A 144,179-nucleotide genomic window follows, 5' to 3' on the forward strand; every position below is an offset into this window, starting at 1 on the left:
AAAGTTTTTTTCCATTTTTTTCTCTGTCTCCTGGGAAACTATATATCCTCCCATGTAAAAACATTGAATACACACAGGTATTTCTTTTTTCTTTTTTTTGGTATTTTTCTTAAGTTGGAAACGGGGAGGCAGTCAGACAGACTCCCGCATGCACCCAACTGGGATCCACCCGGCACGCCCACCAGGGGGTGATGCTCTGCCCATCTGGGGCTTCTCTCTGTTGCAACCAGAGCCATTCTAGCGCCTGAGGCAGAGGCCACAGAGCCATCCTCAGCGCCCGGGCCAACTTTGCTCCAATGGAGCCCCGGCTGTGGGAGGGGAAGAGAGAGACAGAGAGGAAGGAGAGGGGGAGAGATGGAGAAGCAGATGGGCACCTCTCCTGTGTGCCCTGGCCGGGAATCGAACCTGGGACTCCTGCACGCCAGGCCGACGCTCTACCACTGAGCCAACCGGCCAGGGCCCACACAGGTATTTCTGAAACAGATGATAAAAATCAAACCAAGTTTCAAACGCCATTGGAATTGTGTCTAAGAGTGAGACCTTTTTTTTCTTTCATGCATTGTCCTCAGCACATAGAATTGGCTTCTTAGGAGCAATGGGTTGGAATAGCCAGGCTTCCTCTTCTTGTGTGAGTGCACCATCAGATGGGGTCCAGGAAGAAGTTAAAGCAGACATCTGGAGTCTATAATATTTAATAATTTTAAACTAGCTACAAAATGTCAATCACTTCACAAACTGACAGAGGAGACAGGAGGAATTTAATTTTACATGCTGTAATGATATTTATCTCACAGTTTATCTATATTTCATTCATTTATATTATTTTTTTAAAGGTTTATTAGCTACTAAACATCTCAGCAATTTGGTGTGCATAGCTCTAGATTAAGCAACAGAGAATTGTACTGATAATAAATCACAGGGAAAATGGTGATTAGTAAGAGTCAACCTTATAAAATTTACATTTCCACACTGTTTCACAGCAAGTTTGCTTTCTCCAAAACACAGCCTGAAAAAGCAGCAAACAAACCCTATATTACATCCATCTGACGTTGTTTCAGCCAAACATTTATTTTGCTGGAAATGATTGAATGGTGCGTGTCAAATTCATCTTTTTTTAAAAATTCTGTTTTTTATAAAAAAAAAAGGATGATTATGATGAATAAGTGTATATAATGACAAAAAGGAAGTGATACTACTGCAGTTTTGCTGGTATAACTTAATCTTGACAGTGTCTCAATACTGAGCATGCGCTGTTGTTTCGTTGTTGGTTTTGTTGTTGCATGTGTGCGTGTTTTCTCATCAGTATGCTACTGTCATGGAAAGATTTTTGTTTAAGTAGGAATCTAAAAATCTATTTAGTCCTCATGCATAAATGCATAAATCACATCACTTTTAGTGCAATGCCTGTTAGGTAATTTCACATTGTCTAATCATGAAATCATAAAGACAGATGACAGCCATGAGGAACCAAAGACAGCAAATTTTGAGAGTTTCAGAGCCTGACACCCAAAGAAAGACCGTGGCAATAGCTCTGTGGAATGTCACAGTTTTACAAGAACAATACAGTGTACTGAAAGAATCAACAGCACATTGAGCATTCCTAAATTGTTGTCATTCAGCAAACGCCACTGAGGAGAGAAAAAGAAAAATGAAACCCAAGACATCTTACGTAGGGAGTTAGAGCCACCAAATGACCACTATATATAACCTTTGAAAAGAAAGAGAGACCCAGAAAGAACAGAAGACATCCTATTTAGGGGGAAGCTGATGGATGACACAAGACAACATTCACAATGGGGGTGGACTGATGTGTGTAAGTGTGCAGACCTACTAGGTAACACCATGGGAAAAGCATGAAGGTGCTGTCTTGCCCGAAAGCATTTGGAAGAGAATACAGGTGAGCACATTTAACCACTCCCCAGCATCTTCGTTGCACGTTGGTTGGCCTCATCAATTCTGGTTTTGTTGGAATCAGCCTAGGAAAAGGATAAAGAAAACAGAACCCAGGTTACCATCACAGTCCATTCATCCCTGTAAGTCCAGTTCAAATACCCCCTTTTGAAGGAAGACATCTTGAAATGTCACCAATCAGAATTGACCATCCCTAATTTTGTATTCCCAGAACCACTGCTTATGACTGTACGTGGACATGATCTTAGTTCATGACCATTTTCCCCACCAGACAACACCCTTTTGAGAACACAGTTGTATCATTTATCTTTTTCTCCTGAAATGACACCCATGGCTTCTACAGGAAGCAATCACATCTGTTGGATTGAGTTGAATTACTTCCACTTGTAGAATTGGGTTCAAATCATGGAAAATTTATTAATAGTGTCCCTTTGAGTAAATAACTTAACATTACAGAAGCGCAGCTTTCTCATCTATAAGCTAAAGGGCAACCAAGAGTACTGCTAATGAGCATAAATGTCCACTATGTTTTACTCACCCAGCTTGGATAACATCCAGATTGGTATCAACTATAAAGGTATACTGTTATTAGCTCCCTTTTCCAACTGAAGCAACCAAGAAGAAAGGGTTTGGCTATTTGTCTAAAGTCACAGTACTAGTAAATGGGACACCAGAGTCAGAAGGCAAGCAGCCTGGAATCAGAGTCCACACTGCTAATCACTATGTTAATCATTTTACTTCTTAGGTTTGCTGTGAGGATGAAATACCGTTATACACATAATATTTTGCAAAGCTTCAGTGTTCAATAAATCTTATCTTGCAATTATTGTTATTAGGTGAAAATCTGGCTTGCTTTTGGGAGGTTTAATAATTGGGCAGCCCCATTTCTCAAGACTTATTCCTATGAGTTTGAAAGTTGACTTCTTTTGACATGGGTACATTTACCATAATTTTGTGCCGTAATTTTGCTGCTTGAGTTACCTTTTGCTGTTCATATAGCATGAAACCCAGGGTTGCTACCAAGAAAGGCCTTTAAACCCCAGAAAATAAACTATTCCTAACATCACTGAGAAACACATCAATCGGGGAACAGAGCAAAGGCAAAGGTTCTGGGAAAACTGAACTGTTTTTCTATCAATCAGTATCTATTCAATGATTACTGATTTTGCATCTACTGCTGTGCTTGGTGTGTGTTCCAATCTCTATCAAATTGGGCCTTCCTTATTCAGTTTAATTGTGATTTTCCAGGACAATAGACTTATTCATATTTAAATAGAAGTTTGCCAAGTGGAAATAAATATTTCTAGATTTTTTTCATAACTCTGAATTATCTGGCAATGTTTCCTTAATAATCTGTTTGGGTTATCAAGAGTTGACGTTCGAAACAAGAGAGAGCATTAATTTTCCTTGATTATTTTGATCTACGGGTTCATATTTTTTGACCTTGGGTTCCTAATTTGGAAAATGATATTCTCTCCAATTTTACTTGGCTCTTAAATCTTCCTTCTTCAGCTACAAATCCTATCAGAAATAATAACACTTTGGTGCAAAGGAAAATTACAGGCTCAGACCAATGTGAAATGTGACTGCAGATTGAATCATGCTATTTTCTTGGACTAAATTCTGAGAAAAGCTCAAATGAAAAAAAATTATCTATTTCAAAATGAATGGCATTTCTGGGGAGGCAAACATTTTAGGACTTCCTGCATTGAGAATGCACTGGTGACCTTCACAGGTTGTGCAAGAGGATATTTTGAAGCAGAGTACAAAGTTACTCTGGGTATCTTCAAAAGATCTGGGAGGAACTAGGACAGACCTGTGTTCAGCTGTGATTTCTATCTAAAGTCTTTCTGAAGCATGTCAAAATTCCAGTCCATAAAATACCCAACACAAAAGGTATCCCATAATTTTTTGTGTGTGTGTGATAGAGACACAGAGAGAGACAGAGAAAGGGATAGATAGGGAGAGATAGATAGGAAGGGAGAGGGATGAGAAGCAGCAATTCTTCGTTGCAGCACCTTAGTTGTTCATTGAATGCTTTCTCATATGTGTCTTGACCGGGGTGGGGGTGAGGTTTCAGAGAGTGAGTGACCCCTTGCTCAAGCCAGCAACCTTGGGCTCAAGCCAGCGACCTTGGACTTCAAACCAGTGACCTTTGGGCTCAAGCCAGTGACCCCACGCTCAAGCTGGTGAGCCCACACTCAAGCCAGATAAACCATGGTCAAGCCGGCGACCTCAAGGTTTCGAATCTGGGTCCTCTGCATCCTAGTCCCTTTAAAAAAATATCCTGGCCTGACCTGTGGTAGCGCAGTGGATAAAGCATCGACCTGGAAATGCTGAGGTCGCTGGTTTGAAACCCTGGGCTTGCCTGGTCAAGGAACATATGGGAGTTGATGCTTCCAGCTCATCCCCCCTGTCTCTGTCTCTCTCTGTCTCTCTCTGTCCCTCTCTGTCTCCTCTCTAAAATGAATAAATAAAATAAAAAAATTAAAAAAAAATATCCTCAGATAACCTCATTTTTAGAGTCTTCCTGTTATTTTATTTGTAGGCTTTAGAACTGTATTTATAGAATACACATCCTATCCTACTTTTCATATTTCTAGTTAGAGGATCCTGAATTTGCTGGCATACCCAAAACATGCTACATGCTTTGCCCTGTGGGAAAGCCAAGATGTCCACTGAAAAACCAGTAAAAGAGTTAGAAGGAGCTATTTAGCCCACCCTTTGAACACTCTGGACATCTCAACTTCTGACCATGGCAGCCAATTCTGATTCCAGGTTTGAATCATTCTTTCTTTATCTTTCAGATGAGAAAACCAAGTGAAGCTGGTGAGCAGGAAAACCCTGTTGGACCTGAGCTCTAAGTTTTCAAACTCGATATTTCCTTGTGGACAGAAGAATCTGAGGAATGCCAAAGCTTCAGCCTCGCTGTCTCTCACCATGTGTGGCAACTCGCTCTGACAACTTTAAATTGAAGGTTGAACATCACTAAATTATTTCCTTAGCAATAGTTTCCATAAAACAGCTGATATAAACTTGCCCCATTCTGATTTTCTGAAAGAACGGTACCTTTTCAACCTTAGAAAAATATATAGAGGGGTGGACAAAAGTAGTTCTTTTGTCAGTGTGAGTACACGAAACACTGTTTATTCTTGTATTATTATTTATTAATTATTGCTTTTTTTTTTTTGCATTTTTCTGAAATTAGAAGCTGGGAGGCAGTCAGACAAACTCCGACATGTGCCCAACTGGGATCCACCAGGCATGCCCACCAGGGGTCAATGCTCTGACCATCTGGGGCATTGCTCCGTTGTAGCAGGGGCCATTCTAGCACCTGAGGCAGAGGCCATGGAGCCATCCTCAGCCTCTGGGCTAACTTTGCTCCAATGGAGCCTTGGCTGCAGGAGGTGAAGAGAGAGATAAAGAGAAAGGAGGGATGGGGTGGAGAAGCAGATGGATGCTTCTCCTGTGTGCCCTAATTGGGAATCAAACCCAGGACTTCCATACTCTGGGCTGATGCTCTACCACTGAGCCAATCAGCCAGAGCACATATTGCATTATTTTTTATACAAACAACTATAAACCCACTTTTGTCCACCTCTGTATATATAAATATCTTAAATTAGAAAGCAATGTTTTTAAAAAGGCAAAGTAATTTCTTGACAGTCCATAAAGATATATTGAATTTTTTTAATTTTAATTTTTTAAAATTTATTGTGTTGACATGGTTTCAAGTGTCCCACTCATATAATACTCTCTAAAATTGCATTGTTTTGAACTCCTAAAACTTCATTATTAATCCAAGTGATGAGAAGAAAGGATCATTATTAATGGAATTGGAGGAAGGTTGTTATAGGGGTCATGAAAAATATGGGAAAAACATCAGGAAATTCTCTTTACTCCTACTGTGTGATTTTAATTTAATATTAGGTACATGGGAGAACTTTGCATATCATGTCCTATTATCAGAAGTAAGAACATACATGAGAAGCTGAAAGCCTGTTAATAATTGTGAAGCTCACAGAACATGTATCATTTGAGGACGATGCTGGGTTGAGGCGGGTTCTAATTAAATCATATCTGGATTGTATTTATGGGGGAAAAAAACCTAGTTATTCAAAGTCAACTTGAACCCTGTCCACTTCTTCAGCAACTTAGCATTCAAGGAATAATACCAACCATAATGGTTATTTCCCATACTGACATTTATTTTTAATTATATAAATTTCAAGTGTGCAATTCTTTTTTTAGTAATTAATTAATTTCTAAAGAGAGAGAGGAAGGGGGAAAGAAAAACATCAACTTGTTGTTCCACTGATTTATGCATTCATTGGTTGATTCTTGTATGTGCCCTGACTGGGGAGTACACATGAAACCTTGGCGTATCAGGATGATACACTAACCAACTGAACTATCTCGCCAGAGCACGCCATCCTGACTTTTGATTAAAGCATATGGCTGCGTATATCTTTATTTTTTGTACATAGAAATTGGGCCCAGAATGACAGGTTTTCCCTAAAGAAGAAAGCTAGAACTGCAGAATGGCAGAATTAAAGTACCACTTGCCTTTCCAGGAACACTGTTTCCTGCTTAACATCCAGCTCTATCAGTAAAGGTTGACCCTTCTCCCTTGTAAAATTTTTCCTCGGAAACTCTGATTGAGTTAGAGCTACATTATCTCCCTACATCTTTGAATAAATTGAGTCCATTAACAGAAAATGAATACTTGTTTTTTTTTCCAAATCATTTTTCTGTTGGAAGGTAGTTCAGCAATTATTTCTTAGTTCATTCTTCTGGGCCATAATGGCTTAGGTCAGTTTGTGCTGGCTCTAGGGCTTTTTGAAACTCTCAGTATCGTTCTAAAATCTATTGATTTGCTCAGCCTTAAAAGCTTTAGCATATCAAAGGCTCTGAACAATGGTAAGTATGTTCTGCCTTGTAAAAGAAAGGAAAGCACAAGCATTTTGCCAACCAACACTGACATTTGTGTAGCTCAATGTTGATCAGGCAGAATATTATCTGATCAGATATTTTTAATATGGAACCCATAGAATACAACAGGGAAAAGTGTTCCCTTTAGGTCTAGTCATTCCTTTTTCAAGTCAGTGGAGATGGCTTGGGTAGGAACTGAGTATTTAGCCATATAATTCAAGAGATTTCAAATACATCATTCTCTGTTCACCGAAGTAGAATGAATTGTTAAAAGGAGATTCAAGGATTCAGGTTCAAAACTTCAGTATCTCCCAGGGAAAAAACTTACACATTTTTATAAGATTAGACAACTAGACTTGATTATAGATGCACAATTATCATTAAACCTATAATGTGTCTATTTTTTTTCCTTTTGGCATTTGTACATTTTAAGAAATTATTAGCGATAGTCAAGACTCTGCTGATTGAGGAAGGAGTGGAACGAGGACATAGGAACTATGTCAGATTTGTATACTGTGGAATATTAGGTTTTGGTGTCCCAAATCTTTTTAGAAAAGATTGCCAGTGTTTCTCTTCCCTTCTAGTCTCAAGCTCCCAAACCCACCCCTTCCCATTCTACTCTGTGACTCTTCCTTACGCCTTGCCTTGTGCTGACACTATGGGTTCAGTTTCAGAGCCACATCTGGTGTCCTTATCTGAACTCGACCTGTCACATTATGTTCCTTACTTGGAGATCTGGACATGTGTATTATTGGACTTAAAATGGAATCTGAGCCTTTTTGAACTATCATTAAAACTTTGGCATTTATAAAAATCAAAGCTTACATTCATCTTCTGGCAAAACTAAAATAACTAGTCTTTCCCCCATTTCCTGATTTTATTCCCAAATCATATCCACTTGACAAGCTACTAACCATACTTCAAGACTCATTTCAAATTCAACTCTATTATTATTATTATTTTTTTTGTTTGAGATTTTCCTACCTCTGACCCTTGAAATCTTTCCTCTTCTAAACTACTTAGCATTTTATGCGTGGCTCTCTCAGTGAATTACATTTTCTGTGGCAGTAAATTCATTCTATTTTCTTATCTATTGCTGATCTTTTGTCTTGAGGTAGAGGGACCATTATCATCTACGGGTGTGTCTGAAGCCAATGCCATGGTTCACGGGTCTCATTCTGCCTGTATTGCTCTCAGTGGTAATTTCAGAAGAAATGAACAATGGGAGCTCGCTGGCTGACACGCACTCACCTTCTCCATGATCCTGTCAATCTGGCGATTCTGTGTATCGATCTCATTGCCCATGTCCAGGGCCATGTGACGGAGGTTCCCAATGATGCCGCTCACCTGCTCCAGGTTCTCATCCATTTCATTTTCTCGGGCATCGTTTGTTACCCTGTGAGTCAAACAGCAATTTTTAGTGGAGGGAAGTTGAGATAAAATTTGAATGCCAAGGATCCAAAACTTAGGAAAAACCCATAGACATTTAGGTATCATTGTTTTTTCTTTTGTTTGTGTTTGTTTGTATTTTTTTTTTTGCTTGTGCAAGAGAGAAAGAGAGGGGGGAGGGGGAAGGGAGAAAGATGAGAAGCATCAACATGTTGTATCACTTTTGTTGTTCATTGATTGATTCTCATATGTGCCTGGGGGTGCTAAGGCCAAGCCAGTAATCCCTTGCTCAAACCTGTGACCTTTGGGCTCAAGCCAGCGACCATGGGGTCATGTTGATAATCCTGTGCTCCAGCTAGTGACCCTGTGCTGAAGCTGGTGAGCCCATAATCAAGCCAGATGAGCCCACACTTGAGACAGCAACCTCGGGGTTTGGAACAGGTCGATGCTCTATCCACTATGTCACCATTGGTCAGGCTAGTTATCATCTTATCCATTTGAAATCTTCATTTGATATAAGAACACATATATAATGTATAAAAGCTAAATGCTTTGTGTTTATTTTCTTTTATTGTGTTTGTGTTTATTTTCTTTTATTTTACTTGAAAATAATTTTAAAAATGCATTTTGAACCCCCCCTTAAATTTCTATTTTTAAAGATTTAATATTATTAAATAGATTAATTTATCAACCTCTTTTACTTCCATCAGCACATCATTTTCTCCCTTCCAAAATCCCAGTTTTAATTTTTTAGAATAAAGTTATTTTAGTTGGGAGGATTCCAGGTCAGAGGATGAAGAGGGAACTGGTTAGATACTATCTTTTTCTTTCTGTAATGTCAACTAAAATCACGAGAGTGAAATTCATCATGAAAGAAAAAGCTTGTTGTACTAAAGCCAGAGTTTCTCTGCTCTTCTTTTCTACTTGGGACCAATGTCAATGGGAAGAGTAATGATTATTTCAATCTGCCCCTTAATCCCACTTCAAGAACTCCAAAGGGAGCTACGTGTGGATGATGATTTTTATTTGCTCAGATTTCAATGCCATCGGGTTTTTGGTGGCGCTGTGAATGGTCGTGATTTCAGGGGAACAAAACTAAAATAAAAAGTTTTGTTTCAGTTTGAGTGGGGAGAAAGGAATTGGCTCTCAGAATGCTGTACCATCTTGCCATTTTTTAAAAACATAGTTTAGCTTGAAAGTTAAAAAGGCAGTAACTCTTTATCGGCAATGGTAGGTACTTACTACAGAATGCCCTGGCTGAATAGCATTTTCCCACTAAAGATGATGATGGGCTAATAATGTTCAGAGGGATTCAAATCCTTCCCCCATGGTAACGCCCAGTGCAGACTAGCCCCTAAGGTTTTTAAAGCCACCCAATCCAGAGAAAATTAAAGGGGAACTTCCTAGCTTTTTTATGTAGAAGAGAAGTTTATATAAATGTCCAATCAGGGGTCGTCAAACTTTTTTATAAAAACCGCCCACTTTTGCAGTGCTGGTCAACCTGGTCACTACCGTGCAACCAAACAGTGCCGCGATTGGCCCATCATGAAAGCTGGAACGCCCACTAGTGGGCGGTAGGGACCAGGTCTACCAGCACTGCAAAAGTGGGCGGTTTTTATAAAAAGTTTGACGACCCCTGAATGGTTCTCAGCTCTGATTATATAACATCTGCAGGTGCCTGGGTCTTACTTCTAGAATTTGTGATGTAATTGGTGTAAATTAGGTCCAGGCACTTGTATGTAAAAAAACAGTCTCCTCTGGTCTAATATGCAGCCAGTATTGAGATCCCCTGGTGTGGTTTTCCTGGGAGTAGAGCTGCCACCTGTGAAGCTCACAGTAGCTAGACCTTATACCTAAGTGACAATGACCTGTCACTTCAACCTGCATTATTGGTTGGCAGCATTAGTGGCCTGGGTACAGAAAGTTGTACAAACAGCTACCCTAGTCACTGCTGAGTCCTGGTATAGCAGCCTAGAAAAAATGGATCATTTTTTTTTCTTTTGAAAAAAATATTTGTTACTGTTGTTTTCTCGTCTCCTTAAAGCTGAGTTCTGAATTGGTAGATCTGTGTAATTTGAGATTTTTGAAATAGATGTTTAAGTTGGTTTTAGCTTCCAGATCTCAAAGGAACTGATTAATAAAAAGCCAGGTATGTTCATTATCTTTTATTTGTACCCTCAGATATGTTCTCTGACCTTTATTTTCTGCCCCAAGAAGCTGACCTCTCTACAACTGTATCAAACAGGCTTTCTCACTTACTAACTTCCAGAGGGCTTTGCCCAAAGAGAGATTGGAGGGCAAGAGGAGTGAGGGATTGGGGTATCTATAGTCTTCTTCCTTTCCTGCTAGTGTTAGCAGTGCCTGCATTTCTCTACCTATAGCCCCTGCCCTCAGCCATAACTATTGTTGGGTTCTGATAACAGCTCTCTCCTGTGTCTTCAGGATTCTTCTACTATTGCTAATTCACAAGTGCTTTACCATTGCTTGTTATTAGCCCTGTCTCCACCTCTGTAAACCATATCTTTAATAAGCTCTGTTCAATTAAGCTCATAGAATGAGATGCTTGTTTGCTGCTACATTGACCCTGGGTGTGATTGTATGACTAGCTCTGTCTAATGTGACTTCGGCAAACATGACACAAGCAAAGGCTTGCTAAGTGCTTGTGAATTGGAGCCTGCCCCTTGGAATGAATGCTTTGACCACTATGTAAGAAGTCTGAGCTGGTCTGCTGGAGAGGCAATGTGAGAACTGACGCGCCCTGCTGCCAGACCCTGCCAAGCCTAGCAGATGCTGCCAGCCCCAACCAAGCGAGGCAGACCATTTTGGATCATGTCACACCCTGTAATGAGTGCCTGTAATGAGTGAGCCCAGGATAGGTTTCAGAAGAACTGTCCAGGCAACATATGGATTCATAAGTAATAAAATGGGTGTTATTTTTTAAGAATCACTCAGTTTGCGATTGTTGGTTACTCAAAAATAGACAACTGCAACAATATTGGCTGCACAAGGCTCACCTGCGGATGAAGCCACCACTGATGGCCATCTGCTCCCGTTCGTCCACCACACGAGCAGGTTGGCTGGCCACTACTCCATCCTGATTGTTGCCCCAGGCTTTTTTGTAAGCATCACTTGATTTAAGCCTATGCAAAAAAGAGGGTGAGTAACAAGGCAAGGGGGTGGAGCATGAAGCCCAAAGCAATGGTTATCTCTCCAAGCCAAGAACTGAACCAAGCGAATGAGTTTTAATTTGAGGCATTAGAGAATACCGATATATCATAATAGGGACCCAAACAGTTGGCCACCACCATGCCTCAGCTACACAACATATTGTTTCCAATTGAGTCAATTGCAATTGCGAAGACTGTCACCTTTGCCCATAGTTTGTTCTTGTTTTGGTATGTATGTTTTTGTGGTTGAGTTATATTTAAGGCCAGAATTAAGGTAGCTGAAGGACATCCAATTCTATTTCAGGGACACGGTTATATTTTGAGACACAAAACACACATGAAAACATACTGGCAGACAGACACAAAACAAGACTGCCAAGTAGAGTGTGTACATCACACCACAGCAACACACTGTCATCAAGAAAAACAGGCTAGCCTAAGTTTTTACACACTATCATGCAGAATCTCGTTTAATTCCCCCTCCCCCAATGCATGTGCAGAACTAACCATTCCAGCTCTGCATGAAAGACATAAAGGATTGGTGGTTGGCCAAGGGTGACAGTCTCTGAGTTGCCTCTAGTGTGATCTGAATTAGATAATATATCGGTACTTCCAAACAGTCACCATACATCCAGAGTTGATGTACAAACCTTTGTCCACAGAGACAAAAAGTAAAAGAGGCATAGTGAAATGAATGCAGGAAAAGAGAAGAGAGAACAAGCCATCTAGCACCAAAAAAAGGGAAATCCCTCTACGTCTTCTTCATGCACCAGCTACAGGCATGAGTAGAAAGTGAAGCATTCTCATTTAAGCCAAACTACTCCAGAAGTTGACCATTCTCAAAAAAGGCACTAGCAGGACAGTAATAGCCTTCACGAGGGTTTGAAACGCAGTTTCAATGGCTTCTTTGTTGGGCTCAAGGGCAGGGTGGGAGTGAGTAGAAACTCATACTTCAAACTATGCTGGGATGTGGCAGGAGTGTGTGGTCTGGAACTGGTGTGGTCTCCATGGGCCATAGTTCACTGAGCGGCCTTGGAGAGGAACTTAAAATCCAGGCATACCTGTTGTGCCCAATAGAAACATGTGCAGCATATTTTGGTGGTGTGTTGTAATTTAAGGCAATCAAAGATGTTTTTAGGTTTTTTGCATAGTAGAAACCACACGCTTTTTTAGTCCAAAAGCAAAAGAACTTCCTTTGGTTCCATTTTCACAATTTCTATTAAAGACATTTAACCCCCCCCCCCCCATTATTTTTACACTAACTAGAGAACCACAGCCATCAATTAAAATTAGCTCTAATATTAATACTTGCAGATTGGGGATCAAACAACCGGAGACGAATTAGAAAACTGTACAAATGGAATCTCCGTAACTCCCACAATCTAGCGTCTAATGCCACAGCTCTTGGGCGGTCGTATTTACTGTGCCAAAGAACCATGAGCCCACTCAGTGGGACAGGATCCCAAACTAATTTAATAGAGTTTAGTGTCTAAGCACTTTTTTTTTCCAGCTCCCCATTGCCTCCTTCCTCATATTCAGAGAAGTTTACATGGACCTGGTGATGTTTTCTGCTATGTAAACATCTGGTATACCATCTTTGGCAAAGTCAGGGAAGGGGTAGGAAAGTTTGCGTTTCTGAAAGAAGGCAAATCACTGCACTCACAAGGCTGCACAGACTCACATAACTGCCGTACATCTATCATAATCCTTCGAAACATGCCGAGACAGGGCGAAGCCCTCGGAGAGTCCAGGGCACCACCAGACACTGCGTTGTGACACATGGTTTTTACAGCATTATTTACACACAATAGGGAACACTTCGGTCAAGCTTTGAAGCTCAGTTAGGGTCTCTTGAGCAATAAGAAATCAGTGCCAACTAATATGTGGAATTCGTAGGGGCCATCATTCATCCAAACATTAGAATCCATCCCGGGGAAGGGGCTGCCTCCACCCTTTCTCCACATACAGTTGATGAATGGGGGAAAATGTGTCTTTTGGAATTCATGACAAAACAGGTAGAAATCAATCTCGCCTGGTGGCAAGCAGCCACTGATATACAGTTAAATCTTGACTAACTGGAATGCTTTGAATGGAGTCGTTTTGGTGAATTCTGTGACTTTCTTACTTAGAGGTGGGCCATGGAGGAAAACTTTATTTCAGAGGTGATGGTTGGTTATCATATTCTTGAGCCACATCCCTGCCTTGGTCTTAGAGAAGTGAATGTTACCAAATCTTTTCTTGGCTATGGTTTCTCTTGATGTGTCTCGTCTCCTTCCCTCTGAAGATCAACTCTATTGTCTAGTTCTCTTAAATGAGAACTTTCATTAAATTCTTTAAGTAAAAGAATCCAAACTACCTAGAGTGTCCATTTTCAACCTATGATGTGATTTTTCTGGCTTTATTTATTTGTCTCTTTTTTTGCCAAATATGGAAGGGGGCAAAAATATAAATCCATTTGAGGGTTCCAGTTAGCTGGATTCCAGTTAATCAGGTTTTATTGTAGATCATTCTTTAGGAAAAAAAAAAAGTTTTAAATTTATTTGTAAATTGAGCCCCTCCCTCTCCCAAACAGGAAGTGGGATATTTTAAAATCAGCCTCAAAGTTTAAAGGATGTGAATGGTCATATAATCAGCTCAAAACGACACGTCAATTTCTAGTCTAAAAGCTAGGATCAGGAGAGCTTTTAGGAAAAAGGTTTCTGTTCAAAGGGAAGTGGGAGGGATGAGGGAGATCAGGGAATGAGTTTAGTTTTCCGAATGCATGTGGGCAACCCGCTCATGCATTTCCTTCCCCACTGCTAGTCGGATGAGACTATCTTCCAGAACCCCCACTTGCAGGGTCCTTCTGTTGCAAAACCTTTATAACCACATGTCACATTTCTGCTACATTCCAAGAAAAGCGTGGCAGGACCTTGAGAACAGTTGAATGTTTTGTGATGTCGTGCATGCAAAATCTACACATTTCAACATTTTGGCCAGTGTACAGTTCGATCTTCCAAGGAGAAGAATTTGAGAGGGACGGGTCCAATTTGGGGAAGGCTTGAGCACTTCCTGCTGAAGGACTGCTCGCCTCTGTTGTGGGGAATAGCTGTGGCATCTCTTTTCTATTTTTGATCAGATTTAGCAACTGGTGGGCAGTTGAAAGGGTGAATCACTGTCATAGATTCTTGCTTACAGAATGCTTAGTTGGGCCAGATTACCTGTCTCTTTTGCTTCTGAAAAATCAAACCTTGATCTCCATGCTTCTCATCCTCTAGACTTACCCTCGTCTTTTCTAAATCTGCCATTTTGGCTTTTGAGGTCAGGAGAAAATAAAATTGATTTTTGGATGCCTCTTTTTCTTGAGGCTAGTCTCTGTCTCAAGGTACACTTTCTGGAAAATGTTGAAACGTTCATCAATAAAAGTTGCTGACAGTGAAGCTTTCACTGTAGTATGCCTGATTTTTAATGCATCAACAGTAACTCCCACTAGGATCATCTATGCTATGAGATGAATGCATTGGAGACGGTATTGATCTCTTCTGCATGCCACATGCTCATCCTGCCTTGGTGCCTGGCAGAAATGAGCTTGTCAAGGCTTGGAGATGGGCCTTGGGAAACCACAGCTTCAGGCAGGCAGGCAGCACCTACTTGTTACAGGGACACACACAAAGCCCGCAGAATTTTCCTAGGTCCGTCAAATTCTTTTCTGCTTCTTTCATGTCCTTATTGATTTGGTCCATCCCTTCCTCAATGCGTTCCAGTTGTTCTGATTAAACACAAGTATTTTATCCCCACAGAATGAAGCAGATGGAAAAGGACAAAGAAAAAAAAGACAAAACTTCAGACATTCACTTTGACATTAAAAAAGAAAAAAAAAAAAAAGAAAGAAAGAAAGAAAACTGGACGCCACAGATTAGAGCTGGTACCCAGTACCTACTTGTTACAAGGACATATGAAAAGGCCACAGCATTTCCCTAAATCTTTTAAATTTTTCTCAGCCTCCTTCATGTCTTGGTTGATATGGTTCATGCCTTCTTCGACACGATCGAGTTGTTCTGGTTAGGACAAAGGGATGACAGTGTGGAATGAATTTTTGGGGGGTTTCCAACAGAACATGAGAAATGACTATGTGAAACGGAATTTGAGAGAGAGATAGATATTACAATGCATTGTCTGGAAGGATGCATTGCTATGGACGCTCCTGCTGCCCCGTGCAGGCCCGGGCGGGAGGAAATGAACAAAAACAATGCTCAAAATAGTTTGTAATTCAGATATGATGGGATGAGGTCCATAGGCCTGCTTGATTCTGAGTGTCCAGGGAAAAAAGCATGGCTGATGCAGGCCGGTGAAACCCAAGGGAATGAAAAACAGGATGTTAGTTTGTTAGACATCCAGATTTAATGTTACTTAACCAACTATCCGCTTCGACCTTAAAATGTCTCTAGCTTAGCTTTTAGGCATCCTTAGCCAAGTAGGGGTAGGAAATAGAACCCATCTTTTTCTTTGGGAAAAATAACAACTAAAGCAATAATTAGCAATGGGTTCCAGATCTTTGTGACCTTAGCAGTGGCCATCTAGCCAAAGGTAGCCCATGGGCACTTCTCGGTTTTGAATACTTAAATCATAGAAGCCATAAAAACAGCACCATCAGCACACAACGTTACAAGGACTGGAACATTTCCAGTCATCTTCTCATCCTATGACTTACTTGCTGTGAAGGCTTTGGAAGGCATTTCACTTCTCTGCCCCCTCATCTCCCACTCTCTACCATGGGGCATGCGAGATCCCAACCACAGGCAGAAAGCAGGGAGCAGAAGTGCATAAGTCTCTGGAGGAGGAGCGATGAACTGGAACGTGGAACAGCACCGAGTCATCACCGCCAGCAAAGCTGACCTCAGTGTATTGGAGATGTAGATCAATAGCCATAAAAGCAAAGTGTACTTGTAGGTTGCCAGAGTTACATACACGAACTTGATTAATTTTTCAAAAGTTGTGTCACCGAATTGGATCAACTACAAATTCAATAAAAGGATTTTTGAAACAGCTTTTAAGCCCATTAAGGGAAGGCAGCGATGGGATGTCTTGCCTGTCTAATTACAAAACCTAATTACACTTCCGTTCCTCTTATCGTTTATACTTTCATGCCTGCGTGCCTGTGCTTCCGGGAATAAGGGCATGATTAGAATAGAACTGATAACTATATTTCCAGTTTATCGGCATACATAATCACTTAAAAACAATTTCACATTAAGTGGGATGGTGAAATTATCATTCTGAAAAATAAAGGCTCACTAGTGACCCAAACTGGGAAGCCTGTCTATTGGGAAAATAAGACCTATTTTGTGAGCCTGAGGAACAGAATTCAGGCTTATTAGGAATCTGCTGTAGCTGTTACGCTTTTCAAATGAGCAGTGAAAACAAAATTTCAGTGTTCATCCAGCCCTGGATAGCTGGAAGAAATAACAGTGCAATGCTGCTGACCTTTTGCTGAATACATGCAGGTATAGTAAGTAAGGATTTTAAGACAATCCTGAAAAAGGCTTTAAAAAAAGGCAATTTTAAATATTGCAGAAGATTTTGTACTTTTTGAAAGACTTCATTCCAGTTTCCTTTAAAAGATGCAATAAATTAGTTGGTAGATCAGTTAATTATCAAATGAAGAAAGTGGTGAGGGGTAACCAATTAACATCACCTAGAGAAGAACCTTGTTAAGTACAGACAAAAATAGGGCCACCAAATCCCAGTTGAATAATTGCTAATGGCTTCCTGGAGTGCTGTGTTGAGATGAGAGTGAAGGTGTGTCAGGGCTCAGAGGGAAGAAAGCCTGTTCAGGGCTCAACTAATGGCAGCTGAAATACACACAGATTCTGGCTGGGTGAGATATAATGTTTACATATATATATATATATATATATATATATATATATATATATATATATATATGTTTACTCTTCCTGAAAAGTTTCTCTTTTTAAAAACAATTTTTTATTATTAAATTTAATGCAGTGACATTGATAAATCAGGGTACATATGTTGAGAGAAAACATCTCCAGATTATTTTACATTTGATTGTGCTGTATACCCCTCACCCAAAGTCAAATTGTCTTCCGTCACCTTCTATCTGGTTTTCTAAAAGTTTCTCTTGAGTGTATATCTTCAATCAAAATATTAACTCTGATTATATTTCAGGAACCTCACTCACTACCTCCAGGGATTAGGAGGTAACAGAAAATTGGTCTATGAGCACTGGACTTCTGAATTAAATAATTCAAATTAAAAGATAAAAACAAGCAAATCCAAACCCACATTCTGAGAGGTGGGTTCTGCCATGGCCGCCGGCTTGCTCGGCAAGGTCATGGCTAGGAGAGAGTTCTGAAGTTCTTTCAGAAAAGTGAATGCAGAAAACTATTTTATAGACATCATTATTGGTTGATTGTGTCTTTTCACACAATTTTAAGTCAAATGCTTGATTTAAAAAAATATCGTGGAGCCATTTTTCTCACAGCTAGTCTAACAATAATATTAATTTTTAGGGTGTGCTGAGTTATGGTTGTGGACATGTTAGGCACACTGGGACTTCATAGTACACCAGTAATTTCTATGAAGACATTTCTCAGGAAATGCTTGAAAGTATCCGATACTCTCATTCCATTTGGAGCTGGGCAGCAGCGTCCTGGAGGCTGGCTCTATGCATTGTCCAGGGCCGACTGCTCCTTCCATCCTTAAGTCTGCTTTCTGGCTCATTTCTCTTCTATCACGTTTTTTTTTTGTTTTTGTTTTTTTTTTTTTTTTTTTTTTTTTTAAGATTCTATTTATTCATTATAGAGAAGGGAGGGGGGGGGGAGGGAGGAGCAAGAAGTATCAACTCCCATATGTGTCTTGACCAGGCAAGCCCAGGGTTTTGAACCAGCAACCTCAGCATTTCCAGGTTGATGCTTTATCCACTGTGCCACCACTGGTCAGGCTCTTTTATCATGTTTGAATGACTGGTTATTTGTGATAGATCCACCAATGGCAAGATGCTCAGGGATCTAAGGGTAGACATCTATTCTACTCCTCCTATTTAAGTAAGGTATCATGGGGCCCTTAGAATCCTCAACCTGATAAAAAAAATATAGCAAAAGAATAGCAAAATATCAATACTATTGATCAGTGTACAGGCCTTCACGAGCACATCCAGTTATAAGATAGATGCTGCCTATACGATTTTCTTTTTTTTTTTTTGCATCAATGAACGTATGGAAACTCATTTAAATAAATTTAAATAACCACATGTGGCTACCATATTGGACAGCTGCAGCTTTAGTCATTCATAACATATTGGTGAGTGGCCTTAAGCAAGAGGCATGTTTTCACAAATGCTGCACACTTGTAGTGTTGTGTACCTTTTGAGAAAGTCAGCCAAGTTCTCTGGGTGAGGTTGGACTTGACCTTTACTCTTCCAGGCAGGGGTCAATGATTTTACTGTTTAGTTTGGAGTCGATTCCATGGGATTTTCCCCAAAACTGCAGCATTAGCATTGGAAACAAACATGCAACCAGCAAAGACCAACAGAAGGACCAAGAGATAAGGAAGTAAAAGGTTAAGTCATTCCACATGAGTGCTAAGGTTATTTCATGGGATTTCTCTTGGAGACAAGAAAAGTTCCAGGACTCAGGACATTTTTCCAGGGCTGTCTGTCATGCTCAGTGCTCCTTGGTGTCCCCTGATACCTGGGTATAAAACAAGAATTCAGTAAAGACTTTCTGAGTGCAATCATTTAGCTGACAACCTGGAATGGTTCTTTAGAAGGACAGCTGTTTCTTGAGTCTTCTGTGTAGCTGCAGAATTGAAATGGTCAACAACTTTGGTATTCAGGCGCAGAAAGAAGCACTAGAGCATAACTGGAGAGAAATTTTTAGGCAGTTACTGATCTAAACAACTAAACACGGCATATACAGAATTAAAACACATTTACGATGGCAGTGAAGAGTTGTTGACTTATGCTCATCTGTCACTTGAAAAGGTCCTCATCTCCTATTATAGTATAAATGGAACGTGTGAAGTACATTTAATTGAAGAACTTAGCAGTTACTGTGGTGTGGCCACAACTGAAATGTTTTAGTTCATATTAATTACCTTGTGGGGAAAATCTGCTATCCTGTTTTGCTTCTCAGAGAATAATATATAAACATTTCTGGGAATTATTTGTGTTAAGAAATAATTTTTTTCATCTATAGGACAGTTTTGGCAAATTTTTTTCCTAGATTTTTTTTAAAAATCAAACTACAATAAACTTTGCCTCTCAGGTAAGCATGTTATTTGTTTCCCCTCTTTTTGATCCCATATTTGTATATATTATTTTCCATGGTTTTGTGTGTCAGTGCTTTATAGTCAGGTAGATAAAAGTTATTTTCCTAAACTTTTGCCCAACCTATCCTCCTATTGCAATGTTCCTTTTCTACCCTCGTCACATCTAAATTATTTACTAAAAGAGTTAATAAAGCAAAACTGTTAATTATTTGAGTGTATATCTATCCACCTAGCTCTGGAAGTGAGGTAATGCTCTTCTATATGGGCACCTGCTGCTTAATTTAAAAATAAACAATCCTTTGAAGCATCTTGAGTTTCAAAGTCCGGGACACTATTACCGAGATCAAGTCAGTAAATCTTATAATTATGGCAAATTAATTTGGGAAGTTCCGAAGACTGTCATAGCCATTGTCATTTCCTTAAAATACAAATCCACTAGACTCCATTATTTGCATATAAATTTTGACAATTTGTATTTTAAAAACTGGGGGAAGGCACTGGGGTTGATGCTCAGTTGCTTTCAAAGGATTTTTTTATTTTATTGATTGACAATGTTTGTTTATTGAGAAATTTGAATGCAAATAAATAATATGGAAACATAAGTCCTTCCTTGACAGCCAGGAAGGAGGGTTTGCCCCTCAGATATCCCTCTGAGAGGACTGTAGTTGACTGACCCTTCCAGCTGCTGCAGCTGTGGGGTCTGCTACAGCACTTACATGGAGGACAAGCTCTCCCCACAGTGCTTCTAGCCAATGGCTGAGCACAATAGGATACCAGAGTTGAGGTATGCCTGCCTGATATGGGGCTGTTTTGTGAGTAGTCTTTGCTCCTGGGTTTCCCATCCCCGTGGCTGAGATGTCCTCAGAGCAGCACTGCAGACCCTTCCTACCCAACCCTCCTTTCTCCGTCCTCCTCTCGTGTCAGATCCATAGCGGTCAGAAGGCTCTCCCTGCCTACTGCTCCTGGGTTTCCCATCCCCGAGGCTGAGATGTCCTCAGAGCAGTACTGCAGACCCTTCCTACCCAACCCTCCTTTCTCCGTCCTCCTCTCGTGTCAGATCCATAGCGGTCAGAAGGCTCTCCCTGCCTACTGCTCCTGGGTTTCCCATCCCCGTGGCTGAGATGTCCTCAGAGCAGCACTGCAGACCCTTCCTACCCAACCCTCCTTTCTCCCTCCTCCTCTCGTGTCAGATCCGCAGGAGTCAGAAGGCTCTCCCTGCCTACTGCTCCTGGGTTTCCCATCCCTGTGGCTGAGATGGTCTCAGAGCAGCACTGCAGACCCTTCCTACCCAACCCTCCTTTCTCCCTCCTCCTCTCGTGTCAGATCCATAGCGGTCAGAAGGCTCTCCCTGCCTACTGCTCCTGGGTTTCCCATCCCCGAGGCTGAGATGTCCTCAGAGCAGCACTGCAGACCCTTCCTACCCAACCCTCCTTTCTCCCTCCTCCTCTCATGTCAGATCCATAGCAGTCAGAAGGCTCTCCCTGCCTACTGCTCCTGCCTCTCCTGTTGACCCACCCAAACATTTTCAAAATATATCTCATGCCCTTTTCACTGTTTCTGAGCAGTTGCTTCCCGGAGGACTTCAATGATACACCTTTCTTCAGTCCATGCCTATCCTGTCCTAAAATAAATGGTTGCAGAATATTTTTTACACCAGAATTCATTTGGTTGGTTTTCCCACTGACAGCCGTTTAGGCTGTTTCCAATTTTCACAATTACAGGTAAGGCATGTGTGTTTTTCTTTATATAATTGTCAATGCATATCTGCAGTGTACAATTCTAAGAGTGGAATGTCTCGGTCAAAGATGGGTGCACTTCAAAGTTTGAAGATATTATCAAATTACTCTTCAAACATTTGTTATCCGTCTACAGTGTCCATCTGCAGAATGAGAGTTTGTGTTTTCTGAACATATTCTCAGCATTGGTGCTTATAAATTTTAAAAACTGTGCCAGTCTGCTAATGAGTAGTATCTCATTATTGTTGTTGGTTGAAACATAGTTTCATATGTCTGTGTAAACTGATGCTTTATTACTTACATCCATTTTTTGCTTTTGTTTGTTGCCCTTTTCTTTGATGATATGTGAAGGCTTTCTGAGTTTAGAAAAATGCTTTACGTTTCCTATCTGCATGGCAAAATTTTTCCAGCTTGAGGTTTATGTTTAGAGTTTGTTTATGGTATCCCATAACCAAAGATAAAAATGTAAGACTCACAACAACTTATACACATAAACAAACTTGTGAATAACTTTTTGTGAATGTTGCGCTACAGAACTTTCTCATAATTCTGAAGAATTTTCTAATGCTTTCATAAGATAGGAATAAAAAGAAAGAATTTTCTCAAAAACCTGTTTATCTTGTTAAGAATTCAGAATGAAATCAGGTAACTAACTTGTGGCTAAAATGAAACAAATCATCACCATAGGACTGTGTGTTATTGAGACAAAGTTTCATATCTTTCTTCTTGATTCCACCTTAGAGAGACCATACTAAAATGTTGGCTCTCTGATTTTCATTGTTTCTAGGGTCTCCATCATTTTGAAACAGCTCTAATATTTCAATTGGTTCAATTTCCCTTTTCCCAACGATCTCCTTCTACAGATAGCGTTTTAAATATCCAGCTACTTAAGGCAGGGGTCCCCAAACTTTTTACACAGGGGGCCAGTTCACTGTCCCTTAGACCATTGGAGGGCCACCACATACAGTGCTCTTCTCACTGACCACCACTGAAAGAGGTGTCCCTTCTGGAAGGCGGCGGAAGCGGATAAATGGCCTCAGGGGACTGCATGCGGTCAGTGGGCCGTAGTTTGGGGACGCCTGACTTAAGGCATCCTTATAATGACTTGAAAATCAAGACTGCCAGCTACTGTGGTAGGATGGTCAAAAGAAATGGACTACATGATATGTATGCATTTCCCCCCCTCATTCTAGTTAATAATTAGAAGAAAATCAAATTTATGAGAAGGATTAGGAATAAGAGAATTCTCACACTGTCCAAAATACTATCATTTAAAAAAATCAACAAATAAAATAACTTTTGCCTTCAAAATTTTGTCCCGTTCATTTAATCACGAAGGCTTCAACATGTCCACATGTTTACCTTTACCCAGCTTTTCAACAGAAACAAGAGAAAAGGCAAGAAGATGAAAACTCTAGAACCCTCACACTCATGCAAGTGTTTCACGTGTATCACAGTGACCACCTGTGTGTGCACAAATCATTTCTATGTACTTTATTCAGGCGAGAAATTGTTCTTACTGAAGAAATCTCAACTTACCTCCTTGTTCATCCAACATAACCAAAGTCCTGATACCAGCATCTTTACTCTATATTCCAATAATGGTAGCAAAGTTGAAAAAGAGTTAGAGAGAAAAAGAGAGAAAGATAAATCAGTAAGGGAACAATCAGCTCTATTAGAAATGGAAAATGAAGGAGGACCAAAGGAAAAGAAGGAGAAAATAGGACAAGAGCAGTAGGGGCTCAGCAGGGACTTGGAGGAATGGGTCACCTATGGACTTGCTCTATCAGGGATGCTCAGGGTAGACGCGGGGGGCGTGACTCAATCTCCCAAGACAGGGTTGCAGATAGCGCATGGCATGGAGTTAGAACTGTGATTTTAATTTGAAAAAGGAAAACACCTACAGTTTTCATAACACCAACCACAGCAAGCTAATCTTGCAAAATCTAGACTAATTCTTCTTCTCTGGCATGATCTATCAGGAAGTCTCCATCAGTGAATTGGGGAGGAATGGCACATGGAGAAGGTGTGTAAGAATCTTGGGGGTAGGATATTTAGGTTTATCAAAGGAAAAGATTGCTTCACAGTGGCTGAGAAACACAGCTTACAAGGAAACCCACTCTCCTGTGAGATTTAGAAAAGGAATTAGCAGATGAGAAGTAAAAATTATTCTCATCAAATAAGGATTTCCAAATAATCTACAAGAAACCCATTTTATTATTTCAGGCAAAATCTAAATATTTTTCATTCTGAAATATAAAATTCTGCACAGTAGCAGAGTATGAGAAAATAACTCATTCACAAACTTTATTACAGTTCTTTAGTATAGTTCTCAATAGAAGTAAAGACCTGTTTCACAGGGCAACTGTTCATAAGTATAAAATAGTATTGCTTTCAGTTTGAATTAATTGTTTTTCAAAGAAACCTCCTGTGTCCCTTAGAATAAATCCCAAAATAAGATACCTCTTATAGCCCCACTTATTTCTCACAGACTTATTTTATTTTATTTTGTTTTGTTTGTTTAATCTTTTTTATTTCTTTTTCCTGAAGCTGGAAACGGGGAGAGATAGACAGACTCCCGCATGCGCCCGACCGGGATCCACCCGGCACGCCCACCAGGGGCAACGCTCTGTCCACCAGGGGGTGATGCTCTGCCCATCCTGGGCGTGGCCATATTGCGACCAGAGCCACTCCAGCGCCTGAGGCAGAGGCCACAGAGCCATCCCCAGCGCCCGGGCCATCTCTGCTCCAATGGAGCCCCGGCTGCGGGAGGGGAAGAGAGAGACAGAGAGGAAAGCGCGGCAGAGGGGTGGAGAAGCAAACGGGCGCTTCTCCTGTGTGCCCTGGCCGGGAATCGAACCTGGGTCCTCCGCACGCTAGGCCGATGCTCTACCGCTGAGCCAACCGGCCAGGGCCTCACAGACTTATTTTAAACTAAGAAAGAGTAAGATGTTGGTAGAGGTCAACAGAGATTTTTTAACAGTATTTTAACAATTCAATTTCAATAGATGCTTCCAAAAATGAAATAAAACACTAAAAACGATTTCTGTGCACTTTTTATAATTCCCCATTTCAGAGAATGTATCCAGTGAACTCTCCTGTATACAAAAGCCTACCTTGGTTCTGAACACAGTTGGATAGGCTGTAGTTGCAAAATCAGGATGCAGTTTGCAGAGTGATGACTCAGGATGACTTCAGGAACCACGGACAGCACAGATTCCAGAGCCAGACTTGGCCCTGGCAGCCCCGTGAGTTCATTTCCTAGCTGCGAGACCTCAGGCAGATGTCTTAATTGCTTTGTGCCTCAGTTCTCTCATTTGTCATATATAATAATGTATCACTGAGTTGTTAGGCGACTTAAACGACTTGATATGTGGCACGTGATCGCATGGTGCCTGGACTATATTTAGCATTACAGAAGTGTTTATAAAATCTATACCTTCAGAAAAATGCATCTATAGCCAATAGCTAGGCAAACTAAAAACAATATACAGTATTACACACTATCGTCAGAAGCTTCTAAACCGCTCCTCAAACTTGAATGGGCACCTGAGCTGCCCGCATCCCTTGTTAAGATGAGGATCCCAACTCAGGAGGACTGAGACAGAGCCTGAGAGTTTCCATTCCTCACACGCTCTCTCATCCTGCTGCCGCTCCCGCTGCGAGGACCCACTGAGCAGCAAGATTCTCGACCTCAGAAGATGGTTCAGAATCTTTTCCTTAAATGTGTTGTGCATGGACATTAGTCTACACTAGCCTATACTGTAATGATTTCTGGGCCCCTTTCTGCCAGTTTTAGCCATTGCTTATCATAAGACATTATAAAAAGAAGGGGGCTTATTCAAGCATTTGGATGTGATGATGCAAGTTCTGGTCAGTCCAGAGGTATCTCTGAGCATGTTCTCCCAACTCAAGGCTGTGCATAAGATTGCTGTTCCCTTCTACTGGGAGCAGTGAGTGGGAAACAGGTTAGTGACTTCAGTTTGGTCAGCAGCTATCATCTGTTTATACTTTTTTTGATATGCTGTTATATCCTTTATTTTATATGGAGCTCTGCCAATATAATTTCACATTTGTTCCATGCGGTGCTAAATGTTTCAACGCTGGAATGAGTCAGAGAACTAATCTGAAGGAGCAAGAGTTTCCTCCAGTTTGGGAGAACAGAAGCAGTGAACACGGATCAAGGAGTCAGGAACGCTGGGCTGTGCTCGTAGCTCAACCAGCAACAAGCTGTGAGACCAAAAGAGTCTCCTGACCTTTTGGGATGTTTCCCCAACTTTCAGATAAAGGTAGAGGTGCCAAATAAGACTGGGTGGTTGTTAGGTGGTTCAATCACTCACTTGTTCCCTCATTCATTCATTCACTAAGGGCATCCATTCTGCCTCAGGCACTGAGATTAAGAGGTAGGTAGAGGATGACTGGCTTCTCGATTGTGCCTCACAGTGTGAGAGACAATGTGGTCAGGTGGGAGGAGTTGGGATCTGGGAGTCAGTAACTCTGAATTCCAGGCTTATCTTGGCAAGTCTGTTGATCTAGAGTCACCTGTTCTGCTTCACAGCTTCCCCAGCTTTCCAATGGGAATAGAAACAGCCCCTTCACTTCCCAGAGTGCTTAGGAGGATAAAATGAGCTATTCAGAATGTAAAGGTTCCCCAAACTCAACTCCGTGGGAAGCTGTGGTTCAAAAAGGAGCACATTAAGATAAAGGACTTCTTTGTATGGAATCTGAGTTGCTTTTATTTTTGTTTGTTCTCTTAGATCCTTCTGGTTTTTGTGGAACTGTCAATGAAAAAAAAGTGAATATTGTAGGAGTTGCTGGTGGACAGGAAGTCAGGTGCTGTGCATGAGGATTCACTCTGGAGTCTCGGAGACCTAAACTTTAATTTCATCTCTGCCATTTGCACCTGTGTGTCTCACACAAGTTACTTAAATGGTCTGTACTTCCGGTTCTACCTTGGTGAAATGTAGATCAAAATGTTGTATTTATATTCAGGATTTTGACAGTGCAGGAGGCGAACGTCCCTAACCCCTGAGTGGTTCAAGGGTCCATTGTAGGCTACAAGGATTGAGTGAAATAATATATGCTTGATAATCAGCACGGTACCTGGCACATAGTAGGTTCTCAGGAACCATTAGAATGGACATTTGGCTTCACTCTTTTGCTGACAGCTTTTGTTCAGAATAACTGAATTGCTCTTGGGGGGAACTAGCAGAGCAAGAGAGAAGGATAGGGCTGGGGACAATATCTCAGAGGAGGCAGAATATTATATTCTCCTCTGCCTTAAAAATGATTATATTTTAATAGCTAAGAGTGAGAAGAGGTGGTTCTATTTTTGTCTCAGTTCACTTCTTGGTTTCTATTTGCAGTTGCTGAGAAAACTGCCTACCTAAAACCAGGGCACTTTGAGATGTGAGAATTTTTTTCATTTCTTTGTTTTTTCTCCCTCTATTTTTATTTTCTTTCTTTCTTGCAGATGAACTAAAATCTTGCCTGTGAAAGACTTTAAAGTCCTTCTTTTGTCATTCGAGATGCTTTCCCCAAGTCCAACACACGGGAGCTGACTCACGCAGAGGCCAGGAACTTTCTAAGGGCCAGAGTTCCAGAAGACCCACATCTGCCTGTCCGAGAACAGCTGCCCAGCCTGAATTTTACGTTTTGCAGAAAGTCTGGCATAACAAAGCCATAGCTTTGTTTTAATGGGTCTCAAAATTCTGGGGCCTATTTCTGGTCAGTACTTTACTGATTTTAAAAACTAATAAAAACAGCCCTGCACACAAGGCTTATTTGCTTCTCACAGCCAAAGTGTCTTGAAAGATAAGTGGGCATAAAAAGACACTAAAACAGACGTGAAATGTTGGGCAGCCCCCAGGCCCCGCTCCGGGCTTTTGAATCAACCTGCCCTAAAGCAGTGTGGCTTTTCTCAGGATGACTTTTCACAGCCCAAGGCATTCATGTGTAGACTGCGTTTAGTGTTGGCAGAGGTAACTTTTTCTGGAATCAAATGCTCTCTCCTTTAGGATATATTCATGACTCTCCTACCAGAAATGGCTATTGCCTCCTCTGTGCTCTTAAAGCAGGTATGGACTTGAATTTGGAGAGCTATTTTCATAGCTGTTTTCTTGTATGCTACCAGTTTTCATCTCCTGTCCTGCCCCCAGAGTTAGACATTTCATATACATTTGTTGAAATGCATGCATCAAAAGAGACAGTACCGACCTCCAGGCTGAGAACCCAGTGCTTTATAAGTTCTCACCTTTCTACCTGTCTGTGGCATTCAGCTCTTCTGACCTTTCTCCGCTGACCTCTGTGTAACTTTACATCACCCTTGAAATGCTGATCGGTTTCTACTAAAAAACAAGCCTTTACCCCACAGCTGGGTTACACCCTACAGCCTAGGAGAGATGGCAGGAACCTGGACATCCTGCTGAAAGTGAGATGGTTTGCCTTAGGGAGACGTTATGAGCTCAGTAACCTTTCCTGTCTTTGAGACTGAATTTCAATAGGAATTCTCATCAATTCAAATTACACAACACCGATGCACTTTGGCATCATGGGCAAGATCCTGGTATTTCAGTGCTCTGATTTTCCAAATCATTTCTGCCCTCGATGAATATTTAATGCTGATTCTCTTTAAAGATAATTTCTTTTTTGATTGAAAAGCAGAATATCATCTGATTAGCCAATTCCCTAGGACATATAAGAGGTTTTTGACCATAAATACAAAATAACCCAGGAGGAAGGAAGAACAGTCCACTCTAACAATGGCTTGCTCATAATTTCCTAAGGATGGAAAGTATACTAGCCCCCTTTCACTTATTAGAGGTAGGAGAGAGCTTCCTTCCCTTTCACTCCTTGTCTCAACATGCAACTTCATGCTTGATCGAGACACACTTTAGATAAAACAAATATATATGACCCGAGAATTCTAAATTCAATCAATAAAGCTTTTGAGATTCTTTCCCCCCAGAATTAATTAGAGCAGCCACTCATTTTCAAAACTGGCAGACATTACCTGCGATTTAAGAGGACATAAATGAGAAATGTCTGTGGCCCAGAGGCTCTGATGGGTGAGGGGCCAGCTCAAGGTGGTGCATCTCGATGCACTGCTCCACCACGTTCTATGTCTGGCCGTGTTCTCACATTGCATGGGTGAGCAAATTGGTGATACCTCTGCTACTTTGGAAATTTACTCCACACATGCATCCACATAAATAAAAATTCAAAAAGCGAGTTTGGAGGCTATGGTTGAAGGCAATAAAGAAACATCAAGACAATTATGTCAGCGGACTTCTGAGCTCCCTTCAGGTCAACATCAGAGCCCACATAGAAATGTTACTAAGGTCTGTCCCCTTCACTGGCTCTCGGGTTGAGGGACAGTAGTCTGCCTGTAAACCTCTCCAGCACTCCTAGATGTAGATCATCTGTCTCCTTCTTGGTTCTCAAGTATTTCAGCATGAATGGCACTCCCAGGAGAGCAAAGAAAAAAGTCTCTTCCTTTAGAGAGCAAAGGATACTTCCCTGTGCTGCTGATGGCCCTCAGTGGCCTGCCTTCCTGTGGGTGACTATTTGTGTGACATTGCAGGCTCACATTGTTGTTTTCTGTGATAACAGACTTCACTAAGCCACGTCCCTGCCCCTCCCCAGTGTCCTGGGAGCTACTGGTTATCACTACTCCTGCCTGACCTGTGGTGGTGCAGTGGATAAAGCGTCAACCTGGAATGCTGAGGTCGTCGGTTCAAAGCCCTGGACTTGCCTAGTCAAGGCACATATGGGAGTTGATGCTTCCAGCTCCTCCCCCCCCCTTCTCTCTCTCTGTCTCTCCCTCTCCTCTCTAAAAATAAATAAATAAATAAAACACTCCCTACTCCTGCTGTGGCGATTCACATTTAGCCATCATATTCCATTCCTTGATGAGAGGCTAAAGCTGCAGAAATAGGGAGAGATGTTGGCTCCTATCATGTGAAAGGTGGCTGCCCTCACTTTCGGCTTTGCAAATTTATTTTCTTCTTTCATGTCCTTGCACAATTTATAGTGGCATGAGGTGAGTCGGCACATTTAATTACGTTGCTACAGAAGCTCCAAGATGTCTAAAAATGATAACCACACATGAATTCACACATTGATTATCAGTTTCAAACCGCAGATAAAACAGCATCTCACTGAATAAAAACTATTAGGCTTGTTTTATTCATTTGAGATAAATATAACGCATCCCATTCTTTTTCTACTTCTTCTCTCCCAAGGGACAGGTTCAATTAATCCACTTATTCTTCCTGTTTGACTGCTGCTCTCTCAAATTGGAATCAGTGAGTTTCATCGCAAATGGCCTTTTGATTCCATAATTGCTATCTGACCTATTTTACCCATTTAAAAATAGTTTGAGATTCATTAACCAAGCTTCGCAAATGGATGTTCAATCCAGAGTCAGGAACACAAAAGAGCTTCTATATTTACATTATTGGTCTCGCTATTTCCCCTTTTTAAAGGATTTTCCTCTTATTTCATAAATTTTAGTGCCTGATTCCAAACATAACAATTTCTGAAAAAGTTATACTTATAGGGATACCTGTTTTTTCAAAGTCATATGTGTGGCTAATGACAGAACAGAATGTCAAGACTAGATGCATCTTAAAGGCATCAATAGCATTACAAATAAGTTTTAGTGTAGATATCCTTTTGTGTACTAAAAATCACTTTGATTTGTTGAAAGTGATCTGTGGCTTTTTTTTTTTTTTTTTTCCTTCCCGAAGCCAGAAACGGGAGGCAGTCAGACAGACTCCTGCATGCGCCCTACCGGGATCCACCCGGCACGCCCACCAGGGGCGACGCTCTGCCCATACAGGGCGTCGCTCTGTTGAGATCAGAGTCACTCTAGCGCCTGAGGCAGAGGCCATAGAGCCATCCTCAGCGCTCGGGCCAACTTTGCCCCAATGGAGCCTTGGCTGCGGGAGGGGAAGAGAGAGACAGAGAGGAAGGAGAGGGGGATGGGTGGAGAAGCAGATGGGCACTTCTCCTGTGTGCCCTGGCCGGGAATCAAACCTGGGACTCCCACACGCCAGGCCGACGCTCTACCACTGAGCCAACCAGCCAGGGCTTGGGAGCATTTACTTGGAAATATTATCCATATCTGCTTCTCAGATTGTATAGGCGGCCTGGTCAGGGAGAGTGGATATTTTGATGATTCCTGGCAACTTCAAAACAGCATTTCCTTCACTATCTGGCTTCCTGGTAAGTTCATTAACACCAGAATCAATGGGCTCATGGCCCAGGGAAAGGAAGTAGGGTCTAGAGGGAAAGAATATGTCAATTAAAGGGATTAGTATATCATAAAATATGGTCAGTCCTTACCTCTTCAACCAGTTGCAGCATACGACGGGTGCTTTCCAGTGACTAAGATAAAAAAAAAAAGACATATAAATATTATAAATTCAGGATTTGGAGGTATTTGCAAATCAGAACTACATCCTTCCTATGAGAAACACAAAGGGCTACTATCACATATTCTTTTATGTTTGTAACTGAAACCCATGTTCAGTCTCTTTCCTATCAGGCTTTCTACATAATGATTCCCTAAAGCAGGCGTCCCCCTGAGGCCATTTATCCGGCCCCGCCGCACTTCCGGAAGGGGCACCTCTTTCATTGGTGGTCAGTGAGAGGAGCATAGTTCCCATTGAAATACTGGCCAGTTTGTTGATTTAAATTTACTTGTTCTTTATTTTAAATATTGTATTTGTTCCTTTTTTTTTTTTTTTTTTTTTACTTTAAAATAAGATATGTGCAGTGTGCATAGGGATTTGTTCATAGTTTTTTTTATAGTCCGGCCCTCTAACGGTCTGAGGGACAGTGAACAGGCCCCCTGTGTAAAAAGTTTGGGAACCCCTGCCCTAAAGCAATTACATTAAAGTTGATCTTCATAAAATCAAAACTATATGAAGCTGATTTGATATCAGCTAAAGTAATCTGGGAAAGATAATTCTGTATGTGCAGGATGTATGAAAAATGATCTCAAATATTCAGAGGGCTAACTTGACCACCCTGGAGCAGGAATGTTGAATTTTAAGCCCAAACATAACTTTTCATGGATTGAGATCAAGCTCACATTGAGTTCCTTATAAAGCCCCTAGAAACACAATTGGAAAGTCTTATCAATACAAATTAAGCTGTTGCCTTAGGGTGGAAACAATCAAGCATGTTTGAAATAACCAGCCTGTAAGAAACCGCTATAATAATTATCCTCATCCTCAGATAAGAAAAAATGAGATGGAAATTCTGGTCCCTCATGCACAGCGGTGTCACTTTTTTCTCAGTACCTTTCAAACTACATACTAGAAGCTAACAACTGGTGTAATTACTTAAAGCTGTGCTTTTAAGTGATGAACTTATTTTGGATGAGATTCTGCAGAAACATGAAAAATGTTAACTTCCCTGGAAGAGCTGTGAGCAGCCTGCTTTTTGAAATAGAAACTGCTGTAAGCAGTGGTATGCTAGCAAATGTTTAAGAGCTGATTCTCCAAAAAAAAAAAACCCCAAAACATGAATATGTATATGACTTAAGTTTATAAAGGATAAATAGCACACAATTTACAAATAATAGTAAAATATACAATATTCTTTATTATAAATTTCATTACCAGTTTGTGCTGACCTCTGTGCTCATAGCTAATTATGGGTGAAACAAGTTAGTTGGTTGATATTTTAATTTACATTAACAAGGAAGAGGAAAGTGAAACAAGAAAGATATATGTACGTTGGAACTTGACTCATTTATCAAGGATGCAAGAGACTTCTTTGCTGAAGAGGATCATAGTTTTCAAATACTAGATTTTTTGTGCTATTTTATAGTGTAATAGCTGCAGATATGCAGAGTTTTAAGTTTAATCTGTATGAATCTGTTTTTTCCCCTTTCTTAAGTCTGGACAATCTACATAACAGTAAGTCCAGTCCAGTGTCTGCAGATTCCCACGGTATAAATACTCTCTCTCACCCTCTCTGATTTCTAAGTATCGGTGCATCCTGGTGTCACAGATGGTGAACTTGGGAATATTCACAGTATGCACCATTTTATGGTATCTCCACACTACAGACCCAAAACATGTCAAAATGTTGAGAGCATGGAGTATAGTAAAATATACTGAAATGATTAGGAAGTGATGAGTTTTGGCTTTTCTTAGAGGATCCTGACTCCTCTAGATTTCTAGAAATTGAAAGTTTGGGCTAAGCCATTAATTTGTATGTAGGTTTTATAATTAACCCAGAGGCCTTAGGTATACAAAAAATCACAGTCAGACTCCCCCCACCCCCTTGGTGTGTGTGTGTGTGTGTGTGTGTGTGTGTGTTTTAATTAAAACACTAGAAGAAGCCTTTTTCCCACCTGAACTTGAATAAGACAAACTACCACGCTCCTATCTTTTTGCTCCCTCCCCATTCTTCATCCCTCACCTCATCAGCCAGCTGGTCGGCCCTTCGCTGCATCTCCTCCAGCTCATTGCGCATGTCCGCGTCTTCGGCCATGGTAGTGGTGGGGGGTGGCTGGGCGCCTGGGTTGGGGAGTTAGTGGTGGGTTTGGCCACAGAACCTGGGGAAGAAGCAGATTTTAACATGTGAGAGCTGGCCTTCAGCTCAGTGATGGAGTGTCCACTGGTCATGTGGATGTCTCAGGTTTGATTCCAGGTCAGGGCACAAAGGAGAAGTGCCCATTTACTTCTACACCTATCCCCCCTCTCACCTTTCTCTCTCGCTCTCTTCTCCTCCTGCAGCCATGGCTCAATTGGAGTGAGCTGGCCAGGGCACTGAGGATGGCTCCATGGCCTCTGCCTCAGGCACTAAGAAGAGCTCAGTTGCTGAGCAACAGAGCAATACCCCAGGTGGGCAGAGCATTGCCTCCTAGTGGGCTTGCCAGTTGGGGCACATGCGGGAGTCTATCTCTGCCTCTCCTCCTCTTACTGAATGAAAACAACAACAAACAAGTAAACAAAAACACAGGAGAGCTTATATGTGTATGTGTAGGTGTGTACAAACAGACAATGTATGTGGTCCAGCCTCCTTCCATGCCTCAGTCATCTTCTGAGTTGGAAGCCATACTCTAATGAGGCAAGAGATTTATGCTGTCTCTCCAAAAGATGCGGTGAATGCATACTTGCCAACTTGACCTTGGGGATAGATACTGTCTACTTACGAAGTATTTTTCAAGACACAGACCACCCAAAAGTTAGGAATGATGGGATGGAGGGAAGTGGTTCTGGGTTAGTATAATTATAACCTCACATTTATTTACTTTTATTTAATTTTTAACAGCTTTAATAAGGCATAATTGGTATATAATAAATTCCACATATTTGAAGTGTATAATGTGGGAAGTTTTGACATATATGTATACCCAGAGAACCATGACCGCAGTAAGATAACAAATCTATCCACCATCCCCAACCACCTTACCCCAGGTTGAGACAACTACTTATATGCTTTCTATCATATTAGTTAGCCATAAAAAGTTAATTTGCATTTTATAAAATTTTATATAAATATACTATTTTTGTCTCATTCCTTTCACTTAGCGTAATTTTGAGATTCATTCATGTTGTAGCATGTATTGATAGTTCATTCTTTTTTTTTTATTTGCTGAGTAGTATCGATTGTATTTAGAGGCATCTAGTAGCAAAAGACAGAACCCTTTTAGTATTTTTCAATTTCTATCAGAGATTGCCAAGAGGAACATAGGTGTGTACAACTATTTTTCCAAAGAAGCTTGGGTTCTTGGCCCTGAAATGTGACCAGCCCAATTTTTGGCTACTCTTTTGAAATCCCCTATGGTACAAATTACAGGTAGCCTGACTGAGCTACCTCCAGAGCCAACCAGTCCCCTCTTTTATCCCTTACTTCCTTCCTTTAAAAAAGAAATTTTTTAAAAAATGTATTGATTAATTTGAGGGAGAGAAAGAGAAATACTGATTTGTTGTTTCATTTGTTTATGCACTCACTGGTTGATTCTTGTATGCTCCCTGACCCGGGATCAAACCTGCAACCTTGGTGTATCGGGATGATGCTCTACCCAACTGAGCTACCAGGCCACAGCCCTTTCTTCTTCTTTCCATTCTTTCTCCTGTGCTTCCTCTTGGAGCTGAGGGCTCTAGAACTGAGCTGCAGGGTGACTCTGCGCAAGTTTATCACTGTCTCTGAGTTTCCGTTTTCTCAACAGGGCAAACAATACCAGTCACATAGGCTTGTTGACAGGGTTATGTTATAAAGTTCTGGTCCACCTTGTTTGTAAGGCTGTGGGGGCTTAATATTCATAAAGCCTTTCTCATGCTGGATAAGCCTGTATACCCTTTTCTAAGAGTGAAACAAATCCAGTATTTGTTCATTAGCTTTTCTTCAGTAACAGCTGGTCGGGAGGCATGCTGAGCACCATGGAAACCCGAAACCTGGGAAACCAGCAGCATGCCCCAGACTCCAGTCCCTAAGCAGCGTCTCTCATGGGATTACCACATGGGGACAAATAAGAGTGCCTTCTTGTCCTACTCTCCATCTTTGTATTTTGCTGCTAGGTTCCTTGGGGGGAAATTCTTCCTTCAATCTAAGTAAGCAACTGACATTTCCATTTCATAGGTCAGGTTATCAGAAGGCAGAAGTCTGTGTGCTTTCAGACGTGTAATACTGTTGCAATTTCCCACTCCTCCAGGTCTGTTTGCAGATGGATGCTCGCTCACTCGCATGCTCTCTCTCCTCTCTCGTGCGTGCTCTTTCTCTAGTCTTGTGTTTCCTTGGCAATCTCCTCTCAAGGTTGCTATTCTCAGCACCTGAAGAATGGTTATTGGGCCCCTTGGCTTCAAGCTGACGGCACCCTATGAGGAGCTGGCTTATAGGCAGTTGGGGAGATGGCAGGGAAGCTATGTGATGAATACCCCTGTGTTCACCACTTTCACGGTTCCCCGAGGGGCTTCCACACCTTTGCCCTGCTCTAAAGTGTGGGGATATGCCTGAGATTTGGGGGGGAATGCTGATGAGTCTATCATTTTGCAAATACACAACATTACAAAGCTGTAAACGCAATACCCCCTTTCCTAGTAAGGATAGAGGGACAGCAGGCATGGAGCACACACCCAGATGCTCCGTTGCAATATTTAATACTAGCATTTGAGAACTTGTCCCACAAAACCCAAACCCAAGTATATTAACATTCGGAGAGACAGCACTTAACGGCAATTTCTGTCGCTGAAAGGACATTAATAGTGAAATGGCATTTATTATCCAGGCGATGTGGAACACTGCACTCATATTAGTGCATTAAACCTCCATCCTGTGTGTTGCCTGAGCTGAAACTGTGGCCCCAGACAGCAAAGCCTGCTGAGTAAATGAGGAAATAAGAAGCACAGCCACTCAAAACTAGTCCCTGGGGCTCTGATGTAAGACAATCTCTCATCCATTAAGGGCCCAACAGTATTCTATTAATTATTTTAAATCACCAGTGTTTAGGGGTCTGGCCCCTAGTAGGTGTTCAATTTATGTTAATTGATTTACTGAATAAATGACTGAATGAACTGATCTGACACCGGCAGGTGGCATTTAATGTTCCCAAGTCAGCAGTTTTCCTTGTGTGGTCAAGGGCAGAGCTTCTAAAACTTCAACAGGCGTCAGAATGACTGTGAACCTTGTTAAAACAGATTGCTGGGTCCATTCCCACAGATTCTGAGTCAGCTGCTCTGCTATGGGGTAGAGTCTGCATTTCTAACAAGCTCCCAGGTGAAGATGATGCTGTTGGTCCACAGGATGCACTTTGAGTGGCTCCTCTCTACAGGAGCTCCCATCTCCTGGAAGGTTAGTGAGTGCTACCACGTGAGGTGGGGGGAAGGGTCTGTGGTCACACAGGGTGGGGAACTGGTGGGCTCAACTAGGGGCGCTTCAGGGAATTATGGCCAATCCAGCTCACTGCTTGTTTCTGTACTGGCCATGAGAAGAAGGTGGTTTTTACATTTTTAATTAAAAAAGACTCAAAGAAGACTTCGTACATGTGAAAATCATATCAAATCCAGCTTCAGGGTCTGTTAATAAAGTTATACTGGACATAGCCATGCCCATTGGCTACCTGACTGTCAGCGGCTCCTTCCTTTTCGTCAATTGATTTATTTTTATTTTTTCAGCTACAGTTGACATACAGTATTATATTAGTTTTAGGTGTACAACATAGTAATCAGACATTTATATAACTTACGAGTTAATCACCCTGATGAGTCTAGTTCTGACAAGTTAGTGGCCCCTTTCAGGCTACAATGGCAGAGTTGAGTGGCTGCAGGAGACCCACATGATCCTAAAAGCTGAGCATGTGTACTCTCTGGTTCCATATAGAAAACACATGCTTATCCCTGTGCTAAATAAATTTAAACAGAAATCCTGAAAGCATTTCTTATCAGCCTTTCATATCCACTAAACATTGCATATTTTCTGTAGACAGACAATGTATAGTGGGGTTTTTTTTTTGTCTGTATTTAACTATAGAATTCTCTTTTTGTGAGGCTTCCTGTGATGGGGTTTGTGTTTCCTGGACCATATTGTAAAACAAGAAATGATACATGGAGTAAAATATAAAGATGGATTTGTCTTTGATTGACTATGTGCACAGGGTTTTAAGATTGCAAATAGATTTAACCCATGTGATTAATCGCAAGGTTCTGGAGTGCCCTCACAGTCCTCCCTAATGTTACTAATTTCTGTGACTAGCTGCAGACCAAGATGAGTAGTGGGCTGTTTGCATCAGACACACAAACATCTGAGGGTCTGTCACTGTCAAGGTATTGTAACTGGAAATAAATATGCCTTATTACTGATTTACTGATACTAGTCTGACTAGCCATAAAACAGAGCTAAGTAAGAATGTACTAACAAAGTAAGCTTATACAAGGATTCCTGTAAAATGTTAAATCCAGTTAGTTGCTCTTATAACCATAATTCAATATTATCAGTTTAATGATCAAAGTTATGTATTCTATAACAAATCAATATTATATTATCAATCCTGTGCTTTCACCTCTGGCCATCAAGGGTTAACAACATCTGAGCAAGAAGAATAACCACTTCTCACTCCCACCAGGAAGCTTGCAATTCCTATTCTTGCTCAAGGCCAGAGGACAGCTTGACTATGTGAATCTGTGGACCCTTGTTACATGAAACAAAACCCCTAGTTTATAAACTACCTGCTAGCTTCAGTGCCTGTAACAACCAAGGGAGGGAACGAACTCCAAGTTTCAGTTGGTGCTAGCTCCAGAAGATCTGTAGCCTTTCATCTGTTATTTGAACACTCTGGGCGAGCTTGCTCTAGTCGCCCACCACTTTCAGCAAGGAACTCTCAAACCCCTCCTCTGATTCCTTTGTTCTGTTTCGTCCATCCCCCCCCTTTCCCCCCTTATAACCCCCCACCGCCGCCTACACCAAGAAAGGTGAGTTTTTGAGGATAGGAGCCCCTCTTCTTCACAGGTGGCTGGCACTTGAATAAACCTCTCTCCTTCTCACCAGCACCTGTGTCATGTAATTGGCTTTCACAGCGATAGGCAGCCAGACCTGCAGGTCCTTACTTTCCTGTTTCAGTATGTGGTACAAAGTGAGCAGGCTTCAGTTACTCCTTGATGTCAAGCGTAATTTGTAGAGCCCTTCATTCTCTAATGCTGCATCCAAATCTGTTTGAGACCCACAATGAACACAGGGCAGATGGATTCCAGAGACGACCCTTTCTCCCTTGTCAAGGGGCTTACTTATTTACGTGCACTGAGACTGTTTTCTCAATGCAGAGTCTAAACTCAAATATGCGGTTAAGACCGAGGAAGAAGAAGCCAGGGTGGCTTTAAGGAGTATGTGTTTTGATGTACCAGGTGGACAGGGACACAGATGGCTATTTTGCTGGGAACATTGGCCTTAAGTTCAAGCACCATAGGACAGGAGCAGGAACGTCTCAGGGAAGGTATAATTCTCGCCATGTTTTACCTTTGAGTTAATCAGACAAACCAAAACATCTATATAATTTAACAACTATTGGCTGAATTATTGCAGAGAGCTGAAACCTTGATGTCTTGAGGTCTCTCCACACTGTTAATCATTCAAAGAAAGCTTTTGCAGGGTAGATGCTACTTCTCTCCACCCTGTCTCTGCTTTCTGGTGGAATTCAGCAAAAGTTTATTAGAGATGCAGCATTTAGCAAAAGTTTATTAGAAAGACTCACTATATTCAACAATGTCCAAAGAAGAACAAAGGAACTTTATATGTAGAAAATTCTCCTTAATTACTAATAAAAATCATACCAAAACCTATTGAGGGCTTACTCTTTGTAAGGCATTGTTTTAAGTATTTTTCATATAATAACGTACATAAACCCTAAATGACACATGTGTGGGTACTATTGCCTTCCTACTTTGTAAATTTCAGATCAGGAATTTGGGTCATTTTCAAAAACAGTTTCAGAGCATATTTATCCTCAAAGCACATTTTGTGGGTAGTTTGTCTTTTAATTAAAAACTGGAAATATTTTAGTTTCATTTACATACTAGAAAATAATACAGGGTGTTTTGACAGATATATCTCAGTATATCCAAGGTTTTGATATTATTTATCATCTCCAACTATGCTTTTAATCTTTATTTTATCTTTTCCTTTGTCTTTATTCTTATTTTTACTTCTCTTTTTTCCCTAAGATATATTATTGTGTTGTTCTTTTTATATCTTCTTGAATTAACAAAAGATTCATTTATATTGCATTTGTCTTGTTTTGGTTCCAGTATACTGACTGCTATAAATTGTCCTCTATATGTTACTGTGGCCTTATCCTATAGATTTTGGAATATATATAGTATTGCTTTTGGTATTTACTTCTAAATAGTTTTGGTTCTAATATTTAATTTCCTCTGTGTAATTCAAGAGTTATTTGAATGTATAATTTTAAAATTTAAATAATACTTAGTTTTTAATGTAATTTCTAATTTTATTTTTGTTACAGTCATGAAGGTGGCCCACATGATTTTTGCAATTTGAAATTGGTGACATTTTTTTTGTACCCTAACACATGACCAATTTCTGAGAATATTTAATAGGTATTTGAAAAGAAAGTCTAGTCTGTCTTTGACTCTATCTAGCAACCTATCTGTACCAAATCAAGCTTAAAAGGAAGATTTGTTATTCAAACTCCAGGAAATCCTTACTCAATTTGATCTATTCATTTCCATGTATTCAAGTCTCCCATAGTAACTGTGGCTTTATCACTTTCTTCTTATATTTCAACCTATTTTTTGCTTTTTATATTTTGCAGCTGTGATATCATATATATATATAGGCCCACGATTGCTACTTTTTCATAGTGGGTTGCAGTTTTTATCAATATTAAAGATTAGTATTGCACCCGTATACCCCATTTTACTGTTACTATACGACACAACTTTGGTCAAACTTGAGGAAAAGGAACACACATCTTAGACCTACTCTTTCATCTTCATAGAACAAACCCCCAAAACAACAACAAATCAGTATCATAAATCTAAGCTATAGGAATTTTCATTTGCTTTGTGACTCAGGATTTAACAGTGGGCAGTCACCTGCTTTCTCTAGGTTATTGTCCTCACCTTCTAGAAGGAGCCAGCACTTGGATGTTTGGAGACAGGAGTTAATCATCTCTTTCCCCGACTGTAATGGTATGAGATTGTGATCAAGTATGAGCCTAGTGATTTACTTTCACTGAACGAAATCTCTCCTTAAAGTTAATGGAACGTAAGACCCAAAGTGTCCATTCTAAGGGAATAGTGACGCACAGTGACAGCTGCTGAGACAAATCCTGAGGATTCCTCAAGTGCATTGGGGGCATTTTCTATTCTGAATAATAAGAATTTGCCCCACATTTGTAGCAGCTCTTCTAGACCAAGAAAAAAATCAGTTGCATTGGTTCCAGCAGTCTATATTACATAACTCTTGTTGTCAAAATATTATACACAGGTCCCTGGCTGGTTGGCTCAATGGTAGAGCATTGGCCTGGTGTGTGAAAGTCCATGTTCAATTCCTGGCCAGGGTGCACAGGAGAAGCGCCCATCTACTTCTCTATCCTTCCCCCTCTCCTTTCTCTCTGTCTCTTTCCCTCCTGCAGCCAAGGTTCCATTGGAGCAAAGTTGGCCTGGGTGCTGAGGCTGGCTCCATGGCCTCCACCTCAAGGGCTAGAATGGCTCTGGTTGCAACAGAGCAATGTCCCAGATGGCCTGAGCACTGCCCGCTAGTGGGCATGCCAGGTGGATCTCAGTCAGGTGCACACCGGAGTCTGTCTGTCTGTCTCCCCACTTCTCACTTTGGAAAAATACAAAAAAAATTACGCATAATAACAATCACTTATTGAGAACTTGCTATATGATAGGAATCGAACCAGGAACTTTATATAAAACTAGGAAGTTTCTATAGAGCCCCAAACCTTGCTCCTCCGAATGCAGTCCCCAGACTGTCTGCATCAGCCTCACTTGGGAGTGTAGGCTCCACCACACACCTACTGGATCAGATCACCTACTGCACAAGATCACCAAGCATCAGAAGTTTGAGGAATGCTGTTCTAATCCGCATTAGCTCCATAATAAGCATGAAAAGAATGAAGGGCAACCTGACCAGATAACCAATCAAGATCACCGAGCTGGTCAGTGGAGGAGGCCAATTGTCCCACCTTGGGGAGCCTGACTCTGTGCCCACACGTCCTCTGCTGTGCCACATGCCACTAGTTCACTCCACCCATTCAACATGGCCTGCAGACTTCCAGCAGTTTTGCTTCCCAAGCAGAATGAAAATTTGCTGGGCCATGGGCTCTTAATGTCTTGTAACAATGTCCTGCATTCAGAGGGTGGACACACTGGCTGATTTCTGTGAGACAAAGTCTTTCATTCAGAAAGCAAAGGAAAGATGCTTAGCATGTGGGCCGCAGAGCAAGATCACAGCCGTTCGGTGGGCCGCACTAGGTCTACAAAAGGCAACTGTTATGCAACACTTTTGAGTGTCATAAAACGACCAGAAACTGTAGTTCGCATCACAACTGCTGTTAACTAAGCTAATATCTACCTAGGATGCTAGAGAAATGAAAAATACAAGTAGGCCCCTAGGCTTACTTAATTTTATCCAAAATATTTTGAACTTCGTGGATTAGTCTGCGGGCCACACAAAATTGTTCGGCGGGCCGCATGCAGCCCGCGGGCTGCGAGTTTGAGACTCCTGGATTAGAGCATCATTCCAAAGTACAGAGGTTGCCAGTTTGATCCCTGGTCAGGGCACATATAAGAACAGAAGTTCCTGCCTCTTTCCTACTCTCTCCCTTCCCCTCTCTATAATCAATAACCATTAAAAACAAAGAAGAAGAAGAAAGAAAGAGAAAGCACCCTGGAGATTTTCTATGATCCCTAAATAATTTGTGAAGTCTAAGAATCGTTGTTTAAGATCATAAGAGCTCGGCCCTGGCCGGTTGGCTCAGTGGTAGAGTGTCGGCCTGGCGTGCAGAAGTCCCAGGTTCGATTCCCGGCCAGGGCACACAGGGGAGGCGCCCGTCTGCTTCTCCACCACTCCCCCTCTCCTTCCTCTCTGTCTCTCTCTTCCCCTCCCGCAGCCAAGGCTCCATTGGAGCAAAGATGGCCCGGGTGCTGGGGATGGCTCCTCGGCCTCTGCCCCAGGCACTAGAGTGGCTCTGGTCACAACAGAGCGATGCCCCGGAGGGGCAGAGCATCGCCCTCTGGTGGGCAGAGCATCGTCCCTGGTGGGCGTGCCGGGTGGATCCCGGTCGGGCGCATGCGGGAGTCTGTCTGACGGTCTCTCCCTGTTTCCAGCTTCAGAAAAATACAAAAAAAAAAAAAAAAAAAAAAGATCATAAGAGCTCAAAAGGGAGAAGACACTGAGACTCTTGAGTATTGGGACTCTACAGATTGTCCTGATAAATTCTCCTTCCTGAGAATAAGAAAAATTTATGTGCATATCTTAATGCTAAACTGAGGTCCAGAGCAAAAATAATTTTAGCAGACAATAGGTAGCAAGGTTCTGTTTATGCTTCTGTTGTTAAAAATAGCCATTTCTTAAATTTGCTGTGTCATGGTTGTGTATGATCTTTAAAATGTGGGCTGGACTTGGCTCTCTGCTCTTCTATTTTGGACATTCTATGCATGAAATTCAACCTCCTCCTCTTTTCATAGCAGGCACTACTGGTTTTAATAACTGTCATGGTTGAATCAAAAGATTATCTTTCAAATACAAAGAATAGGTGGCTCATGAATGACTGTTATACCATATTACATCCATTTTATGCCTGTTATTTGGTTCACGTATAAATCACAAGTGCTCATAACAGGGCTTCTCAGTAGCATGGTCTGAGGTCTCCTTGCATCTAAAACTTTTTAATTGCTTGTTCAAATGCAGATACTCAGTCATACCACCTCTGGGAAGAGATTTATTGAAGGTGAGACCAAAATCTGCAGTTTTAACAACAACCACAAGTCCTACTTTGGCCCCAGAATAGAAGGATTCATGCACAGCATCATGTAGGGCAGGGGTCCCCAAACTATGGCCTGCGGGCCACATGCGGCCCCCTGAGGCCATTTATCCGGCCCCCCGCTGCACTTCCGGAAGGGGCACCTCTTTCATTGGTGGTCAATGAAAGGAGCACATTGACCATCTCATTAGCCAAAAGCAGGCCCATAGTTCCCATTGAAATACTGGTCAGTTTCTTTATTTAAATTTACTTGTTTTTTATTTTAAATATTGTATTTGTTCCCGTTTTGTTTTTTTACTTTAAAATAAGATATGTGCAGTGTGCATAGGGATTTGTTCATAGTTTTTTTTTATAGTCCGGCCCTCCAATGGTCTGAGGGACAGTGAACTGGCTCCCTGTGTAAAAAGTTTGGGGACCCCTGATGTATGGGGCTGAAGGGCTTTCCAAGTAACCAATGAGAAACTGTTAATCCTGTGATAAAACCATCTAGAAATGCAAGCACTTGGTACTGTAGCATTTAGGAGGCCATCTTGATCTGAGGTGGCGGCCTCCTTTTCTCCCCTCCATGTTCTTCCCAGTATTTGATGTCATAGCACATACTATGTTAGAAACATGACAGGTACATTCTTATAGGAAAATCTGGCTTAAGAACCATTTCAAATGACAAGTATTTCAACCAGCTCACAGAAAGATTATGGTCACCCTCAGGGTTTCTGAGGGGAGGCACGGACCACTATCAGAGCACAATTCCATTCCAACTTGGTTTATTTCTTTTCCCAACCTCTGCACCCCATCCCATCCCTAAATGGGGCTCCATGTCTGTACATTTGGATGGATAAACAGACGCAGTCCTGATCTTGTTGCTCTTGAGAAGGAAAGTCTGACTTCCCCAAAGAGCCCCTTCCCTGGGCTATTCTGGAATTAATAAGAACAGAGCTGACAGGAGGCTTTGGCTTGGCTTTTGTTTTTTAGGGACCTGGGTCTAGGGTGGCCTGGCATTTCAATGCAGCTAGCTTTGGCATCTTAATTGCAACAGGGCAGCCAGCCACTACCAACACTGATTATGCCTAAATTCCCCCTTTTCAACAACGCCAATGTTTCCTGTCTGTTTTGCAAATGTGGCCAAATGGGTATTTAGCACTGAGGTTTGTATTATGCAACAGTTCCTGATTATTTACTTGGAGCTGAAGCAAGGAGGGCTTGCTGACCAGGAGAAAGGGAAGGGCAGAACCGAACCTCATCTCACTTACCCTGCTCATAGTCAAAGCAAACCACAGTAATCAGTTCATCCATTCTGCCAATATTTACTCAATGCAACGGTTAGTGTAGCCGCCTCCGGCCCGCAGCTGGAGGGAACGGCTGCCCCTAAAGACGGCTGTCGGGTTCTGGCTAGAAGCCTTTTGTTTGCAAGTCTCTTCCTCCATCTTGCCTGGGAGAGAACTGAGGAGAATGTTCATATCCAGGAATCTGGCTTGGTTCCCAGAAGATGAGTGATATCCATGTTGGATTAACACCTGGCCACATGATAATCAAGTCTCATTATGCCCTAAATAAAATGATTCCACTCAGGAGTGCATGAACAGACTGAATCAAAGACCAAACAGAAACACATGCTTTCTGTGCCCACAAGACCAGGTCAACGGTGAGAAGGAGGCTGGATGTCCTGGCTCTCGGACAGCCTTGCCTCCCTTCAGCTGTGGGAGCTGTTGTGCTCTGCTCAGGCCCTGGGATCCCCCTCACAGTTCTAGGGGCCATCCCCACTTCTGCATATTCCACTTCTGGCTTACGCCTGTGACTCTCTTTGTAAGACCACTCTAAGGCTGCCTCACCTGATCCGCTGAGAACTGCGAGGCCCCGGGTTTCCCCAGGGCAGACCCGTAGCTGGCAGACGACTAGCACAGGATATGGGAGCCAGATTCTTTTCCCTTAAGGTGAGGCGCACCTTTGAATGTAGTGGACACTCCAAAGGTTCTCTCGGGATCAAGCCAAAGCTAGGACCTCACCGGCCATTTCTTGGCTGTGTGGCTTCCTCTCCGTATTGTGGCCCTGCTGCGTCCCTCCCTTTCTGGTTCTTCCTGGGAGCACATCTTGAATAAATAAATCACCTGCAGGTAAACCTTGCCTCAGGTCTACTTTGAAGAAACCCCACCTAAGACAACTTCTACTGGCTTGTGAGCCATATTTTTATCAAGCATGGAAGACTGTAAACCTGCTACTGAGAAGACTCCACAAACATTGCATTAGAAAGAGGGATTGGGGGCAATGCTCCATGTTCCCAGATGTGTCAAAGAACATGGGAAGTCCGGGCTGGACTTGATTGCATTTGAAGACTCCATGTCCAAAATATCACAGAGTGGTGAGAACTTGAGGGTCATCGGAGCATCCTCCTATAGGAGGATGGGAAGCCCAGAGAGGTGGAATAGTTTGTTGGAGGGCATGCCATCAGGCCAAATCATTTAACTTCCAATCTAGGGCTCATCTTAAGGTTTCCTTGAAACAGAAAACATCAGACAACTTGGGAGAAAGGAACTTGTCTTGTTTGTGTCCATTGAATGTTTTCAGAATGTATAAAAATAACATGACTAAGGCCAACGTGGCCAGTGCACATTTCCTAAGGTTAACTTGAGGCAATTACTCTTTTTAACTGCTAGGATATCATCCCTCCACTAACAAAACCAAAAGTCTGGTTTCTTCTGTCTTAGATTTTTTTCTGGTGTGTATAGATCTTGGTTTAAAATGTTTTCTTTTCTGAATTAAAAGGAAGCATATGAGCTCTATGAGGTTTATCAAATGAGTAGTGTGTGTGTGTTGCTAAACTAATTGAGTTTTGATATTTTCTGTAACTTTTGACTTTCTTCTGGAAACACGATGAACAGCTCGACAGGTAAATGATGCTGATAATGACGATCTCTGTTCTCCTTGGAAAGGTACTCACGACGAAAACACCGAAGACCAGGTGTCCCCCTTATCCTGGACCTGTTATCTTTGTGAATAGTTTATCCAAAACCCTCGGCTTCTTGTGTCTTTTTCCCAATTTAAGAATAAGTGCACACCAGAGTATTAACTTGTCAATCACTTACAAAATTGATTTCAATGATCTCATGTTTCAAACTTAACCTCATTCTAAGTAATATCTATAAAATCAGAATTTTGGTGTTATGTTTTCTTTAATATACATGAAAATAGACACACAGCTATTAAAATTTGAAGAAACAGACTTTATCACCCTCTTAAATTTATTTGGTGAACTATTAAGGGTGTGTTTGTGGGTTGCTGGTCCAGCATTATGCCATTGGCCTAAGGCTTAAATTTGGCCTTTCATTCTGCTATGATGAAGAAACTCTCTTGCCCACTGATTCTCACCTGGAGGGCTCGTTAAAGCTCAGATTGCTGACGCAGCGCGTGATTCTGGAGTGGGGTCTGACAGCTTGCATTTCTAAGAGACTCTCAGTGATACCCTGGCTGCTGACTAAGGGAACGTGCTGAAGAACCCCTACTCTTACCTGCTCTGACTCTGAGATCACCTTCATTCTTCCATTGTAACTGCCACTATAATGTTGTGTCTTTTCTAGATAAGCCCTGTGTGCATGTTGCTTCCTAGAGTTGCCCAAAGGAACAGAAAGCCGGGACTTCATTGTGTTGGTAGAACAGGTTGTCCAACTAGGGATTGTGTGTCCTTTTTACAAATATCTGCGTGGATGAAAGAATTCATCCTGAAGCTAGTTTTCCTTATAACAAAATACCTAATTTAAAAGTTATTGGAGACGAGGCCCAGAAATATCACCTACTCTAACTACCAGAGGCTGCATATTCTGACTAAATAATTACTGAGCATTACCAAATTGGCATAGGACAATTTGCTATAGACTCCAAGAAATTAAACCATTAGCATGGAGAGGAAGTTGTAAGAAAATAGAGTTTGGTTCCATAAAGAGCCTTGAAGAGATCTGTTCAAAGGCTGTGTTGGAACCCTTAGATAAAGTGAGTTCCTGTTCTTGGAAATATCTAAGGAACAGCTAGTGGCCTCTGGTGGTTCAGATTCAGCAAAGAGAAGAGAAATGGATCATGTGATGCATAAATTCCCTTCCAAACCTGAGGTCTCTAGCTCTAAGAGAAGTCAAGGTGCATTCATGGGGTTGACAATGCAAGCCTAGCCCCTCACATAGGAGTGGGTTCCTTGTAGCCATGGGAATTGAGATTTCTTGAGTAGCCAGGCAAAATTCCTTAACATGACTCCTCAATATCGACTTCTTCCACAAGCAGAGGGGTGAGAGTTTTGATGGAGCTAACTATCTTTTGTCCCTTTTGGGAAAGGTTTGCCATGTGGGAAACAACACCATCTGCTTCTTGGTATTAAAGGATCCATTTTGGTTGGAGACAAGCATATTCCCTAAGTAGACAAACTCCCAAGAACTAGCTGACTCACAAAGTTTGCTTCATAGAAGTGAGAAAACCAAAAAATGCCAAATGAACATCATTTCTCAGATTAATCTAACAATCTCATATCAAATAACATGAGCATTCACCCTGGACTTCATTTTCGCTTTTGATGGAGATAATTATAATTATTTTTTTTGAGGGGGTTGTTAGTTAACAGTTCTTAGATAACAGTGCTGCTATGTTTCTCATTGAAGCAACCGGGACCTACAAACACAATTTCACTCCAAATAAACTCATCACACACCAACTTACTAAGTAGTTAAGAAACTCATGGAAAATTATTTGCTCTAAAAATGAATTCCCTGCAGGGTCTCTTAAATAGCAAAGCTTCTCACTTATATTCTAGCATTTTATAGATCATTAACTACTTGACAAAGAGAGTGAGAACAAGAGAATTAAAAAGTCTGGCCATGGTGTCAGGAGTCCCAGCTGATGGCAGAAGAGCTTCCACTGATGTTAAAGTGTCTCTGAAGTGATTGTGGAAGTCTGCGGGAACAGAAGAGTGATTTGTAAAATTAGATTTACCCAAATCTCCAGTCGCTGAAGATGAGTAACCAGTGTGACTGTTACTACCCCAGTGAATAAAACTGGCTTCTTCGGTCACTCAATTTGGCATTTGCTATCATTAGTATGGAGTGGATTTAAATAGCACTTTGGATTAGACTTTGTGCACAGAAGGCCTGGGGAATTTTACAACCCACACAAACAGCATGTACTGAGAATATCAGAAGGAAGAAAGCTTTCTGTGGCCAAATGGTAAGATGTTCATGCTGGACACATCCCCACTCACTGTGTGTGTCCTGTGTTCACTCTTGTCATTGAATGTGTGTTTGATCACAGAAAGTTTCAAGGTCCAATTTCAAAAAGCTAAAACATGACTTGTAAAAAATGTACAGTGAATAGTGAATACATGTCAAAAATTTATTAAGCTCATTACTGAGGGATCCAACAAATGATAAAGCTGGTTCAAAGACAATTCGCCTACAATAAAGTGGAATGAGATTGCTAAATTAGAGACAAAGTTTGTTCATTTATTCCCGGGGATAAAAAACAAACAAAGGAACAAACCCAACCCTGTAACCTTTTTGGTTTTCTTTTCTACTAGAAGGAAAGCATTTAAATTCTTAGCACACACAAAAATTTCCAAGTTAACAAACATGTAACTTCACAGTCTGAAGCTGGATCAAAAGTGAATAGTTGGAAAACAAAGATATTTATATACATATTTCTTGGATTGAGCCCTTAGACATGTATTCAGCCTTTTTACTGTATTTCCAAGTTGGGGATAATTTTTCTTTTTTTTTTTTATCAGTGTGTAAGAATTATTTATTTATTTATTTTTATTAATTTTAATGGGGTGACATTGATAAATTGGGGTACATATGTTCAGAGAAAACATCTCCAGATTATTTTGACATTTGATTATGTTGCATACCCCTCACCCAAAGTCAAATTGTTTTTCGTCACCTTCTATCTGGTTTTCTTTGTGCCCCTCCCCTCCCCCATTCCTCCTTCTCATTCCTCCCACCCCTCCCCCCAGGATAATTTTTCTTAATAACAGAAACAGGTGAGATGTTTCTTGGTTACTACGCCATGAACTTTGTTAACAGCCACCAGGTGAACTTTTGCTGTGGAAGGCTGAGTGATAGCCATGCTTCTCCTAGTGAGCTTAGTAAAGAAGAGTTGAACATCTTATTCCTATGGTTATCAAATCTGGGGACAGCGGCACATTAAAATCTCTTGGGAGCTTTAGGAAAACATCCAGACCCCCAGAACAAATCGATGAGAATCTCTAAGGATGAGTCCCAGGCAGCAGATTTTAAAGTTCTTCAGGTGATTCTGATAAGCATCAAGACTGAGAACCGCTACTTAGAATCAATACATGTGTGTATGTGTGTACATATTTTATTTTTAAATTGGGATCACATTGATATATAGATAGATAGATAGATAGATAGATAGATAGATAGATAGATAGATAGATATATCTAGATATCTATATCTATATATATATGTCTATATATATACTGTTTACCTTTTAATATTAGTTATAGTTTTTAAGTTTTCATTAAGCATTGCTCAAATGCCACTATTAAAGACTATTGTGTTTGATTTATTTGGCTAATCTATTCCTGGGTGTTTAATTTTTTGTTTGTTTGTTTGTTTTACTCTCAGTCTCTCTTTTATCAATTCTTTTTCCATTATAAGTTAGACTGCCATGAACATATTTATACAAAAACTTTCTCTACATCTTGGATTATTTCTTTACAATGAATTTCTGGGAGTGGATTTACAGGTCAAAGAAAAAAAATGTTTTAAAGACATCTCAGAGATATTACCTAAATGGTCTCTACAAAAGTTTATAAATATATACTTTTTAATTGATGATTTTCTCAATTTTCTATTGATAAAATATTTATATATTCCAAGAACAGTTAAAAATTCCTTTTTATTTTTTCCTCAGTAGTAATTTTCAATTTAACCTTTAATCTAGCTAAAACTTATTTTAGTATATATTAGAAAAGAGCTAAAACTCTAATTTGATATTTTCCCAAACAGCCCCTTTCTCAACATCATTTGTGGAATAATTCATGTCTTCTCCATTAGTTTATGTTTCAAAGAATTTTACAATATAATATGTAGGTTAGATAAGTGTACTTTGCAATAGTGAACAGACTCATAGAAGCACATGAAAAACATTGAAACTATCAACAAACTATGTTGAGTGTATTCTTGTCTCAGTTTTGACCATTACCATTCTTAGAGCTATCTGGTTCTGGTTTTTAACTGTCACTCATTTTTAAAACTCTTGGGTGTTGGAAAACAACTCAAAGCTCATCCTCTCTAAGATGGCTTTAATCTATCCTCAAGCAGCTTGTAGCTTTGCCAATAACAGGCCTGCCTAAATCCATCTGTTCTACTTTAAATATGTGCCCTCTGTAATATCAGTTATACCCTTACATTACCTACAGGAAAGAGTATTCTACATAATATCTCAGCTTGACTTATAACCAATTTGGAATTGAGTGGAATCCATTTTTATATATTGTTTATGTGTATATGAATATATACTATATACATATATATACATACAACATATATATATTTAATACTATTTCTATTATCATTAAAGTCTTATTTTTCTGTGCTTACTAGCCCTATTTAAAATCATTAAACGAAGCCTGAGGTTATCAAAGCATTTACACAAAGAAAAAGGAGGCTAGAAATTTTAATTATGTTCAAGGAAACAGAAACATTTTCAATGAACCCAGGCTACAATTCTTCTCCCTCCTACTAAGTGTTTTAACGAGTTGTACTCATTAGCACTGCTATTCTTTACTAGCCTGACTGAGTCTGAGAAACTATTATTGTGCGTATCTTATTGAGAGGCATCATAAAGACCACTGTGTAAGTGTGTTACTATTCCAGACTCTGTGGGGAGCCTACCATGACTTCACCCTCTCCCACTCAACCTCTGTCTTGATGAAGGAGTAACTGCTCATTGGAAGGGTACATACGAGACAGTGGAAAAGCATTTAGCGTGTTATCTGGGACCAGGGGAGCAGGCATTGCTTGATGGCCCTATCAGTGATCAAACTTTTAAGTGCTTTCCAGCACCCATGTGAGACCACTCTGACTTCAGAAACCTGGCCAGTTAGTGGTGACGGCCATTATACTCACTGGGACTTTGTAATGTGGCAAACTCAAGTAGGCAGACTTTCAGGCCCTTCTCTTACCTTTCTCAAAGACTAGGCGGCCCTGACCCCTACTAGGAACGCAATGGCACCATGTCACTTCAAGTACCTTTAGCTAGCAGATGACTGTGCTGAGGAGTCTTATCGTGTCTCAGTAATCGTTTTACTTCAAATGAAGAAAGGGCAGAAGCTTCAGTCTCCCTGCTATGGCCAAGCTGGAGGGGGAACTTTCCTGAGGTCAATGAGGAGCACAGCAGGCTGCCTCTGTTTGAGTAAAAGTTCCCTGGACTTTGGAAGTACCCTGTGCTTGACAGAAAGGTTCCAGCCTCCCGGCAGGCCTGAGTAGATCACACCTCACCTTGTGGACATGGTTTATTTCCTTGGAGTATTCAGAATGCTTCTTTCTCCACCCACTGCAAATGCCCAGGCTTCCCATCCTGCTTCTCTTGCCCCCAAGGTACTAGCTAAGTGCTTATAAAAGCTAGTTGCTCAAGATGGGCCAAGTGCTCAAAGCAGAACCCACCTCCTCTGGGTTCCACAAGGTCTCAGTAGAGACGTACTTCTTCCATGGCAGTGGGAATGAAGGGAAAGGGAGTGGTTCTAGGCTGGCCCCTCCCAGGAGCCAACCCTGAGCCAAGAATCTCTGTGCAAGGGTTTTTTGGGAGGAAGTGCTCCCAGAGGAGACCCGGGAGGGAGTGGAGGTCTTAGGCCAAGAGCAGGGAAGAAGCCAAGCTCATCCTGCAGGGAGCTCTGGAGGGTCACACGCACCTTAGGGTATGTCCCACCTCAAGGTCAAGGCCAGGGTTTGGGGTTTTGGACTCCCTCCCACACCAGTCAGTTATAGGTGAAAGCCACTGACTGGGGCAAGGGCACAAAGCCTCTCAGGCCTGTCTGGCTCTCTGCATGGGTGAGGCAGCCCTCTGTGGAGTTCCACACAGGCCCATAGTCTCTGTATGGGTAGAGTCACTGGCTGCCTTTACAAAACCTGCAGGAGCCATGTAATGGGCTGGTGGAAGGGACCCAAGGGGACCTCATGGGGGACCCACAGTGCCTGCTGTAGAAACCGTCTGGGGATAGGTTTTCTTGTAGCTCTGGGCTAAGCACACCCCAGAACTAGAGAGGAGCTGATTGCCAAAAGCAGGTGGTAAGCCATCTGCAGGCTCTGTGTGAACACGGGGGCGCATCCTGCTTAGGGAACACTGCCAGCCAGCAGAGGGGGAGGCTGGCCAGGTCACCCTGGAACCGGCCTGGCCAGGCCCTTTGTGGGCCTGGTAAACTGTAAATGCGGCTGTCTGACAACTCGTGTTAGGACCCCAAATACGCCTTTAGAGTTACTATTGAATGACACCCAGAGAGGATTTATTCTGTGTGTACAAATTACATTTTCAACCCTCATCACTCTCAGAAACTTAACAACACTCCTCAGTCTTGCCAAAAGTCCAGGACCCTTGGCTGCTCAGCCACTCATTCAAAGGCCCTAATGATAATAAAATGATCACTGGACGTTTTGTGTCTGCCAAACCCTGTTTGGATCCTTGTGTATGTTAACTCACTGCAACAGTCCCAGCAACTCTATGAAATGGGTGCCTCTACTCCCTGTTTTACAGAGAGAAAGCCAGGGCACAGAGGGTTAAGGGAATGGCTGGGGGTTCCACAGACAGCATGGCAGAGTTGGGATTTGAAGCCAGAGAGCCTAAATCCAGGGTCTTTACCACTGACCACAAAGTTCCTGTACGTAGGGTGGACACACAGCCCTAAGAACTCATGAATGGGTTCTGGATGTGGAGAAGCCAGAATTACACCAGAATTCGGTTCAGGCCTGGTGAGTGAACTCTACTTTAAAAGTTAGATCTCATGTTAGCCCTCATTAACTCTTCTCACAGTTTATAGGGGAGAAATGAAAGTTAAGGTTAAGAAAAGTGACATGGTCAAGAACACACAGTTCTTAGTACCTTTAGCAACCCATTCTTGGTCTATGGCCTTTCTATCCACCATATTCTCCAATTCAGTCTCCTTAGAAACAATAATGAAAAACAGTTAACATTTGCTAGGTCCTTAATATAATATGCATCAGGTGCTCTGCTAAGCACTCCACATGCATGATTTTATTTAATCCTAGTTATATGCCTATGACATAAGACCCTATTGCTAACTTCATTTTTTTTTTTTCCAGATGAAGAATCTGAGCTTTAGGGAGATTTAAATATTTTGCTCAAGGTTACACAATTAGCAAGTGGCCAAAACCTAAATCTCTTTTATTTTAGATTTGATTGCTTTAATTAATGTCAAGAAAAATTATCCAAAATTGGGAACAAAAGCAAAAGAATGACAGCATCCTTTTCTACCATACTGGAGCATTGTCTAATTGGCTCACCCAATGATTATCTAATTTTTGAGGAGAATGTGCCTTTGTTTAGCTTACTATTTTTTCTCTTTCTCTCTTACCAGTTTTATTGAGGCATAATTGATGAACATAATTAAATGAACATATTTAAAGTGGATAATCTGTTATATTCTTTCATATGTACATCCCATGAAACTATCATACATGATCAAGGTAATACATATATCCATCACTCCCAAAGCTTTTACTATTTACTCTTAATTAGAGACCAGATTGTCAAGTTAGATAGTACTTTATAAAAGATTGAGCAAATGGTTTTGGTCCAGTCGAGATGCACATCATTTCTCTCTGTTTAGAAAAGAGAAGGCTATAGTTTTATTGCCTTATAGAACCTTAATTTGCTTCATACTTAACTGAACAAACTTATTTTAACATTCCTTTCCTGTCTATATAAATTATTCTGTGAAGGAGCTTTCCTGGCCTACTGGTTTTCTTATTAATGATGTAAATGAATCTTTGACATATACTCCCTATATGTTGATAGGAGAATCGTGTTCTAACTCTGTGGAAATTAAACTTGGCCACCACTGGGTCTGTGTGTGTGCCTCAGAATATGCTGCTGTGCCCCTGTGTCCCCAGACTCTTCCAGAGAGCAAATCAGGGCACGTATTGTCTTACCCACTTAGAGATGGTAGAGCTCTGGATGGTTCTAGAAGGTCATGGCAGCCATGTTAGAAAGCAAGTTGGTGGTACTTACGCTTTCTTATTTGGCACGTACTGGTGGAGTGCCCTGGCAAACAGGAGCATGCAGAGAATTTGCACCTTGAGTCCCTGCAGGTTCCTGTTATTTCCACTCTCCCAGGTTTGAGATTGTTTTTCTAGCTGCACAAATATCTAACATTTCCATAAATTCACTTTCTAGGGGTCAGGTATTCTGGGCAAACAGGCTTTTCTGGACCTTGAAGTTCGCTTCAGCTAGAACCTCAAGGGCATGTGATGAAAATGAAAGATTTCATGAATAACAAAATGGAAAGACAAAGGCGCCCGGGAAAGGTTAGCCTGCTTTAATCACAAGCACAAACATGGCTCCTTCCAATAGCTTTATGCATTCCTCTTTGGGGGTAGCAGCAGGTTTACTTAACATTTTCCAAGGAATCAGACCTCATGCCCATTAATCATTGCTCCCTCAGGAGCAAACCTGATGAAAATGCTTATCTACTGACTTTTACTGTAATCCTTTAAATCCCTGTTATTTCATTTGCCATAATATCCCCTCTCAACTCTGCCCTGCCTTCTTTTCCTGGCCAGCTTCCAACAGCCTTCTGAATTCAGCACACATAGCGTCTCCTGGAGGAGGCTGGTGGCCTGGGCCAAGGCCTCCTCTGGACTCCCATGGGCTCTCACATGTCTTGTCCTGGTGTTTCTCGCCTCATGCTACATTGGCTTATTTATCTATCTGTGAGCCCCCCACTCCCCATTCTGCGTCAGGCTCCTCATGGTACCCTTTTGGTCCCAGTGGCTAGCACACAAGATCATGGAGTAGAGATTTCTGAGGACAAGAATCACAGTTCCCGCTTCCCTATAATATTTTTTGTTGACATTATTTTTTACTTGGCATTAGGTTCTTAAACTTGAGTAAGCACTCACATCTATGGTGCTTATTTCCTGCAGTTTTTTGGGTTCAATCTTCCTTTGGCCATTTAAAGCAACACATTCTCAATGAACTTCAATGTGTTAATATATATTAGAGAGTCTAACAAGCAATTTAGGAAATCACACACACACTCATGCACTTAATCACTGGCCTCAATGTCACAGAAGGTAAGGTACTGAGGCTTAAGAGTGGAGGCAAGTGTTGGAGAAACATCCTAAGGTTTCCTTTACGGACAATCTGGAGACCACTCTTGGCCATGTTGGTGTCACTTTTGTGGGCTGGATTAATGGAGCCAGAACGTAGTCCCTGCGGTGGTTATGGCAGAGCCCTGGTTCTGAGCCGACGGAAGGCGATCCGTCTCCCGAACATGAAATCGTGCAGTTGTACCTCACACCCTCCCACTAGTCTCAGCTAGCTCTTTCATGAGCTAACCACACAACCAGTTCTCTTCGTAGCTTTGGCTGGAAAATAAGTGGTTTATGAAAGAAAAGGAGTTCTCTAATTAAGAAACTATTGTTTTTCGCCTGACCAGGCAGTGGCACAGTGGATAGAGAGTTGGACTGGGATGCGGAGGACCCAGTTTTGAGACCCCAAGGTCACCAGCTTGAGCGCGGGCTCATCTGGTTTGAGCAAAAAGCTCACCAGCTTGGACCCAAGGTCGCTGGCTCAGGCAAGGGATTACTCAGTCTGCTGAAGGCCCGTGGTCAAGGCACATATGAGAAAGCAATCAATGAACAACTAAGATGTCACAACAAAAACTAACAATTGATGCTTCTCATCTCTCTCCATTCCTGTCTGTCTGTCCCTATCTATCCTACTCTCTCTCTCTGTCTCTGTCTAAGAAAAAAAACAACTGTTGTTTTTAAATGTAACTATAGAATCAGAGATCTTGAAAAACTCTGATAAGTAAAAGTAAGTGTTTTGTTTTGCTTTCTTTAAGAAGAATGTTGGTTGCCTGACCAGGCGGTGGCGCAGTGGATAGAGCGTCAGACTGGGATGTGGAGGACCCAGGTTTGAGACCCAGAGGTCGCCAGCTTGAGTGTGGGCTCATCTAGCTTGAGCAGAAAGCTCACCAGCTTGGACCCAAGGTCCCTGGCTCAAGCAAGGGGTTACTCGGTCTGCTGAAGGCCCGCGGTCAAGGCACATATGAGAAAGCAATCAATGAACAACCAAGGTGTAGCGACGAAAAACTGATGATTGATGCTTCTCATCTCTCTCCGTTCTTGTCTGTCTGTCCTGTCTATCCCTCTCTCTGACTATCTCTCTGTCCCTGTTAGAAAAAAAAAAGAAAGAAAAGAATGTTGGTTAAAAGAGTGCTAGTTGGGGTGTGGCTCAGGACTGGCAGCCTCCATGGGCTTCCCCCATAGGCTTCCCCCTGGAGCTCATTAGAAATGCAAATTCATGAGCCCCACCCAATCCAGGTCTATTGAACTCAAGTCTGTGAGTGTGGCCCAGGAATTTATGTCAGCATGTCACATGATCCTGATGGTCACTAGTTTGAGACATGCAGACTTAAAGCTTTCCAGGGGGTCAGCTCTCCTCCTTGGAAGAAGAAATAATTACTTCTGCAGAGTTCTTAGTATACCAGGCTTCTAAAAATTTAGCCACATGAAAATCACTAGGAGAGCTTGTTAGAACACAGATTCTTGGGCTCCAACCTTAGAAATTCTAATCCAGTCGGTTTGGAGAGGGGTTTATGAATTTGCATTTCTATCAAGTGTGTAGTGATTCTGTTGGTCCCTGGACCACAATTTGAGTAACAAGGACAGACACCCAGGAAGCGATGAGCTAATCCTACACGCCTACAAGAGCTACAGTTTGTCTAATCAGAGCATCATGAAGGCTTAGTGATCACAAGGAGGTTTACTTTTCCCTTGTATGAAACCAAATGAAATATGTATTACCAGGCTCTTTGCTGTTTAAAAATAGCATAGAGGCCTTTAGAGCAGGTTTCTCTCTGTAGTTTCAAGAGGCAAATTCTTTGTGTAGTTGTTTTTTCTTTCAGGTTTTTTTTGATGACGACAGTCACTTATATATCAGCAGATAGAGGCTGTTTGGTGCAAGACTCATAACACTGCCTTTCCCAGGGCTTCCCAGTGAGAGCCCCTCTCTGAGGAAATGAATGAATGAATGAGGAACGAATGACTAAAATCTCTGCATCTCACAGGAACGCCTGACTCTAAGAGAGGCTGCATCTACGTTCTGAACTATCTTCTTAAGCACAGTAGCTTCACCAAAAGAGCTATAAAATGAGGTGAAAATTGTCCACGTTTATTGTCTTCCATGAGGATAAACAAAAGGGTTATAACACAAAACTGGCCAGCTGTGTGTCCATGGCCTACTAACTGAACCTCTCTGAACTTCTGTTCTTTCACCTGTGAAAGAGAACTAACAGTACAGACCGAAATGCTGCTGTGAACAATGCTATTTTGTGTGGTTCATGGACCCAACAGCATCAGGCATCACCTGGGAGTCTGTTAGAAATGCAAAGTCTCAGGCCCCACCCCAGACCTAGTGAATCATAAAACTTAGAGGAGGGCCCAGCAATCTGTGTTTGAATAAGCTGTCCGGGGATTCTGATAGACACTAAAGTATGAGTAACATTGGATATGAGGACCACCAACAGTAGATTCTCATGTTCAAGAATGGTTTAAGGCAGTGGTCGGCAAACTCATTAGTCAACAGACCCAAATATCAACAGTACAACGATTGAAATTTCTTTTGAGAGCCAAATTTTTAAGACTTAAACTATATAGGTAGGTACATTCCTTATCGAGGTAGCTCCCGCATGTGGTATTTTGTGGAAGAGCCACACTCAAGGGGCCAAAGAGCCGCATGTGGCTCACGAGCCAAGGTTTGCCGACCACAGGTTTAAGGAATGAGATTGCACTGCTTCAGATGCTGGCTCCACTACCTACGTGCTGTGTGATCTCACGTATGGTATTTAGCCTTTCTGTGTCTCATTTTCCTCATCTCAAAAATGATTGCTGTTGTAAGGATTAAATGAATACGCGTAATGTAGTTAGCAAAAGGTCTGACACTTAGGGCTCAACTTTTGTTATTTAAATAACAAATATAGATAGAAACAAGGCAAATGTTATACTGTATATATAATAATTATTTATAATTATTGCCTCTGGATCATAAGATAATGATTGATTTTTTTATACTTTACATACTTTTTTGCAATTAACATAAATTGTTTTAATGACTGGAAGAAACACCAGAAAAAGATTTTTGTTGAAAAAGGGAAAATATTAACTGGGTGAGATGAGGTGTTGGGGTTGGCTACGGAACATTTTATGGGTCCTCACGGGTCTCGCTGCACCCATGCCCTTATACTCAGAGCCAAGCATACCTTTTATTGGCTTCTGTATACACATGTGTGTTTGATCATTGCCATGCAATCAATCAGGAAGAACAACTTCTTAGGCCTCACCATCCATGGGCATGGGCTCAAAGTGATTGATTGAATTAAGGTGTTCTTCATCTCTCTTTGAATCCATGAACCGCTAGGTGAACTAACTCAGGCTAGCCCAGTTGATCCTGAGACAGACCATGTGGGACAGAACTAAGTCATCTTAGTTAAGGCCACTCTGGACCAACTAGCTCCCAGCTGACCCACCAACTAACCAACCAACTGACCACAGAGTGAACTCAACCAAGACTAAAAAACTGCCCCCCTGAGCTCAGCCCAGATTGCTGACATGTAGGATCAAGAGCTAGATAAATGAGTGCTATCTGAAGTTACTAAGGGGGGGGCTATTTGTTACCCAGCAAAAGCTAACTGATAAATGATAAACTGGGTACACCTCAAGAGTGCTATAGTGCCATTATCCTGTTCCTTCCTCCACATCCCACAGTCTAGTTTCTTTTTAATCTTCCATGTTAAGTGCTTTATGGACCACTGGACTATCAGTCTGAGTAAGCAGCAGGCAGCAAGTAGAGCAGAAACAAAGCGAGCTTGGAAGGCACATTGGTGATAAAAGGTGCTGCCTTCACATCCTTTAATAAAAGAAAATAGGCCAAAAGGGAAAAAAGCCTGACTTAATATAAATTTTTCATATGGCCTCTCAGGAACCACCAGCAGCTCTATTCTTAGTCTGTTCCTCTACTGACGCTAAAATTCATTTCCAGTTTAATGTCTATGTTGGTCTGAAAGGGAGTGTGGAAGACACGGGCCGGGACAGGAAAAACGTAGCTGGTGGTGACACAGTGCTATCATCCCATTTCACTTAAGAAGCCTGGGAAAAAATCCTGCAGGACTGGACCCGCTGATGTGACCACATGATTATTGATGGTACTTATTTCCACTCTAATGGCCATCAGTTAATGAGAACCCACATGTAAAACTAAGGTGTTCTCTCCAGCTTTAGGGAGTAAGAAAGACTCTTGCCTTAGCCATTGAGAAAGTGCCTATTCTTTTCTAACTTTCAGGACATAGTGAGTTTAAGTTAGATAAATTAGTCCATCGTGAGCACCAAGAAGCACCACGGTCAATACATAGCTAACTCACTCCACACAGGTGCAAACTGCTCTCTTGCTCAGTAAACAGGCCAGCCCTTTCTATCTCTTTCCTTCCTTTTCTTAGCCCCACCCACATGATGTACAGATGTACCAAGAACACACATGCCCACTAGCCCTTCATCTGCTCTAAAACAGGAACATTCAATGTGACACTGAAATACAACGGGTCAGAATCAGCTCAGAATCTTATGTCCCCAGTGAAGCCAGACTTGTCCCAGCAGGCTTCACGCAGAAGTGGAATCAACATATTCAAGTGCAAGATGAATTCCAGCGACCTTCACTAAACACGCCAGTGCTCAAGGACACCCGTTACCTGGGCTGAAGTTTTGAAGTCTCAGATGTCCGTAAGGGTATGTTTAAAATTTCAGTCATCATGTGAATTAACATACTTTTATTCTTTTCCAGTGTGGAAGCAGAAAGATGATTTTTATATGAGGACAAGGGGGAGAAAAAGAAGAGGACATAGCTGATGATTCATACATACTCTTGAACTCTCAAATTTGAATACAGTTTCAAATGCGTAATAAATAAGTCACAGTGCCTTATTGTGAGTATACTTCATTGTAAATTTATTTAAAAACACATACGGCGGCCCTGGCCAGATGACTCAGGGGATAGAGCCTTGTCCCGGTGTGCTGAGTTTGCAGGTTTGATCCGTAGTCAGAGCACATGCCAGAAGCAACCAGCGAGTACGCAACTAAATGGAACAACTCAGTGGAACAAGTTGTTGCTTCTCTCTCTCCTTTCCCCTCTTTTTCCCTTTCTTGCTTTTGCTCTCAAATCAGTGGAAAAATAAATAAACAAAAACATATATCAAGCACCTGGTGTGGGAGTTTTCAGTGTGTGTATATGTAAAAGATGGATAAGACAGCACTCCGTCACCAAGAAGTTTGCAGTTGAGTCCAGGGGCGAGAATATGGATCTGGGGATACATGCAGGGTGAGAACCTAAATGCAATACTTTGAAACCCACAGTGTCAGAAACAGTATTTATTTATTTATTTATTTTGTATTTTTCTGAAGTTGGAAACGGGGAGGCAGTCAGACAGACTCCCTCATGCGCCCGACCGAGATCCACCCAGCATGCCCACCAGGGGGCGATGCTCTGCCCATCTGGGGCATCGCTCTGTTGCAACCAGAGCCATTCTAGTGCCTGAGGCAGAGGCCACAGAGCCATCCTCAGCGCCTGGGCCAACTTTGCTCCAATGGAGCCTCGGCTGCTGGAGGGGAAGAGAGAGACAGAGAGGAAGGAGAGGGGGAGGGGTGGAGAAGCAGATGGGTGCTTCTCCTGTGTGCCCTGGCCAGGAATCGAACCTGGGACTCCTGCATGCCAGGCCGACGCTCTACCACTGAGCCAACCGGCCAGGGCCATAAACAGTATTTATTTTAAAATCCTGGATCCTAATGAACATTCATTCTCCTGAAACGTAATAAGATATAATCTGAATTCTCACAATCAGAAACCTTGTATTACCACCCCCTGACACAGAAAGGAAGGAAGGAGTGCAAATTGCTCATCCTAAGTGTGAGAGACAGGAAGACAAAGCATGCGGATAAATTTGGTCCTGATTCTTTCATGCTGACCTTCATTCATTTCTTGTATTGAAAGAGGTTCCTCTGATCTCCCTAAAATCAAAGACACTCTGAATTTTCCAAGGGCACATTCAGAAATGGAAAAAATGAGACAAAGTGAGAGAGACAGGGGACTTCCTATGGAACAGATACTTAATGTCCGCTGGCTTTTGGGGGAACCAGAAAGTTCTTATTTTTTCCAAACACCTTAATTCTCTTTTCCCTACCCCTGTTCCCAACTTGCCTTGTTTAAGCTTACCCAAGATTTCACAGATGTTTACCCTACTGGGCTTCCTTGCCCTGACAAGGGCAAGCCCCCTTTCAAACATTGTCACAACACTGGACACTTGTCATTTGTACCACTTGACAAGTGGTACAATGGTTATAAGCATGGACTCTGAAGTCAGACTGCCTCAGTTTGAATCCTGGCTCTGCCAACTCACTGGCTGTGTGCCTTTGGGCAAGCTACTGTGCCTCAGTTTCCTTATCAGTAAAATGAGGATAATAGTTCTGACCTCACAGGCTTTTTGTGAAGGGTAAGTAACTAAATATTTATGAAAGTGATTAGAACAGTGTATGGCATATAGTAAGTGTTAAGTAAGAGTTCATTTAATAAATAAACATTGTGGAATGAGCTGTTCAATATATCCCTCTCAAATGTAAGTTCCAACTTACTGTTTTATGTTACTGAGGTGCATTTATTATGGCAGTAGATATCTGATACACAGGGTTGGAGTAAAGAAGGCATTACTACTAGTGCTATCATTACTACTACTGGTAGTAAACATTTATAAAATTGTTTGTTCTCTGGCACTGTAGTCAAAACTTTGTAGGCATTATATAATTTAATCTTTGCATTACCTCTTAGAAATAGGTGTTCTGTTGATACCCATTTCTCAGATGAGGAAACTGAGGCACAGAAAGGAGTAAATAACTTGCCCACAATAACACTGGCTTCAGTCCCAGAGGATCTGAAGAGTATTTGAAGTCCTGGGTCAGTTGAGGAAGTTTGCACAGTAGTGACTGGGAACTAAGGCAAAGAGATCAGAACAGCACGGTGGCCATAAAAATGTGTCCCTCTGGTCTGTGCCTGCAGGTGGAGCTTGATTACCACCTCCCTACACACCAACACACACAGATACACAGGCACACACATACACACCTTACGGGTAGGTTAGACTCAGTGATACATCTCCAAATATTCAAGTATGGAAAGGGAAAGTAACTTTACAGTAGAGAGACTGGCAAATACTACCCTGGGTAGGACGTAAACTATAACATTACCAGTGATGTAAACATGACTTTGCTATACTCCCTGACATCAGGTGACAAGTAGGGTCTTTCACTTCTGCCATATTCTTTCCAAAAACCCGTAGCCCCAGTCTAATGATAAGAATAACAACAGGCAAAGTCTGATAGAGGACAGTCTATATAGGGTACCCAGTCAAAGCTCTTCAAGACTATTAAGATCAGGAAAAAGAAAGAAGGAGAAAAAGACCAAAGGAGACAGGGGATGCAATATAGTGCCCAAATTGAATTCAGAAACAGGAAGGGAACACTACTAGAAAAGCTGGTGAAATTTAAATGAAATCTGTACTTTGTTTAGTAATAATGAACTAATATTGACTTCCTGGTTGTGACAAATATGGCAAGATAATGTAAGGTGTTAACAATGATGGAAGTTGGAGGAGAGGTATACTGTCTTTGGATGAGAGGTATACCATCTTTGCAACTTTGATGCAAATCTAAAATTAAACAAAAATTAAAAGTTTAGTAAAAAAAAAAAAAAAAAGAATGTCCTCAGAAATAGTGATCCGATCGATTTAGGATATGGCTTAGACTTTTTTTCTTTTAAGATCCTAGAGGATTTTGATGTGCTGACAAATTTGGGAACTGCTAATCTACATTCTTAAGAGCTACCCCGTTGAGAAGGTCACCAGGGGCTGCGGGTGAAGATGGTCTGTGCTGAGCTACAACTCCTTCTCTGTGATCGCAGAGCAGTGCATCGCCATCGCTCTGGAATGGCTCTCTGCAAATAGGCTGCATTCATTCTCACATTTGTTCCCAGAATCAGAACCAGATCTCTTTGGTAGGAGACTCTAACGTAGTGGTCAGTCCTAATCCCTTACGTTGTCTAAGTGGATATTGAAATGTAACCTTTGTAAAACCAGACTAAAATGGAGTCACTGATGTCAGGGACAAAGGAGACATTCAACACAGGCTCATAAAGGAAACTTAACCTAACTTCATGGGAATGTATAGCTCTTCTCAGAAATCGGCAGAGGACATCAGCCAATCCCCATACTCTGAGTCTGTTTACGCCATCCTCTGAACTTTCCTGTTCCCGACTCAGCTACTTTGCTCCAAAGAGGGATGAAGACCACTAGGCAACCAATCAGCTGAAAAACCCAAATAACTTCTGCATTTATTCCATAAAAAATCCTTTATTCTGTTTTCAACTCTGAACGCCTTGCTCCCATATCCTTGTTTCCTGACGTGCAGGTTGAATACTCTGCAATAAACTCATCTCTCTGCGTTGTTTTGTTCTGCGTGCAGAGTTCACAGTGAATTTATTCCTGACAGGCTGAGTGAATGGAACTCCCGTAAATCAATTCTATTTTCAGTGCCTAATGGGAGCTGACTATTTAAAGGTGTTTTGAAGAGAATCTGTGGGCAATGTGAGGTTACTCCTGTAATAGACCTCTTATGTTAGTTAGCTCATTTAATTTACTTTTAAATTTTGGGTCCAATGTTTTTCTTTTTCTTTTTTTTACTGAGACAGAGTGAGGGATAGATAGGGACAGACAGACAGGAACGGAGAGATGAGAAGCATCAATCATTAGTTTTTTGTTGCGCATTGCGACACCTTAGTTGTTCATTGATTGCTTTCTCACATGTGCCTTGACCGCGGGCCTTCAGCAGACCGAGTAACCCCTTGCTTGAGCCAGCGACCTTGGGTCCAAGCTGGTGAGCTTTGCTCAAACCAGATGAGCCCGCGCTCAAGCTGGCGACCTCAGGGTCTCGAACCTGGGTCCTCTGCATCCCAGTCCGATGCTCTATCCACTGTGCCACCGCCAGATCAGGCGGGTCCAATGTTTTCTTGCAGCTGGGCATATCAGAGACTAGGCACCTGCTGCCTGATGCAGCTCACCTGCTGGCCACCCCTGTCCAGCTGGGAGCCCCAAGTAAGTTCTGTCCTCTCTCTGAGTCTAAATGTCTTCATTCAGACTCACATTTGGGAACTGCTAGTGTCTCCTACTGCAGTGGTCCCCCACCTTTTTTGGGCCACGGACCGGTTTAATGTCAGAAAATATTTTCACGGACTGGCCTTTGGGGTAGGACAAATAAATGTATCATGTGACCGAGACAAGCATCAAGAGTGAGTCTTAGATAGATGTAACAGAGGGAATCTGGTCATTTTTTAAAAATAAAACACCGTTCAGACTTAAATATAAATAAAATGGAAATAATGTAAGTTATTTATTCTTTCTCTGTGGATCGGTACCAAATGTCCCACGGACCGGTACTGGTCCACGGCCCAGGGGTTGGGGACCACTGTCCTACTGGTCCCCTGTTTCTGCCCTTGCTCCACCACGATCCAGAGTGATCGTGTGAAATGATAAAAGCAGATCATGTCAATCCCCTTTGTAAAATCTTCCTCCCGGTGCTGTTCAAATGCAAGCCAGACTCTCCAGGCCACGGCTGATCTGGTCCCCTCAGCTCTCTGACCTCGTTTCCCACCGTCCTCCTCTGCCCACCTCCCTCCAAAACTGTTGGCCTACTGCGGTTCCGCAAACACACCAACCATGCTCCCTTGGTCCCTTCTCCTCAGGAGGCCACCTGTCATCTCTTCATCTTCTCTGAGCCCCACCTCTTGTTACAACCTCACCTTATTTTATTCTCCTGCTCAGTCTTATCTCTGTCTTGTCTACCTGTGGTTTGTACGATGTCTGTCTCCTCCCACTAAAATGTTATCTCCACAAGAGGAGTTCTTACTTGACAAGTTCATACCTGTTTCCCCAGTGCCTAGAACAGCACCAAGCATGTAATAGATGCTCAATAAGTATGTGGTGAATGACAGAGGAGGGAGGGAGAATTGACAGGTGCTACAGGCTGCAACTCTGCATGCTGGAGATCCGTAGTGTTGAGCCCACCTGATGCCCCCTGTGGCCCAGCAAGTATTGCCAGGCTGCCTGTAACCCACAGAACAATGATGCTATCCTTGCCCCCTGTCTGCTCTCTTCCTGCCAGCCTGCTTCCTCGAAGGAGCAATGCCTGTCTTTCTGGCCAAGGCTTCTGCTGCTCTTTATTGGCTCAGGGCAGCCCAGCTTTGGCAGGGCTCAGTATGCTGAGGGCCCCACAGCCCGCACCCACCTCCCTTGAGCTGAGTGGGCGGCCCCAGCTGTCTTGCTCAGCTCAGGGAAAGCTCAGGGAGGCTTCAGGGCATGCCCATTACCCCAACAGCTGTTTTATAGCTGCTATTCTGTAGCTCATGTCAGGGACCCCCAAAACCCGCAGTGATTGCTGGCTCCACACAGTGATGAAGCCATTTGCCACACTCCCCAGGATGCTAACTGCAAACACCATAAGCAGCACGCTCTAGAGCCGCTGCCTGCTCTTCCAGGGCTCCGCGGGTCTCGGCTCCTCTGGACCGATGATTGTGGATTGAGGCAATCAGGTCAGAAAAATGCCTGCGGGGTCCAGCTCAGGCTGGCTGGTGGGCCTGCAAACATCAAAATTACCCAGTTCACAAGGAGGCCTGGCCACTGAAAAGTGGTTGTGGGTGGGGAGGCGCGGGGAACTCTGTGCACAGTGGGGCCAGGTGCCCTCCAGGGTCTGAGCTCACCGGCAGCAGAGGGCAGCAGAGCTGGGCTTTCCCCACGGAGGAGGCAGGGTTCTCAGACAGCGCTCAGGGGTCCCACCCCTGCTACCCAAGCTCTGTGTGTAACCTCCTGGCGTGTGGGCATCACCTGGGAACGTGACAGGTTATCACTCTGGGATGAGGTCATGTTAGGTGGAAATGTTATGTGATTCTGCATGTCCCTGAGTAGTTGATTTGAAGATAATCAAAAGGGAAATTACCTGGGGTGGGCCTGACTTATAGAAAGCTTTTACGAGAGGGACCTGGCACTTCCTGCAAAAACAAGGGGATCACGTGGCAAGGAACTGAAGGTGGTCCTTGACTGGCAGCCAAGACACGGCCCTCAGCCCTGCCATGCCAGGAGCTGAACGCTGCCAACAACCTGAGTGAGCCTGGAAGAGGCCCTCTGGCCCCAGATGAGAAAGTAGCCCCAGCTGACCCCTGGAGGGCGGCCTGCGAGAGACCTTGCACAGAGGCTTGCTACACCGGGCCCAGACTCGCGACCCGTGGAAACTGTGACATAATAACTGTGTGCTGCTTTAAACCACGAGGGTTGCAATAATACTGTTGCATAGCAATAGATAAGGACAACACCTGGGTTCCAGAAAGCCCGCTGTGGGGTCCTGGTGCTGCCTCTCCGAAATGAGAGGCCTCCTAACCATGTGTCTCCGTCTGCTCCTCCCCTTACAGAAGGCTAGTGGGTCATGTGGGGCAGCGTGGGGGCTCTACAAGCACTCATTTAACAAAGTCACAGCAGTGTCCTTACTTGTGAGTGAGGAGGTTGGAGTTGCAGGCTTCCCAGCAGTTCTTGTAGCTCCCTTGATTCCAGGATGTAACCCCCCACACGGGGGTGCAGGGATGGCGTGGAGCAGATCGAAACAGCTAGAGTCGGGATCTCAGATGGGATTCAAAACTAGGTCTGAATGAATGACAGAAGGCCCTACTCTGCCTTCTCCATTAAAACCCTTTGGATTTTTGTCAATGGCCTATTTGGGCAAATGATATAAAACTTACACACACTGACTTTTACCAGGGCATTTTTCCATCAGAGACTTCTGCTCCATTCTTTTAGTTCTTTCCATTTTAACTTAATTTCCTGTTTCGTCCTGGGCGGGCGGGAGAGAATCGACAGCTCACTGATACTGGCTTCAGGTCACCAGAGGTGGTATGCACCGATGTTCTATTGATATTGTTTTTTCAAAATGATAGTGTGATTCTCATGAAGTCAGCTGTATTATCTCTACAACGGGGCTGGGCAGCATTGCTCTGCACCCACCCACTCCCTTTTATATACTTTTTTGGCCAGCCGGAGGCTGAAGTTCCGTGTTGACCGCTGCGGCATCCTCTCTGAGACTGAGAGCTGCCCCTCCCTCCCACTCCCCTGCTGGCAGGCTGGAACTAATCATTTCTCCTCTTGGTCCTTAGCCTGTGTCGTTTTGTTTTTAAAAATATTAACAACAGTCAATTGGAACTCTCATTTTGGTCTGACACTTAGAAACAAACCACTGGGCTCCACTTGCTTTGGGCTCACAGATGGAGTCAGTCCTAAAGTCCCAAGATGCCACACAGAGATGGTTCCCTGATTCCTTTGTAAAAACCCAGAGGCAGCAGGGCATGCCAGAGCACCTGCAGGTGCTCCTGAGGGAGCACGGATCATGGGTGGGTGGGTTGGAGGAAGTTTAAGGACCCAGAGATTCAAGAATGTAATGAGCTGGGAGAAAGAGGCCTGAAGGATGTGAGGGAAAATCCACTGCCCTGAGAGAGGGCCAGATTGATTCCCTGGGCCCAATGCGAGAACAACAGATAAAGGAATGAGAGAGACAGAGAGGAGGAGGATTCCGGAGAAATGATTGTGCAGGGCCTGGGCAGGGTTGGGCTTCCTCTCAAATCAGCAGGAGAAGAGAATCTCCACTTAATTGGGGTGGTGATCCCAGTGGATGGAACTGAGTCTCGATGATGGATCTGGATGAGAATCTCAACCCTGCCATTTCCAAGCCGAGGGACTTAAGCTCATTTTCTTAACCTCACTGCATCTGTTTTTTCAGCTGAAAAATGAAACTATATCTTGCAGGTTGTCGTGGGAGTCAGATGAGAGGATCTATGCAAAAACCTTAGCTTAGAGCCCCACACATGGATGCTGAATAAATGGTGCCCAGTAGGAGCTCAGTGAATGTGTTGAACGTGTGCTGACATACGAATGCACCAAAGCTGGGGATGGCCGATGTGATGCTTGGGGTGTCTGGAGATGACAGTGTGCAATTTGTAGCAGCCATCTCCTGGACACCCACCTTTCCTGTATATTCTGAGGGCCTCTACTGCAAGCACCTACCACTCACTGATGTCTCCAGTCTCAGGGGTAGGCTGGGTGCAAGTTCACATCTCTCAGCCACTGAAGGATGGGAGTTGGTGCATAAATAGCCCAGATTCCCTGCTCTTGAGTTGGGGCAATTCAGGGCTGAGCCCCAGCAGCTGGTAACCTGCTCACTAACCTCCTTGTACTAGTCCCTCCTCATCCCACCCAGCTTCCCTGCTTTCTCCCAGTGCTCCCTAGGGTCATCTCTCCAATACAGCACGGGCATTTGTCCTCCTCTCGGGGTTTGCTTCTGGGAGGACCCAGCCTGAGAAAGAATTCCAACTAAAGAAATTAGAAGCCTTTAATTATTATTTTTTCCTTTGGTAGCTCAGTAAACTGAAGCTGGTACAGGATCTGAAAGAGCGAACCGTTCTGCCCAGGGTCTGACCTTGAGGGGCCTGCTCTCTGATATCTGAAGTGAGTTGAGAAAATACACAGCCAGGACTCGGAATGGTCTTTGGAAGTACCCGAGTAGGCAACTGGATGAGTCAGACATCCCCTGCTAATCTATGGAAGAGTTAAGATGAAGGCTCTGGTGGGGCCTGCTGTGAGGCCCCAATGCAGGTGCCTGGCTTGTTTTCCATGACGCAGCAACTCAGTTGAAAAGCCTTCAGGTTTTTTCCACTGCCTCGTCCCTTGGGCTCCCATTTCCAGCGTGCACTTTGGGCAGAGGGCTGGCAGAGAATTGTTTCTGCCATTACGGGGAGCTCTTGCAACTAGAGGACAAAGCAGCATTGCTTAAACAGTAGGCACTTCTGGAAGGACAGAGAAAAAATATCAAATCAAATCCTGTTGCCCTCACCAAAACAAGGCCAGGTGAAATTTCATATAAACATCATCACAAATCAATAAGAAGCTGAAGTTTTCCTTTTTCCAGTTTCAGCCCAGAGAGGTTTACTCACCCTCCATGTTCAAACAAAAAAAAAAGGGCCCTTTGACTCTCTCTTGAATTTACCAGACATCTGGGTCTATGATTGCTTAGCTTGGAAAGATCCAGTGAGATATTACTCTTGACCCAAGGACAGCTTAAACTTAAACCCTAGGGCTGTAAGTTTGTCTGGAAAAGAAATGAGAAGGCCTATGGTAGCAGAGTAATAAAAACTCATGCCTAAGTACCTGGGTTGTGGAATTTAGTGGAAGTGACATTGCCCCAGGGTGGACCACCAGAGCCTAGTCCCCAGCCTGTGGTACGTGGAAGAGCTATCTCTGATTGGTGAGGGTTGTGGAATTTAGTGGAAGTGACATTGCCCCAGGTGGACAGCCAGAGCCTGGTCCCAGCCTGTGGTACATGGAAGGGCTGTCTCTGATTGGTGGGGGTTGTGGAATTTAGTGGTAGTGACATTGCCCCAGGTGGACAGCCAGAGCCTAGTCCCCAGCCTGTGGTACATGGAAGTGCTATCTCTGATTGGTGGGGGGTTGTGGTAGGTTTTTGTTTCGCAAAAATGGCCCTAACAATTTCTCTATCAGTATGCATAATCTTAGGTGGCCCTTCCCACACTGACTACATGCTTGGCCATCTGACTTACTTTGGCCAACGGGACAGTAACAACAGCCTTGAAAAGTGCTTACACATTGGGGCTGGCCCTCTCTTGCTGTTGTTGGATGATGAGACATGTGGTCCAATCACCCCTGTCACTCCAGCTGAAAACAAGCACCCATCACAATTTAAGGACCAAAAAGACCCCAATCACCAAATAACGGAAGAACTACCTAGTTAATTCATATTACCAGGGAATTGTTGTTATTCAAGCCACTAAGTTTTAGGGTAATTTTTAAACAAAACAAAAAATAATTGTATCAGGGTTTCCCGGCTATTATTCCTCCCTGGATGACATGTAGACCCACTCTTCTCTCCAATCCACTGACTTCCGCCTACTCCACCATTGGAAGGGTGGAAGGAGGACTCAGACCTGATGCATCACCAGTAGACAGCTCAGAGGTCTTCACATCACTTTACAGTTATTGCAGATATCTCAAAATATTGTATATACTAATCACCACTTTGAAATTATGGTAGTTATTAGACTTACCATCAAATACCATTATTTAATGCTTTAATTTAAAAAGATGATATACTATACTATATAGTATACTATATCACAAAATTTTAAAAATATTTTGATAATTGTACTTCAACATAATTGGTTTTCTATGAACTCCTAAGTATTTTACTTTACACATTAAAAGTATCACTCTGAAAAGGAGGGATCTCTAGGCTTTACCAAACTGCCAGTAGTGTCAATGGAACAACAAATGGAAAGCTTATTTATTTATTTATTTATTTATTTTTGTATTTTTCTGAATTGAGAAGTGGGGAGGCAGAGAGACAGACTCCCACATATACCCGACCGAGATCCACCTGGCATGCCCAGCAGGGGGTGATGCTCTGCCCATCTGGGGTGTTGCTCTGTTGCAACTGAAGCCATTCTAGAGCCTGAGGCAGAAGCCATGGAGCCATCCTCAGCACCTGGGCCAACTTTGCTCCAATGGAGCCTTGGCTGTGGGAGGGGAAGAGAGAGATAGAGAGAGAAAGGTAGAGAAACAGATGGGCGCTTCCCCTGTGTGCCCTGACTGGAAATTGAACCCTGGACTTTCACATGCTGGGCCAACACTCTACCACTGAGTCATCCGGCCAGGGCCCAGAAATCTAATTTATATTCAGATAAAATAAATTAAAACTTGGTTGATCTATTTAGTGCATATTCACCCAATTCTGTCTCTTAAAATATTGACATAACTTATGAAGACAACTATAGGGAAGTTGTGGCAAAATAACCCAGAAAACTTTTAGTTGTATCTGATTCTGCAGATCACAGGACCACCAAGAATGCCATAACTTTGTAGGCAGTGTAGATGAACTCAAATGGCTATTGGGGCTATAAAGTTAATAAAAATGTGTAGATTAGACATATAGTGTTAGACTTTGGGGAAAATTAGAAAGGATATACCCTGCCTTAAAGCATTCAGATTCAAGATATTTGCATTGACCAAATAAAATAAGCTTGTGGTGGATAGCATTAAACCAAGAAATCATTAATTTTTCATCCATGGATTAGGAACAAAGTTGGACAACTGGTCAACCTTCATCCTTGAGCTGGTTCTGCCATTGAAGGAAGTATTCTTTTCCAGTACAAATTTCTTATGCCTCAGTTTTTATATCTGTACAATTATTATGGTTTCTTTACCATCTTCCTGTACATAGCTGTCATGAAGTTTATACATTATATCATAGTGAGGAAAACAATTTGAATTAAAAAAAAGTAGGTGTCATTAAACAGATATAGAGTGAATTAATACAATTGTTTGATAAGTGACCTGATAAAAATTTAGTCTTTGAATATAAGACATGTTTGTTTGTTTTTAGGTTGCCAGCTTGCTCATCTGAAAGAGGTACCTCAACAATGATCAAGGGGTTCTTGTCTGCTTCACCTAGAGGCCAACTTTGATCCATTTGACCAGAGTTGTTAGAAGAGTCAGGTGAAATAAAAAAAATACATAAAGGAGACACTCATGTGAGTCTCAAGCCCTAATGTGGAAGACTAATTTTTAATTTCATAATATACAAAAGCTTTATTCAGGAAACCAAAGTTGAAAACAAGTTCAAATAAATAAAATAAAATAAAATAAAGAAAAGAAAATTCAGAGTCCTGGAATGATAGAAAAAGAAAGGACTAGAGCAAGTGGAATAAGAACATGACCTTGAACCTGAATTTGCCGGTCCAAAGAAAAGATCTTGTAGCTATATGCATCTATGGGGCGCACTTCCTCTCTTAGGGCCTGTGCACCTTCTTGCATCCCATCATTCAATCAGATGCCAACCCTTCATGTTTGCCTTCTCACTGGATTAGACTTGTCTTTCTATTGAGTCTTTTTGGTGACTGATGAAAACATGAACTACTGTCGATGAAAGCAGGGGTAGGAGGACTCCTTTTCTTTCCCTCTTCTTATCTCACTCTTTTCCCTTCCCATCATTGTAACCAAGGAAATTTGTGGCAAATTCAATATTATGCTTGGATGGGACAAAGGCTTACACTCATATTTTCTTCCTTTGGGCCATGTATGTCCTTATGAAGCCTTCATGGGACACAGCCTATGTAGCTATACAAGGAACTAGAAATATGGATATATGAAGGGAAATCAACACCTATTTAACTATTCTATGTCAGTATCCTGGGTTTGGCTCTCATTTTTTAGTTTATCAGCCTAGTAGAGGTCATCAGTGCCCCAGCTTCTCAGGATACCCATGCACCTAACAAAGTCATGCTAAGAGGCAAAGTGAGCCAAAAGAGGAGAAACTTGGGCCAGAGGACCAGAATCCCTGTTTCTGCTGCTATGTGTTGTTTGAATTTCATGGAGTTACTTTGTCTCTCTGTACCCTGAAGCTAAAAATGCTCCAGGTTTTAAACTTCGAGAGACAAATGGGGAGATAATGGGAAATTGTATCTATATTATTCAGACCAATGTCCAATTTATTCTTATTGCTGATAAATGATGGGATCAAGTGCTGAGGTTCTAATAAAGCTGTAGAATGAGTAGGAAATCAAAATCATTGAGGCTTCAGATGACTTGGTCTCTGGTCAAATGCCACTTCTCAGATAGGCCTTCCCCCATGGCCCTCTCTGAATCAGCACTCTACCTTCTTGAGGTCATCACTCCATTCCCCTGCCCTGAATTATTTTATTTACAATATTCTCTGCCATTTTCTACTAAAATGTAAGCTCTCTGACAGGAGGAGTCTATTGGTTTGGTTTCCCTTGCTTAGAACAGTGCTTGGCCTATAATAGAGGACATTAAATATTTGATGAATGAATGAATTATAACGAGGAAAGAACATCTTACAAAATCAGGAAAATCTGAGCCCAGAAATATGTGAAAGAGCCATCCTTCACTTTGGTTATTTTATGTTCTTGAGGGCAAGTTAGTTTGTTCTTCTAAATCAGAGAGAATTTGCCTGTGGTTTTTTATCCATCCCAAGCTTCTGAAGCAAAAAAGGAAGGATGACTTATTACATCTGCCTTGAAACTGGTTTTTCTCCTAAACAAATTGTGTGGGTCTAGTATGTAAATATACTCTTCCATGACACTCCACACTCACCACTCACACTATATTGATGTAAGCTGGGCATCCAGCTTAGCTGAACCAATCAGAGCCTTCACTGAGATTTTTGAGTATGGGTTATGGACAAAAAATGGCAGTCTTTTTTCCATAGTGAATGCGTGGGAAGTACAAACTGGGTGTTCATGTTTCTAGTATGTGGAGGGAGGAACTGGTTTTTTAACAAGGGAAGTGAAGTCAAGGTAATAAAAGAAATAGGGTAGAGGTACCTGAGGGAAACCTTGGTAATGTTTAAACATGGGTTTGAGTTGTTTCTGAATGCCAGCTGCCTCTCTGTCCTTCCAACGGTTTGACCGTTCATTTCTTTTGAGCCAATCACTTTCTGTTTTGCCTAACCCACTTATTTGGATTTCTGTCATTTAAAAAATCCAACTAGACATAAGAAACATAGCTAACATTTTCAGGAAGCTCTGCCTGCTCAGAATTATAGGACTTTTGCACCCTACTTTTATAGATATGGAGTGACCATTTAAGCCCAAAGATGTCTGAGGATAACAGCATACTGGGAGGTTTCCCGACTGGAGTGTGGACCTGGAAGCAGAAGTGGCAAGGCAGCACAGGGCAGTAGAAAGAGCACTGCATGGTGAGTCTGAAGCCCTGGCTGCAATGCTCACCCTGCGACTTTAGCAAGTAATTTATCTCTGGGTCTAGTTATTTGTCATCCTCCCCCAAGAAGTGAGAAGTGAGGGGGCAGGTAGACAGACTCCCACATGTGCCTGACCGGAATCCACCCAGCATGCCCACCAGGGGGCAATGCTCAGCCCCTCTGGGGTGTTGCTCCACTGTAATCAGATCCATTCTAGCACCTGAGGTGGAGGCCATGGAGCCATCCTCAGCAACGGGCCAACTTTGCTCTAATGGAGCCTTGGCTGAAGGAGAAGAGAGAGACTAAGAGAAAGGAGGGGGGAAAGGGTGGAGAAGCAGATGGGTACTTCTCCTGTTTCCCCTGGCCGGGAATAAAACCTGGGACTTCCACACACCAAGCCAATGCTCTATTGCTGAGTGAACTGGCCAGGGCCATATTTGTCATTTTTATAAAATGCCATTCATAAGGTCTGTTCAAGCAACCCAAATCTCTGATTCTATGTGACAGGAGGGCAAAAAGAAAGGTGATGTGAGTATCAGGATCCCTTTCTCTTTTTTTCTTTTTTATTGAGAGGCAGGAAGGCAGACTGATAGACTCCCACATGTGCTCTAACTGGGATCCACCCAGCTTGCCTCTTATAGGGCGATGCTCTGCCCATCTGGGGCCACTGCTTTGTTGCTTGACAACTGGACTATTTTAGTGCCTGAGGCAAGGTCATGTTGCCATCCTCAGCACCAGAGACCAACTTGCTCTAACCTTTCAAGCCATGGCTATAAGAGTGGAAGAGAGAGAGAGAGAGAGAGAGAAGGGGGAGGGGTGGAGAAGCAGATGGTTGCTTCTCCTGGGTGTCCTGGCCAGGAATTGAACCCGAAACTTCCACACACTGGGCCAACACTCTACTGCTGAGCCAACTGGACAGGGCCAGGATCCCTTTCTCAAGGTCAGTTGGTGCTCTTCAAAACAAGAAATTGCAGGGATGAATGGAAAAGGGTCAGGCCCTTTCATTGCACCTGAGGCAGTTTACTAGGGGTTCAAAGAGAAGAATTATCCTTTGCACAGTGGGTACTTTTCTTCTTTAGTATCTTTCAGAGGATGTAGGCTAGGACTTTAGAAAGAAGTAAGGGTCTGTTTTACCATTTGGTGAGATTTTAAATTTTGGCCAGTTTTGGGGGGATTCTCAGAACCAGTTTTATTGTTGCAGACAGGAAAAAAAATAATAAGGGAGCCCTCTGTCCTCTTCCCAAGACCCAGTCCTCATTCTGTGGACTCTCACCTCCCTCATCCCTCAAACTCATTCTGATAAACGAGACCGTCTTTATTACTAAGTCAGAAAGCTAGGTAGGGGCTTCTATCCAGTGGCCTCGAACAGCTTTTCTCTCTTCAAGTACCTAGTCACAGCTTTTGCAATTATAGAACAGTGGAAAGTCCACATCCTCATCAGACCCAGTTTAAGATCACTGTTCACACTTGAAGGAGTTACTAAGATCTCTAGGACACTGGTTTTGGAACTTGAGCATGTGCCGGAATCACCAAGACCTGATGAAAACACAGGACACGCTGGCCCCAGCCCTGGAGTTTCAGATTCAAAAGGTGTGGGGTGAGGCCTGAGGAACACATTTCTAACAAACTCTTGGGTCATGTTGATGCCGTTGGTTCAAGGGCTATAGTTTGAGAATGTGTCCTAGGAGAGTGCTTCACCGGTTGTGGAGGGTCAGTAGTACTGCATTTGGGATCTAAGTTCAAACTCAAGTTCTCTCTCTAGTTAGTTGTGTGAAAGAATAAGAAACCACTTTCTCTCCAAGACTCATTAATTTCTACCCTGTACCTTAAGATGAGAACCTTCACTTTTGGGGAAGACCAGTTTTGGGAAGATAGCTCCTACCATCCTCCACCCTTTCCTTTATTTGCCCTTCCCACCCCTAACTTAAACGTTCTGTAAGATGGCAAATAGGAAGTGAACAAGCATGGCTCATTCCCACGCTTGGCTTTTCCTCTGGGATTTGTCTGCCCACAGCAAATTAACATTTACTTACCCTCCAAGCTGCGCACTTCCTGACCCAGGCTCTGCACCTCAGGAGGGATGGTGGAGGAGGGAGGCAGGACCTGAGCTCTTCTGGCTGTCCTGTCTGACCACACGTATCTCTGCAGCCCTTTCTCCTTTGGTGGGTCCCAATGTCGAGACTTGGAGAAGGATTAGGAGTAGGGAAGCAGGCTGATCCTGTCTGCTGGTCCTGAGCATTCCCTGCCCCCCCCCCATCAGGCTTTAATAAAAAGCCTGATAATTTCATCACTAACCCCTCTCCATGTATCAGTTGGTTCACAGAGAAGGTAGCAGTGGCAATTAGGCCCTTGGAATCTTTGGTAGAACCTTGACCAAATAGTATGCTCTCTAGTCAAGTGTGGAAAATAACACCCACCACTTAGGAGGCTGTTGTAGAAAGTAAATATAACACTAGCCACAATAGACAGTAATAAATAACGAGCCTGCCGTAGATGCTCGAAGTGCTCTCTTGTCTTGTGGACCTGGATCTGCAGGAAAGTTCCCAAAAGCAGAATCTGAAGTCATTCCTATATATAGGATTGCTTTGTAAGCCTTTTTCAACTATAAAAGGGAATCACTCTGTGAATGTGGCTTAGGAGCATACATTTTTCAGTTACTATAGGTAGCCAATGCAGGTGATATATATGTATCGGTTTATATATTGGTTATATATATATATATATATATATATATATATATATATGCTTAATAAAGCTAAAGTTTTGAATGACGTGATGCATTAGGAATCTTATACCCAAGGCTGGCTGTGAGAAAGTCTGTGTTCGCACCCCTTCATACTGTGTGCACATTCAAGAACACACATGCACACACACAATATTTAGTAAGGAACCCAACCCTCCCCGATGAAAACCTGAGTACAAAGCCTGAATACAAAAGGAAACCAACAGACGTAGCTTTAATAATGAATGGTTCACTAAATAGCTTACAGCAGATTTCTTTTTCTTAAGCTAAAAAGTAGCAGGAAATTTTGTATATCATCGCTTTGAACTGCTTATGGGCCTTAAAAACTCAAGGCATTAAGCAAGAGTGGACCAGTGTGTAGTCAAATCATAACCAACCCTCTTTGGTCTCCAGTTGATGTCTTGAAAATCACAGGACCATTCCCAGAGACGCTACGCAAAGACATTTTTAAAACTTCCTCTCAAATAGAAAAATCAGACTAATGACATATTTTCTCATATTACAATGCATGCTTCTCAAGCTAAAAAAATAATATGATACCCAGACTTGTTTCTTAAAGCAAACTCAATATTGTAAAGATAAAACGAAGCATCTGGTCCTCACATAACCTCCAATAAAGAACACTGCAGACCTAGCATGGCAAATGGCAGATAATAAAACATGGTAGCAACAGTCCCACCCTCTCCCCCAGAATGGTGGAGGTGACAGAACTTCATTAGCATTAGCTCATCTAGGTCTCATGGCAACCCCGTGATGTGTACATGGCAGCTCCTGCTTTCCTTTTACAGACGTGAAAACTGAGGCTCCGTTCAGGTTAAGTAAGTTGGCCAGGGTCATACAGTTGAAGGAACACAGACAGGCTAAGTATGCAGCCATCTGACTCTCAATCTAGGGCTCAATGAGCTTGTCTGGATACTTAGTTTCTCCTGACCGCTCAAGTATCATATCTGACCTGACTTTTTAGTTCCAAGGACTGACTTGAGTTCTTTGGATTTTGCTAGCTGATGTTCAACATGTTAGGGGCATGGTTTCTATTAGAATATCTCAATGGACTATGTAAAAGTCCCTGAAAAACCCATGGAATGGTGGGGAAACACAGGGACATTGCAGTCAGAAAGACAAGAATTCCAAACTGTTTCAAGGTTGCTATGAAAATTGAATGAGATGATGCATGCCAAGGGTGTGGTGGGGCATACCATAGGTATTCAATAAGTTACTTACTTTTTCTTGTGGTCATTATGTAAGATCTCCATTCTCAGCTGAGAAAGTAGGGTGCAGAATAACTGCTGATGGCTTTTTCTTAGGGGTAAATGTGTCTATAAGAAACTGTTAAATATATATTTTACAAACTGATGGACCACAGCATAGCTAGGTTTACTATTCTTTCCTAGGTAAGAGGCATTGGATTTTTTTTAAAGATTGATGTGTTTGAAGGACTTTCTAGGAAGCCAAATCAACATGGAGAGTTTGTATATACACCATGCCACCAATTCTAACAGAGCAGTAGCAAAAATAAGGCAAGAGTTGGCCTAAGTCACGAATGTATCACCCTGATAACTAAAATATGTCTCAACGGATGTATGGCATCGAAAATATTCTTTCTATCTTAATGAAAAGTAAAGAATTTAACTGTGTATTTCATATATGATAAATAGCTTGGTTTTATATGCGAAATTTACTTTAGTCATTCAAAGGCAGTGGCTTTCCACCTCTGAATATAAACCTGATTTTAGCAATGCTCTTTGGAGTACCTTCTAATTCTTCATTAGTATTTTACTCCCTGACTCACAGGTGACACAGCAGCAGGTCAGAAAAAGAAATTACTTGTCAAAGTTTGGCAGCTAGTTGGGTGAACAAAAGTGTTTCCTTGGGACATAATTTTATTTTAGTATTTGAGTTGTTTTGATCATAACTTTTGATCAATAAAAGAAGGAATTACAGTGGTAGACTTCCTTTCTCTGCAAAGGGATGGCTGATATCCTTATTCACTCACTCAGATCCTGTACACCTGTGTGTGACAGGCACTGTTACAGATACTGAGGGTTCAAAGATGTTTAAGATACTGTCTTGATCTCAAAGACTGTCATGGCCTATTAAATAAAAAAGAAATGCCTAAGTACATAATTACAAAGCAATGTGATAAATCTTATAAGAGAGATGAGAGCATTGCTCACTGATAAGAAGAGGGGGAAACTAATACCTGGGGACTGATCTTCAATCTTTGGCTTGTTTAATGATAGGAAGTGAATTGGCTTAGAAGTTACTGCCATGCAAAGAACCTGCTATTTCTTTCTCTGTTACCTTAGTTTTGCTCATGAATTTGAGTGGGGACTAGGCTTTCTGGTCTAGGAGGTACCATGTTTCTTGAAGCTTGACCTGTTTTACCTTTGAGTGCTAGAAAATAGTCTATATAGGAAGAGGTCACAGTAGACTGGGATATAAACATGTATTTGAGGAAAATTTTACTAAAGTCCTAGTTAATTGTCATGTGAAGAGACAAATTTACACAAAGACATAATTGAGATATTTACTAAGTTCTTTGATGCATTCTGACCATTAGGTAGAAACCTTCATTCAATCACGTATTTTAGATGGAGAACCAAGTTCCTTTTTAACCTGAGTTAATGTCTTAGTTTCTCAAAGGGATCCCATGTGAAACACGTCTTCTAAAATAATAATAACCTCAAAAGGGGATGCCCAGCAACATTCATTGAGGGCAAAAACATATTGCTTTTATTTACTGCTCTATCGATCTTTAGTAATCAGGATAATGTTTCTGGTATATGACAGATGTTCAATAAATATTTGTTCAAAAACTAAATTAATTAAAAGTACCCTAATAATAGGTGATTTACATTTAAAGAATACAGGGACAGCCATCTTGTAATGAGAAAAAGTGGATATATTCAACAATTTCTCATGCTTAAATCAGGAACACTATCTTAATTTTCAGTGTTAAAATAAAGTTATAATAAACTTCCCCATTAAAAGAAAAGTTCATGGCACTACTGCCTATGAAAATCATTTGCCAGGGTCCTTTATAGAAGCTTACTGGTATGTCCCTCTACTTTCTCTTTATCAATGGAGAAGTCACAGTGTGATTTACCTATAGCTAGCTGTCAGACCAACCTCGCATTAAGTGTAGGAAAATTTAAGAAATTTAAGCTCAACTGAGAGCTTTCTCTAAAATAGTATTGAGGCAGGAGAGCTGGGTGACTCTGGCCTCAGGGGGGCACCGAAGAGACTTTCATCTTTTACATGATGTCATCGGTAAAGGACAGAGGCAGTAAGTAATTCAAGCCTACAGGCATGAAAAGTCATCTCCCAAGTTCAAAATCTGTGACTAGTTTGAATATAGGAAATGAGGGGGAAGCTGAGACCAGATGGTCACTTTATAGAACCTACCATTTTCAGAGGAAAGTAACCTATTCTTCAAGTGTAAAATGGACCAACTTGGAAGACAACATGAGGTGAGTAAGCAGAAAGTGCAGTCTCGATTTAAGCCATGAGAAGTAAGCATCTTTGGGTAGTAGAAACCAAGTCAGTTCAGCAACAAAACCCAAATACAGAAGAAAAGATAAATGCATTGCTTTAGTTTTCCCTTCACCAGATCAGAATTCAGCTTTTATTAGCTAAGAGGACCAAATATATTTCTTTCTGGCTCCAAGACAACAATTCATAAACCTAGTGTAGTAGCTGTCAATCAATGTCAATCCAGTGCGGGCACGGCAATTCACTTCGAGTTACTCAAGAGTGGTTGTTAAGCATTTAAAAGGAAACATTACAGGAAAATCCCTTAAACAGGATTTCCTCCATCTCTTTTTGGGGATACAGATTTGTTTTTATCATGAATCACTTGTGACCCTAACCTTTGTGAGCTAGCAGGAAGAAAATCTGCTAAGATCTCCTTTTGTAATATCATGTTTTACTCTGGGAAGGATGCTGAAATCTGCAGTATAAACGGAGTTGTAGCAACAAGAACATGGCTTTTCTGAAAGTGAATTAACTCACATGTGACTATAAATTTAATATCATATGGCCAGTTGTTACCTCTGAACTTTAAAACTTCTTCTTCTCCTCCTTTGTCTTGAAAGCTGTACCACACCCCCCTCCCCTTCCTTCAGATTCAACCAGTTTTTGAGTTGGCTATTTAGTATCACGTGATTCAGATCATGTGGAAATGTTACTTGTTAAGTACTTAAGGGTTCACAATTGTGTAAAAGCTTCTGTTTTCTCTTTTCTAAAGAGACAGAAGAAGAAAAAGGAGGATATAGCAGCTAATAAATTACTTTAATTCAGACTTAAAGTAGCTATAGATGATCAAAGGGGTGTCTAGAAAGGAATAAAAAATAGTTAATTAGTTGAAAAAAGAGTGATAAAAAGTTTAGGTAGGTGGTAGAAAACAGTCTGGGCCAGACAGCAATCAATCTGATTGAGAAGAAAGGCTGGTCCCCAAAGCGGTGATGACTCAGAGCAGGGCTTTGGGGGAAAGGCCAGCACTCCTCAAGTCTGATTGAACAGACTTCAGAAAGATAATGGCAAAGCAATTATTGAGGGGACATGGGGGGGGGGAGAGAAAGAGGGAGGGAGAGAGATTGAGGAAGAGGGAGACTGTAGTTGTAATTAGTCTTATGATGGGGGAGGGAGTCCCATCAGTTACTAAAGCAATCTGCAATCTTAAGGCAGTGCCAGCTGAGACCACCAGGTCACTGAACCCAAACCTATTCCCTGGGGTTTTCAGCACTGATTTCATTAACTTCCACATGGTGGGACTACTGGAAACCAGTAGTCCAGTGCCATCATGCCATGGATGAAGAAACTGAGTTCAACAGTGGTTGAGTGACTTAAAGATGGTGTGATTCCAAAACAGGATATTACAAGCAGTTGCTTCAGGGCTAGAACCGGTTCTCCTGACTCCTGATCAACATCCTTTGCCATCATGCTAAGCTGCCCAACTGAGAGGGAAAAGATATTAAAAAAAAATAATCATTTCCATTCTCTATGCCTCGTTTGGCCAATATGAAAAATGTGCATGATGCACAAGGTAGTACGTATGTGGTTAAGAGCTTAGTGTCTGGAGTCGAAGTGATTGCATTTTAATTCCGTGTCTGCTCCGTGATGTTAGACATGTCACTCAGCTTTTCTCTGCCTCAGCTTCCCCATCTGTACAATGAAAATAATAATAGTACCCTGGCTACAATGTTGCTATGAGGATTCAGTGAGCTAGCAAAGGTAAAAGCTTTCCAAATTAGGGTTCATTCTTCTCCCACAAAGGCCTATTCTGATTACTCACTGCTTTGGATAGCTCTGTCCTTCTAAATCAGATATATGGCTTACTTACTAAATGTTATCTTGTATTATATATAAACTCGTACAACTACGGTTGGCATCATTCATTTAGATATCAGAAACTTCTTGGACTTTTATATTGGGTCAAGTGCTTTGAGATCCTTGTGAAAAAAATTATGTAGAAGTGAGAAGCTGTAGTTATTACAGGAATAATAGCAATTTTGAAGAGTTCACAGTGCAGCTGGAGTTCTCTGAAAATTTCTAAGTCTCTTTCCTCTTGTAAAAGTAATTTTTAAAAAGCTCTTTTTCCACTTATCACAACCTGCTTTCTCATTGCCATGTCACGGCTCCTCCCTCCCTCTTAATTAATAGTTGGAAATCCTTCTGTACTCAGTAGAATACCCACCAGTCCGACCCCCCTCTTAAAGCATCAAACGCCACTACCTCCAGATTTCCCCCAGGGAGTCAGCTTGACAAAACGTTATCCTAAGGATGCCTCTTATGCCAGCGTTATGGTAAAGAACAGATGAGGATAGTCCCTTGACATTTCAGAGCCAGAAATGAAACAGCAACAAGATTTACGTCTGCAATTGCCACAGCTTCCTCCACGAGAACGCATGGACTATTTCGGTTCCGCAGTTCCATCAGCATTTGGAATTTTGAAGCTCTGCTGCGAGAGTAAGAGATTAGAATAGTTCAGACCTCAAGCTAGCCCTGAAGTGAGGGTAATCAGCAAAATCATTATGGTGGAAGGAAGAGAAATAGTATATAACACCCCTTTCACCTCAGTCTTCTAAAATTTTACCATAGTATCTATTTTCTTTTTACAGTTTTAGCCACTTGGGGTTGGTTCTACATATCATGCTGCCTGAAACCTGAAAAGAAAAAGGAAAACAGATACACACACACACACACACACACACACACACACACACACACCCAGGCAGCGGATTTGACAACGAAGAATACTCAGAAGGTCAAGAGAGTGTTGTGCATAACTATTACTCAAGCATACCTCTGCGCACCTCTCCTCACCAGATTCCTGACCTGCTTTTCCATTTCTCTGGCCGATGCTCATCTTGAGTTATTGGTTTTAGTTAGGAATGGTAAATTGAAACTTATAATTACCTTCTGGGCAGGGCTTCTATGTCCACCTGTGTCCTGAAGAGTGATCCTAAAAGGTGCCTAAATGAGGACCGATTCTTTTCCAAAATTAATCATCCCTCATGATAATCAATTGCTTCCCTCTATTTTGGGAAGAGTGCAAATTTAATCCACTTTGTCAATAGAAATTCCTAGATATTAAAGAGGACCTGATCACTTTGTTTTATCAGCTTCTGCTCAGAAATCAATGTTAGAGGATAAAGTACCAAATCCTCAGCTTGGCATTCAAGGCCTTCCACAGAAAGCTCCGACTCTCCATTTCAGCATATTTCCTGGCACAAGCTCTCGTACCACCAAAACGGGATGGGCATTTTTAGGGTTTGCTGACCATGACTCCAGCTTGCCTAACTTTAGTTCGGCCTACGCTGTCACATTCCCTTAGCAGGCCTCCCCCTGCCTCTCTCTAATCTCAAAAAGCTAGCTCAAGTCCTGTGTCCTCTCTCAGATCATACTAGAATTTACATTCCTTAGTTTTGTTCACCCTTACGTGGCAAGTAATTATATATTCCCTCATGATTTTTCTTCTATTGTTTTACTGCATTTTCATTTTGGTATATTTATTAATTTTAATTATTTATTTTTTTAAATTAAGATTACTAGTGCTAAACATATTGAGGTCAAAGACCATATAAGCATGAGAGTTTATATCCTCTGCGGGCTTCATTTAGGTATCTGGCGCTCACTGACTGATCAATATCTTCCTATCAAGCTGGTCTCTGCTGACAGGGATGACACTGCAGAATTGTATCTAGGGCTGAGGCTGTAAACACCAATTTTCTTATCTTTACAGCACTGTGAAGCAGGTCCATACCGTGAGAAAAAGTTTATTCATAGTACGTCATCTAAAAAAGCAGATTTATCTATTTTATCCTTCATGTCTCCTCTCTCTACTAATCATCATTTGGATTTCTACTAATCATCAAAGCCTGCATGTTCTGTTGAAGGCCAGCTGCTCCAGGAAGAGGTGCTACTGGCAGAAACATCAATTTTTTGGATGATGACCATCACTCCAGGGGTACCTCTTGGAGCTTAGGAATGTCTTTAGACAAGCTAATTAAGGGGCAGTTTGTATTGTGTTTGTGTATGTGTGGCTGTGCATGTTTAACAAAGTAAAAAAAAAAAAAAAAAAAAGAAAGTGAATTCTTGGGAGATTTTACCCTGGAGATATTAAGGAGGTTATTGTTTTGTACTCTGAGTGCCAAGGTGGTAAGGCAGAAAATGCCAATGAGCAAACAAGCAGGTCCTGTCAGAGGGTCTGCGCGACTGTTTCCTGGCGCCTCCTTATGTCCATCTGCTCCTGTCTCTTCTCTCCATATTGCCCTGAATTTTTTTAAAATTTAAAACTCAAAATAGGAAATCTCCTGAATTGTTTTTCCTGAAGCTTATCAATAATATAAATGCTAAATTCATGCTTCAATTATGTTTTTCTTTAATTTCTCAGCAAGCTGTTCTAGAATTAACTCCATAATTGTGCACATCGCCACTTCCTCCCAGATCTGTGCTCTTTGCCAGCTTCACTGCAGTCTTCTACCTTCTCACTCCCCCCCCCCCCCAGCCCTCCACTAGCAAACAAACCCAGCAGTAATTACTAATATCCAAGCACGTAATTCCGGCAGCGCTAGGCTTTTTCATTTGATGCAACTACGCAGAGATTTATCTGGACATGCAGCATAAAGTCAAAGTCTTTTGATAACTCCTCCCCATCTTTCCTCCCCTCCTCCCACCACTAAAACACAGTTGTTTATTTCATCTGCACATTTAAGAGTTATAAAACTATTCCATGCAGTTACATACTGTTGAATAATCATTTTACATCTATATACAATAACAAGTCAAGATATACTAATAAGGGAACACATGTTTATCCATAAAAAACAAAAAAAAAACACTAGAAAATAAATACATAAGAGAGAGTGCCTTTCCTATGTGGACAGGACATTTTAGCATCTCTTGTATAAAAATGATTGGAGTTGTAACTAACTGAATTCGAGACCTTATTTTGAGGCTTTTCAGGGGATCATGATAGCATTTCTTTAATGCGCTGTATATATTCTTACATAACATACTATTACTGTTTTTTTAACAACCACTCAAATAGTCTGATTTTGCTCCTGCTCATTTTATGTAAATTTTACTTACAGCAAATAGCTAGAAATATCTCTGTGATAATTTGTGTTCACTTAGAGGCTCTAAGTCTCGGAGTAGAGAATGGTTCAAGCACTATCATCACCTTAGCCAAATCCCGCAGTGCTGTCATAGAAATTGCAGTAGATCTTTAGGTCAGAGTCCAATTTCAATCTGACACCATGGACCTTTCACCACATCCCCCTGAAGGACACTGCTGGATTCTCTCAAGGAAAACCAGTCTTAACACTGTCAACATCAGAAAAGACCCACCTGAGATAAGCAATATCCATAGGAAACGCTTCCACTCACTCTGAAACCATAGCCAAAGGGTTAAATCTATACCCTCTAGGACCTGGAATATTTTTTTCAGACATGTATAAGGATGGGGGAGAAAGAAGAGGAAGAAGGATTCATTCTTAAAGTTGATTCTGCTTAGTTCAACTACCCCCATATTTTTTGTCAAATAGAAATATATACGGATGATATGGGCATCTTCCTATATACCTCATTCATGCCCACCTAAGATCTGTAGACAGGTCTACTCTGTGCTAAAAACAAAAACAAACACAACCCTTGACATATAACTGGAGGATAAAAGAAGTTTTTTTTTTTCTAAAATGTGTTTATATTCTACCTACAAAGTGGGGAGGAGGACACCCCAAAATTTCCACAAGTAGACTATTATATTTTTGAAGCTATGCAGGGGCTGAGAGGATGAGAGCAGGTAATTGCCTGGAAAGGAGTCTCTGTGGACAGGATTTATTTTTTATTTTATTTCTTTTTTTAAAACCTATTATGCCTGCTTTATTAGGGGTCCCTGTAAGACCCCGGTCTCAAAGAGGCAATTTGGCCTGCAGCCCTGGAACGCGATCCCTGGCCAGGCATCTCTGCCGCAGATACGACCGACGCTGTGGCCGGACCGCTGTTCGCGGTGCTGAAAGGTGGAGGGTGCCAGCGCGGGCCCCCGGTGTTGCTGTCCAGGGTGCTGAGTGCGCTCCGCCGCAGTCCCCTAGGCTAGCCCACCCCCACCGGCTCTCCACAGAACCCTCCCATCCAGCACGACCCGCCCGCCGCCCGCCAGCCCGCAGTTGCCGAGGAGCAGGCGGCATAAATCAAGTCCGTAGGGCATGGAGGCTGCTGTCGCTGCTGCGGCTCTGCTTGCCCGGGGCGGGAACTCCCCCTTCTCCTTTCGCTTTATCAGCGCCCACACCCTACCATTTGCCTAATTCTTTCTTGGGTAATAGCGCCCTAACGTCAATATAAATCATAATAATAGGGTCAAAAACGACAGGGTTTGTTTATTTTGGTCTACAGAAAAGAAAAATAAAACAGCAACCTCAGAAAACTGCATCGCAAAATGGAAGAGAGAGGATCCCACTACTGTTTCAAAAGAGTAAGTTGTTATTCAGCACGTATCCTTGCGCTTCTCCTCAATCGCTCCATCTGCACCGTCCCCATTCATCCCTTCCCCAAGCAGCTCACCTCGAAAATACTTTATAAAGCCCCGGCGGGAGTCTAGCCAGACGCGCACACACAAAATACCGCACCCTAGGCGCACATTTGCCCAAGTTCTCTTGGTCTGCCCAGCTGTGGTCCCCTCTGGGTAGGCAGCCACCAGCTAGATCCACGACCCGAGGAGTGGGCTCCTTACCTTGGCTTCTCCAGAGGGTGGTGTTCGCCTGGCCCCTGCAGGTTGCAAGTGTGGAGGAGCCGCCGCCGAGCAGGGAGGGAAGGAAAGACAGCAACTGACCTCCCTAAGGTTTCTTCTTCAATGCAACGTGAGCTCTGCCCTCATCAAAGATGGCCGTCCCTTTTGACGTCAGCAGCTTTTAATAGCCATCTTCTGGAGGGGCGGGGGGAAGTCTATTAGAGGGAGGAGGGAGGGCGGGCAGAGGCTGGGGGTGAGAGGAGAGGATCTCGAGGTGCCCAGCGCTTGACTCAGCTCCCTGTGCGCTTTACTGCAAACCTTTGTATTATATAGTCTTTTATAAACACACAAACAGGACTATTCCTATAACTCCATTTTAACACCCGGTCTCGTACAAACACGTTTATCTCGCTACCTGTTTTCTGTCATTGTTTGTATATGTGGTGTTCATATATGTGTATGTATGTATGTGTGTGCGTATGTGTGATATATATGTGTATATATATATATTATATTATGCGATGATATATCAAAAATTTCCCCTGGTGAGTTGAGTCTCCTTGAGTCATAGAAGAGGGGAGGGAGTAGAAAGCGGGGACTGGAGAGGGGGGATTTCAACTGCAATTTCTTTTTTCTAAAGAAGAGGGTCCGAAGGGGCATCACTGTCAACCCTCACTAGCTCCAAATATGGAGAGACTACGTACGTAAGTTGCTATTTTTATGAGCGATTTCTTCGTTATATCAAAGCAGCATCGAGGGCTTGGAGTTCGCACTAACGTGGTCAGTTGGGGGAGAGAGAGTCGCACACGTTATTTTAAAGTACGTCAGAGCAATTATCGCTGAGCGATAACAAATGAGTTGAGAGAAAGGAGAAGGGAAGGTAATTAACCCAAACAGCGTGGGTTTCCTGGAGTTCAAGTCTTAAGACTTGTTTGCAGAGGGCAAAATGATGACGCTGTTTGTGGGGTTTTTTTTTTCGGTTAAATTTGCAATCAGAGCCTGGATTTTTATATTGGGTTTCTTAGGAATAGTCCACAGAGGCACGTACACGTCTTATAGAAACGTCCAGACTTCCGGGGGGGGAGGGGATGCAGAGGGCTGCGGGTTCAAAGATCGCTGGGACGCTACAAAATTCTGACGGTTGGGTTGGTGCGTCTGGGTAGCTGGCTTGAAGCTGGCTTGGGGGTCCTCTGATGCTCACCCCAGGGCGTGGCAGAGAAAGGCTACTTGTGTGGTCAGATGACAGATTAAAAATAATAATCATAAAGCAATAATCCTAACTGCCCTTCATTCTAGCGCCTTAGGCTCCTAGAGAGAGGGAAGATATGCAAATAGATCCGCGGTGGCAGCCTCTCTGGATGACTCACAGGTGTTTGGGAGGCTGTCGCGGGGATCTACGACGGGAGGGTGAGCTGGGAAGCGTGTGGGAGGTGGGGGACCTCGGCTGAGGAACTGTTTGTACTTTTCCGGGAAGGACGTGATTTAGAAGTCGTGCCTTGCAATGTTGAAACTTGATGGCCTCTTTTAGGCAATGGAAAATCCTTGTCTCAGGTCCAGGAAAACAACTCACTCCTCCTTTCCCCATCCCCAGCACACACATTCCTATCGCAGGCGCACAGGAACACACACACACACACACACAGACACACACACACACACACACACACACACACACACACACACGCTCACTGGCCTGAGAATCAAGCTTAGGTTTTTAATAGCACACTATAGGAGAGAGGGGCCTAAGAGAGGGAGAAGGAGAGAAGGAAGCAAAGAAGGAGAGAGACAATAAGAATGAATCCCAGAAGAGGAGGAAAACAGAGTTCTTCATGGCGTGGGGGTGAGAGGGTTAGAGTAAACCAATCTTTAAGAATTTAGTAAAGGATGCTTTTATTTGAAATAAGAAGCCATTGTTTCTTAAAGAGAAAAACCCAAAACCCAGCCTGACCAGACGGTGGCGCAGTGGATAGAGCATTGAACTGGTATGCAGAGGACCCAGGTTCAAAACCCCGAGGTTGCTGGCTTGAATACAGCTCACCAGCTTGAGCGCAGGGCCGCTGGCTTGAGTGTGGGATCTTAGACATAACCCCATGGTCGCTGGCTTGAGCAAGGGGTCAACTTGCTATGCTGTAACCCCGTGGTCAAGGCACATATGAGAAAGCAATCAGTGAACAACTAAGGAGCACCAACAAAGAATTGATGTTTCTCATCTCTCTCCCTTCCTGTCTGTCCCTCTCTGTCCCTCTCTCTGTCTCTCTCTCTGTCCCTGTCTTAAAAAAAGAAAAAAAAAAAGATTCCTTGACCCAAAGGGTATTTTGAAAATTGATGTTTTCAATAATAATTAACAAATAGTGTTTGAATTTTTATTAAAGCTGGACTCCTAAAACAAGGCATGTTGCTGGAATTTGTTTGCTTAAATATTCATTAAACATTTAAGATACTTATACAATAAAGAAGAACAAAATCTGCGAGGTCTTTGGTCTTTAGTCACTTAATTGCTTCTTACTCTTATCATGAAGCAAAGAGAAATATAGGCTGGGCAAAGTGGCCATGAATGCAATGTCACTACAACATCCTTTATAGACAGGATTCTCTTCTTAAATGTGACACTGTTTTAGAATGTGGAAGCTCGGGAGAAGAAGCCCGCAGTGGGGAGAGATAAAACATGTTTACAGCCCTCAGATTGAAAGTCGTTCAGTAGAAAGTTTTGTGAAGAAATGGAGGAGGTGGGGGATTTTCCAGAATTAAAAAAAAAAACAAAAACAACTATGTCAGTGATGTATTCTTATCCTGCAGCAAAAGCTGTGTGTGTATGCAGGAGGGGGGACTGACTTGGTATTCAGTTTTCAACTGCTGATTCCCCACACTGACATCTTTAAAAATTACAGATAAGAGGAGAGAAGCTGATTCACAGCATCACAGAAAATATTACAGGCCTTACAGGATTATCTCACAGTGCCAGCAGCATTTTCCATTCTCCTGTGCTTGTGTTTAAAATTGTAAGTTTTGAGAGGTTCTTTATCTTGTTCTGGGAAAGGTAGCAGGCTAATTTGAGACACATAGACATTGGATAAATATAAATTTACTAAAGGTGACCAGATAGCCCTAAATATATTTTTAATACAATAATGAAGACTTTCTCATAGGGCTTTCTCAATGGTTGTTTTTAAAAAATCCATAGTCATCCTTACCAATAGAGAATGAGCCGATTCGTGTTATTCAGGGCCTATAAAACTCTAAATCCCACAGAGAAGGAAGGTGATGAAAAATTTGCTCTGAAATGATTCAGCTACCTGTGAGTTATTCTACAAAGATTCAACACGTACGTAGAGTAACTAATGCTTAGGAAATCATTTGATGAGTAATGAGAAAATTGCCTGCTCTGCTGGATGGCTATTTACACTATGCTAATTCAGTCTCTGACAGCTTTTCTTGGTACATCATGCCTCACAGTATTACAGCTCTAGATCCAAGGTATTTGGTTTATATCTCCCAGGTAAAGTGCAAGATTCATGGTTGAATCAATAATTACAACTCCATAAAGAAGAAGAATAAAAGCTTTTATAAAGTATCATGTGATCTTTCCAAAGTCAATTTCCAAGTCATTTAGAAAGCACCCAACTCAGAACCCTCCTCTCTCAGGTGCCCCCTTGGGACATGCCTGCTACCCTCTGACAATATCTCAAAGCCATGTGAGGGCACAAGAATATAAAATCTGACAGATCAACTGATTCCTAAGCTTTCCACATGCCTTATTTGCCACTTTCTCTTTATAGTTCTTCCATTCTTTATCTCAGCCCCTAGCGCATTTACAGATGGTGACCTAATAGTGCCTGTCAAAAGCTTACATGCTTTCGATCTAAATTCCCTAGGTTATTTCGGTCCCCTGAAGCCTCTGAGAGAGGGACATATCTTGTGAGAGGTAGACAGTTAACCAGGAATTTTGGTTTCTGTTTCCGGCTTGCTACGCTGAGGGGGGAAAAAAAAAAAAGACTGCACACTCAGAATTTTAAATACCACTTTGTTCTTTACTAAGAACAGAATTGTAGGAAAGAAGGAGAGTGCTCAGCAGCCAGAAGCTGGGTGCTTCCATATTTCTGTTCCTTAATGCATCAAAATTATAGGCTCTCTTTTATACATAAATGAATCCTGATGTTGAAACACGTATGTGGTCGAGTAAGGAGGAAGAACCTTGTGACAATTAGGCCTGGAAGAAAGGAGGAAATAGTAACCAAAATGAGAAAACCTCAAAAAAAAAAAAAAAAAGGCTCTTTGAAAGGGATCACAGGATTCCTTCAGTTAGTCTTTTAAGAATATTATTAGCTCTGTATCCTCTCCTTACCTCAGTTATATCATAGGTAAAATGGGGACAATAATTATAACTAACTCAAAAGAAAATTGTGAAGTACTTGGATCATCATGTCTGCATTATGAAGTATTCGTTAATAAAATAAATATATCAATTTGATGAGCTTCTTAACTTTCTCTAAGTAATGACATGCTACTGCTTTAATATGGAGAGTTAATATTCTTTTTGTTAGCTACTACCTAGATATGTATCATTTAATGGCTCTAGACCGTGATTTCTTTATCTATATTAATTCACTCAATTTCTCAACATCTACTACCTGTCATATGCTTGGCACGGAAGTATGTCGGGATTTAGGTAGAACAGAGAAAGGAATTGAAAATTAGAGGCCCTGGCCGGTTGGCTCAGTGGTAGAGCGTCGGCCTGGCGTGCAGAAGTTCCGGGTTTGATTCCCGGCCAGGGCACACAGGAGAAGCGCCCATCTGCTTCTCCACCCCTCCCCCTCTCCTTCCTCTCTGTCTCTCTCTTTCCCTCCCGCAGCCAAGGCTCCATTGGAGCAAAGATGGCCCGGGCTCTGGGGATGGCTCCTTGGCCTCTGCCCCAGGCGCTAGAGTGGCTCTGGTCTCGACAGAGCGACGCCCCGGAGGGGCAGAGCATCGCCCCCTGGTGGGCGTGCCGGGTGGATCCCGGTCGGGCACATGCGGGAGTCTGACTGTCTCTCCCCGTTTCCAGCTTCAGAAAAATACAGAAAAAAAAAAAAAAAAGAAAGAAAATTAGAGAAGTTAAATAACCTCACCAAGGGTACAGCTACTATATGGTATGGCTGGAATTTGAACCCCTGTGCTCAAGTTCATAATCACTGTGCTTTAGTGCAGACTCTTCCAACCCTCCTGCATTAGTTAGGGGTCTCCAGAGAAATAGAACTGATAACATGGCTGAGTGTCTGCTTGTGCTTGTGATCACTCACACACATGAATATATGCACACACATTTTCTCCCCCTCCTTTCTCTCTCTGTATGTGAAGAGATTTATCGTAAGGAACTGGCTCATGTGATTATCGAGGCAGACAAGTCTCAAGATCTACAGGGAGAGTTGGCAGGTTGGAAACCCAGGAGAACTAATAGTGGTGTCGTTCTAGTCGAGGCCAGCAGGCTCCAGACCCAGGAAGGGCAGTTGTTTTAGTTTGAATCTGAAGGAAAAAGCCAGGTCCCCGTTTAAAGGCTGTCAGGCAAGAGTAGTTTTCTCTAGCTCTGGGGAGAATCAGCCTTTTTGTTCTATTCAGGCTTTTACTGACTGGATGAGTCCCTTTATGTTAGGGAGGACAACCTGCTTTACTCGTTCTATGGATTTAAATATTAATCTCAACCAAAGACACCCTTATAGAAACACCCGGAATAATGTTTGACCACATATCTGAGCATCTGGCCCATTCAAGATGACATAGAATTAACTATCACACCTTCGCCTTACAGCTAACCTCTAGGCTTCAACAAATTGTGGTTTGTGTATGACTTTTTTCATTAGCAGCTTTACGGGTCCATTTGCTAACTCTATGAGTCTGTGGAATACTGACCACGAGTGTTGATTTGGGTGAATTCCAAGAGAGGCACCTAGTGTGGCAATATGATTACCTGGAGTAAGCAGAAGCAACATATTCAAAAGAAGAATGACAAATACAATCAAGCAGGGAATTCAGAGGTCAATACCTAATAAGGAGCATAAGTAAGAATTGGGTAAGCAGTTGCACTCAAAAATACTTGAGAGGGTCAGCCAGGAGTCATGGCAGAACAGCAATGTTGACCACTGGTTTTGAGGGGGATAATATGAGGTTTTAAGTAGAAATGGATTCCAAGGGCCAACAACTCCTGCAGTGAAAATCATGCTGAGAAGGGTTGAGGAATAATTCAGGATTTTGGCTGGGAATAAAGCAAGGATATCTTGGATCATTCTATTAGCTAATAGGCTACAGGCTGGGCAAGCACACTAATATCTCAGCAAATAGCATCAATGATCTCTTGGCCATATTCAACGAGCTCCATCTTTCTTAACTTCTGGCTTTACCTGACATTCTGCAGCAATCATTTCATTTCTTAAAGTGCTCTCTCAGGAGCCCTCACCTCTGCTTCTCTCCTTTCTTTGTTGGCTCCTCATTTTCCATAGCAGATGGGTTGAAGCAGAGAAATTGTGGTGCTCAGCAGGTTAAGCTGGACATGTCCCTGAGCCCCACACAAGCCCTCTGGGAGCTCCATATGTCCGTGGAATGTGTCCCGACTCTCTACCATGAAAACTTCTATACTCTAAGCCAGAGGAAAGGGTATTGAACAGCTCACAATTATATAGCCCGTACAAATTCTAAAGCTCTCACACACATGATCTCATTTTATTCTCACAATTCTCTGAAGTATGTATAAAAGTAATTATTATTTTAAATTCCAATTAAAATGTGAGAATTCTGATTGATTTTCCAGACTCCTGTACTGACCGTGTACATCAAGAGAACCCAATGTCCCATTCCTTCCATCACATATTGTCTTGAAAAATCCTGATCTATGCCCTTGAGTTTAACCATCATTTACATAAGTATGACTGTTAATTTTACATTCCTAGTCCCATCTTCTCTCATGAGCTTCTGAGTCATATTTCTAGCTTCTTACTGGATACTCTTATCTGAAAGATTAAAAGCATGTCAATTGATTTTCTCTACTTCTTCTCTTCTTCATTTGTAATTGACGATCTCACCAAGTGTCCTGTTTATTATACTAGCATTCAGAAGTATTTCAGTTTCAGCCTCCTTTTTCTGGCTTCTCTTTATCCACACACTCTCATTTCTTGGTAATTTTATCCAATTCTAGAACCTCAAATAGCATCTATATGTTAATACTCTCATATTTAAAAATTTAGCCCTAATTTATCTCCTGAATTCCAGCTTGAGTATCCAACTACCCACTCAATACTAGCCCTTAAATATAAAGCAAATGTAGATATGTAACCAACCATATAAAATGTAGAATTTGTGATTTTTAACTCCAAAGTGGCTTCTCTTCCTGGTGTCACCTATATTAGTAAATGTCAGCTCCTTCCTCAGGATGAAAATCTTGTCTTATTTCACGGATCTCTTTCCCATGCCTAGGTAACCCATGAGCAAAGATCGCTCTACTTTCAGCACATTTTCCAAGTTGAGCCACTTCTCAGCCCTCCACAGATCCTAGCTTAATTTTTTAAGCCATCATCATGTCTTACTTGGGCTATAACAGTAGCCTCTAAATTTTGCCTTCTATTTGCTATTTTGCCATAGCTGCCATAATAATACTGTTAAAACACAACTATTTCTTAAAATGTTTAATGGGTTCTATAATACTTAGAAGTCCTTGTCTTAACCTACAAGGTCAGGCTTCTGGCTACATCTCCAAACTCATTTCCTAATACTAACTTATCTCCATTACAATCACACTAGCCTCTGGTCACTCATTATATAACCAAGCTCATTCCCACCTCAGGACCTTTGCATTTTTACTACCTTTAACTGAAACAGTTCCCCAGACTTCTCATATCTCACTTTCTCAAAAATCTACTTTTTCAAAAGAGACTCCTCTGACAATCTAAACTAGCTATACCTGCTAACCTCTGATTTACTATCATTCTTTATTCTCTTAACCTGAATTATTTTTCCTCACAGAACTTTCCTCATTTTGAGATTATATATTTGTTTGTATTTTTTATTTATACCTTTTTCCAAGAGGCAATAATTTTCAATGATATGAGCATTTCTTTTTGGGTAAATTCTTTTTGTTTCTAAATAATTCTTGATTTATAAAATAGACTATCATTTATTATAGTCAATGATAATCAAGCTCTCTTATATCATCTCTTTTTCTTCTCACCATCTTTTTAATGCCAAGACTTGTTATTAAATAATCAGTCAGCCATTATTAAGACAAGATAAGTTTTATTCACTGATGAGTTAGTACTGCATAATAAATATGCTTCTTCTTTTGAATAATTTTCCACTTTCTTTGGGGGAAGATTTTAAGAGCCAGTATAGAGGAGAAAAGGATGGTTGCTTACAAAAAAATATGAATCACACCAATATCAGACTTCTCATCTGCAAATCCAGATGGTAGAGGTCAACAGAATGAGTCTTCAAGTGTTGGAAGAAAAATAAATTTTAGTCTATAAGTTTATGCCAAGCCAAAATGTTAATAAAGAATGAAGGACAGAATAAAGGCATTTCCAAACATACACAGATTCAGGAAGTTTACTTCCTATGCACTTTCTCTGCAAGAGAAAACAATTTCTGAGGATTGTAGCTCAGCAAAAACAATAACTCACAAAATGAGGGATTTGGTAAATATTAGAACTAATGTAGAATTTATTTTCAAAAAATCAAAGATTGGAAGCAAATATAAAAATAAATCAGTTCAAACAAATAGTGTAATTTAAAAGGATGATCTTATCATTAGTCTGACAACAACATAGACCTTTTCTAATAACAATAAAAAAATAAAAGGTTAACAAATGCAAGAAAACAAAGAAGTTATCACATGCATTTTTGGTTCAAATATGACACAATTTCGAACAATTTTCATTTATTTATTTATTTATTTATTTATTTATTTATTTATTTATTTATTGTATTTTCTGAAGTTGGAAATGGGGAGGCAGTCTGACAGACTCCCACATGCGCCCGACCGGGACCCACCCAGCATGCCCACCAGGGGGCGATACTCCACCCATCTGGGGCGTTGCTCTGTTGCATCCAGAGCCATTCTAGCGCCTGAGGCAGAGGCCACAGAGCCATTCTCAGCGCCCGGGCCAACTTTGCTCCAATGGAGCCCTGGCAGCGGAAGGAGAAGAGAGAGACAGAGAGGAAGGAAAGGGGGAGGGGTGGAGAAGCAGATGGGCGCTTCTCCTGTGTACCCTGGCCAGGAATCGAACCCGGGACTCCTGCACGCCAGGCCGACGATGCTCTACCACTGAGCCAACTGGTCAGGGCCTTGAACAATTTTTGATGCAGTTAAGGAAAGATCTCCTAAATGTCCTTTCTCTTTGATTATTTTCTTTGTGTGAAGACTTAGTGACATAGGAATATCTAAAAACTTTACCTAGTTCTTCAGTGTATAGTATTTATACAACCATAATGCTGTAAATGCTATTTGTTGACTTTTTTTTATTAAGTGAGAAGTGGGAAGGCAGAAACAGACTCCTGCGTGTGCTCCCACAGGATCTACCTGGCAAGCCTCCTCCCTACCAGGTGATGCTCTGGCTGTCTGTGTTGCTGCTTCTTTGCTTGGCAACCGAGCTATTTTAGTGCCTAAGGCAAGGCCATGGAGCCATCCTCAGTGCCTGGGGCCAACTTTGTTTGAATCATTTGAGCTATGGCTGTGGGAGAGAAAGAGAGATAGAGCGATGGGGGCAGGGAGAGGAGAGAAGCAGATGGTCGCTTCTTGTGTGCCCTGACCAGGAATTGAACCTGGGGCTTTCACACACCAGGCCAACACTCTACCACTGAACCACCTGGCCAGGGCTATTTATTGACTTTTAAACTTTATAATCATGCTGTAGTACAAACACAAAAAATAATGATCTTTACCAAACAGAATCTAAATTCTATGAAGTCTAATACATAAAAGTGGTGGTATAACTGTCGTAACATGCTAGTTAAAAGATGCAGCTGGGAGTGTACAAGGTGAAGAGGTATAATATTATGTACGGGCCCCAATTTACTCACTTTACATGATAAAGCATTAAGAGAATTAGTATAATATTAATAGAATAAAAAAAGTTTAATTATATAATTATACATAAAGTTATATACAATATTATGAAATTAACCAACAGAAAATCAAAATTAATATATGTAACAAAATATGGGTGTTCAAATAAGGAAGAGTCAATTATATCATGTTTTAATCTTTAAATGAGAGAGTTAATACATAGTATCCAAAGTGGTAAATCAAGAAATAGATGTATATTATTTCAAATTAAGGTTATTAACACCAAGAAGAACTTAAAACTAAAATATCTAAAGATGGTTGCTTTGGGGAAGGATAAAAAGTAAAATACATGATTTTATTTAAAAATTTTTTCCATGTAACTGCAGTGTATATCTCATAATGTCCTGGAAATTCTAAAAACTTGTTTCTTCATTTTATCAAATAGCATCTACTTTTAGTGGAGAAGAAAAAAGTAGTCTGTGAAATGTATTTTCAACCCCTTTGTTTTTCTAGGCAATGCTAAGGACAGAGTATGAATTAAAATTGAAAAGTGAGATGTGAAAGCTGACATCTGGACAGGAGGCCTGTTGGAGTCAACATTTTAAGAATAAAATTGTCACAATAGGAGAGCCACTTTTGGAATGGTGGAGTAAGGTCCTCCAAAATCTGTTCCTCCATAAAAGCAATGAAAGTACCAGCAAAAATGGTCCAAATCAATATTTTTGAAACTCTGGGAATTAACAAAAAGGCTTACAATAATCTGAGGAGCATTTATTTAAGAAAATGTCTGAATCTATGTAAGAATAGCAAACTTTGTGGCACTTACTTTCCCTGTTACCATTCCCTTTCCCTGGTTCCATTATAGCCTAGATGCCAATGGAGAGGGGTATAATTTATTTGGAGCTTTCTATCCAGAGCGAATTGTCATTACTTGACCTTTTGGGAAGTTTTCTGGAAACTACCACTCTCAAGGCTTATCTTCATTTGACATGACTCAGAACTCAATCAGTGCGAACAGTGTTTTCCCAGGGTATTTGTCAAAAACAATCAGCAGCAAATGTTTAATATAACAGCTGCCTGAGGCAGTGGTAACAATTGGGGCAAACAAGAAGCTGACCAAAAGAACTTAGAAGGAAATGCTGAGAAATGAGATGTCCATAGGGGCTTTGAAAAGCTACAATGTGTTTCTGGCACTCTAGAAAATCACACATTTGTGCATAGGACTATGGTCATGCCCAGGAAGGATCTGAGAAGGTTCCATTCTCTGCATGACCTTGACACTCTGCATAAGCATGAAGCAAAAGCTAAGGCAGTGTGGTAAACTGCTTTCCAGAGTGTTGAAACACTATCCTAAAACACTGAGCTTCTCTACAAAGACTGTGAGATTTATTGGTGCAAAGCATTTAAGGAAATCCATTCATTTATTTGCTGATCACTCAGCCAAGCAGAGACTTCAGGCCACCACAACAAAGAAAACAGACTTTATAGAAGTGGTTTATGTTAAGTCACAAACCGTGGCAATAGCAAATGCTGGGAGGCGTGTGTGTATGGCAGAATTTAATTTCTAGTGTTGCCAGACTTAATTAATTAATTAATTAAATTGATTTTTAGAGAGAGGAAAGAAGAGAGAGAGAGAGAGAGAAAGAAAAACATTGATTTGACATTTTACCTATTTATGCATTCATTGGTTGATTCTTGTATGCGTCCTCCCGGGGATCAAATTCGTAACATTGGTGTATAGGGGAGACACACATTATACTATTTAAAATGTCCAGTTTTTAACTAACTATGGAAACATTTCAAGAAATAAGTCTCATAAACCGGCAAAAAAACATTAACAGAAACTTCCCCTGAGAACACCTAAGCATTGGACTAACTGGTGAAATATTTTAAATCAGTAATTATAAATATCATATGTTCAAGAACTAAAAGAACTCTTGTCCAAAGAACCAAAGAAAAACATTAAAAAGATGAATTACCAGATAGAGAATGTAAAAAATTAGATCGATATTATTGAAAACATTAAATGAGAGTGAAAGAGAGACTGGCCGCTGTGTCAAGCCAAGGTTGGAACATGAGACATTTTGTAATTTAGGGATTGTGTTTGCAAGTCATAGAAATCTAAAGCACAGTAATGTAGGCAAAAAGGGAACATAATGGCTCACATAATTAAAAGTCCGAGGTCAAGTCTGGCTTCAAGAAAGTTTGAATTGAGGTGCAAAACAATGTCATTGAAAAAGAGTTTTAATGGTGGGGGAGGACAGAGATGAAAAGCATCAACTCATCATTGCTCCACCTTAGTTGTTCATTGATTGTTTTTAATACATGCCTTGACCAGGGAGCTCAAGACAGCAACCTTTGGGCTCAAGCTAGTGACCTTAGGATCATGTTCATGATCCAGCGCTCAAGCTGGCAAGCCCCACACTCAAGCTGATGAGCCTGCACTCTAGCCAGTGACCTCGGGGTTTTAAACCAGGGCCCTCAGTGTTTCTCATCTCAATGCTCTAACCACTGTGGTACCACGGGCCAAGCTGCAACTAGTCTTCAAGAAGCCTAATGGAGAAACTTTCTGGTAGAATCAAGTGATGGCATGAGAGTGGAAGAAGAGACACATTTTCTGACCTCTGTTTGGTATCAGGCCCTTCCCTCTGTCTTTCAATCTATTTTATAGCATTATATCTTCCCTACCAACTTATATGGTAAGTTTTACTCTTCCCTTTTTTAGAAATGAGGAAACCATGACTCAGAAAAGTGAGCTGACTTTGTAAAATTCAGACAGCTAATAGTGGAGGCCCCTGGGATAAGAAAAAACGGGCCTTTTCACTCTAATTACTTTGCTTTTTTGCACCAGTAAAATCTAACTCAAACCTTATTGTTTTTATTAAAATTTTACATTCAGGGTTACCACAAAAGAGTAAGAAAAGAGATGTCTTAGCCAAATTTTTCAAGGATTATTTTTGCTTTTTTCATTTGACTTAAATTTATTCTGTCTCTCCAGACTCAGTCCCTCTCTTTCTGTCTGTCTCTCTCCTTCTCTCTCTTCCTCTGCCTTTAGATCCCTGTAGTTAAGACGCAAGCAGAAGGCAAGTGACTCAGCAAGTTGGATGTCAATTCTGATGGTTTATTTATTCTTAAAGGAAAAATATTCTTTTAGCAGCATATCTAGAAAAAAGGGAATGAAAAACTTAAGGCTTTTGTAGGAAAAGCATCTTAGAAATACAAAGCTTATATACTATTTTCTTTTCTTCTTCATCTTTTTTTCTCTTTTTACTTTAATTGAGCAGAAAAAGAGGCCCAATTTTATCCAGACTTTATTTTTATAATTTTTATTTATTTGTTTGTTTGTTTATTTATTTATTTTGGGTATTTTTCTGAAGTGAGAATCAAGGAAGCAGATAGACAGAATCCTGCATTTGCTCGACTGGGATTCACTCGGCAAGCCCACTATGGGGCGATGCTTGGCCCATCTGGGGTGTTGCTCCGTTGCAAATGGAGATGTTCTAGTGCCTGAGGCAGAGGCCATGAATCCATCCTCAGCACCCAGACCTACTTTGCTTCAATGGAGCCTTGGCTGCAGGAGGGGAGGAGAGAGATAGAGAGAAAAGAGAGGGGAAGGGTGGAGAAGCAGATGGGCACCTCTCGTGTGGTCCCTGGCCAGAATTCGAACCCAGGACTTCCACATGCCTGGCCGATGCTCTATCACTGAGCCAACTGATCAGGGCTCCAGACTTTAAATAAATCTTTCTATATATCATTTATGCTCACATGGACAAGCTATTCTTTCTTCTTACATTTAATGCCTATAAAAAATCAGGCCTAGGTTAGACTTTTTCATATTTGATCCTTTGCCTTTAATTTTTGGTCTGACTAGATGTAGCTTTTCTATTTTTAGTCATAAAAATGAGAAAGACTCAAACCCCACTGTTTCCTTTGGAACCACATGACCTGAATTTGGATGATGTATTAGTCAGAGAGGGCTAGATTATACTGCGATGATAAATGCCCTCATATTCATAATGGCTTAACCTAACAACAGTTTATTCTTCCTCTAGCTACTTGTCTAATACAGATTAGCAGGGACTTTGTTCTTCATTGTCACTGACGGATTTCCACTGATGGAGACTCCAGTGAGGGCTTCCGTGACTGTCAGTGTTGGGAGAACGGGAATCACCCGAGCACAGGAACTTAAGTGCTCCCACTGGAAGAGACATGTGTCACTCCTGCTCAGATTTAATTATGCAAATCAAGTTACCTGGCCTCTCTTACTTTATGGGGTGGGGAAGTAGAGTCCCCTGCACTCCTGGAGAAGTGAAGCTGGGGTTTCGGGAACAGTTCTAACAACTAGCCCAGATGGTCTCTCTGATTGTCAGGCAGTGTCCTTGCCCCTCCTCGACCATAGATGAAATAGGATCCTGGCCATTCACTTTCCTCCTGGGATGACTGAATTCCTCCCTTGAGATAAAAAAAATCAGGCAGTATTATAGAAGCTAACATGCAAAAGGAATACATATGTTTCATTGCTTTGAAATAGGTAATATTGAATCTTATTCTTTAAACTGATATAGACCTGGAGGTAATACCCTTAACAATAGTCAAGGTCCTTTTCCGGTTCATTCTTGTTTCTATTGTTACATTGCTTGTACTCTCTTTATCCGGAAGATGTAAGGCTTTTTTTTTTTTTTTTTAAACCTTTAACTGTACTGATCAGTGAGCTCCAGGCAGATAAAACTCTGTTCATGTTAGAGCTGTAAAATCTAGCTTTTCATGGCGGACCAACTCTTCAAATATGTAAAGTTGATTTTAAGAAACTGCATGCATATGTCTAAATTTTAGCAAAATTCAGGTCCTCTTGATTTCCTATAAAACGTTTACATATTTTCTAACAGGTGCAGTTGAGATCATTTGACCTAGAAGCCTAGACACACTAATATGGAAGCAGTTTCTAGGGCCGTGCTGTCCAACAGAACTTTCTGTGAGGCCAGAACATGTTTTGTGGTTGCATTATACAGAAACGAAGCCACCGGCCACATGTGGCTGTTTAGCACTTGACATGTGGTTAGTGTGACTAAGGAACAGCATTTTAAATTTTAATTTTAATTAGTGGAAATGTTAAATCTCAATGGCCACGTTTGACTAGTGACTACTCAATTGGATAGCACAGTTCTAGATGCTGGACTTTCAACAAATGTTTATTGTTAAAGTTAGAAAAAAGAAATGAAAATTTATTTTTAGTTTGAAATAAAGGAAGCTTGTGGGTATGTCCCTGATCTGTCTGCTGCAAATCTCTGATGATGGCCTTTGGGATATGTTCTAATTCTGGCATATGGGCTTTTGGAATCCTAGCAATCTGCAGAATTCCCTCTGTGGGAATGGACTCTGCATTAGGTCAGGCTGGTTGGCAATGTTGGACTGTGGGGTGGGCAGGGGGAAAGTGAGCAGTTATCACAGAGCAGAACTACTTTGTCAGTCAGAGTGTTGGCCCTGACACCCTCTCCTGGTAAGCTCTGTGGGCTCAGGGAGGTGGCCTGAGGTCAAAGTGACTGCCCCGCCAGTTTATGCTGAAAGAGTTCTGAGATTCACAATCATTCTATTAGTTATTCCCACTATTATCATGCCCCTATCACTGGCGGGGATCAAAGTTGATAGTTTTACCCCCCACTCCTGCCCTATTCCAGTAAACCTTCTTTATCATTCTGGGAAGCAACAATTGCTGTTTCTAACTTTTCTGAAGTATCAAACAAACATAATGTTACCTTCCCCCAACTATATACACAAATGTTTACTGCTTACCCTATAAGCCACCCCTCCCCAATATAGATATTTGGGAGTGGGCACTATCACCACCATCACCAGGACAAAGCAGTTGGGAATATCTCCTTTTTTCTGATTTATCCAGGATCTTTAATCCTTAACCTGTCAGATACTGTGCTAAGCCCTGAAGGCTCAGAGATGTCCCTCTTCTGGGGAGCTCCCATCCAATAATAAGAAAAAGACATTTAAACAGTGAATTCATGATAAAACAGTAGTGTGAGGTGCTTGGGAACACAGGGTAAAGAGTGACACATGAAATATTCAATGTAAGATTATTATTCCCCTTATTTATTTTTTATTTTTTTTAGATTCATTTATTCATTTTTACAGAGAAAGGAATTATTCATTCATTTTTAGAGAGAGAAAGGGGGGAGGAGCTGGAAGCATCAACTTCCATATGTGCCTTGACTGGGCAAGCCCAAGGTTTCGAACCGGCAACCTCAGCATTCCAGGTTGACACCACCACAGGTCAGGCCTATTATTCCTCTTATTTACTTGGGGTTCAGAGGAAATATTTCTAAAAATGCTTATGAAAGAGACTAGCTCAATACTCACCAACCCTATTGCTTCTTTCTGGTCTCACAGGCCAGAGGCAAAGTGACAAGTTTCTGGCCAATATCTATGGCCCAATAGACATGCCTCCTATGAAACTTCCTTATCTATTCATCTTATTCTTCTCTTACAGGAACCATGGAGGTCGAATGCAGAGGGTTCGAATGAATGGAGCTGGATCATTGAAACACCACTTGGGAATGACACTAGGAAAGACCCGTGGATCCAGCTGGACTGTCATTTAAGAAATAAACTTATACTATGTAAGTCAGTATAATTTGGGAGCTGTTTGTCATAACTGCTATTGTTAGTTATCCTTACGAATATGTCATCCAGTTGGCTTTAACCTGTAGATCAAATATGATCAGAGAATTTGAGAACTTAGAAAGTTCTCAGTCTATTTAATCTCTTTATTTCACATAAGAAGTGCTGTGACAACAAAAAACTACTTGGAGGCCAGATGAAATGCTCCGAGGGACCGAGGGGAAGCAACAGTCCTGGTCAGCAGATCGAAGGACTGAAGCCCGTCTTCAACCTTACTCGGATATTTGTTAGCAAGTAGTAACTCAAGCAAGCAGAAAGCAGAAGTTTTCAGGCGGTGAAATAAAGGGCAAGGAACATGCAAACTCCTAATCTCTGTTCTGAGAGCCTAAACATTTTTTGTTGCTAAATTTTATCCTGCTGTTTTGCTGTTTCCAGCATATTCTGTTTCCAGTACGGGTCAGAGAGGCCCCTGGACTCTCATCCACTCAGGGCTTTCGCCCTAGGGTGCCTCGCTATCTCTGATAGTTATCCTAACTCTGCATGTTTTCACAGCATGTTCCCACAAAGAAGAAATGAAATGACTAATCTAACTTCACACAAACAATTTTACACTTGTATGTAGAATCTAATGAACATGGTGAACAGAGGAACAAAATAGAGGCAGAGGTGAGGTCATGGGGAACAGAGGGACAGCTGTCAGAGGGAAGGGGGATAAAGGGACGGGATCAGAGAAGGTGAAGGGATTAGTGAAATTATAAATATAAATTATATATATTACATATATATAACACATAGATACAGATAACAGGACAGCAAATCCTGGAGGGAAGGGGAGATGGAAGAAGTCACAGGGAGGGGGTCAAAGAAGGTAATGGGGGCACATTGTTGGGGGTGAGGGTGTTATATTGAGTGGGACACTTAAATCCATGTTTACACAATAAATTTAAAATTTTTAATAAAAAATAATTTAAAAATAAAATTTAAAAAATCTACCCACTATTGCTATTAGAAGGACTGTATTAAATTTATTTATACCACTATTATTTGTCTGAGTTAGAAATTGTGGTAAGCACTAATGATAGTAAATGAACAAAGTAGCCATGATCTTCTGTTCTTATGACACTTCTGATCTGGTAGAGGCAAAAAAAAAAAAATTATTAAACATTTAAGCAGACATACCAAGAATTAGAAATTGTAATAATTACAATAAGCTGAAAGGATGAGATGATAGAGGAAAATGAGTAGGACAAAGATACCATTTTATTTTATTTACCTTTCTTTTCTAGAGTTTATTTTTTATTTTTTAAATTAAATTTAATGGGTTGGCATTGGTTAACAGGATATGTAGGTTTCAGGTATACATCTCTCTGATCCATGATTTGCATATTACACTGTGTGCCCATCACTCAAAATCAAACCATCTTCCATTTCCATATATTTGCCCCTTTTTACCCTCCATCACCCACACCCACACACACACACACACACACACAGTCCCTTTGCTTTGGTAACCACCAGGAATGCCATTTTAGATAGAGTGCCTAGAAAAAATCTTCAGGAGGTGTTAAGATTTTTATCTGAGAAGATGTAATGGAGCCTAGCAAGTGAAGAACCAGGAGCATGAGAAGAGATTTTGTAGTAGATGAAACAGCAGAAGCAAGTATTGATATGGGAAGAGCTTGGTGATTCTAGGAGAAGTGAGGAGGCCAGTGTGGCTGGAATGCTGTCAGTTAAAGACAGGGTGACAATAGGTGAGAATGGCAGGGACTAGGTCATGCAGAACTTTATAAGTCATACTAAGAAATTTTGATTAGATTCTAATTGCAATCTTTGAAGGTTTTTTAAAAATTTTAATTAGACAATTAATTTTAACGGAGTGACATTGATCAACTAGAGTACAGAGATTCTGAGAAAACATCGCCAGACCATTTTGACATTTGATTATGTTGTACACACATCATCCAAAGTCAAATTGTCCTCTGTCACCTTTTTTTTTTTGGTTTTCTTTATGTCCTTCCTCTCCCTCTTGTAACCACTGCAGTCTTATCTATGTCCATGAGTCTCAATTTTGTATCCCACCTATGTATGGAATCACACAGTTCTTAGTTTTTTTCTGATTTACTTATTTCATTCAGTATAACATTATCAAGGTCAATCCATGTTGTTGTAAATGATCCTATGTCATCATTTCTTATGACAGAGTAGTATTCCGTAGTATATATGTACCACATCTTCTTTATTCAATCCTCTATTGAAGGGCTTTTTGGTTGTTTCTGTGTCTTGGCCACTGTGAACAATGCTGCATAAACATGGGGCTGCATGTGTCTTTACATATCAATGTTTTTGAGTTTTGGGGATATATACCCAGTAGAGAGTTTTTGAGTCGCACAGTAGTTCTATTCTTAATTTTTTGAGGAACCACCATACTTTCTTCCATAATGGTTGTACTACTTTACATTCCCACCAACAGTGAATGAGGGTTCCTTTTTCTCCACAGCCTCTCCAACACTTGTTATTACATATGTTGTTGATAATATCTAACCTAACAGGTATGAGGTGATATCTCATTGTAGTTTTGATTTGCATTTCTCTAATAGCTAATGAAGATGAGCATCTTTTTATATATCTGTTGGCCATTTGTATTTCTTCCTGGGAGAAGTGTCTGTTCATGTCCTCTTCCCATTTTTTTATTAGATTGTTTGCTTTTTTGTTGTTGAGTTTTGTGAGTTCTTTGTATATTTTAAATATTAGGCCCTTATCTGAGCTGTTGTTTGAAAATATCATTTCCCATTTAGTTGGCTGTTTGTTTTTTTTGTCAGTTTCTCTTGCTGTGCAAAAGCTTCTTAGTCTGATGTAGTCCCATTCATTTATTTTTGCCTTCACTTCCCTTGCCTTTGGAGTCAAATTCATAAAATGTTCTTTATGGCCAAGGTCCATGAGTTTAGTACCTATGTTTTCTTCTTTGTAATTTATTGTTTCATATCTTATATTTAGGTCTTTGATCCACTTTGAATTAATTTTGGTTCAAGGAGATAAAATGTAGTCGAGTTTCATTCTTTTGCACGTGGCTCTCCAGTTTTCCCAGCACCATTTATTAAAGAGGTTTCCTTTTCTCCATTGTGTGTTTTTGGCTCCTTTATCAAAGATGATTTGATCATATATATGTGGTTTTATTTCTGGTCTCTCTATTCTGTTCCATTGGTCTAAGTGTCTATTTTTATGCCAGTATCATGCTGTTTTGATTATCATGGCTCTGTAATATAATTTGAAGTCAGGTGTTGTAATGCCCCCAGCTTCATTCTTTTTTCTTAGGATTACTTTGGCTATCCAGGTTTTTTTTATAGTTCCATATAAACCTGATGATATTTTGTTCCATTTCTTTAAAAAATGACATTGGAATTTTGATGGAAATTTCATTAAATTTGTGTATTTCTTTGGGTAATATGGTCATTTTCACTACATTTATTCTTCCTATCCAAGAACAAGGAATATTTTTCCATTTCATTGTATATTTTTCAATTTCCTTTAACAATGCTTTGTATTTTTCATTATATAGGTCCTTCACATTCTTTGTTATGTTTATTCCTCGATATTTTTGTTGTTGTTGCTGAACCATAAAAGGGATTATTTTTTTGAGTTCATTTTCTGAAGTTTCATTGTTGGCATATAAGAAAGCAATAGATTTCTCTATGTTAGTTTTGTATCCTGTGACCTTACTGTATTGGTTTATTGTTTCTAATAGTCTTTTTGTGGAGTCTTTGTGGTTTTCTAAGTATAGGATTATATCATCTGCAAAAAGTAAAACCTTTACTTCTTCTTTCCCAATATAAATGCTTTTTATTTCTTTCTTTTGTTTGATTGCTCTGGCTAGAACTTCCAGCACTACATTGAATAAGAGTAGAGAGAGTGGGCAAAATCTTGTTCCTGATTTTAGGGGAAAAGTCCTCAGTTTTATGCCATTTAATATTATGTTAGCTGATGGTTTGTCATATAAATGGCCTTTATTATGTTGAGATATTTTCCTTTTATTCCTATTTTGTTGAGTGTTTTAAACATAAAATTATGTATTTTATCGAATTCCTTTTCTGCATCTATTGATAGGATCATATGGTTTTTGTTCTTTGTTTTGTTGATATGGTGTATTATATTAATTGTTTTACGTATGATGAACTATCTTTGTAATTCAGGGATAAATCCCACTTGATCATGATGAATTAGTTTTTTAATGTGTTGTTGTATTCAATTTGCTAGTATTTTGTTTAGGGTTTTAGCATCTGTATTCATTAGCGATATTGGTCTATAGTTTTTTTGTGTGTGTGTTGTTGTCTTTGCCAGGTTTTGGTATGAGGGTTATGTTGATCTCATGAATTGTGTTTGGAAGTATTGCTTCTTCTTCAATTTTTTGGAAGACTTTGAGTAGAATAGGAAACAAATCTTCTTTGAATGTTTGATAGAATTCACTAGTATAGCTGTCTGGCCCTGGACTTTTATTTTTTGTGAGGTTTTTGATAGTTGTTTCTATTTCCTCCCTGCTTATGGGTCTGTTTACGCTTTCTATTTCTTTGTGACTCAGTATAAAAAGATTGTATTGTCCTAGGATTTTATCCATTTCTTCTAGATTGTTAAATTTTGTGGCAAATATCTTTCATAATATTCTATAATAATTTTTTATATATCTATAATATCTGTGGTGATTTCTCCTCTTTCATTTTGGATTTTGTTTATGAGTCCTTTCTCTTTTTTCCTTAATGAGTCTTGCCAAGGGTTTGTCAATTTTGTTGATCTTTTCAAAGAACCAGCTTCTAGTTTTATTGATTTTTTTCTATAGTTTTCCTGTTCTCTATTTCATTTATTTCTGCTCTGATTTTTATTATTTCCTTTCTTCTGCTGGTTTTGGATTGCCTTTGGGTTTTTTTTTTTCCTAGTTCCTTAAGATGTGATGTTAAGTTGTTTACTTGATCTCTCTCTTGTTTGTTCATATAAGCCTGTAGTGATATTGACTTCCCTCTTATTACTGCTTTTGTTGCATCCCAGAGAATCTGATGTGTCGTGTTGTCATTTTACTTTGTCTGTATATATCTTTTGATCTCTGCTTTTTCTTTCTTCTTTGACTCACTCATTTTTTAGAAGTATGTTGTTTAATTTCCACATTTTTGTGGGTTTGTTTACTTCTGTTTTTGCAATTGAATTCTAGTTTCAAAGCTTTATGATCAGAGAATATGCTTGGTATAATTTCAATTTTTCTGAATTTGTTGATGTTAGTTTTGTGGCCCAACATATGGTCAATTCTTGAGAATGTTCCATGTACACTGGAGAAAAATGTATACTCTGACGTTTTGGGATGAAATGTCCTGTAGATGTCTATCATATCCAATTGTTCTAGTGTTTCATTTAAGGCCCATATTTCTTTATTGATTTTCTATTTGGATGAACTATCCAGAGCCATCAAGGGTGTATTGAGGTCTCCGAGTATGATTGTATTTTTGTTGGTTTTTATTTTTAGATCAATTAGTAGATGTCTTATATATGTATATATACTTTAGTGCTCCTTGGTTTGGTGCATATATATTAAGAAGTGTTATGTCTTCTAGATTCAATGTCCTCGTTATCATTATGAAATGACCATCTTTGTCTCTGATTATCTTTGCTGTCTTGTAGTCAGCATTGTTAGATATGAGTATGGCTACACCTGCTTTTCTTCGGATATTATTTGCTTGGAGAATCATTTTCCAATCTTTCACTTTGAATTTGTTTTTATCCTTGTAGTTTAGATGTGTTTCTTGAAGGCAGCATACAGTCGGATTTTCTTTTTTGATCCACTCTGCTAATCTGTGTCTTTTTATTGGTGAGTTCAATCCATTTACATTTAATGTAATTATTGTCACTTGAGGGTTTCCTATTGCCATTTTATATATTGCTTTCTGATAGCACTGTTTCTTTTGTTTTTCTTTTTTTTTACAGGGACAGAGAGAGAGTCAGAGAAAGGGACAAATAGGGACAGACAGACAGGAATGAAGAGAGATGAGAAGCATCAATCATTAGTTTTTCATTGCAACTCCTTAGTTGTTCATTGATTTCTTTCTCATATGTGCCTTGACCGTGGGCCTTCAGCAGACCAAGTAACCCCTTGCTCAAGCCAGCGACCTGGGGTCCAAGCTGGTGAGCTTTTTGCTCAGGTCAGATGAGCCCGCACTCAAGCTGGCAATCTCGAGGTCTCGAACTTGGGTCCTTCCACATCCCAGTCTGATGTTCTATCCACTGTACCACTGCCTGGTTAGGCACAGCACTGTTTCTTGTTTGGTTCTTCTCTTTTGTTTTTCTGTCATTTGTTTTTGTTTGGTTGTATTCCATACTTCTTTCCTCTGTTTCTTCTTCTTCTTTTTTTCTTTCTGAAGCTGGAAACAGGGAGAGACAGTCAGACAGACTCCCGCATGCGCCCGACCGGGATCCACCCGGCACGCCCACCAGGGGGTGACGCTCTGCCCACCAGGGGGCGATGCTCTGCCCATCCTGGGCGTCGCCATGTTGCGACCAGAGCCACTCTAGCGCCTGAGGCAGAGGCCACAGAGCCATCCCCAGTGCCCAGGCCATCTTTGCTCCAATGGAGCCTTGGCTGAGGGAGAGGAAGAGAGAGACAGAGAGGAAGGCACGGCGGAGGGGTGGAGAAGCAAATGGGCGCTTCTCCTGTGTGCCCTAGCCAGGAATCGAACCCAGGTCCTCCGCACGCTAGGCCGACGCTCTACCGCTGAGCCAACCAGCCAGGGCCTGTTTCTTCTTTTTTTAAGCCATGTGTTTCTGTAGTGGTTTTTTCAGAGGTGGTTACCATTAGGAAATAAAAAAGATATATATCATATTCATTGTAGTACATTATCTCATGAGTGTTTCTGTACTCCATCCTCCTTTGCTACTGATAATCTTTGTCCTCTCCCCTTTTTTGTTTTTGTTGTGACAGATTATTCTTGTTTTTATTGTGATTCTGTTGGAGCTTATGCTTTTTTTTAAATTTTATTTATTAATTTTTAGAGAGGAGAGAGAGAAGGAGAGAGAGAAAGGGGAAGGAGCTGGAAGCATCAACTCCCATATGTGCCTTGACCAGGCAAGCCCGGGGTTTCGAACCGGCGACCTCAGCATTTCCAGGTCGATGCTTTATCCACTGCGCCACCACAGGTCAGGCTATGCTTTTGTTTTGTTTTGTTCTTTGTATCTGATTGAATAACTCCCGTTAGTATTTCCTGAAGTGGGCATTTTCTGGTGATAAATTTTCTCATCTTTTCTATATCTGTGAATGTTTTTATTTCCCCTATGTATTTGAAGGATAGCTTTGATGGATATAGTATTCTTCACTGGAAGTTCCTTTCTTTCAGTACTTTAAATATTGAGGCCCACTCTCTCCTAGCTTTTAGTTTCTACTGAGAAATCTGATGATAGCCTAATGGGCCTTCCTTTATATGTTGTATTCTTCTTTTCCCTGGGGACCTTGTGGATTTTTTCTTTGTCACAATTTCATTATGATCTGCCTTGGTGTAGGTCTGTTTGGGTTAAGGTAATTCGGTATTTGGTGTACTTTTTGGATTTGAGGCTCTAATTCTTTCCACACGCTTGGGAAGTTCTTATCAATTATTTGTTGGAATATGTTCTCCATTCCTTTTTCTCTCTCTTTTCTTTCTGATATACTCATTATTCTTATGTTGCTCTTTCTGATGGAGTCAGACAATTCCTGTAGGGCTTTCTCAATTTATTTAAATTGTTAAGTCTCTCTCCTCTTCTCTCTGTAGTATCTCTAGTTGCCTGTCTTCTATGTCATAATTTTCTCCTCTATCTAGCCTGTTCTATTAGCTAAGCTTATTACCTCATTTTTCAGTTCATATATTGAGTTTTTCATCTCTGTTTAGTTCCTTTTTATAGTTTCAATTTCCTTGGTGAAGTATTCTCTTTGTTCATTAAATTATTTTTTGAGCTCTCTAAATTGCCTTTCCATGCTTTCTTGTATTTCCCTGAATATTCTCCTGAACTTCAACTTTTAATTCTCTGTCATTTAACTCCATGGTTTCCAAGTAATTAAAATTTTTTTCTAGAGAATTTTCATTGTCTATCTGAGCTATATCTCTGTCTTGTATATCTCTCATATTCAATTTTTTTATTAAATGGAATTTGAGAGTGGTATTGTTAATAACACTAATAAGAAATAATTAAAAGATAAAATAAAATGGAAAAGATACAGTGAAAAAATAAAAATTCTATAGTGATAAGTGGAACAAAAACTACAGAGAACAAGGAGAAGGAACTGAGGGAAAATGACAAAAGAAATAAAAAAATGAAGTAAAAAATATGCAAAATGCCACAAAGAAAAATATGAATTCAAAATATAATAATTTGATGAGAAATGATTGAATGAGAGAAAAAGAAAAAGAAAAAAGGTGAAGTTCTCTGAAATGAAAACCTCATTAAAAATAATGAAAAATGTAACAACTATGGATAATTAAGTTCAAAAGGAAAAGGAAAGAATAAAAAGGAAGGAAGATAAAATTACCAAAAAGAAAAGAAAAGTTATAAAAATGTAATTTTTTCCTGGTTTTGAGAGGTAGCTTTCTCCTTTTTTTCAGCAGGTGATGCAGTACTATAGGTTTTGCCCCTGTGAGGCTCTTCGGCATAGGTTTGCTGATGTGTTGCTGTGGCAATGACATAGGCTGGACCTCAGTTCTGTTGTTAGGTGGAGTTTGTTAGGGGTTGGAGGCTCTGACAATGGGAGTCTCAGTTTTCCAGGTGCCTTTCCCCACGTTTCTCCCACCTGAAGTAGCAACCTGGGGGCTTTGCTGTGAGGTTTACCCCAGTTACTGTTTGCAGAGCAGGAGGCTCTAAGAACAGCCAGATCCTTCCTCTAGTACTGCTCAAAGCACAGTTCTGGGTAAGGCTGTGCCAACCAGAACCACCAGCAAAAGCAGGCAGGGCTGGGAGCTAATTGCAGATCTAGCACCTTTCTATGGGCCCATAGGCATGCCTAGCACACCTCAGCAAGCTGTGGATCTAATCTCCACAAGTTTCTCACTCATGTACTTTTTGGTGGCCTGCAGCAAGTCATGTGCATGCCCAGCCCCCACTACTCCAGCAATGCACACAGAGGCCTGCACCTGCCCACTCAGGCGCACAGCGCCTGTGGTCTCAGTCAGAGCTGGGAATGTACTCAAAAGCCTGCATTGGCCCTGCAGAGGTGCCCCACCCAGGCAGTCCCAGGCCTAAGGATCCTGGCCCCTTTGCACATCCCGTGCTGGTGATCGTGCTCCTTCCCCTCTCCCTCAGACCCTCTGCTTTGCTGGTCTCCAGATGAAAGCGCCCCTTCCTCAGATCAGTGAGGGAAGCTAAATTCCCCATTCTCCATCTTATTTCCTTCAGAGTGGACTATATTAAGGTGACCGATTGTCCTCCTTTAGAGAGGACAGTCTTTCTTTTGTAAGTTCCATCCTCCCTTGAAAAGTGTCTTCCGATATGTTCTTCTTTTTGATATTGGAAGACTAATCTGTCAATGTCCATATGTGGTTGATGCAGAGTCAATTCATTGTGTGTGATGTGACATATTTGTATTTGACGTGATGATTTGTCAAGGATCAGTACAGTGCGAGAGACATGATTATGAGACACATGCACTCCTCATGGGAGACTTTGAGAGAGAGCGTGATATACCAAGTGTGCAAATGGCTTTGTGTACTTTTTACTGAATGAAACATGACGTGGCACATACGACATTGTAGACTCATGATTATTTCTTTCTTAGTGAATATTCAATCATAGGCAGGTAAGCACAATCCATGTTTTATTAATTCATTCTCTATTTAATAATTTCCAAATACATATAATTTTATTTACAAGTATTTTCCCAAAATTCGAGTTTTAAAGTAGAAATCTAACCTCAAACCATATCTATTAATAATACATTTTGATTAAATAGTTACATAAAACAGACATTTTTTAATTAGAAAATGATAAATACACTCGAATATCACTCCAAATTAGTGGTTTTGTTTGATGTTTAGTTTTACTAAATGAGTAATTTTTCTTACAATTATTATTAAAAATTAATAGGCATGTAAGCATAATTATAATATAAAATATTACAAATGTTTTTATTATTCATTTATTGTATTATAGTGTATTATTGTTGCAATGAATAAAATATTTCTTTTATTCACGATAGTTTAATTTAATTTTGTCCTTTTCATTGTAAAAAAGTTGGTCACCTTAATTACATACTCAGCCACCTTTCTGCCCAGTCATACCTTTGTATGGTGTTTGTATATATCAGGTGCTCCTGAGATGTTTTCTGTGTTTAGTTGTTAAGTTTGTTGAAATTTCAAAAGGAGAGACTGGAATAACTCTCACAGAGCCATTTCTCTGATGTCACTCCTCTTTGAAGGGTTTTAAGCGGGGAAGTGACATAATCTTGTAGGATTTTTCAATCAAAACTCTAGTGTTTGTATAAAAAGAATTGGAGAAGTTCAGATATAGAGTGAAGAGGTCAGATAAGAGGCTACAGTCATACTAGGACAGGAGATGGCAGACGTTTAGGCTGATATAAATGTTAGAAGTGCTGGAAAGAAGTGAATAATTTCAAGACAAATTTAGAAAGTAGAGTCAACAGGTTTTCCTGATGGATCATGTGTGAGAGATAAAGAAAAAGAAGAAGAATTAAAATTTCCACATTTTGCTTTGAAGAACTGGATGGATGGTGGGCTAATTTTTGAGGAAAAAAAAGCACTATAAAGAGGGTGAAAATCAACAGCTAGTGTAGATTTACTTTTTCAAATGGCTATGAGACATTCATATGGAAATGACAAGTTGGCAGTTCAATGTAAGTCTAAGCTAGTGTATCAGTTAACTATTATTGTATAACAAATTATACCAAAAGTCAGCAGCAATAATAACTATTTTCTTACCTTATGTTCAGGTTGGTGAAGAAATATCCTGGGAGTCTTGGTTGGTCCCACCTTTCCCAAATGCATCAGACCTCAGCTGCAAGTTGTCCAAGAGGCTTTGTTTCAGGGAGCTGTTTGATTGTCAGATGGCATTATAATCTATGTGTTTTTTACATTATTTAGTGGGCTGCCTTGAGCTTGTTCAGATGATAGAGAGTTCCAAGAGTAAGCAGAGCCTTAAGCTAACAATTTGTACACCACCACTTCCCAGATTTCCATTTACTAGCCCAGATTTAGTGGGTGGAGAAATAGACTTTACCCCATAATGGGAGCTCTTGCATAGTCATGTTGCAAAGCAGTATGGATAGAGAGAAGCCATTACTTGGGCCATCACTGCAATTAATGAACTATAGTACAGTTTATAATTTGAATCTTCAGCATATAGATATATAAGTGGAAACAATTGAGTTCGACTAGAAAGAAAACCCAGATAAAGATGAGAAGAATTAAGCAAGTCCAGCATTTGGCTACTGAACTTGGGGCCAGAAAAATGTCTTAGAAGGTGAGACAGGAAATAGAAGTATGAGGAACACAAATTCATATTTAATAAAATGAGTCTGAATATAGTTTATATATATTTTTTGAGGGTATTGTCAGTTCAGGGTATCTTGCTAGCTCTGCAGTAGAAAAGAATAAGGTATAAACTATACTGTAGAAATTATGTATTGTAGAATGCATAAATTAGTTGGAAGGCCAGCCTCATGCTTATCTTACATAAAGTGTAATATTCCATATATATGTTGTATTGCAAAAAAAAAAAAAAAAAAAGTTAAAAATACCCCATCTACCTCAACTCTCTGGGTTGATCCCTGATAGTGATTTACTGAAGTTTGATTAAAAATACTAAATTTCTTTTCATAAGAACTTACTTTTTAATATTAATTTACATATATGTGATATAGTTGTATATATTTCTAGACCAAAATTTAGAAAAAGAAGCTTGAGAATAAACAAAATATTTTTTCTTCTTATAAACAATTTAATCATAATGAATCAACTTTTATCTGAATTGTTTTATAAAACAAATATCATCCTTGTCTTCTATCCCAGCTTACATGGGCCCATGATAGGCAAGACTTTAGTTCTCTGCTTCAGCCTACACTGTACTTTTAGCACAGAGAAAAAAAAATCAAACAGAGGAGAAATTGCTTTTTGTTATAAATTTATACTAACAAAAGATAAGAAGTTTCTTTGAGTAAAACATCTGAATAAAGAAAATGGAACAGTTTGAAAGAAAAGAAGACCTTGAAAGAATAATTTTAAAAAAGAAAAGAAAAGGTCAAATCAGATAGGAGCTTGCTTGAAAAACTGGAATGGGGACAAATTGGCTGGATCAAAAAAGAGAAAGTAGCTTTTAGAAAATTGACTATAGAATCATCGTACGTCTAAAGTTGGTTTGGATGATTTAGGGATGTTAGGGAGGAGGAATAACAAGAAGATACAAAATCTCATGAGACCTCTCGTTCTAAGAAAAGTTAAAATAGAAACAGCCCTCATATAACTAGTGCAACTAAAAAATTATTAACTGAATATTCATGACCTGTGATCATGATTAGTGAGTGAACTCTCCCAGAGTTGGCAAAATTGCAAGGCATTTAGAAATTATGTGATATAAAGACCCTTAATTTAGATGAGGAAACTGACGCCCAGGTTGATTAAATCACTTGCTGAAGGCTATCGGAAGAACTAACAGTAAAAGGGTATAAGGCTGGTCTGAGTTAATGACCTCAAAGTCTAAACTGAGAGGCTTGTGTTTTTGTCTTATGCAAAAGAAACTTCTTACCCTTTGTTAACACAGACAATGAAAAAATCGACCTGGTAGAAGATACAGATGGTATAGTCCTTTTTCATATACCAAGGCCTGTGACTAGAAGCAGTGGGAATGCCAAAGGAAATGATTTACAATGGGAGCCAATTTCTGTAAGTGTGAGTGCGGCAGTTTAAAAAAAAATACGGTCACAAAGTCTTTGATACCTCTTTCACTGAGAGCTTGGGGTTTATGTCACCTACCCTCTATCTGGGCTGGCTTGTGACTGCCATCTTTAGAACAGATTGGAGGTTGGGAACAAGTAGAAAAACCAGGACTCTGGGTCAAAGGCTGTTTCTGCCATACAGAATAATGGCAGCTTGGACTGGGCGGATGATTCTGGAAATAGAAAGAAGTAAAGAAAATCTAAGTATATTTTGAAAATAGAATTAACTGGAGTTGGTGACAATGGATATGGGAAGTTATGGCTTGAGTAATTAAATGCAAAATTAATTTGAGTAATTAAAAGCAAATTTCCCTAGAAGGGAAAAACTCTACATAGAACACGAAAGTTCTATCTTAGTCATGTTCCATTTGGGATGACCATGAAATATACTAATTTCTACTGGTGTTTGGATATCAAGTGGGCAATTGGATCTACAAGCTTGGAGCTCACAGGAGTGATCTGAGCTAGATACAGAATTCTCTTATGATACAAAAATGAGTTTTTGCAACCTGAATTATTATAATTTTTTTTTTTTTCTGAAGCTGGAAACGGGGAGAGACAGTCAGACAGACTCCCGCATGTGCCCAACCGGGATCCACCCAGCACGCCCACCAGGGGCGATGCTCTGCCCACCAGGGGGCGATGCTCTGCCCCTCCGGGGCGTCACTCTGTTGCGACCAGAGTCACTCTAGCGCCTGGGGCAGAGGCCAAGGAGCCATCTCCAGCGCCCGGGCCATCTTTGCTCCAATGGAGCCTTGGCTGCAGGAGGGGAAGAGAGAGACAGAGAAGAAAGGGGTGGGGGTGGAGAAGCAAATGGGCGCTTCTCCTATGTGCCCTGGCCGGGAATCGAACCCGGGTCCCCCACACGCCAGGCCGACGCTCTACCGCTGAGCCAACCGGCCAGGGCTATTATAATTTTTTAACGCAGCTCTGTTGGCCTTTCTCCAAACCTGTGCATCTCAGTGTGTTCTGGGACTTCCCAATCACTTCAGATCTGGGCTGCTTCTTGCCAAACTCATCTTCCTGCTCCTCTGTTTTTGTTCCTATGAAGATTTTCTTCAGCTTTTCCCTTTTGTGAAGAAAAGCAAAGGCTAGCCAGATTTCTGGTTAGATGCAGCAGCAGAAAAATTATAATTCATGTCTGTAGCTTATTTATATTCATGTCTGTAACTCCACAGCATACATTTGTAATATCACAGCAGGCCTGAGGGGGTCAAGAAAAGCACTGGAGACCAGTGATGGGATTCAGCTGGATCGCACTGGCTTGGCAGAACCGATAACTACTTTTTTGTTGAGTTTGGTGAGCCGTTTGTTAAAATGGCACTTGTAATCAGGGGTTTCTCTAAGGTGGGTTCCTGGGAAGCTGATCAATGTGGAAATCACAAATTTACATTCCTTACTCTTTTTTTAATGTTCATCTGTGCAACAGCGTATTCTAAGCCCCTGTAGTCATGTTTATTCCATCCACAGGGGAAAAAAATTGACGGAACTATGCTTGTAATATTTATTTGCTCATTTCATAAAACTCATTATACCTGATGAAATACTACATTTTAATTCCCTCACGTTTGTTACTTCAGTAAACAAACATATAACGTAAAGAGAAAAAATGCCAAACGACCAGGGGTGACAATTTGTATTGTTTTTTTGTCAGCTATTATTTAATATTTTTTCATTAATATTTTAAAACTCTTTCTTAGAACATAATGTAGTTTTGTATACCTCTTTTATTGTTCTGATTTTAAGTATTAAATGCATAAAATAATAAACCACCTTTCAGTATATATATTTTTATACTTAGACGGTCATTAAGGCAGAGACTGGTTGTTAAATTATTTGAATCTCACCGCTGCTGGAGACCCAGAGTCTGAGGAAAAGGTAGTGCCTCTCATGACTTTTGTCTGTAGCATTATGGAGCCCAATGTGGTGGATGGCATCCATAGTTCAGTCTATAAAAGCGTTAAGGAATGACCGCTCTTCCAGATCTGTTAACTGACTCACCGTCAGACTGGAGTGCTGGTTGGTCCCCTGCTCCAAACTTCACATTGTCTCTGTCTCAGAATTGCCATTGTTTTTTCATTAGGTCAATTCTATCACTCACACTGGTTAGCCTGACCCCATTAAGTCATAGGATTGGAAAGATATGCCTATTTAGCGCCTTTCCTCAGAATTCATTTCCATCATTTCTGTGGTCTTTGTAATTGTTCCTTGTCATAGAAAATCAAAATGCTAAAAAAGAGCAGCAAAGGGTGTTTTCCTCCAAGATATGCCACATATCTACATGTATCTGGATCCTTCCCTTAGGAATCTTACCTGGGAAATGGCCCACTGCTAGGTGACACATTGAGGTAGGCTCTCTGTAACAGTACAAGGGAAGTCAGTTAATCAGTGTCAACAATTTTGTCCTTTGGAAGCCTAGGACAATTTTGTTACCAGAGGGAAAGTGGCATCTTTCATAAATGGCTGAGATCATAGACTTCAAGGACAGACCAATTTGAGAATCTAATCCAAGCCTAACTCTTGACTAGCTGTTCCACCTTGAGCACAACCATTTACTATTTCTGTAAAATGTTATTTCCATCTAGATTGTTTCACTTTTAGCTCATCTTTATCCTTCAAGTCTTGATGCAAATGCCCTTCATCTGAGAGCCCTCTCTGTCTGCTCTGCCCTCTAAGGACATGACCCCCGTCTCTGCCAATGATTCCCTCCTTCATTCCTCCATTTCCTTCCTTGTACTCACGTTACTTGTAATTGTCTTATTTACCAACTTTGTTTATGTGCTTTTATATTTTCAGTTGCTACTTTATCCCTAGCTCAGAATAGGTGCTCAATTAATTAAAGAAATGTCTGGGCAAGGCCAAAATTGCCAGCCAGTCTGGTAAGAAAACTCAATTTGATTGATTATTTGCTATCCTCTGCTGAGGACTATTTGATATAAATATAATGTGAGCCGTTTATGTAATTTAAAACTTTCTAGCCATCTCATTAAAGAAGTAAAAGAAAAAGATGAAACTAATTTTTTAATGTGTTCTCTTTTACCTAAACCTCCAACATAACATTTTAACATACAATCAATATACAAATTATTAATGTAAAAATTATTGAGATAGTTCACATTAACTTTTTTGTTGTAAATATTTAAAAGTCTGGAGTTTGATACTCAGAACACAACTTACTTCAAATGTTAGATTTTCATAACAAATCTATATTTCGATTTCATCAAATTTATAGGTGAGAAAGAAGAGTCACATACTATTTGTTTTACAGCTGCATAAACATTCTCCAATACTTGAATTAAACATTTGAGTTTAAATGGAAGTTTAAATAAATTCAAATTGGATTAAATTAAAAATTTAGTTCCTAATCACAGTATATATATATCAAGTGTTTAATGACCACACGGGGCTGGTGGCTACCATATTGTAGCTCCAGACATCTTGCCAAACTTGGCTCATCATGCTACCTTATAAAAATGTGTCAGGTTATGTTGTTCCAAAAGGAAGAAGAGAAAGGAACTTGTACATAGTCAATGGAGGTGTATGTCAGCCACGTGAACAAGTATTTTCCAAATAACACCTTATAACAGGGGTCCCCAAACTTTTTACACAGGGGGCCAGTTCACTGTCCCTCAGACCGTTGGAGGGCCGGACTATAAAAAAACTATGAACAAATTCCTAAGCACACTGCACATATCTTATTTTAAAGTAAAAAAACAAAACAGGAACAAATACAATATTTAAAATAAAGAACAGGTAAATTTAAATCAACAAACTGACCAGTATTTCAATGGGAACTATGGGCCTGCTTTTGGCTAATGAGATGGTCAATGTCTGGTTCCATATTTGTCAATGCTAGCCATAACAAGTGATATGACGCGCTTCCGGAGCCCTGATGCGTGCGTCCCGCATCGCTGCGCTTTGTGGCGCCACCACATACAGCACATAGGATGCATGCTGTGCTCTCTCACTGACCACCAATGAAAGAGGTGCCCCTTCCGGAAGTGCGGCGGGGGCCGGATAAATGGCCTCAGGGGGCCGCATGTGGCCCGCGGGCCGTAGTTTGGGGACCCCTGCCTTATAAGAAGCCTACAGGCTTATTATAGGTTAGTTTCATTGTTCCCCATTTGTATACTGGGAAGCTGAAAGCTGAGAGAGAGAGACCTTACTGCAAACACATGGCATTTTTCTCTCTCTCCAGTGGCTTCCAAATGGGAAAAAAGTCAGCAAAAGATGCACAGCTTTATTTCTACCCTGATCCCCCATCTTGTTCTATGCACTATCCTGAACACCTGAGAGCATGCCCACTTCTTCTGCTCCCGTGTAGGCAACACAATGCACACTTTCTGCTTCCCATTCCTTGCAGAGCCTGGGGAAGACTGGTCCCAGGTGAGGTCGTATGCCCAAGGAATACGACTAATTTCCCTCCTCCCTCCTTGAAGGGCACTTGAAGGTAGTCCTCATTGAAGGCAAGAAGAATGTTGATTTGTATCAGAGCAAAAGATTCTCCAGAAAATTAAGGTTGTTCTCCACTGTTCTACGGGAAAGACTGAGTTGGAATGGCTTCTACGAGTGTGGAGGCTGATTGGACTTCAATCATTTAAAATCTTCCATATTCAACATGGACAATGTTCCTTCTATCCTCCTTTGGAAAGAATGAGTTGTACATTTAACCCAAGTTTGAGGTGATGAGGCATCATCTGTGTTTCTATACTCAGTTTCTCAAAAGAGTTCAGATGGAAAAAAAGAATTTAATGACTTCCTGTCTGAGATTACTTGTTGCCCCTCCATATTCCTTCTTTTTTCCTTCTCTGTGATAGAATACCTTATTTTTTAGTTTTTGTGGATACATGCCCCTCCCCTGAGAACAAAGACTAATTTCTCAGCTTTGGAGGACAGTTAACTGTGATCATGTTACTGCATTTTGGCCAGTGCAGTGTAAGAGGTTGTGTTTTGTGAGGCGGATGGAGTTTCCTTAAAGAAAGAGTCACTTCTTTCCTTAACATACAGGGTGGATTGCAGAGTTGATGGCTGGAATGTCAGTAGCCTTGTTGGATCAGGAGGTCGAGGCCACGTGAGAAGGATAATGGAGCAAGAAGATGAAAGGAGCTTGGGTACCTGGAATAATGGAGTGCCAAACCTGTCCTGGACCATCTAAATCTAGATTCTCTTTATGCAAGGGGATAGAAACTTACAACTTCCTTGAGTCGCTATTATTTTGTATTTTTTGTCATATGCATCTGCACTGAAATCAAATCCTAAGTGAAGCACATGCACTCTGAAAGTAGAAGACACTTATGGAAGTGAGACTTCCGTTATTTAAAAGACTTTATTAATAAGACTAAATATGGACTAAAAGTTAAATAGGAGGTGTGAGGCCCCACTTAGCCTGCTCACTATTTTTTTACTTTTATTTTTTGTGACAGAGACAGAGAGCAAGACACAGAGAGGGATAGAAAGGGACAGACAGACAGGAAGGGAGAATGATGAGAAGCATCAGTTCTCCGTTGCGGCACATTAGTTGTTCATTGACTGCTTCTCACATGTGCCTTGACCCGGGGGCTACAGCAGAGCAAGTGACCTCTTGCTTAAGTCAGTATTTTTGGGCTCAAGCCAGCGACCTTAAGCTTCAAACCAGTAATCTATGGGCTCAAACCAGTGACCATGGGGTCATGTCTATGATCCCACACCTAAGCCAGCGGCCTTGCGCAGATGTATCTAATTTCTAGGCCCATCACCCATATTTGTTCAGAATGTAATATATATCCATTAGGTCCATAGATTCAATATTGGACCAGAGAATTTCCATAGCATTTTCCAGATATTTTAACATTTTATCATTTTTTTCTTCCCTTTGTCTCACTCACTACATTTTTGGGTTCATTTTTACATGACATTTTCCAATGTCATTCTTCACAGAGATGCAGAATGAAACTAATTACCAGGGGGAGGTATTTTTCTGGTTAAGAAAGGATGGCACAAGGGTTGAACAGAAAGAGGAAAAGGCTGGCTTTTTTTGGACTGTCAGAAAGTGATACCTAGAATATTGGCCTCATTATCACAGCCTTTTTAATAATGCACAAAGGACACATGCAAATAGTGTGTATAGAAAAAAGATTGGGAAGAAGTACCCAAATTGAGAGCAGTGTCTATTCCTTGGGGGGGAGGGGAGCAAAAGACACACTATAATTTTTTCGTCTTATGTACTCTTGAATTATTTGCTTTTTTCCCCCATCAGAATGAGAATTTTTTATTCCATAATTTGAGAAATGAAAATAACAGCATGTCCATAGTCAAGGGGTGGTGATGATTATAAGGTCACAGAAGCCAAGAAATGTTAAGCTGTGCCTCTGTCTAAAGGCATGCACAGCCCAAGACCACACTTGAAAATCTTAGCTCCTAATGGAGCTGCGCTTGTGTTTCTTAGGAGCTTCTCTTCTGCTTAGTCAATACGAAGGAGTTGTTGCTAGGTAAACAGGAGGAATTCTGGGCCAGGCTGAGACCACCTGCAGACTGGATCTCTACAGACTTACACCTATATACTTATCCCAGGTACTGATGCATGAACTCACTTTCCCTTCATTATCACACTGTTTTCTGAGCTTCCTGAAATAGCCTAATTCCTCTTAACAACAGGCATTTTGCTATTTTGCCTTCTAAGAACCCATTTCTCTGTACAGCTTCATGGTTATTGGCTTGTTATTGGAGATTGATTGTATTAATGGAAACAGATTTCCGTGACTCCCTTTACCTACAGCTTTGGTGAGTGACATCCCATACCGATCCTGGGCCTCACCATGAGATGTGTTTGATTGGTAAGACAGTAGCCATCTTATTGAAAGAAGAAGCTTGAAAAAGTCTGTGTGCACTTTTTGCGGTCTTGCTTGGACCCTTGCAACAGGAAGAGAATGTTCCTGACCTAGCCTGCTGGAGGGTTGTGAGGGACACATGGAGCAGAGCCAAGTCATCCCAGCTGAGGCCACCTAGATCAGCCAGCTGACTGCCAACCTGGCAGCTCATAGTGGATGCCTGAGTAAGCTGGCCAAAATTGGTCAAGGCTGACCCAGAGTTGCAGAACTTCCTAGTGGAACCATAGGCTGATGAGAAATAACAAATGGTTGTTGTTTTATGCCACTAAGTTGGGGTGGCTTATTACATAACAATGACTAATTGATTCAGTTGCACACTTTCTTCCCCACCTGCTTGTCTCCAACCCCCTTACCACAACCGGCTCTGCAATTTACTATTTATGTGACTGTGTCAATTAATTTTCTCTGAATAATAAATCACCGCAAAATTTTTTGGCTTAAAACATAACCATTTATTCATGATTATTCATGGATTTGTGAGTCAGCTGTGGGTTCTGCTGATCTGAGTTGGACTCACCTGATCTTGGTGGGTCTTCCTCATGCATTTGTCATCAGCTGGAGGTTTGGCTAGTGCAAGCTGCTTTATTAAGGTGACATTTGGATAATGGGGTCTCTTTCCACATGGTCACCCATCATCCAGCAGGCTAGTCAGAGCTTATTCACAGGATGGTCATAGAGTTCCAGAAATATGCAAGAGTGGCAAAGTCACAACATTTTTGCTCTGTCCTATTGACCAAAACAAACATGACCATGGCCAGAGTCAGTGTGGAAAGGCATTACTAAAAGATGTACATATAAAGGGATATGAAAAATCAGAGCTACGGGGGCAACTGATCCACCGTGGTGACATCACCCAAACCCTTTGGTTTCTCTGAGTCTTAGCTCCTTCCTCCAAAAATGGAGGAGATAGTAATAGAATAGACTGAATTGTATCCTGTGAATGGGACCTTATTTGGAAATAGGATCTTTGCCGATATAATCAAGTTAAAGATAAGGTAATTAGGGTGAGCCCTAATCCAGTATGACCGGTGTCCTTATAAGAGGAGGAAAACACCACTTGAAGACAGAGACCCACAGAAAGAATGCCATGTCATGATGAGAGGAGATACTGGCATGACACAGCTGCAAGCCTGTGAATACTGATATTTGACAGCCAAGCTAGGAGCTAATAAGTCAAGAAAGGATTCCCCCCTACAGGTTTCGGAGAGACACAGCCCTACTGACACCTTGATTTTAGACTTCTAGTTAACAGAACCATGAGATAACACATTTCTGTTTTAAGCAACCAGTTTGTGGTACTTTGTTACAGAAGCCCTGGAGACTAGTAGAGAGCCCAATGCCCTGGCAAAACTATCCTCGAGGATCAGTGAGAACAGTGACTGCTGATGGATGGACTCAGGCCCATCAATGGTTTATTCTGAGATAATGCTGATCCCATTTCATGTTGGAGGAAGCTCCTCAAGCAAGGATGGGGTTGTACAGCTGCTTCATCAGAGCTATGGTTTTAGATCTCTAGTTTTAGAGTCCTTGGGGAAAAGCCAGCATCACTTGTCTTGCTGTCAGCCTCCTTCATGGTTTGTGCTTAGCTCCCCAGGCTGCTGATAGACACCTGCCCTGCTAATCCCTGAATGTGGAATGGGGCATGCCTCTAGGGCCTGGGATGTTTCCCTTTGCTGATGGAGAAGCCCCGAGCTCTGACTGCTGGCCTGGCTCCCAAGTCTCTCTAACTCTTGGAACACTCCAGAAAGGCAGATGATAAATTTAATCTCCCTTACCTTGTGATTTCTATACTGTGTCCTTCATTCAGACCATTTTATTAAGCAGGAAACTTAGTCTGGGCATTGCTGGGGGCAGTAGTGGTTGTTTTGGCAGCCAAATAGGCAGGGGAAAGCTCCCCTGTCCTGTGTGAAGTCTTGTATCTCCCCAGACATTTTATGGAAGTACTCCCAGAATGCACCACCAGATTTCTCCCAGAATTCTCCCTGTTGCCTCCCAGTTCCATAATATTGCTCACTCTGTTGTCTTTGACTAGGGAGGGCTTGCCTACCTTCTCTACCTGTGATAGTGTTCTTAAACGTAGAGTGCTTTAAAGCATGGGTCAGAATGGAGAGAGCACAGAACCTGAAGCCAAAGACCTGAGTTTGAGCTTTATATGTAGCACTTAGTGTGTATCTTTGAATAAGTCACTTAACATCTCCATACCCTCATATCACTATCATTATTATTCTCTTGTGGAGAGAATAACTTCGATCTTATAATCAGCTAAAATAATGAACTTGAGAGTACTGAACGGTGTAATAGTTATTCAGTTTAGAGAGAGAAAATTCATTCATTTATTCATCCAAGTAATAGCTGTTGTGATCAGGTGCTGAAGCATTGCGAAAATTAACATTAGTATTTTAGAAGGAAGAGTCAGGCCCCTTACCACTCCTTTCTGAAAAGAAAAAAATAAACCCAGAGAAAGAGATTAAAGGGGCAAAAGTTAGTAACTAATCATAGTGTAACTATAGTTCTCTGGAAGGATTGAGGCCACTACTCCATAGACAACAAAGAACTTCCTCTTCAATAAGATCCTTTAGGAGACAATATTTACATATCCTACACCGATTCTAACTCTTTCTCCCCTCCTGGAGTCCTGAGAGTGACATATACCTCTAGACAAAGGGATCACAAGCCAACTCTCTCTTGCTTGTTAAACCTGCATTCTGTAACATTTTATATGCTTTCTAATAATCATCCCTCTTGAAATCCTTTATATGTATAAAAACTTATAAACTAAACAAGCGGGGACTAGCTTATTAGGTTTCCAAGGGTATTTTCATTTGGCCTCTCTTTATCGTAAGCTAACCAGTTTGCTATGGCAACAGGGAAGGGGGGTAGACACTAGAAGATTTGAGAATGTCTTTTGATATGTAAAATGACACTTTTCACTACTGTGTTGATATGTAAAGTGACATCTCCCCCCCCCCCCCCCCGCCCCGCTATTGTGTTACCATGTAAGTTTTAATATGTAGGAATGTTTTTTCCTTTCAATAGATCCTATAGATGAATGTTGCAAACTGGTTAGTAGTTAACTATTGTGTCATGCTCCCCCAACCTGTTTGTGATCATGTCTATATAACTAGCCTCAGAGCTATATTCAAGGCTGCACGATTTGGGTTAGCTGTACCCCGTGTAAGTCATATATAGCTGGCTTATCAATAAATCTCCTTCTAAAACTTCTTCTGTATCCTGCCTTGGTGTCTCTACATAACCTGCAGAATAAAGGTACACTACTTTATAACATTATTGAAAGCCTATTTTATTTTGTCAAGTTTCTTCTAGATGCTGAGAAAAAGATAGTAAAAAGATAGTTGAGGTTTCCACCCTCATAGGTCTTATATTCTAGAGCAGAAAATAGGCAATAAACTGGCAAAAAATAGGCACAATTGCAAATACCTAACTAACTATATATTATAATAATTTGTAGGAAGGGAGCCAATATAATAGTAAACTGGAGAATAATTGAGAAAAGCCATTTGGACTGGTTGTTAAGCAACATGGATATAGTTAACATCATTGGAGATTGGAAGGCTCTAAATCCTCTATCCCTGGAGAAAGAAATTAGGCAGGTAGAAGTGTGATAGGAATAAACATTCTTTTTTAAAAAAATTATATTGTAAGGTATTTTTCCCTCCGAGAAGGAAGGAAGGGGCTGGATCCACGAAGTGTGGAATAACAAAAGGCTTTATTGAGTACAGAGCACGCATCCCATCCGGTGAGGTTCCCTGGCCTCGAGGAAAGATGGAGGCCAGGGAAGCCGCAAGGATTAAACCGCGTGGGAGATATTTAAAGGGGTCCTTTAGGGAAGTCAGGCTAATGTGACGTGGTGAAATCTCACTGGCTGGCAGACAGTTGCTTTTTTCCAAAGGGTTCCTGTGAAGCTTCTTTTGGTGCACTTGGTTGTGGGCAGTCCTAGCCAAAGTTCCTAGGTCTGGGTTCCCCACGTGACCATCCTCCATTATCCACCGACCTTACATTCTGACCTTTTGTGTTAAATAGAAAAGGGGCACAGTTTGTCTGGCTAATTCCTGCTGATTAGGGGCATCATGGGGAGGGGAAGATCAGAAGGTGGTGGTTTTGAGGGGTGTCAGGAGGAACATCTGTTTGGCCGTGAGTTGAGAAACTTCATGGATGTGGTCCTGTAAGGATTTTTAAAAAAAGAGGAGTAATAGGGGGATTTGTAGGGTCCAGCCTTTTGGTGAGCTGGAGATGGATGGAGTCCCGTGGTTCTGACTGCCAGTGGTTCTGTAAGGAGGCAAGCTTGAGGCAAAACTGCATGTCAGGGGTAGCATAAAAAGGGGAAAGGGAAGGGTCCCATCCGTTCCTATAACCAAGACCTGTGAGGGAACTAGAGGTCCAGAGTGTGATGGCAAAACAGAGAAGGCAGCTCCCGTGTTCACAGGAAATGAGATGGACTTAACCACTTGTTGCAGCATACCCTGGGTTCTCCAAGTCCAGGCCATGTCCTAGGATTTTGAGCGATGCACCCACCTGGCTGGATTGGCCTCCCATTAGGGCAGCTTGTCCTCCATGTAGAGGCACTGAGGGAAAACCTGTTGCCCAAAGGGGCAATCGCTCCACCAGTGACCGGGCTGCTTGCAGTCAGGGCAGGGCTCAGTGGGCAGCTGCCAGCAGGGGCCCCGCTGGGACCAGTGGTCCTGCTTGCCACACTTAAAGCAAGCTGCTGGTGGGGTTTCTCTTTGTGGCTTGGATTTGGGTCGGGCACTTCCTGTGCCTTGCCTCTGTTGTTCTATTGGCCTCAAGGTTGCCACAACAGCCAGGCTTTGGAGCATTACCTTCTGCTGCATGTGGGCCTGGCGAACAGCCTTGGCCTGTTTCTACTAATTGGGACCATTAAAAACTTTAAATGCTGTGTTCACAGGTTCCGGATAGGGGTTTGGGGGTTGAGAATAAGAGGAGGGAGTCTCGTGCGGAGCTCGGCACCCAGATCCCACAGGAAACACTGGAGCCAAAGGCAGGATGGGGCCAGAACTTCCTGCAAGAAAATTGGGGTTGGATGTCCTGAAAACCAGTGTAAGAGCCAATGCCAGGCTGAGAATGGCCTGACCGAGGAGGAGTTTAAGAACACAGTGGAGAAGGGAAGGGCCCCTGGCCAGCAGGGGAGGAGAAAGAGAGATGGTTGTGGTGAATAAGAAACAGGATTTTGCAAAGAGAGGGGAGGGGACTCTCAGAGGGAAGAGACCCAAGCACAAAAGAGGTCCGCAGAGGGACCAGAGAAAAGTCCCGAGAGAGGGGCGCCCCCGGGGGTCAGACAGGAGGGAGAGAGAGTTGGGAGTCCACAGAGAAAGAAAGATTAGGAGTGGAGGTTTTAGGTGAGGTTTCTCTGGGCAGAAAAAGGCCTGTGCGGTGGAACAGAGATTAAGGACGGGTGCGCGAATAATTAGAAGCCGTGTATGTAAGAGATCTCCAATCAGTTTTCAGCTTTTTTGGCGATAAATTGATGAGGGTGTTAAAACCGAAAGTCCCTTCAGGAGGCTAATTCAGTGGGTTCTGTGGCCTGGCCACAGCGGAGAAGAAGAACAGTTTCTTCTTCTTTAAGGAGGGAGACTCCTGTGCCCCCACAGCTGCCCTTAGTCCTTGGAATGGTCAGATTTGAGTATTAGTGTCCTAAAACTCAAGGTCTGGCCACGGACGGAAAAGGCAAAGTGGATATGCTTGGGACGTCTCCACAAGCACACACTCACTCGGAACGGAAAAGACTTCCCACAGACCTTACATATATTTCTATAATACTTTCTGAATTTTCTGTAGATCTGTTTGTTGTCTTTCAGACAGGGAGTCTCGGCAGAAAGAACTGAAGGGAAGGCTGGAGGCAGGGGACTTACTGCACCATGAGCCGAAGTGGGTGGAAGGTCAGAGGTCCTGGTTCCTTCTCGGAGGGCATGAGGAAGAGGAGCGGTCCTTGCAGACTTCAACTCTTCCCAGGTTTTCGGCACCAAAATGTAAGGTATTTTTCCCCGCCGAGAAGGAAGGAAGGGGCCGAAGCCACGAAGTGTGGAATAACAAAAGGCTTTATTGAGTACAGAGCACGCATCCCACCTGGCGAGGTTCCCTGGCCCGGAGGAAAGATGGAGGCCAGGGAAGCCGCAAGGATTGAACCACGTGAGAGATATTTAAAGGGGTCCTCTAGGGAAGTCGGACTAATATGACGTGGTGAAATCCCACTGGCTGGCAGACAGTCGCTTTTTTCCAAAGGGTTCCTGCGAGGTTTCTTTTGGCGTGCTTGGTTGTGGGCAGTCCTAGCCAAAGTTCCCGGGTCTGGGTTCCCCACGTGACCATTCCCCATTATCCACAGACCTTACATATATTTCTATAATACTTTCTGAATTTTCTGTAGATCTGTTTGTTGTCTTTCTGCCTTGCTGTTCTCTATTTGTGGACTACTGGTATTTATATCTTCATGGCAAAGTTAGCTGACCCTAGACAAACATTGAGTGTCACTGAATTACAAAAGGACCCTTCTTGAGTTTAAGGAAACAATTTTAAAAGTTTGCTTTTATTAACAAAGTAGAAAAAAATTAAAAATATTTAAACCTCTCCTTTACATATTAAGAGCAACTGGAGTCTGAACACCAGGTTTCACAATAAACCAGCTGTCAAGAGGATGTAGTTTATATTTAAAGAGAAGTTTCAATGAGACAGAAAGGAGTAGATATTTTCCCACCACTAAGAGACAAAGGGAGGGAGAGAAACTGAAGGACAAGTGGTCAGATATAAATGTGGTGGTTCGTTTTAGTAGATATAAAAAAACCTTTTAAAATATGTTTTTTTGGGGAAAATGTCATTGAACAGAAAACATCCATAATTGCCTACTTCTTTACTGGTAGAAGGAAGATTTTGTTATGTGTCCATCTTTACCTTACACGCTCCATGTGACTAGAGAAACTGAACTCCCCTCCAGTTCCAGGGGTGGGGCTTAGCTAAAGCAAACGATGATACTGTAATCCCAACCCCCTTGATGGCAAGTGATTCACAAATCCAGGTTTTAACCAATCAGCATATGACATTTCTCTGCCACTCGTTTGTTTTGAGTTGGCCCAATCAGGCTGAAGGGTAAACATTTTAATACAAGATTACAGATAAGTTTCCTCCTTCTCTCTCCCATTGGTGATGAAGAAAGCAGGCTCATGACCAAGTGGGAGCCAACTTTGGCATTAGACTAACAGTTCGGCTCTCAGAGTCAAGAGACAGAAAGAACTCACATCCTAACTGATATTACTGAGGTCTTGGACCAAGCAAGTATAATACTAAAATTCCTATTTTGTGATTTAGTATAGTATATTCTTGTTTAATCAGTTAGAGTTAGGCTTTCTGTTATTAAGAGATAAAAGCACCTAAGATTATATAATGGGATAAATAAGCAGACTCTTTTGGAGTAATGCTTGAACAGGGTGAATTATTTCTTATTTTTATGAGCAGATCTTAGGAAAATTTAAAGATTATTAAAATAATCCTATACCAACATGAGGAGGTGAAGGCAGAGGAGAAATGGACACATAGCATAATGTAGTTAATCAGCCAGGCTTCTGCCACCTGCTTTAGTCTGAGAATGCTTTATAAGGAATTCAGAATTTCCTACATGACCCAAGAGGGAGGGGACAAAAGGGCATGTAAGACAATTGAGGAAGCTGAGTTTTCACCCCATCACATCAGGGGACTCTTTTTTTTTTTTTTTTTTTTTTTTACAGGGACAGAGAGAGAGTCAGAGAGAGGGATAGATAGGGACAGACAGACAGGAACGGAGAGAGATGAGAAGCATCAATCATCAGTTTTTCGTTGTGACACCTTAGTTGTTCATTGATTGCTTTCTCATCTGTGCTTTGACCACGGGCCTTCAGCAGACCGAGTGACCCCTTGCTCGAGCCAGTAACCTTGGATCCAAGCTGGTGAGCTTTTTTACTCAAGCCAGACGAGCCCGCGCTCGAGCTGGCGACCTTGGGGTCTCAAACCTGGGTCTTCTGCATCCCAGTCCGACATGTTATCCACTGTGCCACTGCCTGGTCAGGCCAGGGGACTCTTGAGCAAAGGGTATGCTGATTTTTTAGTAGAAAGCAGCAGGGTAGGTCACTCAGGCTAAGGTTGAATGGGGATAATTGCCATGTCCCAGAGGAGGGGTCCCAAGACCCAAGGAGAAGGACAATTCAGCAAAGGCAGATCATATAGCACCCATCATTAGAGTTTTACCAGATAAGGGGAGATGGATCTAAACTTGAGGTCACTGGGAATCCATAGAGGAACGCACGCAGGTAAGAATATAAACCTTTACCTGTACTCAAATACCATATTAGAAAAGATGATCAGGTTGTGAAACCCACTGAGAAAGAAGAGATATAATCTTGATAAGGCATTCAGAATTGGAAGTGATTAATCATTTACCCAAATGAGACTGGGTTAATCTGAAAGAGCTTCTTTCAAACTTCTTATGGTAGATTGTAACATTTGCCCTAATTCTTGGCCCATGTTGTATCCATGTCATTTGTCATGTGACCTAATGACTCCTCTTTCTGACAGGGTAGGGTCTGGAGTAGACAGTTTCCTCACTCCTGATCTGGAAGTGGCCATGTGACTTGCTGTGGTGAATAGAATGAAACCGAGAAACCTGTCCCAGTTCTAAGCCGAGGCCTCAAAAGGCCTGTGTGTTTCTATTTCCTTGCACATCTGTGTCTGCCATCAACATGACAACAGGCTCAGTCAGGCTTAAGAGTTCTGTGAGGCGAGCTGAGTCACCCTGCTCATCCCAGCTGAAGTCATCTTAGATCAACCGACAGCAAGACATTCCCATATGTATTAGGTTTTCTATTGCCGCCCTAAAAAATTACTATAAAATGTTAATGGCTTAAAACAATACACATTTATTGGTTTAGCTCTGGAGATCAGAAGTCTAAAAGGGGTCCACAGGTCTGTATTCCTTCTGGAGCCAATAGGCCTTTTCCAGCTTCTAGAGTCTGCCTGTATTCTTTGATTCATGGACCCTGTTTCGGTCTTCAAAGCCAGCAATATGTGACCTTCCGCCAAACTCTTATACAAACCCACCCAAATAACTGAAGATAATTGCTTTATCTCAAATCTTTAAATTAATCATATTTACAAACTTCCTTTTGCCATGTGAAGTAATATACTCACAGGTTCCAGAGATTAGGACATGGATACCTTTTGGTACCATTATTCTGTCTACCGTACCAGTTAGATGACCAAGCTGCACCCAGATTAGCAGATACAGACGTATGAAAAATAAATGCTCATTGTTGTATTTGACTGGGGTTTTGAGATTGTTTGTGATGTAGTATTGTTGTGTCAGTTGATAACTGAAACACAGTAGGGATTGAGCTACCTTTATCTGGCAAATTTAAAATGATATCTTTCCATTTGTTAAAATGAAAACTACAGTGTAAAATGAGAACTAAAGAGCAAAGAATGTCACTTTTCCTTTTTTTCCTCATTCTTTCTTTCCTTGTTTTTCTATCTAATTTTTTACATTGTGGAAAAAAAGAGAAAATGTAGAAAAACAAAAACAAAAAACATAAAAGCACTTCTAATCATACCATTCTGAGACAATTCCTATCAATATTGTTATACATGTCTATCCAAAAATTTTAAAATATACAATTCTAGGAATTTCTATTCTGGGACTTTCAATTGAAGATCAATCTGAACTTGGAAATCTCTCCTTCCACTTCAAATACCTAGAAATGCCCAAACAAAATACTACAAAATAGTAAGAGAGAAAAGGTCAGAGTTAGTGCATTTGAACATCTTGAACTGTTTGGAAGAAGGAGAAAGATGCAGAACAACCTGAGATTTCTTAAGTATACATGTTAAACATTTAAAAGGAACTACAAAAATGGTAGAAATACATGACATCTAAACCAACTGAGGAAGCCAAAAATAGAGAAAACAATATTCAGGAACAAAGAGAAGAAGCAAAGAAAAATTTCCCAAGTAGAATGCACAAAACAAGATGGCAGAAATGTCTAAACACATCAGTAATTACAATAGCACAAACAGATTATATAAAAGGCAGAGATAATCGAATTGATTTAAAAAAAAATCTATTTATTTGCTACCCTCCAGCACTGAAAATAACAAGACTCAGAAAGGTGAAAAGCAAAAGGTTAGAAGAGGCATTTGATATCTCAGGCAAATACTAAAACTATGTTGGCATTGCACATTGCCACTAGAGATATAAACAAAGTGATATATAAACTACAGTACTGTTTATGCTGGAGAGAATTTGAAAATAACCTAAACAGCTGTTAAAAAAAAATGAAAAAAGCCTGGCCTATGGTGGCAGGGTCGATAGAATGTCAACTTGGAATGCTGAGATCGTTGGTGCAAAATTCTGGGCTTGCCTAGTCAAGGCACATACTAGATGCAAGCAATGAACAACTGAAGAGAAGCAACTATGAGTTGGTACTTCTTATTCCCTCCCCTCCTCTCTCTGTAAAATCAATAAATAAAATATTTTTTTAAATGGAAAAGATAAATAGATTATATATTCATATGATAAAATGCTATACTACAGTTACAGTAAATGAACTAGAACCATATGAATCAACATAGTTTTTTTTAAATGTTGAATGAAAATATATTATATTTAGTCTGATAACATTTATTCAAGTTAAAAAACTATATATTTCCCATGTATATGTGGCAAAAAATATAAAAATATGAACTGGATGCTATATAGCATATTTATGACAGTTTGAGAGGGGAAAAGAGATAATGAAACAATAAATGAGAAGTCAGCTTTATCTGTAATATTCTAGTTATTTTGATTAAAAATGCTGAAGGTGATATAATTAATTAGTTTGTTTCATCAGTCTGTCTAATTTTTTGTACTTAAAAATATCTAAAAAATAGTTTCTTAAAATGAAGTGAGAGATATTTTCTCTAAGGCCTCTTTCAGTGCTAAAATTCTTATTCTACTATTATATCTAATATATACAAGAAGAAGAAAAAGAAGTCTGTAGTGCTTTGGAAGTTGCAGGAAAATACTGAACATTATTTACTACGAAAAAAAATTGGGAAAACCTTAACTGTCTAGAAATAAAATTGACATCTATCTCTGGGAACAGTATTAAAGAACTGTTAAATTCACTTTCTTGAAAAACAGTTCATGACCTGGCAAAATGTTCACAATAAACTGTCAACTTACTTTTAAGCCAGATAGTAAAGTATATATATATATATATATATATATATATATATACACACACACACACACACACACATACACACACACACACTAAAGTATATATATATACACTAAAGTATATATACATACTAAAGTATATATATACATACTAAAGTATATATATACTAAAGTATATATATATTTACATATATGCATAAAATTGATCTGTTCTATGGCTGCTGGCATTATTGGTAATATTAGCTATATTTTCTACAATAAGCATGTATTACATTTAATTTAAATTTATTTTTAATTAAAGAGGCAGATTTCACTGCAATTATGTAAACTGATAAAATTATGTAGTTGAAAAATAATCAAAAGAACTGCTTTTCAAAAAACTTTACTCAGTGACAAGTGTTAATATTGCAGCTCATTAAGGATGATTCAGCTTCAAGTGTTATTTAGTTATTTTCTGCCTTTCTCTTTCCACCTACGGACTCATTAGTTGTGGAGTCAGGGCAGAGAAAAGTAAACAGACTGACAGAGACAGTTGATGTACAGTCCACAATGTACTCATTGCCACCAGGATAAGGGTATGGGCCAGTACAGACATTTTTATCTGATAGAAATATAGCCTCTTTCTGAGACTGGGACCTCCTGACCTCACAGCACATTGTCATCCAGACCACTGGGGGCAGCATCATTCATTCAGCCCGAGGAGTGCCTCCTTCTGGCTGAGAATCGTACAGCTTTTGGCCTCGGAATAGACTTTTCTCAGGGATAGTTTTCTTCTATGGTTTATATCCATCCCATTCAAAATTTTGACATCGGAACAAAGAATTTTATTTTTAATTCAAGGGAAACAGCTTGCTGAGTTTACTTCTCTACAGGCCTGAAAAGCAAATGGAACGTGGAGGGTCCAGGCGTTACTGAGCTAGAGGCCCCTGTGGAGTTTGGATTTAGATGACCAATATATATCAGACAAGAACTCAAACTAATGTCTGGAAATACCAACCTTTCTCCTTCTCACAGCGAAGATGGCTCAGGAACCAAGTGAGAACACAGATGAAAGTAAGGAATCCTGTCTTCGGGCACACAGGTGGCAAACTCGAAGTGGTCTGCTCTGTTGTTGTTGATGATGTAAGATAGATGAATAGTTACAGACAATATAAAATGTCTTCATTCTAATAAGCCAGCAGAAAAAGAAAGAAAGAAAAGAAAAGCTCCACTTAGTACCACAATGTCACTTGGATACTGGCATCTGTTTAAGAGTAATTGTCTAAATCACTAAGAGTGCTTGTCCCAGGCTCATCACTAGGACTAACTCTTTAAAAACTATCAGCATTTCTTTTCTTCCTTCAGGGACTAAGTTTCCTGACTTTGCATTATCAGTATACAGAGGGCTTTGGGGACAAAACAAGTTTGGTTGATTTGCTGCGTTTCCTTAGCCAGAGCTTGGGCTGGAGATTAGACTTTGTGCCCAGAAGTGGTGGCAAGGAACACCTGCTCAGTGTCCTGCTTCGGCCTCCCAGCCAAGGATCTCTGTGGATGCCTGCCAGACTGTTAATTGGTCGCCTCGGAGGGTCAAGGAGCACATGCCCTGGGGCTCCAGCAATTCCCAAGAAAGGATGCATTTACAGGGCACATTGTTAAGGCTGACCGCAAAGTTCTTGTTAGAACATGTTTACTCCTTCCCTCAACATTAAAATCATCTTTCCCGTGGAAGATTGCATGTCCTTTACGGAAACCCATGGATCCTATGTTTAGTCTCCTGCAACATGCTAGACTGCTCAGTTTAAGTTATGCCTTCATCCTCGGACACAGATGTACAAAACATACTAGAAATAGCAGCCACAAAGCAACCAGGCTGTTGAATGGGGAACAATCTTTCTCTCTATGGTTGAGTCTTTATTATCTGTTCCCTCATTGTGTGTGGCCCAGAAAACATTGGTAATATCCTCTCCACTTACCTTTCTCCAAAGTTTCCCAGTAAGAACAATAGTTATGGTTTCTCCCTCTCTTTCCATCATGTGACCCGCCATTTCCTGCTTTCAGACTGTCCAGTTTGCCTGTTCACCATGCTGGACATGAGAACCCCTAGTCCTTTACACTGTTCTTTGGAGAATTGTCTCCCTTCCCACTACTAACTTCAAATGATACTCTGCTCAATGAAATTCTTTACTATGCATAAGGCAGAACTTCCTACCCCTTAAGTGTGAGCTAGACTTAGTGACTTGCTTCCAAAGAATACGGCATGGAAAGGAGAAAGAAGTAACTTTACAATGGAGAAACTTGGCAAATTCTATCTTAGCCAGATCAAGGTCAATGTCATCACTGCCTCAGTGGTTCTTCTCCATAAACCCATATCCCAAGTCTAACCAGGAAAAATAATTTAGAAAAAAAATAAATGAAAATGTAGTCTAGAAAATACTTGACCAATTCTCTTCAAAAATGTCAAGGTCATCCAGAAAAAAGAAATAAAAAGAACAGTCTGAGAAACTGTCACAGCCTAAAGAAGCTTAAGGAGACTGAAGACTAATGTAGTATGGTATTCTAATTAGGATCTTGAAACAAAAAAAAGATCATTAGGATAAAACCAATGAGATCTGAATAAAGTACAGATCATAGGATTTTTTGTTTTGTTTTTTAAGAAAAGGACAATTAATGTTTTCATCTGGACCCTTTATCTATTGAAGGCACAAACTTCAATTGTTCTGCCAGAGGACGTAATGATTCTTAATTGAGTTTGCCCCAGATAAATTTCCAGTTCTTGGGTAGTCTAGGCTTGCCAAGATGTTACATTAGAAAAACTCAACCAAGTTAGTAGCCAAAGATAATCAAATACATGGTAGATCAAACTTGACTTGCATATCTGGAAGAAAAATAAAAAAGATCTAATTGATAAACATAGCATTTTTAAAAAACCTTTTTGTTTTCTAGTTCTAGTTTGCATATAGCTCATAGTTTTTCTGGACTTCCTTATTCTCCAAATTCCTTCCATTCTAGCCCCTCCCTCTGCTCTTCCTTTAGTCCCACAACACATGGTCCTCCTATCCTATAATTTCTATATCCTTTTGTCCTGCTTCCTTTAGACTTTCTCTACCTTTTATCCATTTCATCTGTCACAGCTTGTGACTTTATCCAACAAAGACAGAATGTCCCAGCCCTAGCCAGTTGGCTCAGCGGTAGAGTGTCAGCCCAGCATGTGTAAGTCCCGGGTTCAATTCCCAGCCAGGGCACACAGGAAAAGCACCCATCTGCTTCTCCACCCTTCCCCCTCTCCTTTCTCTCTATCTCTCTCTTCCCCTCCCGCAGCCAAGGCTCCACTGAAGCAAAGTTGGCCCAGGCACTGCGGATGGCTCCATGGCCTCCGCCTCAGGCACTAAAATGGCTCCAGTTGCAAAGGAGCAACGCTCCAGATGGGCAAAGCATCGTCCCCTAGTGGGCTTGCCGGGTGAATCCCAGTCAAGTGCATGTAGAAGTCTGTCTCTCTGCCTCCTTGCTTCTCACTTCAGGAAAAAAAGAAAAAAAAAAAGCAGAACGTCCCAGGGAAGAGGAGAAAAGGATGAGTAGTCAAAGAGGAAATTCTACTTAGCAGGGGTAGAAAGGGAATGAGGGAAGGCTAAGAACTTCATAAATTAATACAGATTGCTCCCATCACAAATAAGAATAGTTGGCTTTGAAAGACAGACCAGCATTAGGAGAATGGTAACAGTGAGTGGGGATGAAAAGTCCATCCAGAGGAGAAATCAGATAGTCTTGGTTCAGATCCTACTTAAATGGTCAATTCTATCTCTGTTTTGTACAGATAAAGTCCAGGTCTGCGCTGTTTTCTGTGTGTCCCAGTGCCTAGCCCAGAGAAAGAACCCTAATATATCTGATAGGTGTTCTTGAGAATAAGGGTATCCATTTCTTCAACTGTAAAATAGCACATTTAGACAATGTCTGCCTTAGTCACTCACAGAGGTTTCACCAGGAGTCAAGCAACCTATATTTTATGGGAAATAAAAAAAAAAAAAGGAAGTGTAGTAAACAAAGCATCAGTGTGGACAGAATGTCAATGTGGAGGCAAGGAAAACCTTCCATAACAAATGGCACCTTGTATAAGCTCATTGGCTATAGTTTCTCACTTGTCAAATGGGAAAGGTTGAGTTAGATCATCTCTGAATTCTCACTGGCTTACTACAATGTGACTTGGCAAACTCCTCCCATTCAGAAGTAAACTGTGACTTGCTTTGACAAATAGAATGTAGTAGAATGACAGCGTGTAAATTCTGAGTCTAGATCTCAAGATGCCTTGTGTGATTTTTCTCTCACTCTGGGAACCCTTCATCCACCACATAAATAAGCACAGACTTTGCAGAAGGATGAAGAACACGTGGCCAGTGACCTCCAGCACCCTAGACAACAGCCAGTCAATTCCAGAAGCAGAGCTGCTTGGCCGACCCGAAGCTGACTGCAGACATGAGTAAGCCCAGATGAGACCACAAGTAACATCCAGTAGACCATACCTCAAACTGCTGGTTTACATAACAATGAGCCAAGGTAATCATTTTTAAGCCATCAAGTTCAGGGGTAGTTTGTTCCGCAGCAATTGCTAGCCTGTATATAACTTTTAAAGAAAAAAATAAATCCAGCGAGTCAATTGCTCTTTCTCTACTTGTACCTTCAGACTAAGGCACGTATTTCAGGGGACCTTCCCTGACCAAGAACACATCTAATGCATTGTCTTACTGATGTGTTCCCTGCTTTTGTTTGGCCATATAACTTTTTGTATTATTGTTAAATTGGCTACTTAAAAAGCTCTACAGACGTGGTTAAAATTTTATCCACAGATTATCCCTAGAGCCTGTTTATTTATGCCTCAAGCTCTTTCTTATTTAGCTGAGACTGAGCTACTGCTGATGTTCACTGAAGAAAACAATAAAGTAGGACAGGTCTGTCTTTCATTTCTGCACTGCTCTGCCCTGAGAAGCACCATCCCTGAGAGTGGACAGCACGCCTCTTGTTGTCCTTAGATGCATTCAACATGCACACCTCAGCTCACTTGTCGGGGGACTCTCCAACTCAGAACTCTGTTCTCTGCATTTCAAGGTAACCACTATTTATGTAACAGATGAATTCTGCTATAATGTAGCTCATCATAGAAAACTCAGTTCAGATCAGCTTGAGAGAAAAGGGGGAATTTGTTTCTGTTACTGTAGGATATCTGGCTTCAGGCTTGGTTTTAAATTAGGGTTTGAGTCTTTTTCACTCCATCAGGAATCTCTCTTTCCCTCTGTGTTGACTTAATTTACAGGCAGGCTCTCTCCATGTGGTGTCTAAATGGCTGCTGAGAGCCCACGACTCCCATGTTTTCTACTGAATAGCTTCCATACAAGGAAACATTTCCCTTCCCAGCAGTTTCAGCAAAAATCTGGAGGCCCATTCTCATTGTACCTCCTTGAGTCATATGTTGTACTTAAACTGGTAACCTGCTAGCCACCCCCACCCAGAAAAGGGTGGTGTGGAAGGTGACAGTGAGGTTAATATCACGTAATCAAGAGAGAGCGAGGTTTCTGAAGGAACGTCAGGTGTTGTTATTCGAAGGGAGAACAGATGTGGGCAGGCAAAACCAGAAGTTACCATGAGCACAGTGGTTTTTAATTTTATTTTTCATTATAGTCACCTGGGAGAACTTTTAAACAACACCTCCAGAAAGAGGTCTGAGTGAGGCCTGGGCATCAGTATTAAACCCTGCAGGTGGTTCTAGACCAGCCAAGGCCGAGAATCTCTGCGTCAGGGGTGTTAGCAGTGAATTAAGCCTTAACCCCGGGGAATGCCTTGGAGTGCTACGGGTCATGCTAAGGACAGCGTCTCTCAGGCAGAAGACCCTGCAGAGAGCTAGGAGTCAGTGTGGTGCAGTAGTTGTGTAAGTGGGCTGGGATAGGCAGACAGGAAGCTTGAATTGTCCCCAATTCTAAGTATATTAGCTACCACCTTCTGTGTACGCAAGCTGCCAGCCCTGAAGACAACTTTTAAAATTAAATTTTGTGAAACTGTTTGCTCCAGAAAGCCAAAAAAAAAAAAAAAAAAATCCACTATGACACCTCCAGTTTCAGAATGAAAAGTACAAGGTTAGCTTCCCTGTCGGAGCCTGCCTCCCCCAAGGTCAAGTGTAGGGATCCTTTTCAGGGTGGGGGATCCCTGTCATCATTCTCCCTGATGAGCCCACGCCTGCCTCCTGTACTCATCAGAGGGGGATGGAACAGCCATCCCCATCTTTGCTACCGCAGTGTTTTCTTCCAGCTGGTTGTAGGAGGCAGAGTCTCCTCATCCTTCTAGTGAGGAGAAGTTCTGGCCAATCACGAGAAGCCAGCTTGAGACTGCAAATGTGGGGATGAGATGGCAAAATCTGTTTTTGGAGCTGCAAGAGACACCCTCTGGGTGCGCAGAGACGCCCCAGAAAGCTTGTTGTCAGGCAGGCCTCGCAGCTGCTCACAGCCTGAGGTGGGTGGGGGTGTCAGAGGCTGCTGGCTGCCTGGATCTCTGCCCCCAGAATTCCACATCTTCCTTTACCAGCATAAAGGCACTGAACAGACTGAGTGTAAGCGCCCCCCCCCCCCCCCCCGGGAACTTTCATTTCGGAGAGACCAGGAGGGGAGCTTGCTCAGGGAAAGGCAGGGGGCTGCTGGAGGCAAGCTAATGGGTCAGAAATCCAACCTGATCCTCAGTCTCCTCATCTGTAAAATGGGGTATTAGATGCTGTCTGCAAATCGTCCACACTCTGCAAATTCTGAGGTTATGATAAGGAAGGGTAAGGTCACCAGCTTCTTTTGCTTTGGGGGCAACTAAACTGGTCGTTGGAGGCCAATGAAGTGTTTATGACCCTCATTTTTTTTCTTTAATTAAAAAAAATTAAAAACATTTAGGTTGTTCATTCTCCTTTGCCCTCTTCCTCGTTGGTTTCCTGGACACTGTCCACCTGGACAGCTCCTCACTCTAGCAAGTTTTGGCTTTCCTTCTCGGTTGGTTGGCTCATGCTATTGATGTTTTGAGAAAGAATATGACGCCCCTCATTTTTAAGAGCAAGGGGCACTTCCTTTTCTCCCTGTCCTTGTCTACCCCCACCACCCACCATTGTCATTCTAGGAGCATAAACACGGGGGAGGATGCCCCAAGTGTGAAAGGGACAGCCACGCCAAGCCCCGGCTCCTCCCCCCGGCTTTAATTCCGGTACATTGCACAGAGGCCCTGGGTGCACTTTGCAGATACGGAAGCTGAGTCCGCTTCCGTTTTTGTTCTTCTCTCCATCCCTGTCTCCGTCCTCCCCCGTCCCTCCCCCTTCCTTCCACTGCTGTTTACTGATCCCCCAAGTCGTGATGACGTGCCAGGCCGTGTGCCAACCTGCCAGGGCCCCGAATCCATCAGGGGGTGGATTGGAAAGCGCTGCTGTAAAGGAGCCCCCTGGGGGCAGCTGTGGCAATAAACAAACAATGGCAACACAGCGCCCCGAGGGCTCCCGCGGAAATGAGCACAGGCTGTTCGCAAAGCCCACAGGAGGACCCTGACCCGGGAGACCCCTCGCGGGCGCCCGTCGCCCGCGGAACAGATCGCGGAGGGGAGGTGCGGGGGAGGCTCAGGCTCAGACAGTCGGCGCGCCGCCAGTCCGCGGTGCCGCAGTGAGTCAGGATCCCCGCCTCCCGCCAGCGTCCGCGGACTAATCACCGCCACCAACCCACTGCGGCAGCCGAGAGGCCCTCCGCCCACGCCCGGCCGCGTCCCCCCTTCTCCGCTGGACTCCTGCCCGGGCGTCTCGGCCCCGGCGCCCTCGCCTTCTCTCGCCCGGAGACGTGGCACACCGAGCCGCGGCCACGGGAGCGAGGCCCCGGGGGTTCTGTGCCCTCCTGGCTGCGGGGAGGCGAGCGCCCAGACGCAGTGTTCCTTTGCACCAGGGACGTTGCGCAGGAAAAAGGGAGAAACAGAAATGGTGAAACATGACTCAGGATTCTTGAAGCAGCTGGGACACAGCGGTGCAGGGGGTTCACTCCGAAAGGAGAGGTGGGATGCAGGGAGGAGTGAGAGTCTCCAAGTCTCAAACACAGGGCCCTGCCTCAACCTTTAGCTTGAAAGTAAAAATGAACTTATAGTGTATAGCTCTGAAAATATCAAATCGATCTATTCGGATGAATTCACACATGGATATGGATGAATTCTCATATTCAGGAAAAGGATATGAGATCCCAAAGCCTTGAGCATCCAAAGACTAGTTAGTCACTGTGCCAGGCAAAGGCCAAAAGCGTGAAACCCACCGGCCTTTCCAGATGCCTTTTTGGGAAGAGAGGCTGGTGGCTGAGTGAAAGTGAAAAGCAGTCAACAGGGCCATCTGTCCAAAACCAGCCAAAGGATCTGTCTTGGAAAAGCCACCCTGAGCTCCAGGGGCTGCAGATGGGGTCACCAGGTTCTGCAGGAGCTCCTGCCCTGGATGGAATCTGCCCTTCCCAAATAGGCTAGAGGTGAAGGATGGTGCTGTCCTGGGCCTCCTGAGTGGAAGAGCTACCCTCACCTACATGTGGTTTTTCTGAGGTGGAGAGGGCCGTGATTTGTAAGCGAAATATATGACTTGGGATCACAGCTGATAAAAGGACTGTGGCACGCCCTCTTTGTTTCTCTTCTCCAAACCAGTTTGCTACCAAATCATGCTCCTGGAACCTAAGTTGGATTATACAGTTGCCTGCTCAGATCCCTCCAGTGACTTTACATTCCAAGTCATAACCAAACCTAAAATATCCTCCAGGACAGGTCCTGGTATTTCCCATCTCCTCCCCTTCCACTCTCTCCCCTCCCCATTCTGCTGCAACCACAGTGGCCTTCTTTCTCTTCCTGGAACACACCAGGCACCCCCTACCCCAGGACCTTCGCACATGCTGTCTTCTGCACCTGGAAGTCTCTTCCCCCAGACACTTGCTTCATTTACTTTTCTCAAAAGACCTATCATATCCAAAATAACATCTTGTCCATTGCATCTCTACTTGCTATCTCTGTAGACCTCATTATATGTTTATCTTGTATCTCCCCTAGAATGTGAGTTCCTCGAGGTAGGGACTTTGTCTTTGTGGGTTCTTCTCTTCCCAGTGCCTGGCACATTATAAGTGCTCAATAAGTATTTCTGAAAAGAATGAGGTCAGGATAGGCCAAAGAATTTGCTCACCTTCACATATCAGTGGAGAACCAGGAGCTCAACCATTACCATCCCCTGACCTCGAACTTGTCTAGTGTCTCATGCTCAAGCTAGTTACTTGGAAATGATCTCAGAATGAAATCATACTGGACAGTGGCCAATGGGAAAGCTGGGCGCCTGCTCAAGATGCAGTTTTAGGGTCCCCCAAAGCCCAAATGCTCCATTATGCACATTCTGGAATTTAATACTTATGAAAGTTGTAAATTCTGATAAATTTTATGTAGTTAGTGCATGATGTGGTGTCAACCTTTGGCCTTTCTTGACATTTCTACTATAGTCACCCTTGAAGGCTTGGCTGAAAGCTGAGGTT

At 41.4% G+C, this 144,179-nt stretch overlaps 1 protein-coding gene across 2 annotated transcripts; it reads right to left on the reverse strand.

Annotated features, from left to right (window-relative positions):
• Nucleotides 1–1,135: 1,135 nt before the first annotated feature.
• Nucleotides 1,136–87,152, reverse strand: SNAP25 (synaptosome associated protein 25). Of its 2 annotated transcripts, none has more exons than XM_066236043.1 (8): nt 86,999–87,152; nt 32,849–32,984; nt 30,758–30,799; nt 22,949–22,997; nt 15,030–15,147; nt 11,247–11,372; nt 8,095–8,239; nt 1,136–1,976 (listed from the first exon to the last, which is right to left on the reverse strand). In XM_066236043.1, exons 2-8 carry the CDS (start codon nt 32,918–32,920, stop codon nt 1,908–1,910), a joined length of 621 nt encoding a protein of 206 aa, XP_066092140.1. In that variant the 5' UTR covers nt 32,921–32,984; nt 86,999–87,152; the 3' UTR covers nt 1,136–1,907. The 2 variants fall into 2 exon arrangements, with proteins under 2 accessions (XP_066092140.1, XP_066092141.1); XM_066236044.1 differs by lacking the exon at nt 15,030–15,147 and adding an exon at nt 15,319–15,436.
• Nucleotides 87,153–144,179: the final 57,027 nt, after the last annotated feature.

This window comes from Saccopteryx bilineata, chromosome 6 (genome assembly GCF_036850765.1).
Source record: "Saccopteryx bilineata isolate mSacBil1 chromosome 6, mSacBil1_pri_phased_curated, whole genome shotgun sequence".
Taxonomy (NCBI): Eukaryota; Metazoa; Chordata; class Mammalia; order Chiroptera; family Emballonuridae; genus Saccopteryx; species Saccopteryx bilineata.

What these genes read in the sequence shown, in the direction of transcription:
- SNAP25 (XM_066236043.1), bottom strand. Translation starts at nt 32,920, where the DNA reads ATGGCCGAAGACGCGGACATGCGCAATGAGCTGGAGGAGATGCAGCGA. An exon ending in CCGACCAGCTGGCTGATGAG is followed by an intron (nt 30,800 to 32,848) that starts GTGAGGGATGAA and finishes TTTTTATCTTAG; the next exon opens with TCACTGGAAAGCACCCGTCG. An exon ending in TGCTGCAACTGGTTGAAGAG is followed by an intron (nt 22,998 to 30,757) that starts GTAAGGACTGAC and finishes ATTGGAATATAG; the next exon opens with AGTAAAGATGCTGGTATCAG.